The following is a 144,179-nucleotide window of genomic DNA, read 5'->3' as shown; positions in this document are numbered from 1 at the left end:
GCTGACTTCAGAACGATTCTACCACCGCCTAATGACCACGAAGGTAAGAGAAATTAGTGCTTGTGTAGAAGCATACAGACAGTCTTTCCACTCGCTCTACTTGTGAGTAGATCGAATAGGAAATGACTTGCTGTGGTAAAGGGCACCTTGTTCCATGTACCATACGGTGGCATGCGGAGTATGTACGTAGGCATACACTGATGAGCCAAACATTATGAGCACCTACTTAATAGCTTGTTTGTCCGTCTTTGGAACGAAATACATCTCTGATTCTGAGTATCAGGAATCCAACAGTTTGTTGGTAGGTTTATGGAGATATGTAGTATTAGATAGCTATGCACAGGTCACGTAATTCGCGTAAATAACTGGCCGCTGATTTGCGTATGCGATGATGGCGCCCGATAGCGACACAGATGGGCTCCATAGGATTTACATCAGACGAATATGGCCGCAGAGATATCAACGTGAGTTGAGTATAATGCTCTTCAAATCACTTTAGCACTGTTCTGACCCCAAGACACGGTCATTTATGCTGTAGAAAGATGACATCGCCGTCGGGGGAGACATCAAGCATGAAGATATGCAGGTGGTTCACAGCGATTTCTGATTACTACCACAGGTGCTATGCTAGCGCGGGAGACTGTTTCCCATAGCATAATACTGCTCCTACCAGACTGCGTCCGTGGCGCGCTGCACGATTCGAGTAGCCGATCACGTCGTTGACGGCGTTTGTGGGGGTGCGACCATTGACCAAGTGTATTAAAAATGTGATTCACCCGAAGAACCGACACGTTTACATTGATCGACAGTCGAATTTCGATGGTCCAGTGCCCACTGAAATCGTAATTGACGATGCCGTTGGGTCAACATGTGAACACGTTGCGGTGGCTTGCTGCGGAGTTCCATTTTCAACAATGTACGATGAATGGTGTGCCCCAAAGCACTTATGCGTGCACCAGCATTGTGCTCTTTCGTCAGAGATGCCACAGATCACCATCTATCCTACTTTTCATAGCAGACAAGCCTCAGAATCCACGTTCAGTGGAGAGTTGTGGAGATAGGCCCATTTTGCACCTAGTGGTAATTTCACTGTCCTACCTCTTTCCGCCGATGCTCACGACAGCAGCACGTGAACACTCGACCAGCTTCGCCATTTCCGAGATACTCGTTCCCCGGATCTGCGTGATAATAACCTGCCCTTTATCAAAGTCGCTTATCTCAATGGATTTCCCCATTTGCAGCCCGTATCTTCGCTAGGGTGGTCCCACGTCCGTGTCTGGTCCAGTTACAACTTTTGTTACCATGCCACGTGCCCACAACCGCACCAAGCGGCATCCAACGTCGAGGTGGGCACTGGCCATAACGTTCTGGCTTATCAGCGTAGACTGTTTTCAAAACGTACAATTCTGACAGCGCTGAGGCGTCTCCCTAGTTCATTGGCTGATCGTTGTGACGGAACAGCCGACTCATTTCGACAACCGATATGTCAGTAAATTGATTTTGTTTGCAGTCTCTTTCTTCAGTCTTCGCGGTCACGCCAGATGTGTTAGCGTTTTTCACTCACTCTCCGGGACTGAGTAGTTTCGTTTTAAATGGGACAACGGACCTGACGGTTACGTAAGTTACATGAATGTTTTTGCTCGGTCCCTGGGTTTGAGTGCTTCCGCTTACGTCATAGTTCAACCTATTTGCTTATACACCGACTAGGAGGACGACGGTTCATACCCGCGTACGGCCATTCTGATTTAGGTTTTCCGTGATTTCCCTCAATCGCTTCAGACAAATGCTGGTATGGCTCCTCTGAAAGGGCACAGCCGATTTCCTTCCCCATCCTTCCCTAATCTTATGGAACCGATGACCTCTCCCGAATAAAGCAACCAACCATGACTAGGATTGCCAACTTTTTTAGAGACAAATAAGATATCTTATTTCAAGAAAAGAAATAAAATGTATAGTTCTAAAATGAAGTGGTTTCAAAATTTGTATATTCACTTAAATAAGAAAATATTTGCCGTCATTAGTTCATTTTCGTTGAATTTCTTGAATTAATGTAATTTATGAATGTGAACGGTCCTTGTAGATACTGTGTACCGTATTGTATAGGATCATTTTTTATCCGCTCATTTGATTTATCCTATTTCCACGCTACGGAACACTTCGGAACTTTGATCCAGACAGAAAGTTCAGTGTTAAGTAAACGCGCTATTCATAAACATGGACGAAAAGCTGAACTTTAAGCTACTTGTTGAGACTAAATAAAAAGCAAATCACCGAACGATCATAACGGTAACGTCAGGCAATAGCAGAGTACAGTCAACAATTATGATTCAAAAACATCAAAACAAGCGATTGTTTCCGTTCAACACTGAATGTGCCTATGGTCAAGTGAGTCCAATTTTCCAACCCAGCGTTCCAGTGGGAGCACGAACTTGGTTCCAGACTGTTTACATTTTACATTGTTTGCTAGAGATGAATCATGAAATTGAAGTACCAATATGTGACTGTGTACTTCTTCACGCTCGTGAAATGCTATACCTGCTACTTTTCACAGGCTGTGAAATGTAAAGAGGTTTGTGTGCATGGGTCTGATTTGTAAATACGTAGCTGACGAAGTAGTTTTCTATACAAAAGATTTATGTTCCACACAAATGAGTGGCTGAATAAGTGCTTCATCTACATCTACATGGATACTCTGCAAATCACATTTAAGTGCCTGGCAGAAGGTTCATCTCGTATAGCGCGCGGAAAGAATGAACACCTGTATCTTTTAGTATTTTATCTTGGTGATCGTTCCTCCCTATGTAAGTCGGTGTCAACAAAATATTTTCGCACTCGGAGGAGAAAGTTGGTGATTGGAATTTCGTGAGAAGATTCCATCGCAACGAAAAATGCCTTTCTTTTAATGATGTCCATCCCAAATCCTGTATCATTTCGGTGTCACTCTCTCCCATATTTCGCGATAATACAAAACGTGCTGCCTTTCTTTGAACTTTTTCGATGTACTCCGTCAATCCTATCTGGTAAGGATCCCACACCGCGCAGCAGTATTCTAAAAGAGGACGGACAAGCGTAGTGTAGGCAGTCTCCTTGGTAGGCTTAAGGGGCTAATTCAAATGATTTATAATTGAAGGAGATCTTTTTCAGTAAAGCGGAATGCAAACTGTTTCTAGAATTTTTCAAAGTTCCTTTCTTCTTCACATGACCCTAAAAAGAGTTTTGCGCTTTACTTTGTACCCCCATCCATTCATCAGCAAAATTAGTTGGTCGTTAACTGCATCTGGAACAACTTAACCCGCATCAGTATCTCAGTCAGTTCTGAAGTATGAAAATAACGATTAGTTGATTCAGTATATAATTAAATGAACATGTATAATGCTTATTTTAACTTTATCGTACCCCCGAGATGTCTCGACGTACCCTCCGGAGCTATGCGTACCCAGGATGGATTGCAACAGCTCAGTTCAACCAATGAAAGTACTACAGAATAGTTTCATTTAGAAGAATGATCGGATAGTTCAGTCAACCAAAACACTAAAAAAGTACATTTGTATGGCACCAATTTCTGCGAGACAACGAAGCGCAGGTCCAGCTGCCTAATTGGAAAAGGTTTTCCCATCCTTCGCGCCCACAGGCACCTTTCCTCCGCGAAGTATGAGTGCCATGTTCGAAAAGATATCCTGTTAAGTGTACGTGACTGTGTTGGGTGTGTGTGTAGTGCAATGTTGAGATGATGAGAGAAGGGAGAGGGTGAAACCCAGTGCCGGCATTTAGTCCACTCCTTTCGAAGAGCGTGAAGGGTGCCGCCTAGCTTAATGTCCCCATCTGACGGGCGGACATTGAAGAGTGGTTAAAGTTCAAAGAACTGACAGAGAAACTGTAGACTGGTTTGACTTGGGAAGCAAGGCTGAGTAATGCAGTCAACGTGCAAAACTGCAACGGACTGCATTCGGTTGCTCCCACAGACTGGATTCACTCGAAATAAATGAACAGCCGTGTACCGCAAGTCTCTAGAGGAACGGAGGGTTCCAAATGATTGGAAAAGAGCACAGATAGTCCCAGTCTTCAAGAAGGGTCGTCGAGCAGATGCGCAAAACTATAGACCTATATCTCTTACGTCGATCTCTTGTAGAATTTTAGAACATGTTTTTTGCTCGCGTATCATGTCACTTCTGGAAACCCAGAATCTACTATGTAGGAATCAACATGGATTCCGGAAACAGCGATCGTGTGAGACCCAACTCGCCTTATTTGTTCATGAGACCCAGAAAATATTAGATACAGGCTCCCAGGTAGATGCTATTTTTCTTGACTTCCGGAAGGCGTTCGATACAGTTCCGCACTGTCGCCTGATAAGCAAAGTAAGAGCCTACGGAATATCAGACCAGCTGTGTGGCTGGATTGAGGAGTTTTTGGCAAACAGAACACAGCATGTTGTTATCAATGGAGAGACGTCTACAGACGTTAAAGTAACCTCTGGCGTGCCACAGGGGAGTGTTATGGGACCATTGCTTTTCACAATATATATAAATGACTTAGTAGATAGTGTCGGAAGTTCCATGCGGCTTTTCGCGGATGATGCTGTAGTATACAGAGAAGTTGCTGCATTAGAAAATTGTAGCGAAATACAGGAAGATCTGCAGCGGATAGGCACTTGGTGCAGGGAGTGGCAACTGACCCTTAACATAGACAAATGTAATGTATTGCGAATACATAGAAAGAAGGATCCTTTATTGTATGATTATATGATAGCGGAACAAACACTGGTAGCAGTTACTTCTGTAAAATATCTGGGAGTATGCGTACGGAACGATTTGAAGTGGAATGATCATATAAAACTAATTGTTGGTAAGGCGGGTACCAGGTTGAGATTCATTGGGAGAGTGCTTAGAAAATGTAGTCCATCAACAAAGGAGGTGGCTTACAAAACACTCGTTCGACCTATACTTGAGTATTGCTCATCAGTGTGGGATCCGTACCAGGTCGGGTTGACAGAGGAGATAGAGAAGATCCAAAGAAGAGCGGCGCGTTTCGTCACTGGGTTATTTGGTAACCGTGATAGCGTTACGGAGATGTTTAATAAACTCAAGTGGCAGACTCTGCAAGAGAGGCGCTCTGCATCGCGGTGTAGCTTGCTCGCCAGGTTTCGAGAGGGTGCGTTTCTGGATGAGGTATCGAATATATTGCTTCCCCCTACTTATACTTCCCGAGGAGATCACGAATGTAAAATTAGAGAGATTAGAGCGCGCACGGAGGCTTTCAGACAGTCGTTCTTCCCGCGAACCATACGCGACTGGAACAGGAAAGGGAGGTAATGACAGTGGCACGTAAAGTGCCCTCCGCCACACACCGTTGGGTGGCTTGCGGAGTATCAATGTAGATGTAGATGTAGAAATAATAATCCACCTGATAACATAAAACTGCAACAGACTGTATCTTTTGTTTCCGTTCACTTTTCCCCTTAGACTGGTTTCATTCAAAGGAATGAATCAATAATTCATCCAATACGTAGAAATACAACCTAATGAATCTATGGAAATGCCGTGTGGGTAGGGCCTCCCGTCGGGTAGACCGTTCGCCTGGTGCAAGTCTTTCGATTTGACGCCACTTCGGCGACTTGCATGTTGATAGGGATGAAAGCATGATGATAAGGACAACACAACACCCAGTCCATGAATGGAGAAAATCTCCGACCCAGCTGGGAATCGAACCCGGGCCGTTAGGTATAACATTCCGTAGCGCTGATCACTCAGCTACCAGGGGCGGACAATGAATCGATTGTCTTCCAACAACCACCTGAATCACTGTTGTTCTTCCGGTTGTTCCCATCAGTAGCTGATCGGTACCGTCTGGCTCGCCGTATTGTAGCTTTCTTGGTCACCACCATCGACGTGTTCGGAAACTCCTTTCAGAACTGTCACGAATTCGATCATTTTTTAAAAATGAATACGCATTATATTTCAAACGTTTAAAAATGCCCAAAAGTCAGGACATTTGGCTCCGCGTAAGGCTTAGCGCGACGGACCATGACATGCCTTAAAATCTGGACATTCCGCGAAAATAGGGCGATGTGGGAACATTGGTGTGGCAGTCAGATCGCATGCGCAGGGGGTCCCATCCGTTGGGGCGAAGCTTTGTGACTGGTGAAAAAAATCAGGAAGGACTACAAAAGGGGATCGAGGAGAGAGAAGTAAGGGAGAGTAGTAGTAGTGGTAGTAGAAGTTAAAGGATTGAAGGGCAATAAAATGGTATGGGGTCCACTACGTATGAAAGGAAATCACGAGAAGATTCGAATTAGACTGTGATAAGCAACAGTAGTAGAAGACCTACTGCCCCATTGTTTGAAGACTCTTGAGCCTCATCTTCGGCTACTCGGTCGACCCACTCTCCTTATGCCAAGTAAACCAACGCAACGAAAGTGTAAGGAGTACACTTTGCGATTGTTGTTTTGCCTGTTACGGCACTGCATTGTTCAGCAGTGAAACACTGAAAAAGGAACTGCGTTATTGCTGGATGCAGTGCAGCTTTGGACTGTGTGTTTTCCACGTTGTTATATAAGATTGATATCACATAAAACAGAAAAAATAACAATAAAAGTTATATGTATGTTCTTGGAGTGATAATATGAGTAATAAATAAGAATAAGTGAAATATATCGAAACTTCACTGTAAATATCACAAATGAATATTAAGCGTGTCCCTTAGAGAACGTAGTTTTTGAGTCCCTAATAACATACAAATTTATTGATGAAATTAACTAATTTATATATTACATCTACATCTACATTTATACTCCGCAAGCCACCCAACGGTGTGTGGCGGAGGGCACTTTACGCGCCACTGTCATTACCTCCCTTTCCTGTTCCAGCCGCGTATGGTTCGCGGGAAGAACGACTGTCTGAAAGCCTCCGTGCGCGCTCTAATCTCTCTTACTGCAGTGTATGCTACCTACGACTATGCGTGAACTATGAGACTGCTCAAACACCTTCCATGACTCTTCGACACACTCTCCAGCCGCGCTGGGTAGCCACCCGGGCTGGGGCGTCTTGTCACGGTCCGCGCGGTTCCCCCCGTCGGAAATTCGAGTCTTCCCTCGGGCATTGGTGTGTGTGTCGTCCACAGAGTAAGTTAGTTTAAGTTAGATTAAGTAGTGTATAAACTTAGGAACCGATGACCTCAGCAGTTTGACCCCACGCGATCTTACCACAAATTTCCAATTTTGCACACTCTCCATTTTGCGATGAAATTTTCCATAACTTATCAGTATGTTTACACCTCTAATTCTGAAGTTACTCGCTAAATTTTAGGACTTAGCTTTTCAAGTAATCGTGGCTTGATGGCGTACACTCGAGATTCCCGGAACCCCGTAGAAAGCATTCGCATGGAATCAAATCACAGGAACTGGGTGACCAATTCACGTCGCCGTTGCGACGAAGAGAATATCTCTCGTAGCAAGTCCAATGTTGCAATCCGTGTGTGACAAGTTGCGCCATCTTGTTGAAACCAACATTCCTTAGCATTCACGCGGTCCAGTGCAGACTACAAAAACTCCCTTAACATATTGTGGTAGCTTCCGCTGTCCTCTGTTAATGAGTTTAAGGCACCATCTTCGAAGATTTACGGCCCAATTACGCCCTCAGCCCAAATGCCACACCACATAGTCACTCTCTGTGGCTGAAATGGCTTCTCCATAGTTACTCGTGGATTTTCTATGCTACAAATCCTGCAGTACTGTTTGTTCATGATGCCATGCCATTCGGCGGAAAATGCACCTCATCACCGAATATTATTTTCTTGTCCGCTCATTGTTTCCCAAACACCCAATAGGCGATTGTTCGGCGCTTTTCGAGATGGTCCAACTTCAGTTCTTGTTTCGCTTGGATTTTATAGTCCCAAAGGTACAGATCTTCTTTCAGAATTCGTTGCATGCTGTTTCTGCGAATATCCAATTGAGGTGTTGACACCAAAAGGGGACATATCACTCAATAATAATTTTGAGGTATTTTGAAAAAACTGGATAATCATGAATAGTATTATTCCCAAACCTCATAGTTTCTCCCATATGCTCATCACGAAGAATACAGCCTTATACCAAAATCTGTCACAATAGAATAAAGGCAAATAACAGAAAATCACTGACATATACCCTTTTGATTTAAACAACCAATTCATCGTAAATATCATGTACTTAAAAAAGTAGTATATTTTCAAGAAAAATATTCTTTTTAATCATTTCAAAACGTGTACACATTCCTATTACTTGTATAAATATTCATAATTAAACAATATGTATCAAAACAGATAATATAATGTAAGTCGGTATCCTTTTAAGTGCCTTGGCTTGTAACATGGGAGAGTCAAAATGTCAAAACACAACACCTTCAGCCGTCTAAATTTCCAGTTTTAATTTATTTTTACTACCACTTTCTGCATGACGCTACGCCGTCTTCAGACCCCCTGACTTACGTGTAGGAAGGATCCCACCTCTTGCACGATCGGAATAAGGGCCAGCATACAGTCACTGGTATCCGTAGACTTCTTTTTAACACAGAGAGCCCTTCGATCATCACTTTCAGATTCAGCACTGAACATTCTAGCTGTTGTTAACGTACCAACAATTCACATTTGCAGTACTTATCTGGCCCTTACATTAACCTGTGATCTTGTGATGTTAATCACTTAAATATGTTACCTAGACAAACGCATTCCCGAAATTTCACTACTCTACATTAATTACTTTTTGGTGTTGCGATTTTTTTTCTTCAGTGTATTATGTACAGAGGATACGAACAATAAACACTGTATGAATATATACCTGCAATCTGCACCTGTTTCCCTGTTAGGAACAATGTTTCCTTTCCAGTTGGTACGCTCCCAGCCAGTGACCTTTTGTTTTATCACATTTTCTTCCACAATTCAGGGCGTCATTTCTTCCTTCTGAATTCATGTAAATCGTCTCTGGCCACGACTGACGGTTCCATCACCGAAGCCATTTTGAAATCTCTCAGCTGTTTATTGCGTCCTGCTATAGAGCTGCCATCACACCTCAAGTTCTTTCGTGCAGTATATGGACTTGTCTCTGTGACAAGTGTTTGGGTTGGGTTGTTTGGGGGAGGAGACCAGACAGCGAGGTCATCGGTCTCATCAGATTAGGGAAGTACGGGGAAGGAAGTCGGCCGTGTCCTTTCAAAGGAACCATCGCGGCATTTGCCTGGAGCGATTTAGGGAAATCACAGAAAACCTGAATCAGGATGGCCGGACACGGGATTGATCCGTCGTCCTCCCGAATGCGAGTCCAGTGTGCTAGCCAGTGCGCCACCTCGCTCGGTCTTGAGACAAGTCCTCTTTGTGCACGAACGAAATTTAACACTAGGTAGATAGGGACAAAAACACTCAACAAGTCCCAGTTAAAAACCGACAGATACGGAATCGTGTGAAAAGAACAATTACAGTAATTACTCATTCACCCCAAAAATGGTAAGTCCCGGTTTTGATCTCAACGCCTCAGTTGCTGCGAAGGTCGACGAATAGATTTCTCCGAATTTACAGCAATGTTTAGGCTCTCGATGGCGATATTTTCCACAGAACGACCAACGCGAGGACGCCCAGAAGGGTTTCGCGTCCACAACCAAATCGGTTTTCTGAAATTTAGCAATCAGTCTCATGACAGTCCACTTATTCGGAGCATTACGTCGACCAAACATCCCACGGACTTTGCAAACAGTCTCTGCACAGCTATCACCCACTGTAATAAGTTTTCACTGCAAAAATACGCTGTCCGTTACTAAACACAAAGAAAACAGATGTATGAGGGGTAGTCAAATTAAAACCGAACACCCGCCACTTCGGAACCATGGAGTGGTTCCATTCAAAAGTAAACACCACACGCGTTAAGACGTCTATTGCACTGTCAGATGAGACGGTCAGTTCCTGTGTTTAATAACACGGTCAGGCACTGACGGATCCACAACCGTACCCACTCTTGCACTTTTTCGTCCGACTGAAACCAACGTCCGCACATGTCTTTCTTCAGGCCGCTAAAGATGTGAAAATTACACTGTGAAAGATTCGGACTGTACAGAGCATGCTGCAGTGTTTCCCAACCACATCGCTGAAGTGTGGTCTTCGTCCGATTTGCAGCGTGGGGGGCGGGCGTTATCGTGCATTGGATGATTCCGTCCGAAAGCATCCCGATAGCCCGTGGCCAAACGGCAAAACCATCAGTGGAAACGTCCCACATATCCCGCGCCAAAGAAATCCAAAGCTGTCCTCCTTCGACTCGTCCGGCTATCCTGATTTAGGTTTACCGTGATTTCCCTAAATCGCTCCAGGCAAATGCCGGGATGGCTCCTTTGAAAGGGCACGGACGACTTCATTCCCTGTCCTTCCCTAATCCGATGAGACCGATGACATCGCTGTTTGGTCTCTTCCCCCAAACAACCCAACCAACCTTCTTCGACTGCAGGGGCCCTGTCCTCGACGAACCATGCGCAGTGCTATGAAGATACTTTGCAAAAAACTGTGACACGCCATGAAGTCAAAACACCAGGGAATATTGTCGGACGGAAGCATCCTGTTGTGCGATAATGCCTATCCCCACACTGCTAATCGGACGAAGGCTACGGTTCAGCAATTTGATTGGGAAACATTGCAACTTCCTCCGTACAGCATGAATTTTTCACCGTGTGATTTTCACATCTTTGGCGGCCTGAACAAAGACATGCGTCGATGTTAGTTTCAGTTGGACGAGGAAGTGCAAGATTGGCTTCAAATGGTTCAAATGGCTCTGAGCACTATGGGACGTAACATCTGAGGTCATCAGTCCCCTAGCACGTAGAACTACTTAAACCTAACTAACCTAAGGACATCACACACATCCATGCCCGAGGCAGGATTCGAACCTGCGACGGTAGCAGTCGCGCGGCTCCGGACTGAAGCGCCTAGAACCGCTCGGCCCACCTGCGGCCGGCTACAAGATTGGGTCCGGACGTGTTCTACATAACAGGACTTGATAGTCTCGTCTTCCATTGGGATAACTATCTTCACGCATGTGGTGATTACTTTTGAATAGAACCATTCCATGATCTCTTTGTGTCGGGTATTCGGTTTTCGTTTGACTGCGCCTTATAATCTTTCCAATGTTCCATTCTGTCAACTAACTAGAACAGAAATGGCAGACATTTCAAAACTAGCGTTCCTTATGGGGCAGCCTTTACAATTTGCAGCCATATAATAATGAATTTCACTAAACAGTTGGCCAGCTACGGACCAAATAAACACAGTAAAACTGTTTTGGTTCAAATGGCTCTGAGCACTATGGGACTCAACTGCTGAGGTCATTAGTCCCCTAGAACTTAGAACTAGTTAAACCTAACTAACCTAAGGACATCACAAACATCCATGCCCGAGGCAGGATTCGAACCTGCGACCGTAGCGGTCTTGCGGTTCCAGACTGCAGCGCCTTTAACCGCACGGCCACTTCGGCCGGCAAAACTGTTTTTGATTGTATCAAACAAAAAGTAATACAGTGTAGGCTTTCACGGTCGTTGTGTACGTCACTCAAAACTTTCAGGCTGAGAGGCCGTCGTGGATATAGAGGGTGAAATTTAGGAGGCTGTTCAGGGATATTTTTTGCTTATTTTAGTGCTAGGGACCCGTGGTCTCCGCTAGTCCGTTACAGAGTAATAATGTCATTATGACGTATATAGTTTGTGATCCCAGTTGCCTTCACTTCTGTGAATCTATCGTCGCGAAAATGAGAAAGCCTATAATACGAAATCTCTTCAATGTATAACACAAAATACAGTACTGCGCCTTTGTACAAACGCAAAAGTACTTTGATGTGATCGTCTCTGCGGGAATTGCGTCGTTGTACCGCTCATTCATAGCGTTCAGTGATCTCATACAAGGAGTTCATACTGGTTTCTCTTCATCAGTAAACCTACCCATGATGATGTGTATAATTGTTAATGTACAACTAACGTTGTCGGAGATACAAACCTGAGACATATCCGAACAGTAGCGAATGCAAGTATGAGGACAAAGAATAAAGGAAGCATTGATATTGTCATCAGCAAGTGCTGCAAGTGAACTGAACGCGTTTGGTTCCAAAGAAGACACACAGCGAATACTGTCGACATTTGAACTGTTGTGCTGACATTTTCAATGCCATACAGATGCAAAGATCAATAGGAGTAAGAAATATGGATATGACAGAGTGCCTAGCAGAATGTTAAAATACTGTGCTACACATGTTAGCCCTGTACTTACCGATATTTGTCATTTTTCCTTTAAGAATGGTCAGTTTTCTGAACGTTAATCGTTGCTCAAAAGTAAAGCCGCTTTATAAAAAGGGATAATGTAGACAATGTTAGATCTATTTCTATTCTACAATTATTGAAAAGGTTATGTATGTAAGGATAATTGCTCATTTTGCAATCAAATTATCACTTCGGCACTTATCGAAGTGCATGCTCTGACAATTCTCTCTCGTATATCGTTCAAATAATAAATATTCGCCGAATACGGCGTATGTTAATTTTCATAACGTGCATTATTGGGCAGCTGAAAATCCATGTTGGCTGCGGCAAGTTGCACCCCAAAAACCGTGGTCGGTGAATGTATGGTGTGGGATTCTGGAGGACAGAATTATAGTCCCCTATTTCACCGAAGGAAATCTTAATAGTAGGATGTACACCACATTCCTGCAAGGAACATTAGGTGGCCGGCCGATGTGGCCGAGCGGTTCTAGGGGCTTCAGTCTGGAACCGCGCGACCGCTACGGTCGCAGGTTCGAATCCTGCCTCGGGCATGGATGTGTGTGATGTCCTTAGGTTAGTTAGGTTTAAGTAGTTCTAAGTTCTAGGGGACTGATGACCTCAGATGTTAAGTCCCATAGTGCTCAGAGCCATTTGAACCAAACATTAGGTCTGTTATTGGAAGAAATACCTTTGAGAACAGAAAACAGAATGTAGTATCTACACGAAGGGTGTCCGGCACATTTTTCGCTGATGGCTAGAAATAAGTTGCAGAGACAATTTCCAAATCGTTGGATTGGACGCGGAGGAGATGTATCGTGGCCGGCTCGTTCTCCAGACTTGACGCCTCTGGATTTTTTCTTGTGGGGATTCGTAAAGGACATTGTTTATAAAGACGTTTCAACTACACCTGAAGATATGCGGGAGAGAATTGTTAGATCATGTGCTTCTATAAGTGACGATGTGGCAAGGAATACCACTCAATCCATGATAAAAAAAATGATGAAATGATCGTATGGCATTGTTGGCCGGGAGGCCCCATTCGGGGAAGTTTGGCCGCCGTATTGCAAGTCCTTTTTAGTTGACACATCTTCGGCGACTTGCGGGTTAATGATGATGAAAGACACACAACACTCAGTCATCACGAGGCAGAGAAAATCCCTAACCCCGCCGGGAATCGAACCCGGGACCCCGTGCGCGGGAAGCGAGAACACTACCGCAAGACCATGAACTGCGTACAATCCATGATAAGAAGATTGCGACACTGCATTGATACCAATGGTCACCACTTCGAACACCATCTATAAATTGACGCTTATGCCACCTTTTTGACCTTCGTTGACGTTAAAAGACCTTAGTGTTACACATCACTGGATTCGTCTTGATAGCCACTATCAGAAAATAAGTACCAAACTATAGCATCCCATTAAAAAAAATAGTTGACCTTCATATCTCTGAAGCAACCCCACCTAGCAACAAGAAACCAACGTCATATTATGGTCCCCGTACTCCCATGCAACTTCTGTCCCACAAACTTTTCAGCTCCTATCATACTTTCGGAGTTATTTTTGGTGGCAATAGTTAGTGACTCACCCTGTATATATTCTTCACTGTCGTTTCTTGTTAACAATATCAGCTTGTTCTCAAGAATTAGCAGCTTTCTCTCAGTTAATACTAGAAAGTAATCCAATCTGCATTTGGATCGCACTTCCTTGACTCTCGTGCAGAAAGGTGTGCAGTATACTGCTGCATCCATTTTCAATAGGTTACCACAAGACTTCAAAACTCTTAGCAGTAATCCACGCGCTTTCAAATAGAAACTGAATAGTTTCCTCATGGGTCACTCCTATTCTGTCGAGGAGTTCCCTGAAAAATTAAGCTGATTCCTTTGTCATATTGTTGATTGCATTTACATATACTTATGGCTTGTCTTTTTTTGGGTTCATAAACATTTTATTTTATCTGTTATTACTTTTATGTTGTAATTTCATGTACTGACACGTTCCACGACCTTGGAGATTTGCTCCGCAATTTGGTCCTACGGATCTAGACGTGCAAAATAAAGAAAAAAGGAAACGAAATGCATTTACTGTGTAACGAGTCAACGCAAACCACTGGAACGTTACACCAAAATACTCAGAAAATATTCGCGAAAAACCTCCGAAATTTTGTCGATGGACTTCTGGTTCACCCTGTATAAAACCATTCTCTGAGCTTTCGTCCCTGTCTGTGGGAGACATTATCAGAGAATTCGGCAACAATGCAGTTTCCGGTTTATCTTCAAACACATCTTCCACCGACAAGGACGAAACTCCGGTGTATAATTTTATATACCTACCATGACTTCATAGTTTTAACTGAATCATAAATAAATTATTGAAATGTGTACCTTCTGCATCATTGTTAAGTCATTTTGATTTCAGTAAGCTATTAAATGAGCGAAGTGGCGACGAGGATGAAAAAGAAAAAATGAGAATCTGACTGCAGGGAGGGAGGGCAAAGCCGAAGTTAGTCCTGGGCTCCATTTACCCTAGTTACACCACCAGCACTGCGGTGTATTAACTAAGGTCTTTGGCTATATGATCAGAGGATTGAGTTTCATATGTGGAGCTCTTCGAAAGTGTAACATACGAGCCAACAGTGCTCTGTGACTGTCTGGTTTCCTCACGGATGTCGCAGTGGTTATTTTATGTCGGACGGAAGTAAACTTTACTCAGACAACGATTTAGGTCGACGATCTCTGTGAAGACGTCCTATACGGTTACGATCCTATGTTCAGAGGCAAATATAGGTTGGAGGTGCCGAAACGAGGGTCTACAACTTTCGAGAAGAGCTATTCAGGTTTCTGGTGCAATAGGTAGAGGGAGAGTACGATGTGTCACTATACACACGGAGTGATTTTTTTCCTAAAATATGTTATTTGATTTAGTGGAGGTGACTTATACATTGTGAATCGATGATCTGCATTTAAAGGTCATAAATAATTCGAGAATTTACCATTTGTTATTACTATAATTTTCATTTGTTTCTTAAGTTGTGACGGGAATAATGCTACACACACACACACACACACACACACACACACACACACACACACACACACCTACTGTTCTACTACGAAAAATTGCTTTGAATTTTGAAGTTAATCTGAAGTTTTTCTGCACAAATATGTTTCTATAATTTTGTTCTACATAATTTCTCCTCACGATAACGTGCTTGGCTTGCATCATTACTAGTCCATCCCGAGAATGGGGAAACACTGTATTTCTTCGAAAGGTTCCCATGTAAGGTCATCTCTGGAACACCTTTGCGCCAGTTATAGTTCTAACAATAGGGATATAGCTCACCCTTTAATCTGGCTTGGCGAGGGCCCCAAAAATTCGAGTGTACTCGAGAGCAGGTTGTCCAAGACATTTATTTACGTTGTCCTTTTAAACAGAACTACACTTTCCTAAAATTCTTTCAGCACGTCCATTTGCCCTCCTCAGAAGTGAATTTTACGTATCTGCCACACTTCATAACATACCAGCTGAATCTACGCTACTGACAAAGAAAAGGTCCATGTCTAAACCTACATTGAAATTTGTCACACAGGTAGAGTACACCGAAATAAATGCACTGTCAAAATTTCAGCTGCTAAGGCGCACTGAAACTGATCAAAATTTTTTTAACGTTACTCAGTTTTGCCGCATTAAGAGCTGCTTATAATAGCAGTTTGTGTAGCCCTTTCTACCTAGCGCGCGATACGGCGAATACACAGAGACAGCCGTGACAAGAAAACGTAGCACCGCTAGCGCGAAGTCTAAAAAGTGCACACACGCGAATTTTAAGCACCTAAAGCATAGCAAAAATGTCTCAAACAGTTAATTTTCTGAAGAACTTGCTGTTCGTATTGTCAGCAAAATTATTGCAGAAGTAGTGGTTACGCAAGTGACCGGCAGACATGACAAAATCAAGGCAGTGTATTACGTTACATTACAGGCTACCTCCATCGATCGGGACTTTAAGTTGTTGACATGAAATATTTTATAAAAATTCCTGGAGCACAGTCCTTTCGATAGTTTTTGAATGATGTATATTTTACTAAGAATGAAACAGTTCAATGTTTATACCCTGTAGTCATTAAAAAAATACAAAGTGTCTATTGGATGACGAAAACAAACATTTTACTTACACGAGGCATTCCTGTTAAAAGAAAAATTAATGCATTGAGGCAGTTCAGACAGAACTGGGATTTAGACAGAGTTAGAGTGAAGTAAGAAATGGTCGTGGCCGTTGTTCTGTATACTGTGCTGCATTGCAGGCATACTTGATCAAATTCGCAAAATGTGGCCATGCAAAATGACAATTCACAAATGAATGAAGTTTAACAATAATTTTAAGCTGATAATACTGAAATGACAAAGAGCAATCGAAAATTATGCTCCCCGACGTTTTTCTGAAAAATTCTCTACACCGTAGAAAAATTTCTTTATTGAAGGGTTGAACCACGCTGTTAGCTCCAGGTGAAATCGTCCTACTTCTAAAGACAGAAGTATTGTTATGTCCAAGCCAAAAGTCGATCAAAAGCAATGAATTATTTTCTGTAGCCGATACGAAGACATTTTGGATGTAGAAGGTCTTTTGAAAATCTCTCCGTCCTCTTTTCCAAGATTTTGCAGCGTCTATTAAAAATTTTTACAACTGAACAGTTCTTTTTAATTTTTGGCCCTGATTTGCGTTGACTTTTTGAAGACAGATATAAAGCTGCGGAAACAGTAATTCACTGATACCTATCACGCGCATTGTTGCATACGAATATGCCATAGCATTCATTGACTGCATAAGCGACTCTGTCTTTTTTCACTCGAAATGATAAAGTGCGGTTTGCATGCAGTTCTTGCACGAAACCTGACTTATTGGCTTTTACACAGCATTTTAGGGGGTAACAAGAAGCTACGAATTTGTTCTATAGTATAACCTGTTAATGACATCTTCTCTACGCTTGAAACAAACTTCATAATTTTGCAGCTTAATTTTCCGTATAATTTTCTGAATCTCTTTAACAAGGTCGAAGAAGCCAGGGAATCGATGATTTTCATCTCGCAATTCAGAGGGTCTAGTCTCGTAGATTTCCATCAGTGATGGTGTATTGGCTTTCATGAGCAGCTCTAAGTATTTCGAATAGTTTCGCTTTCACACTTTTGCGAATAAATATTTCTTCCATTTATTCAATTCACTTTCAGATTTCACGAAACGAAACCGGCTTTGGAGACAGCTTAACTTTCAGCGTTTCCTCTCTCTTTCGTTCAACCAAAAAATTTAAGACCTTTTCTTTGGCACTGGAAGCTATTATTCTCCATGTTTTGTTTGAGCTAGGAAGGTACTGTATTTGTGTTCTGGACTTCGATTAACACAACAATCATTGTGCGAACAACAGTTCATGGAATTGTCAGAGCTAGTTACTGTTTCTTCTAACATTTTCACAACTTCCAACGAATTGTCGACGTAACTCTAAGGAATGTACAAGAAATTAACCAGTAAATAACGCGTATGTAGGTTTTAAGGAGAAGTAGGTGATTTATATTGGGTACTACCTACTTATTTTCTATTTGAGAGATTGAAAACATTAATTGGAATGGTTCAAATGGCTCTGAGCACTACGGGACTTAACATCTGAGGTCATCAGTCTCCTAGAACTTAGAACTACTTAAACCTAACTAACCTAAGGACATCACACACATCCATGCCCAAGGCAGGATTCGAACCTGCGGCTGTAGCGGCCGCGCGGTTCCAGGCTGCAACGCCTAGAACCGCTGGGCCACATTGGCTGGCCATTAATAGGATACCACATTACAGTGATACTCTGGAACCTGAGCAAAGATAGCTACTACCACCAAGAAACACAAAGAAAATTAATTCGGCTGTACTTACATTGTTAGCACATAGCGATACCGCAAAGGCAACTGCTAATTATTATGGATATTAACTGAATTGCAAATTCGAGCGAATAGTGTTTATGAACAACTGTGTCAGCGAAAAAATCAACGAAAACAAATTCACTTCACAAATTACGACTGCGCTGTGCCGTTAGTCAAGTACGAGGGTTGTCCAGAAAGAAAGTTCCGATCTGTCGCGAAATGGAAACCACAGTGACAACCAGAAACGTTTTATTTGCAAGAGTTAGGTACACCTTCCACCTACTTCTCTACATAGTCGCCGCTCCAACTTCGAGTGTTGTAGTGTTGTATCAACTTTCCAATATCCTCGTCATAGAAAGCAGCCGCCTGTGCTTTCGGCCAGTTATCTGCACTGGTCTGCAGCTCGTTGTCTGGAAAATAATTTGTCTTCATAGCCAGCGGTTCTTGTGAGCAGAGATGAGACTCAGGAGGACCCAATTACAGACTGTATTGTAGGTGATCAAACATTTCTCATCGGAAACGCTGCAGGAGCGTCATCATTGCCTCTGCAGTGTTCGGCCGAGGGTTGGCATGAAGAAGGAAGTGCACGACAGTTGTGTTATGTGGGCTGCATGACACAGGCGAAATCTCTAACCAGGCCCTCATACTTGGCGGGAGACGCTATTCCCCACGCATCTTTACGTGCTCACTGTTGACTCAGAACTGCAGAGAGACGCGACACGATCAACGGGCATACTAGAGACACTGGCCAACAGAATTGTGCAAGGCTTTACCGTATTTTCCCAGTGGTTTCTATTTCGCGACAGATCGGAACTTACTTTCTGGACAGCTCTCGTATGTGCCGGCCGTGTTGCGCACGTGCTGTCTGCTACAGTTACGGTAGGGTGGTACAGTCCTACAGCCGCCTGGCAAGCTACGAATTTTGTAATTTTCAAACATTCTTAAAAAATACTTTCAGTGTGTCTTAGCAGCTAAAATTTTGACACTATTTCTTTCAGTGTTTTCGTCAGGTATAAAAATTTCAGGTCACGTTGCGACATCTCAGATTGGACCATTCCCTTGTCCGTGGCGAGGCTTCCGTCTGTACACCGGTGAAGATGCGTCGGTGCCTACTGCTTAACCTCCATCGGCCTGTGTAGCGCACCTGCGTTTCCGATACAACAGCAGCCCATTCTGTCTTTCGAGCTGGAAATACCTTAGTCCCATTCACACACAGAGACATCCTGTCCTGCAGTATTCCTAAAGAAACTGCCACCAAACTTTTCAATCTCGTGACCTATACTCAGTGTTCGTCTCCGGGATTCTGTAACAAACTGAAACCCACATACTGGGTGCCACCAGTGGCGATTTGCATCGCTTGAAACGCTTGTCCATGATACTCAGGGGCGTGTTCAAACCAAAACGCCGCTATTCGTACAGAAATCAATCAATCTGAAGACAGTCTTCACGCCACTGGCCTCCTTGAAATGTCCTCATGTAAGTTTGAGGCATTTTCTGCAATAAGGAAAAAAAATGAAAATTCGGTGCATAGATACCGTCTTAGCCAGATCGAAAGTGGCATCTTCCCCAAGTTTCGGGGTGAGATGCTTAGTGGTGTCACGTCACCAAACATGGCTCACAAAATGTCAGTTGTTGAGGGCAAAGGGAACTTAGAAGCTCAATCTAAATGCTAAACTAATAGATGTTCTCAGTTCTCAAACATTCCAATACTCAATGGGGCTTTGACATACTTTTGTAATAACTGCGCAGCAGTGAAACGTATTCCATCTGAGGCTCTTCTCGTTTGACGACACGAATACTCGACCAATGGTGGTAACTTTAACTTTCCCAGTATGCAACTGACTCTTTGATGACATACACCAATGAGTGGCGTTCTCTGCTGCGTGAATGTTGGACTAAAATAAATTAGTCATCGAACCCTTATAGCCATCTTCAGCTAGTTTACTCTATATAAGAAAGCAAGCGACCAAATCAGGTAGAGATAAACTGCTAAATTGCAGTTCTAAATTATCCGTTATAGTGTACTAAATATACTCAATACGATAACTGCATCGTTATAATATCCCTAGAGATAGCACTGTGATACTGATAATTGAGTTTTACATATGTATATGTTTGACTATTATGTCCAACACTTCCTAGTTTCTGGCATTACTTTCACCTGTCCATAAGCAATATCGCTAGGATCTCTTACGAAATAACGAAACGAAACTTGATCAGCAGGTTGCTCTAAAATTAATTAATGCACTTTTGAAATGTAACGTCTATGAACAATTTTTCCGTACTTTTCGTTATTTACCCACGAAGTTAGAGCGGTGTGTTGCAGTTTTCACCCACTGTAAAGTCAAGCCAAATACACTATCTGATCAAAAGTATCCGAACACCTATTAGTGGACATTAGTATGAAGTGTGCCCACACTTCGTCTTTATGAAGGCTTGAACTCTGCTGGGAACACTTTGAATGACGTATCTAAATGATTTTGGAGGAGTGGCAGCGCATTTTTCCTCAAGAATTGAAACTAAAGAAGGTTGCGCTCTGGAGCAAAGTTTACTATTTAACTCATGCCAGAGGTAAGAGATATTCCACTGAGCTCACCTGGGGATTTTAGGCAGGCCAATCCATTTCATTTTACTGTTCACAGTTGCTGCTTTATGACAGCATACATTGTCATGCTGATTCTATCAATCACCGTTCCTCTACCGTACGCGGCACCCAGTGCTGTAAAATGGGTTCATATCCTTCCGCGTTTAGCGCTATCGTAAGCGCAACAAAGAGACCACACCCTACCCACAAACAACACCTCCATACCGAGGGAGTAAATATCCTCGGAGTAGTGAAGCAACTTAAATCACTTAATAAAAGCAAGTCTTCTGGTCCAGACCGTATACCAATTAGGTTCCTTTCGGAGTATGGTGATGCATTAGCTCCATACTTAATCATATACAACCGTACGCTCGGCGAAAGATCCATACCCAAAGACTGGAAAGTTGTACAGGTCACACCAATATTCAAGAAAGGTAGTATGAGTAATCCACTAAATTACAGGCCCATATCGTTAACGTCGATATGTAGCAGGATTTTAGAACATGTATTGTGTTCGAACATTATGAATTACCTCGAAGTAAACTGTCTATTGACACACAGTCAACATGGGTTTGTTCAAAATGTTCAAATGTGTGTGAAATCTTATGGGACTTAACTGCTAAGGTCATCAGTCCCTAAGTTTACACACTACTTAACCTAAATTATCCTAAGGACAAACACACACACCCATGCCCGAGGGAGGACTCGAACCTCCGCCGGAACCAGCCGCACGGTCCATGACAACAGCTCCTTAGACCGCTCGGCTAATCATGCGCGGCCAACATGGGTTTAGAAAACATCGTTCCTGTGAAACACAACTATCTCTTTATTCAAATGAAGTGTTGAGTGCTATTGATAAGGGATTTCAGATCGATTCCGTATTTCTGGATTTCCGGAAGGCTTTTGACACTGTACCACACAAGTGGCTCGTATTGAAATTGCGTGCTTGTGGAATATCGTCTCAGTTATGTGACTGGACTTGTGATTTCCTGTCAGAGAGGTCACAGTTCGTAGTAACTGACGGAAAGTCATCGAGTAAAACAGAAGTGATTTCTGGCGTTCCCCAAGGTAGTGGTATGGGCCCTTTGCTGTTCCTTACCTATATAAACGATTTGGGAGACAATCTTAGCAGCTGTCTTCGGTTTTGTGCAGATGACTGCTGTCGTTTATCGACTAATAAAGTCATCAGAAGATCAAAAGAAACTGCAAAACGATATAGAAAACATCTGAATGGTGCGAAAAGTGGCTGTTGACCCTGAATAACGAAAAGTGTGAGGTCACCTACATGAATACTAAAATGAACTCTTTAAACTTCGGTTACACAATAAATCAGTCTAATCTAAAAGCTATAAATTCAACTAAATACCTACGTATTACAATTACGAACAATTTAAATTGGAAGGAACACCTAGAAAATGTTGTGTGGAAGGCTAACCAAAGACTGCGTTTTATTGGCAGGTCACTTAGAAAATGTAACAGACCTACCATGGAGACTGCCTACACTACGCTTGTCCGTCCTCTTTTAGAACAATGCTGCGCGATGCGGGATCCTTACCAGATAGGACTGACAGAGTACATCGAAAAAGTACAAAGAAATGCAGCAAGTTTTGTATTATCGCGAAATATGGGGGAGAGTGTCATAGAAATGATACAGGATTTGGGCTGGAAATCGTTAAAAGGAAGGCGTTCTTCGTTGCGACGGAATCTTCTCACGAAATTCCAATCACCAACTTTCTCCTCCGAATCCGAAAATACACTCCTGGAAATTGAAATAAGAACACCGTGAATTCATTGTCCCAGGAAGGGGAAACTTCATTGACACATTCCTGGGGTCAGATACATCACATGATCACACTGACAGAACCACAGGCACATAGACACAGGCAACAGAGCATGCACAATGTCGGCACTAGTACAGTGTATATCCACAGGCACATAGACACAGGCAACAGAGCATGTACAATGTCGGCACTAGTACAGTGTATATCCACCTTTTGCAGCAATGCAGGCTGTTATTCTCCCATGGAGACGATCGTAGAGATGCTGGATGTAGTCCTGTGGAACGGCTTGCCATGCCATTTCCACCTGGCGCCTCAGTTGGACCAGCGTTCGTGCTGGACGTGCAGACCGCGTGAGACGACGCTTCATCCAGTCCCAAACATGCTCAATGGGGGACAGATCCGGAGATCTTGCTGGCCAGGGTAGTTGACTTACACCTTCTAGAGCACGTTGGGTGGCACGGGATACATGCGGACGTGCATTGTCCTGTTGGAACAGCAAGTTCCCTTGCCGGTCTAGGAATGGTAGAACGATGGGTTCGATGACGGTTTGGATGTACCGTGCACTATTCAGTGTCCCCTCGACGATCACCAGTGGTGTACGGCCAGTGTAGGAGATCGCTCCCCACACCATGATGCCGGGTGTTGGCCCTGTGTGCCTCGGTCGTATGCAGTCCTGATTGTGGCGCTCACCTGCACGGCGCCAAACACGCATACGACCATCATTGGCACCAAGGCAGATGCGACTCTCATCGCTGAAGACGACACGTCTCCATTCGTCCCTCCATTCACGCCTGTCGCTACACCACTGGAGGCGGGCTGCACGATGTTGGGGCGTGAGCGGAAGACGGCCTAACGGTGTGCGGGACCGTAGCCCAGCTTCATGGAGACGGTTGCGAATGGTCCTCGCCGATACCCCAGGAGCAACAGTGTCCCTAATTTGCTGGGAAGTGGCGGTGCGGTCCCCTACGGCACTGCGTAGGATCCTACGGTCTTGGCGTGCATCCGTGCGTCGCTGCGGTCCGGTCCCAGGTCGACGGGCACGTGCACCTTCCGCCGACCACTGGCGACAACATCGATGTACTGTGGAGACCTCACGCCCCACGTGTTGAGCAATTCAGCGGTACGTCCACCCGGCCTCCCGCATGCCCACTATACGCCCTCGCTCAAAGTCCGTCAACTGCACATACGGTTCACGTCCACGCTGTCGCGGCATGCTACCAGTGTTAAAGACTGCGATGGAGCTCCGTATGCCACGGCAAAGTGGCTGACACTGACGGCGGCGGTGCACAAATGCTGCGCAGCTAGCGCCATTCGACGGCCAACACCGCGGTTCCTTGTGTGTCCGCTGTGCCGTGCGTGTGATCGTTGCTTGTACAGCCCTCTCGCAGTGTCCGGAGCAAGTATGGTGGGTCTGACACACCGGTGTCAATGTGTTCTTTTTTCCATTTCCAGGAGTGTATTTTGTTGACACCGACCTACATAGGGAGGTACGATCACCACGATAAAATAAGGGAAATCAGAGCTCGTACGGAAAGATATAGGTGTTCATTCTTTCCTCGCGCTATACGAGATTGGAATAATAGAAAATTGTAAAGGTGGTTCGATGAAGCCTCTGCCAGGCACTGAAATGTGATTTGCAGAGTATCCATGAAGATGTAGATGTAACACCACCTCCTCCGTACTTCACTGTTCGTACTACACATAGTAGCATATAACGCTCTCCAGGTATTCGGCAAACCCAGATCTTTCCATCGGATTGCGCCACAAGATAGGGCGTGATTCATTATTCCAAATCACTTGTTTCCAGTAATTCACTGTCCATTGGCGTCGTTCTTCCCACCACTTCAAGCATCACTTAGCATCGACTACAGAAATGTCAGGGTTGTAAGAAGCTGCTCCATCATTGTACTCAATTCGTTTTAACTCACTATGTTCAACCATTGTGCTATCTGGACAGCTGGTACTACTTCAGCAAATTCCTTCCTCTAATTTCATCCGGTTTTTTTACAACAACCCTCAGCAATGCTCGATGGTCCATGTCTATTAGTACATGATGTCTGCCTAGCCTTGGTTTAGCGGTGCTTGTTCTTCTGTCTTTCCTCCTCACAATCACATCCTCAACAATCGACTTGGGCAGCTTTAAAAGGATTGAAATGTCCCTGATGGATTTGTTGCTCAGGTGACAGCCAGTGAATAGTCCATTGAGTTCTGCTGTCATTGTGTAGCTACTTCTCTGATGACAACTGAATTATTTACTTTTTTGGATGGGGTGGGGGGTGGGGGTGAGGGGGGGGGAAGGCCATGACCGCCATGATACTGCCCCCCCACCCCAAGTCCCCCACCAACACCACTACAACCGCATTGAATACGCGCTGTCACGTCAAACCTTTCGAGCATTGGTAAGAATCGTGGGATGGGAAGTACTTTTATGTTAATGCGGGGACAGTATGATTTACACAAAAATATGAAAACTTACTTGGAGAAGCAGTTGAACAGAATGGATGGTGTTTATAAGATGAACCGCAACAAAAGTAAAACAAAAGTAATGGGATGTAGTCGCAAACGGTGTTGCCGATGAGTGGTTGTGAACGGACCATAAAGCACTGGTCGTCGGGGAAAGAGACTAACCCCATGCAGTTGCTGTGCCATTGTGGAGCGTGAGATTGCATGCTTTGGTGTCCCGTTAAATGTGGTCCCTTTCTTCTACGTTGCACATTGTAGCGATCACCTGCTGCAGTAGTTGGCCGTAGCTGACCACCTTCTCTTCTTCAGACAGCATTACCTGCGGTTCCAAACACTTTCCATGCACATAAAACAATGCTGTGAGCAATACCAGATGCCTGGACTACACTCGTCGCATTTCGTATTTTTCCAGATTCTCGATTATTCTTTCCCATGTGAAGTCATCCAAATGTTATCTCTCGGCCATGTTGTAATGAAGACCACCACCACAGTGCACTGTACTGCTCGCAAGTTGACACAATTGCTTATTCCCGTTCCTTCAACCACCTGTTGTGTGGTCAGCCCATTTGGCTCTATAGCCACGCTGAATCACGCCATGCGATGTCCAGCTTTCTGTGTATGACTGGGAGACCTCTGGTACACACTCCCAAACTTTCATTGTCCCCAAGTTGTCTGATACGTTACTTTATATGTAACTTGATATCTTACTTTATCCATCTCATCCTTACATTTTGCAGAGCAGTGTCCGTCTACAAGAATTTACGCCCCAAAAAGTGAAGTCAGACAGTGTGGTATTAACGTGGTTTGCGCGAAAAATGTTGGAGCATTATCCTGTAAAAGCCGGCCGGAGTGGCCTAGCGGTTCTAGGCGCTACAGTCCGGAACCGCGCGACCGCTACGGTCGAAGGTTCGAATCCTGCCTCGGGCATGAATGTGTGTGTTGTCCTTAGCTTAGTTAGGTTTAAGCAGTTCTAAGTTCTAGGGGACTGACGACCTCAGAAGTAAAGTCCCATAGTGCTCAGAGCCATTTGAACCGTTTCTTTATTATCCCAAACTAGTTTCGGCGACAAATATCACCACCATCAGTGGGGTTTTCAAATCTAAAACATGCAGAAAATAGCATCGTTATACAAACAAAGTGAAACATTATTACATTTTTACTAATAGTCTTTTGAAATATAGTTTTCTACGGATACTTTCATACTACCTTATTTATTGTATTTTACAGCATGTTTTAAGCAATTATTGGTGCTGTTTGCGACGTATTTTCTGTGCTCCTTTTCTGTTGCCGTTTTTTTTTTACTTAGTGAACATGCAGACGACATGATGTTCGCTAAGTACAAAAAATAAAAAAACGGCAACAGAAAAGAATGTCGCAAACAGCACCAATAATTGCTTAAAACATGCTGTAACATACAATAAATAAGGCAGTATGAAAGTATCCGTCGAAAACTATATTTCAAAAGACGAATAATAAAAATGTAATAATGTTTTACTGTGTTTGTATAACGATGCTATTTTCTGCATGTTTTAGATTTAAAAACCCCACTGATGGTGGTGATATTTGTCGCCGAAACTAGTTTAAGATAGTAAAAAAATGGTTCAATTGGCTCTGAGCACTATGGGACTTAACTTCTGAGGTCGTCAGTCCCCTAGAACTTAGAACTACTTAAACCTAACTAACCTAAGGACGTCACACACATCCCTACCCGAGGCAGGGTTCGAACCTGCGACTGCAGCGGTCGCGCGGTTAGACTGTAGCGCCTAGAACCGCTCGGCCACCCCGGCCGGCCTTGGGATAATAAAGAAATAAACGAATAACAAGGTGTTTTGCATCAAGGCGGACTCAATTTCTGATATTAATGTTTTCCTATGCAAACACGGACCAAATGGAAGAGTTCCAAGATAAAATCATTATTTGTTACAATTTTTGTGGAAACCTTTGTGATTTTCTGCCAGTATTCCAAATACAGTTTTCACGATTGTCATCAAAAGACTCACGTACGTTATTGTAGAACGAGACTAAAAGTTTAAAGTGCTTCTTTACTAATTTACTCCCAGTAGTCAAAATGCCCACTTTGAGCTACTTGTGTAGGTAAGAAACGAGGGTTGCTGTGCTTTCGGCAACCTAGTTTCGTCTACTTTTCAAAGTCATCCCACTACCCATTTTTTAGCAATGAAGCAGGAACTTTTTTAAAAGACATATTCACTGTAATGAACTGGCGCACGTACCAAACAACATTACCAGCGCTACAGAGGCTTATATATAATGTTTAGACAACTACCGCTGCTGCTGGGATAGAATAGGAGTGGTTGCAACGTCTTTATTTAAACAAACACCAGACTGCCGAGTGCTACTGCAAACGTTGAAGAGTGCCAACACACGTCACGCAATGTGCTCTTTACGGGTTCCGCTGTGTGTCTAAGAATCGCACCACGGCCACCGTTGTGCTGCTACTGCCGTTATGGCTCATGCCGCTATGGACGCACGAGGGTGGTACGGTAAATATTTGCAACTTTGTCTTTGCAATTTATAGTCACAGTCGACTCAAACAAATATTGGTCTTCGTGTTTTTAATGCAACGCCCACTGTCGATGAAAATTGATGGTGGGAAGCTAGTAGAGGTAATCAGTGATCTCTCACTACACATTTCTTCGTACGACATCGACCAAAAGAACATATCAAAAAAACAAAACCACTTGTAGCAGCTCTCAAAGAGAACAACGTCTCGATGACACACCACACACATTACTGCGAAGGCTCTGTCCGACACCCCATTCTCGCTTGCTGGACTGTCACCGCAAGTCCCCTGTATAAAGCTAGGAGGTGCTGCCCGCTTCCCAGTAGGCAACAGTTTGAAGCAGTGGGTCTTTTCAATTGACACTGTAACACACTGTGGCCGAAAGTGAAAGGAAAACGCGCGGGAAGTGCCACACGGCACAAGATCATGGTGTAATCATAGCTATCATATAAAGTGTTGACCTATATAGGTATCATCTGTATCAGTATACAATGTCGATGTGCTGTGTGTCACTTTAACAAAAGACAGGAATATCCTAAAGACATATCATTATGCAGCATTTTTTGCCAACTATACTATTGTATTTGTGGCTGAATATATCTAATTGATAAATTAGAGATATTGATAAATATAGACTATGAACAGAAGTCTGTTTCTAAGGCAAAATATTCAAAATTTCTGGGTGTGTGCATAGATGAGAAATTAAACTGGACGAAACACATCATGATTTGCTGAAACGGTTAGATTCAGCTACTTATGCTGTAAGGCTTATTGCAAATTTTGGTGATAAACATATCAGTAAATTAGCCTACTATGCCTATTTTCATTCACTGCTTTCATATGGCATCACATTCTGGGGTAATTCATCATTAAGTGAAAAAATATTCATTGCACTAAAGCGTGTAATCAGAATAACAGCGCTAGCCCACCCAAGATCACCTTGCAGACATTTATTTAAGGAATTCGAGATATTCACAGTACCTTCGCAATACATATATTCACTTATGATAACTGTTATTAATAACTAATCCCAGTTCAAAAATAACAGCGAAATGCATAGCTACAACACTAGAAGAAAGGATGATCTTCACTATTCTGGGTTAAATCTAACTTTAGCACAGAAAGAGGTGAATTATGCTGCCACAAAAATCTTCGGTCATTTGCCAAATAGTATTAAAAGTCTGACAGATAGCCAACCAACATTTGACAGGTATTCCTGAATTATAACTCCTCCTACTACTCAATAGATGAAATTTTAGATATGAACTAGCAACTGAAAACAAATAAATTGTTTTGTGTAAAGAAAAAGAAACGTTCCACGTCATAACGAAATTCATATTCATTATCTATGGAACAAGTATTAATATATATATATTAATATACACTCCTGGAAATGGAAAAAAGAACACATTGACACCGGTGTGTCAGACCCACCATACTTGCTCCGGACACTGCGAGAGGGCTGTACAAGCAATGATCACAAGCACGGCACAGCGGACACACCAGGAACCGCGGTGTTGGCCGTCGAATGGCGCTAGCTGCGCAGCATTTGTGCACCGCCGCCGTCAGTGTCAGCCAGTTTGCCGTGGCATACGGAGCTCCATCGCAGTCTTTAACACTGGTAGCATGCCGCGACAGCGTGGACGTGAGCCGTATGTGCAGTTGACGGACTTTGAGCGAGGGCGTATAGTGGGCATGCGGGAGGCCGGGTGGACGTACCGCCGAATTGCTCAACACGTGGGGCGTGAGGTCTCCACAGTACATCGATGTTGTCGCCAGTGGTCGGCGGAAGGTGCACGTGCCCGTCGACCTGGGACCGGACCGCAGCGACGCACGGATGCACGCCAAGACCGTAGGATCCTACGCAGTGCCGTAGGGGACCGCACCGCCACTTCCCAGCAAATTAGGGACACTGTTGCTCCTGGGGTATCGGCGAGGACCATTCGCAACCGTCTCCATGAAGCTGGGCTACGGTCCCGCACACCGTTAGGCCGTCTTCCGCTCACGCCCCAACATCGTGCAGCCCGCCTCCAGTGGTGTCGCGACAGGCGAGAATGGAGGGACGAATGGAGACGTGTCGTCTTCAGCGATGAGAGTCGCTTCTGCCTTGGTGCCAATGATGGTCGTATGCGTGTTTGGCGCCGTGCAGGTGAGCGCCACAATCAGGACTGCATACGACCGAGGCACACAGGGCCAACACCCGGCATCATGGTGTGGGGAGCGATCTCCTTCACTGGCCGTACACCACTGGTGATCGTCGAGGGGACACTGAATAGTGCACGGTACATCCAAACCGTCATCGAACCCATCGTTCTACCATTCCTAGACCGGCAAGGGAACTTGCTGTTCCAACAGGACAATGCACGTCCGCATGTATCCCGTGCCACCCAACGTGCTCTAGATGGTGTAAGTCAACTACCCTGGCCAGCAAGATCTCCGGATCTGTCCCCCATTGAGCATGTTTGGGACTGGATGAAGCGTCGTCTCACGCGGTCTGCACGTCCAGCACGAACGCTGGTCCAACTGAGGCGCCAGGTGGAAATGGCATGGCAAGCCGTTCCACAGGACTACATCCAGCATCTCTACGATCGTCTCCATGGGAGAATAGCAGCCTGTATTGCTGTGAAAGGTGGATATACACTGTACTAGTGCCGACATTGTGCATGCTCTGTTGCCTGTGTCTATGCGCCTGTGGTTCTGTCAGTGTGATCATGTGATGTATCTGACCCCAGGAATGTGTCAATAAAGTTTCCCCTTCCTGGGACAATGAATTCACGGTGTTCTTATTTCAATTTCCAGGAGTGTATATGTATGTGTGTATGTATGTAGGTATGTATGTATGAAACGTAAACTTATTTCTCGCGGGACAACAGTATTAGTGTGGAACAGTAGCAGTTTATGGTGATTTTTCCCAATACCCTTGTACTAAATGGTTCAAATGGCTCTGAGGCAGGATTCGAACCTGCGACCGTATCGGTCGCGCGGTTCCAGACTGAAGCGCCTAGAACTGCTCGATAACACCGGCCGGCACCCATGGACCAACAAGTAGCACATCGTTCAGTGCTGATACAACTGTATTGTATTGAATGTTAAGCGGGGGCCTAGAAACGACGCAGAGGCTCCGTCCCCGCCGCAGCTGCAGTGGTGCACAACCCCACGTCGACTGTCGCAGTCCACTTCACCCCTCCGCCACCCCACACCAAACCACTCTTTCAAGGTTATTGTGCGGTTCGCGGCCTCGGGTGGACCCCCCTCCCCACCCTCAGGGAAGGTCTCACACCAGACGAGTGTAACCCCTATGTTCGCGTGGTAGAGTAATGGTGGTGTACGCGTACGTGGAGAACTTGTTTGCGCATCAATCGCCGACATAGTGTAGCTGAGGCGGAATAAGGGTAACCAGCCCGCATTCGCCGAGGCAGATAGAAAACCGCCTAAAAACCATCCACAGACTGGCCGGCTCACCAGACGTCGACACAAGTCCGCCGGGCGGATTCGTGCCGGGGACCAGGCGCTCCTTCCCAATCCGGAAAGCCGTGTGTTAGACCGCACGGCAAACAGGGCGGGCGCTGATACAATATTACTATCCTGTTTAAGAAAATCCAAATGGAAATGGTGGCGTATACAAAATTCTTTTGTATACCCCTAATGTTATAGTGAACGACATTGAACCAATTATTTATGACAAGTTCACTAGCATTTACGGAAAATGCATATATCTTGTATCTCCCATTCGTATCCGGATTTTATATTAAAGTAACATGTAAACCTTACACATTTTCTTATTTGAGTAGTAGTTAACTGTTGAAACTAAACCACACACTGTAAAGTGCTACACAGGTGTTGCATATATGATTTTAGGTATAGACAATAGCATTATCTGTAGAAAAGCTTTATGAAGCATGGAATGGAAGAAATCTGCGTTACGCATGTCACATGATTTTTTAATCAGACCCTGGCTGCATACCAGAAGCTCTAACCTGCTATAGAATATTAGGATAGACTTACTCATATCGCTGTTAAATAAATTACTTTTAGGTATTGAATCCTGCCTAGTCGTCGACTATGGGGTATCTAGGAAACCTGCTTTCTCGGGTCGCTAGATGACAATCCAAGCAAATCGTATTAATGTGCTTTATTACGAAAAGTAAATGACAATACTTAACTTTGAGAATTACATAGATGTGTCGCAAGCAAAGGGCGACCTACGAAATAAACAAGCTTCCTCAGTATACAGGTTGTTACAAAAAGGTACGGCCATACTTTCAGGAAACATTCCTCACACACAAAGAAAGAAAATATGTTATGTGGACATGTGTCCGGAAACGCTTACTTTAAATGTCCTCCGTTAGCGAGGATACATGCATCCACCCTCCGTCGCATGGAATCCCTGATGCGCTTATGCAGCCCTGGAGAATGGCGTATTGTATCACAGCCGTCCACAATACGAGCACGAAGAGTCTCTACATTTGGTACCGGGGTTGCGTAGACAAGAACTTTCAAATGCCCCCATAAATGAAAGTCAAGAGGGTTGAGGTCAGGAGAGCGTGGAGGCCACGGAATTGGTCCGCCTCTACCAATCCATCGGTCACCGAATCTGTTGTTGAGAAGCGTACGAACACGTCGACTGAAATGTGCAGGAGCTCCATCGTGCATGAACCACATGTTGTGTCGTACTTGTAAAGGCACATGTTCTAGCAGCACAGGTAGAGTATCCCGTATGAAATCATGATAACGTGCTGCATTGAGCGTAGGTGGTCGAACATGGGGCCCAATCAAGACATCACCAACAATGCCTGCCCAAACGTTCACAGAAAATCTGTGTTGATGACGTGATTGCACAATTGCGTGCGGATTCTCGTCAGCCCACACATGTTGATTGTGAAAATTTACAATTTGATCACGTTGGAATGAAGCCTCATCCGTAAAGAGAACATTTGCACTGAAATGAGGATTAACACATTGTTGGATGAACCATTCACAGAAGTGTACCCGTGGAAGCCAATCAGCTGCTGATAGTGCCTGCACACGCTGTACATGGTACGGAAACAACTGGTTCTCCCGTAGCACTCTGCATACAGTGACGTGGTCAACGTTACCTTGTACAGCAGCAACTTCTCTGACGCTGACATTAGGGTTATCGTCAACTGCACGAAGAATTGCCTCGTCCATTGCAGGTGTCGTCGTCGTTCTAGGTCTTCCCCAGTCGCGAGACATAGGCTGGAATGTTCCGTGCTCCCTAAGACGCCGATCAATTGCTTCGAACGTCTTCCTGTCGAAACACCTTCGTTCTGGAAATTTGTCTCGATACAAACGTACCGCGCCACGGCTATGGCCCCGTGCTAATCCATACATCAAATGGGCATCTGCCAACTCCGCATTTGTAAACATTGCACTGACTGCAAAACCACGTTCGTGATGAACACTAACCTGTTGATACTACGTACTGATGTGTTTGATGCTAGTACTGTAGAGCAATGAGTCGCATGTCAACAGAAGCACCGAAGTCAACATTACCTTCCTTCAACTGGCGGTGAATCGAGGAAGTACAGTACGTACTGGCGAAACGAAAATGAGCTCTAACATGAAAATTAAGCGTTTCCGGACACATGTCCACATAACATCTTTTCTTTATTTGTGTGTGAGGAATGTTTCCTGAAAGTTTGGCCCTACCTTTTTGTAACACCCTGTATAGAGCCGGCCGGTGTGGGCGAGCGGTTCTAGGCGCTTCAGTCTGGAACTGCGCGACCGCTACGGTCGGAGGTTCGAATCCTGCCTCGGGCATGGATGTGTTTAATGTCCTTCGGTTAGTCAGGTTTAAGTAGTTCTAAGTTCTAGGGGACTGATGACCTCAGGTGTTAAGTCCCATAGTGCTCAGAGCCATTTGAACCAGTTCAGTATATACACTCCTGGAAATTGAAATAAGAACACCGTGAATTCATTGTCCCAGGAAGGGGAAACTTTATTGACACATTCCTGGGGTCAGATACATCACATGATCACACTGACAGAACCACAGGCACATAGACACAGGCAACAGAGCATGCACAATGTCGGCACCAGTACAGTGTATATCCACCTTTCGCAGCAATGCAGGCTGCTATTCTCCCATGGAGACGATCGTAGAGATGCTGGATGTAGTCCTGTGGAACGGCTTGCCATGCCATATCCACCTGGCGCCTCAGTTGGACCAGCGTTCGTGCTGGACGTGCAGACCGCGTGAGACGACGCTTCATCCAGTCCCAAACATGCTCAATGGGGGACAGATCCGGAGATCTTGCTGGCCAGGGTAGTTGACTTACACCTTCTAGAGCACATTGGGTGGCACGGGATACATGCGGACGTGCATTGTCCTGTTGGAACAGCAAGTTCCCTTGCCGGTCTAGGAATGGTAGAACGATGGGTTCGATGACGGTTTGGATGTACCGTGCACTATTCAGTGTCCCCTCGACGATCACCAGTGGTGTACGGCCAGTGTAGGAGATCGCTCCCCACACCATGATGCCGGGTGTTGGCCCTGTGTGCCTCGGTCGTATGCAGTCCTGATTGTGGCGCTCACCTGCACGGCGCCAAACACGCATACGACCATCATTGGCACCAAGGCAGAAGCGACTCTCATCGCTGAAGACGACACGTCTCCATTCGTCCCTCCATTCACGCCTGTCGCGACACCACTGGAGGCGGGCTGCACGATGTTGGGGCGTGAGCGGAAGACGGCCTAACGGTGTGCGGGACCGTAGCCCAGCTTCATGGAGACGGTTGCGAATGGTCCTCGCCGATACCCCAGGAGCAACAGTGTCCCTAATTTGCTGGGAAGTGGCGGTGCGGTCCCCTACGGCACTGCGTAGGATCCTACGGTCTTGGCGTGCATCCGTGCGTCGCTGCGGTCCGGTCCCAGGTCGACGGGCACGTGCACCTTCCGCCGGCCACTGGCGACAACATCGATGTACTGTGGAGACCTCACGCCCCACGTGTTGAGCAATTCGGCGGTACGTCCACCCGGCCTCCCGCATGCCCACTATACGCCCTCGCTCAAAGTCCGTCAACTGCACATACGGTTCACGTCCACGCTGTCGCGGCATGCTACCAGTGTTAAAGACTGCGATGGAGCTCCGTATGCCACGGCAAACTGGCTGACACTGACGGCGGCGGTGCACAAATGCTGCGCAGCTAGCGCCATTCGACGGCCAACACCGCGGTTCCTGGTGTGTCCGCTGTGCCGTGCGTGTGATCATTGCTTGTACAGCCCTCTCGCAGTGTCCGGAGCAAGTATGGTGGGTCTGACACACCGGTGTCCATGTGTTCTTTTTTCCGTTTCCAGGAGTGTAGAATTCTTAAGTCGCTGGTCTTGAAGTGCCCAATTTTGATACTGCTGTTCAACCGGGCACGACCAGTCGGGAGCGGCGCTTATGTCGTCTTCGCATTGCGGCCACTGCTGTCGCGTTGTCGTCCTGGAGAGGGGTCGGTCAGTGTGCAATTGGCTGACGTCTCCTTCACAGTCCTCTCTGCTGTCTCGTCTCCGACTGGCGTGCCGGCGCTTTACGCCGTAACCTTAGGTTTCTGTTGGGTGTTTAATACAGATTTTAGCGTATTTTTATCCTATATGTATTTTGAGCAGCGGAGTAGTGATTGTATGCCGCGTGGTATTAGCCGAGCGGTCTAAGGGCCCGGCGGAGGTTCGAGTCCTCCCTCGGGCATGGGTGTGTGTGTTTGTCGTTAGGATAATTTAGGTTAATTAGTGTGTAAGCTTAGTGACTGATGACCTTAGCGGTCAATTCCCATAAGATTTCAAACACGTTTGAACATTTGAACACACGCTCTGATCAGTGGCGTAGCTACGTAGATTGGCACACACTGCGGAACTTATGAAACGTCCCCTTTGAAAAATTTATATTTTTACTGTGCTGGTAAACCTCTTACTTTATTTGATTTTCAAACAGATGAGCAAAACTGAACGTACTCAGACGTTTCTCACTTTACTTATTCTGATCATCACTAAACTGACACACAATATTTTTTAGCGCAACGCAATCTGACTTTCAATAATCCCTACAAAAGAATGGCCCTGACTAACAATAACCTATATCTTTCATGAATCATTTACCTCACATAAATCTTCGTTACTCGAACTACTGCAATACAACGAGCGCCAATACTGCCAGCTAAATAAATGATTCTAACTACTGATGGCACTAACTACTCATAGGCATAGTTAGCAAATGAAAGATTGTGATAGAGAACAAACAATGTATTTACCTTAATAGTGTTCAAAAGTCATAATATATATATATATATATCAGTTCATGATATCCAGTCTTACAAATTTACTCTTTCTGATGGACACACGTCCAGATTGTCCGCTCTCAAAATTCTGCCATCTCTCTCCCCACATCCATCATTGCTGGCGGCTCACCTCCAACTGCGCAACGCTACGCGCTGTTCACATCCAGCTGCCCAACACTACAATAGCGAATATTCCAACAATGCCAACCAGCCACAGACTGCACACAGCACAGCCAGTGATTTTCATACAGAGCGCTACGTGACGTTACCAACATAAAAACCTAAGCAGCCTACTTACAAACTTTAATATCTCACCCCCACTCCCACCAGCCCCACAGAAACGTGAAATAATTTTTTTCTTGGGGGGGGGGGGGGGGGCAGAACAGTTTCTGATACAGGTCGTTAACTAAGTAAAGTATAACGTTAATTAATTTGTAAACACTTTTTATGGTCCGAAACAAATAAATGTAATACATTTTTATAAGTAATGTAGTGTAACTGATTATTAATGAAGCAGTAAAAATAACCAGGGATCTTCTTAGTGATAGGTAACTTTAAAATATAGCTTGGAATCTCTTCCTTAGAGCTTTTTCTGCTGAAAATTTTGAACTTGCCTCATCAATACGACACAATTAGCTACATTATTTTCGATCAGTAAAATTGCCAAACTAGGGAGTCGTGCCTGACTCATAGTGGACCTAAGACGAGTCTTTATTAGTTTGAGTTTTACAAACTCCTTTCACATGACGCTAGCGAAACAGACAAAGTTGAGAAAAACCTAAACAACAAAATGCAGTTGGGAGCAGATTTGGAAAATTCATATCCATCCACGAACTGTAAGCAATTTAAAGATCTCCTACCAAAAGGCACTACTTCTAGAAATTTGGCAGCTTACAGAAATCTTAGGCGTGCAAGGATACCACCTTGAGAAATCTCATCGTAATTCTCAACCAAATGTTTTGCAGTCGTGTGGAGATTCGTTTCTGGGGTTTTAGTCAAATTGTCGGTCTCTAAAACAGCAGGACGATTTGATATACGTTTCACGGTTTTGTAATCTGTCTCGATTAGTTGCAGAAACCTGTTGATACACTCTAAAATTCCCTTTCTTAGTTCCTGGTGCAAAGTCAGCATCTGATTTGCAGCCTTCTCTCTAGGCATAATTTTCTTCTCCCTGAAAGTTCAGCTTTTTCCACATCTCGTCACGGATGACCTTCGCTAATTGAGGGGCTTCTCTTGTCTTTCAAAAAGAGCTTTAGACATGTCATCATCGTAATACGCACTTCGATTCTGACTCCAAGAATCTGTAAATGCTTTTGAGCATAGATGACTACTAAGCCCTGCAGCCAAGCGACTAGCGCGAGGTTTGGTGTTCTCGTAAAGATAAGTTATTTTAGATTATAAAACACATAGATTAGTACTGATTACGTGGTAAATAAGTGTATTAGTGTGCCGTTTAAGTGTACCATTAAAGGTTTCATTTCTCATTACGTAATATAGCAGAAAACGCGAAAAGACCGTACAGTCGTATTTTCTGTTTACGTTCTGCTGCAGCAAATCTATAGAATTTCGTTTAGTTGTTCCTTGCTCTCTCCAGCAATTTAACTTAGCGTACCTCTTCATTATTTAACTAGCATTTCCGGAAAGTAGCGTAAAGTTTAACTTGTTGTTTCAGAAACTTTGCACTTTTGTTTTTGTTTACACACAGTTGCGTATAGGCCAAATTTGTGTAACCATATTTTCGTGTTTATCTGTAATTTAACTGACTTATTCTTAATAAATTATTACGTTTATCATGAGTGAAAAGTGCTTGACTTGCCGTAGAATTGTTAGGTCGGGGCTTTGGTGTGATGGGTGCTGTAGTTTTTTCCATGTGGGTGACTGTAGTGGCGTGGGAATAGGGGAAGTAAATGAGACTCATCAGTGGTTTTGTAGGATTTGTAGTAGAGATAGGAAGATACTGGAACAGGAGGGGAAAATTGCTGCCCTTCAGGCTGAGTTAGACAAGGCCAGGGGAGATCTTGACAGGTTAAGGAGGGAGAAGGGTAAAGAGAGGTGGGAAGTGGCAACAGGCAACAGGAGGAACAGGCCTAGAACTTTGTCTGACAGCTTTATGGTGAATGTGGAAAATAGATTTGACCTGTTGCTTCAGTTAGAAGCTGGTGAGCCTCAAGCAGTTACAGGTGTAGACAGGGCACAACAAACTTTCAGCAGCAAATTGAAAAGTAAGAATGTAGGGAAATCAGTAAAGAGAAAGAAAGTGTTGTTGTTAGGTAGTTCCCATGGAAGAGGTGTTGGCCAACTCTTGCAGGATGGACTAGGATCAGAATACCAGGTCACCAATTTTTTTAAACCTAGTGCTGGTCTGGAGCAGGTGACAGAGGATTTAGGATCACTTTGCAAAGATTTCACTAAGGAAGACACCGTGGTTATAGTGGGTGGGGCAGGTAACAGTATTGACAGAGATCCTGGGTACAGCATAGAGTGTGACCTGGCGAAGATTGCATCAGCATCGAGGCATACCAGTGTTGAGTTTGTATCTGTTCTTGGGCGCCATGACCGACCTCATTTGAACTCTTCTGTCAAGAGAGTTAATTTGGAGCTGGAACGGCTGCTCATGTCGGGTGCGGGGTCACACATTGGTGTGGTTCATGTTGATTCTGTCAGTAGGTGGGATTATACTAGGCATGGCCTTCACCTCAACAGGAAGGGGAAGGGTAAATTAGCTGGGGAAATAGCAGGAAAGTTAAAGGGGGGAGGCACTGTCATGAGTGGTAAAATACCAGTGGTTATAGGATTCAGAAAAGACCCTTTTTTAGGGTAGGGAGGACAGAAAGAAAACAAATTTTAAGAGAGGTTAGAACTGTGACAAACCTTCAGTCTGAGAAAGAAATCAAAAAACATAATTCCAGCTTATTACATCAACATAAACAGCCATTGGTTAAGAATTTTCAACTGTCAGCAGATATTTTAACTCCATCCAATTTTAAGTCAGTCAATGTGAAATGTCAGCTATCTTTATTGCATCAAAATATTCGAGGACTGAGAAATAAAATTAATGAATTAACTATCTGCATAGATGAATTAGAGTCTTCAAACCCAGCTGACATAATCTGCCTCTCTGAACATCATGTGACCACTGGTATAGAACTTTTAAGTGTTACAGGGTTTAGGTTAGCATCTCACTATTGTAGATCAGAAATGGAGAAAGGAGGAGTTGCCACATTCATCAGGAACTGTCATAAATTTAAGAACATAGACATTCATAAATTTTGCCTAGAACAGCATATGGAAGCATGTGCAACAGAATTAGAATTTCACAAAAAATCTTTCATAATATTAAGTGTATATCGAGCACCTGCAGGTAACTTTAATCTGTTTGTAAACCACCTTGAAGCTGTACTGGCCCATTTAACAACCAAAAACAAAGAAATAGTGGTTGCTGGTGATTTCAATGTAGATTTCCTTAAAGACTCTCCCAATAAGAACCTATTTGAGTTAGTAACACTATCATTCAACTTAATTCCCACAGTAAAGTTCCCCACTAGGATAACCACTTGCTCACAAACAGCCATTGATAATATCTTTATAGAAAAGTCAAATGAACAAAATTATATTACAAAACCAATAGTCAATGGCCTCTCAGACCATGACATGCAGTTCCTTCTGTTAAATGTTAATACTGAACAAGATATAAAATCTGTTAAATCTGAGCTCAAGAGGGTAATCAGTAAGCCAAAAATTGATTATTTTAGGACACTCCTCAGAGACATTCACTGGACTGATGTTTACAGTGCTCATGGCATGAATGAAAAATATAACATTTTTGCTAATAAAGTGCTTACCTTATTTGAACACTGCTTTCCCCCAAAACTTACCAAGGTTAGAGCAAAGTCTACAAAGAAGCCATGGATTACTCGAGGAATAGGGGTATCTTGTAAAACAAAAAGAAAACTGTATCTGTCAATCCGAAACATTTCCAATGTTGATGCTATAGCACATTATAAGAAATACTGCAAAATATTAAAGACTGTAATACGGATGTCGAAGCAAATATATTACAAGGAAAAGATAGTCATATCAGATAACAAAATAAAGACAATATGGGATATAGTGAAGGAGGAGACCGGTAGAACCAGACATGAAGAGGAACAAATAGCATTAAGAGTAAATGATGCATTGGTGACAGATGTGTATAGTGTTGCAGAACTTTTTAACAAACATTTTATAACTGTTACTGAAAAGATGGGGTTGTCAGGTTCGGTAGATGCTGCTATGGATTACCTTAGACCAGACATTTCAAGTAACTTCCATAATATGAATTTGACCCTCACTACCCCAACAGAAATAATGTCCATCATAAAATCTTTAAAATCAAAAACATCTAGTGGGTATGATGAAATATCAACAAAGTTAATTAAAGAATGTGATTCTGAGCTAAGTAACATATTAAGCTATCTGTGTAACCAGTCGTTTATCAGTGGAATATTTCCCGAATGGCTGAAATATGCTGAAGTTAAGCCACTGTTTAAGAAGGGAGATAAAGAAATAGCATCAAATTTCCGTCCAATTTCACTGTTGCCAGCATTCTCAAAAATTTTCGAAAAAGTAATGTACAGTCGTCTTTATAACCATCTTATCTCAAATAACATACTGTCAAAGTCACAGTTTGGATTTCTAAAAGGTTCTGATATTGAGAAGGCTATCTACACTTACAGTGAAAATGTACTTAATTCATTAGACAAAAAATTGCAGGCAACTGGTATATTTTGTGATCTGTCAAAGGCATTTGACTGTGTAAATCACAATATCCTTTTAAGTAAACTAGAATATTATAGTGTAACAGGAAATGCTGCAAAATGGTTCAAATCTTATATCTCTGGCAGGAAACAAAGGGTGTTATTAGGAAAGAGACATGTATCAAGCTATCAGGCATCATCCAACTGGGAACTAATTACATGTGGGGTCCCACAAGGTTCCATTTTGGGGCCCTTACTTTTTCTTGTGTATATCAATGACCTTTCATCAGTAACATTACCAGATGCCAAGTTTGTTTTGTTTGCTGATGATACAAACATTGCAATAAATAGCAAATCAAGTGTAGTCTTAGAAAGATCAGCCAATAAAATATTTGTAGACATTAATCACTGGTTCCTAGCCAATTCTTTGTCACTAAACTTTGAAAAAACACACTACATGCAGTTCAGAACTTGTAAGGGGTGTCCCAAGAGTATATGTCTAACATATGATGACAAGAAGATAGAAGAAGTGGACGGTGTTAAATTCTTGGGATTACAGCTTGATAATAAATTCAACTGGGAGGAGCACACCACAGAACTGCTGAAGCGTCTTAACAAATCTCTGTTTGCAATGCGAATTTTGTCAGACATAGGGGATATAAAAATGAAAAAGCTGGCATACTATGCTTACTTTCATTCCATAATGTCATATGGGATTATTTTCTGGGGTAATTCATCAAGCCAAGCTAAAGTTTTCCGGGCACAAAAACGTGCAGTAAGAATTATATGTGGTGTGAACTCAAGAACATCCTGCAGAAGCCTGTTTAGGGAACTAGGGATACTAACTACAGCTTCCCAATATATTTATTCCTTAATGAAATTTGTCATTAAAAATATATCACTTTTTCAAACCAATAGCTCAATTCATGGAATCAATACTAGAAATAAGAATAATCTTCACAAGGATTTAAAGTCACTTCGTCTTGTACAAAAAGGTGTGCATTATTCAGGAACACACATTTTCAATAACTTGCCAGCAGCCATAAAAAGCTTAACAACCAATGAAATTCAGTTTAAGAGAAGCCTAAAGGATTTATTGGTGGCCAACTCCTTCTACTCCATTGATGAATTTCTGAGGAAAACCAACTGATTTGTATATAAGTACAACATATCTTCTGCACAATTTCAGTGCAGTAACGTGTTCACTGAAAATTTGTGTGTGTGTGTGTGTGTGTGTGTGTGTGTGTGTGTGTAAGTATAATCTAACTTCTGCACCATTTCAGTGCAGTAATGTGTTCATTGTAAATAAGTATTACAGTAGTTGTATTACATGTTTCTTACCTTATAAATAAATAAAAAACTTTTTTATTTTAAATTCAGTGCAATAGTATTTGTAAAATGACTCTTAGTGTTCATTAAAAAATGACGATCATTCCACTTGGGACCTGTGGAATGGTACATTAGCTTATTTGTTTTAGTTTAAATATTTGTCATGTATTGTTGTTTTTCTGACATGTTCCACATCCTGGAGGACCTCCTCACTACGGATCATTTGGAATGAAAGTAAATCTAATCTAAAAATCTAATCTAAGATAGTGCACCGCAAACACAAAAAAGAGAAATCACACAATGCAGGTAACACAGTTTGAGGAGCTTCTTTTGTTTCAATATTTTCCGAAGAATCAGACAGTTCCTCAGGAGCACCGACAATCTTCTTAAAGCATTGAAACACCAGCTTAATAGCATCGTAGTGAGCACTCCATCGTGTACCTGAAAGTCTCTTAACTGTAACTCCAACGTCTTTCAGAAGTGTCGTTCATTGGTGGGTAGGAGTCGATTAAATCACGTAGAAACTTACTAAGGCCCCAAAAAAGTCACATATAATGAAACCGTTGCAAAAGCCTGTAACCTGCAAATTATATCCCGTAATAACAGCTTTCTTCCCAGTTTGCTGAAAGTAACTTATAAATGACTCCTTTACATCTGCTTTTATATTTTGTGTGTGAATGTAACGGCTGATGTCACAGCTCTGATCTATGTGTGAGATGTACAAAGTTTCAGAATAGGCAGGTTAGTATGATCCGAGGCAAGTACTTATCTTCTGCATCACACGATCAAAAAACGTAAAACGGTTCTCGAAAGAGCACTCCATCCAAGAAAGAGCTATCGCAGTTACATGATTTAACAAACACATACGACCGACTACACTACCTGATCTTGAAGGAATTCGTAATTTAATGTACTTGCATTCTTACATATATTGAGCTACTCGTCGTGTGGAAAAACACTTTTCTGAATCCAAAAGATCCTAAATCCGGTCTCTCCTCCATCCACAATCCCAATTTTTTACGATCACAGTGCGTTCTGTAATAAAGGATTGATTTTCTTATTTTTCAGTCTGCAATACAGGGTTGTCCATTGATCGTGACCGGGCCAAATATCTCACGAAATAAGCGTCAAACGAAAAAACTACAAAGCCGGAAACTTGTCTAGCTAGGAGGGGGAAACCAAATGGCGCTATGGTTGGCCCGCTAGATGGCGCTGCCATAGGTCAAACGGATATCAACTGCGTTTTTTTAAATAGGAACTCCCATTTTTTATTACATATTCGCGTAGTACGTAAAGAAATATGAATGTTTTAATTGGACTACTTTTTTTCGCTTTGTGAAAGATGGCGCTGTAATATTCACAAACATATGGCTCACAATTTTAGACGAACAGTTGGTAACATGTAGGTTTTTTAAATTAAAATACGGAACGTAGGTACGTTTGAACATTTTATTTCGGTTGTTCCAATGTGATACATGTATCTTTGTGAACTTATCATTTCTGAGAACGCATGCTGTTACAGTGTGATTACCTATAAATACCACATTAATGCAATAGATGCTCAAAATGATGTCCGTCAACCTCAATGCATTTGGCAATACGTGTAACGACATTCCTCTCAACAGCGAGTAGTTCACCTTACGTAATGTTCGCACATGTATTGACAATGCGCTGACTCATGTAGTCAGGCGTTGTCGGTGGATCACGATAGCAAATATCCTCAACTTTCCCGACAGAAAGAAATCCAGGGACGTCTGGTCCGGTGAACGTGCGGGCTATGGTATTGCTTCGACGACCAATCCACCTGTCATGAAATATGCTATTCAATACCGCTTCAACCGCACGCGAGCTATGTGCCGGACATCCATAATGTTGGAAGTACATCGCCATTCTGTCATGCAGTGAAACATCTTGCAGTAACATCGGTAGAACGTTACGTAGGAAATCAGCATACATTGCACCATTTAGATTGCCATCGATAAAATGGGGGCCAATTATCCTTCCTCCCATAATGCCGCACCATACATTAACCTTCCAAGGTCGCTGATGTTCCACTTGTCGCAGCCATCGTGGATTTTCCATTGCCCAATAGTGCATATTATGCCGGTTTACGTTACCGCTGTCGGTGAATGACGCTTTATTGCTAAACAGAACGCGTGCAAAAAATCTGTCATCGTCCCGTAATTTCTCTTGTGCCCAGTGGCAGAACTGTACACGACGCTCAAAGTCGTCGCTATGCAATTCCTGGTGCATAGAAATATGGTACGGGTGCAATCGATGTTGATGTAGCTTTCTCAACACCGAAGTTTTTGAGATTCCCGATTCTCGCGCAATTTGTCTGCTACTGAAGTGCGGATTAGCCACATCATCATTTGTTGCAGGTCGTGGTTGACGTTTCACATGTGGCTGAACACTTCCTGTTTCCTTAAATAACGTAACTATCCGGCGAACGGTCCGGAGCTTGGATTATGTCGTCCAGGACACCGAGCAGCATACATAGCACACGCCCGTTGGGCATTTTGATCACAATAGCCAAACATCAACACGATATAGACCTTTTCCGCAATTGTTAAACGGTACATTTTAATTAACACGGGTAACGTATCACGAAGCAAATACCGTCCGCACTGGCGGAATCTTACGTGATACAACGTACTTATACGTTTGTGACTATTACAGCGCCATCTATCACAAAGCGAAAAAAATAGTCTAACCAAAACATTCATATTTCTTTACGTACTACACGAATATGTAATAAAAACTGGGGGTTCCTATTTTAAAAAACGCAGTTGATATCCGTTTGACCTATGGCAGCGCCATCTAGCGGACCAACCATAGCGCCATTTGGTTTACCCCTTCAAGCTAGACGAGTTTCGTTCCTTGTAGTTTTTTCGTTTGATACTTATTTCGTCCCCCCATGAACCATGGACCTTGCCGTTGGTGGGGAGGCTTGCGTGCCTCAGCGATACAGATGGCCGTACCGTAGGTGCAACCACAACGGAGGGGTATCTGTTGAGAGGCCAGACAAACATGTGGTTCCTGAAGAGGGGCAGCAGCCTTTTCAGTAGTTGCAGGGGCAACACTCTGGATGATTGACTGATCTGGCCTTGTAACATTAACCAAAACGGCCTTGCTGTGCTGGTACTGCGAACGGCTGAAAGCAAGGGGAAACTACAGCCGTAATTTTTCCCGAGGACATGCAGCTTTACTGTATGATTAAATGATGATGGCGTCCTCTTGGGTAAAATATTCCGGAGGTAAAATAGTCCCCCATTCGGATCTCCGGGCGGGGACTACTCAAGAGGATGTCGTTATCAGGAGAAAGAAAACTGGCGTTCTACGGATCGGAGCGTGGAATGTCAGATCCCTTAATCGGGCAGGTAGGTTAGAAAATTTAAAAAGGGAAATGGATAGGTTAAAGTTAGATATAGTGGGCATTAGTGAAGTTCGGTGGCAGGAGGAACAAGACTTTTGGTCAGGTGATTACAGGGTTATAAATACAAAATCAAATAGGGGTAATGCAGGAGTAGGTTTAATAATGAATAAAAAAATAGGAGTGCGGGTTAGCTGCTACAAACACCATAGTGACCGCATTATTGTGGCCAAGATAGACACAAAGCCCATGCCTACTACAGTAGTACAAGTTTATATGCCAACTAGCTCGGCAGATGATGAAGAAATTGATGAAATGTATGACGAGATAAAAGAAATTATTCAGGTAGTGAAGGGAGACGAAAATTTAATAGTCATGGGTGACTGGAATTCGTCAGTAGGAAAAGGGAGAGAAGGAAACATAGTAGGTGAATATGGATTGGGGGGAAGAAATGAAAGAGGAAGCCGCCTTGTAGAATTTTGCACAGAGCATAACTTAATCATAGCAAACACTTGGTTCAAGAATCATAAAAGAAGGTTGTATACCTGGAAGAATCCTGGAGATACTAAAAGGTATCAGATAGATTATATAATGGTAAGACAGAGATTTAGGAACCAAGTTTTAAATTGTAAGACATTTCCAGGGGCAGATGTGGATTCTGACCACAACCTATTGGTTATGATCTGCAGATTGAAACTGAAGAAACTGCAAAAAGGTGGGAATTTAAGGAGATGGGACCTGGATAAACTGAAAGAACCAGAGGTTGTAGAGAGTTTCAGAGAGAGCATAAGGGAACAATTGACAGGAATGGGGGAAAGAAATCAGTAGAAGAAGAATGGGTAGCTCTGAGGGATGAAGTAGTGAAGGCAGCAGACGATCAAGTAGGTAAAAAGACGAGGGCTAATAGAAATCCTTGGGTAACAGAAGAAATATTGATTTTAATTGATGAAAGCAGAAAATATAAAAATGCAGTAAATGAAGCAGGCAAAAAGGAATACAAACGTCTCAGAAATGAGATCGACAGGAAGTGCAAAATGGCTAAGCAGGGATGGCTAGAGGACTAATGTAAGGATGTAGAGGCTTGTCTCACTAGGGGTAAGATAGATACTGCCTATAGGAAAATTAAAGAGACCTTTGGAGAGAAGAGAACCACTTGTATGAATATCAAGAGCTCAGATGGCAACCCAGTTCTAAGCGAAAAAGGGAAGGCAGAAAGATGGAAGGAGTATATAGAGGGTTTATACAAGGGCGAAGTACTTGAGGACAATATTATGGAACTGGAAGAGGATGTAGATGAAGACGAAATGGGAGATAAGATACTGCGTGAAGAGTTTGACCGAGCACTGAAAGACCTAAGTCAAAACAAGGCCCTGGGAGTAGACAACATCCCATTAGATCTAATGACAGCCTTGGGAGAGCCAGTCATGACAAAACTCTACCATCTGGTGAGAAAGATGTATGAGACAGGCGAAATACCCTCTGACTTCAAGAAGAATACAATAATTCCAATCCCAAAGAAAGCAGGTGTTGACAGATGTGTAAATTACCGAACTGTCAGTTTAATAAGTCACACCTGCAAAATACTAACGCGAATTCTTTACAGACGAATGGAAAAACTGGTAGAAGCGGACCTCGGGGAAGATCAGTTTGGATTCCGTAGAAATGTTGGAACACGTGAGGCAATACTAACCTTACGACTTATCTTAGAAGAAAGATTAAGAAAAGGCAAACCTACGTTTCTAGCATTTGTAGACTTAGAGAAAGCTTTTGACAATGTTAACTGGAATACTCTCTTTCAAATTCTGAAGGTGGCAGCGGTAAAATACAGGGAGCGAAAGGCTATTTACAATTTGTACAGGAACCAGATGGCAGTTATAAGAGTCGAGGGGCATGAAAAGGAAGCAGTGGTTGGGAAAGGAGTGAGACAGGGTTGTTGCCTCTCCCCGATGTTATTCAATTTGTATATTGAGCAAGCAGTAAAGGAAACAAAAGAAAAATTCGGAGTAGGTATTAAAATCCATGGAGAAGAGATAAAAACTTTGAGGTTCACCGATGACATTGTAATTCTGTCAGAGACAGCAAAGGACTTGGAAGAGCAGTTGAACGGAATGGACAGTGTCTTGAAAGGAGGATATAAGATGAACATCAACAAAAGCAAAACGAGGATAATGGAATGTAGTCAAATTAAATCGGGTGATGCTGAGGGAATTAGATTAGGAAATGAGACACTTAAAGTAGTAAAGGAGTTTTGCTATTTAGGGAGTAAAATAAGTGATGATGGTCGAAGTAGAGAGGATATAAAATGTAGACTGGCAATGGCAAGGAAATCGTTTCTGAAGAAGAGAAATTTGTTAACATCGAGTATAGATTTAAATGTCAGGAAGTCGTCTCTGAAAGTATTTGTATGGAGTATAGCCATGTATGGAAGTGAAACATGGACGATAACTAGTTTGGACAAGAAGAGAATATAAGCTTTCGAAATGTGGTGCTACAGAAGAATGCTGAAGATAAGGTGGGTAGATCACGTAACTAATGAGGAGGTATTGAATAGGATTGGGGAGAAGAGAAGTTTGTGGCACAACTTGACTAGAAGAAGGGATCGGTTGGTAGGACATGTTTTGAGGCATCAAGGGATCACAAATTTAGCATTGGAGGGCAGCGTGGAGGGTAAAAATCGTAGAGGGAGACCAAGAGATGAATACACCAAGCAGATTCAGAAGGATGTAGGTTTCAGTAGGTACTGGGAGATGAAGAAGCTTGCACAGGATAGAGTAGCATGGAGAGCTGCATCAAACCAGTCTCAGGACTGAAGACCACAACAACTTATTTCGTGAGATATTTGGCTCGGTCACTATCAGTGAACCACCTTGTATATGCTTACCACAAATAATAGCAGCATGAAAACCGAGCGAGGTGGCGCAGTGGTTAGACACTGGACTCGCATTCGGAAGGACGACGGTTCAATCCCGCGTCCGGCCATCCTGATTTGGGTTTTCCGTGATTTCCCTAAATCAATCCAGGCAAATGCCGGGATGGTTCCTCTGAAAGGGCACGGCCGACTTCCTTCCCCATCCTTCCCTAATCCGATGAGACCGATGACCACGCTGTCTGGTCTCCTTCCCCAAACCAACCAACCAACCAACCAGCAGCATGAAAACCTTCACAGTCCAACGAGATCATAAAAAACAATTTAGTGACTGACAAACCTATGTTAACAATGTCCCTGTACAAAAAAATGGATATCAAACGTGCCACAGAACCTGGCAACTTTTCTCACCTCCAAGGAGTTGGTACGTGGTGCAGGCTGCACCGTCCACACCCCTATTGCTACGGAATGCAAGTGGGCCCGGGGCTTTGGATTTGCCGCCACCGATCCAGTTAGGTGCCCAGTACCTGTCAGTCAGGTACGAAGACGAGCGGCGTGGCCAGAAATGGGGAAAATTCCAGAAGGGGGTACTGGACGATGGTTGCTCGCTTAGCAGAATGTGGAATACAATAGCACTGCTAGATTCTGAGACAAGATGAAAGAAGGCTTCTTACAGCTCTTTGAAATCCGGCAATAGCTCACACACAAATATTAAAGCAAATCTGAATACATCTGCAATCCCAGAAAAATGAGGCATATCCAATGAAACAACGATATTTTCAATATCTTTAAAACAACAAAAGTTAGTAATTTATAGTGACTAACATTTTCACAATGAACCTCTGAATTAACCGCTATTAAACGCTTCACGCGATTTCAAAAAACTATATCTCAGATGATAGCATTGCACTACAGATATCATCCTTGAAAGCTATATATCTGTACATATCTTATTTCTCAACTTATTACGTTGTGTGATAGCTTTTAATTAAGCAAATGTTCATCAGAACATCACATTCTCCACAATAACACAGCAAATGAATGCTGCATGAATACCTCATATCTTGTCATACTTGTAAATTTACTTAATGAATATTTTGGTTATTGGTTAGTAACTTTATTTAAATATTAATTACAACTGCTAATATAAAATCATGGTAATATAAGCAGTGGTCAATTCCTTGTGTTAGCTCACACCACTATTAGAAAGAGTGCCAAAGGAGCTTCTGTCAGGCAGAAATATTTAACAACAATTCGTTGTCATTTAACTTGAGCACACTTGCACGAGAATATTAAATTATTTATTTGTGAATAAACATTTATTTGTAGTTTATTGTAAGTGATCTGAGTGCGATAGAATCCTTATAATATTTCTTTTACTTAAATATTGTTGTAGTATATTAGTTTAGTGTAGGAAGTGGTCAAGTTGAGTCAAATCATGTCTGTAGAACTTAAGAACGATGTATTTTCGGTAGAGATGGCCTTCAGCCAATGGAAAAACAGACAGCAGAGGAACACTACGGGAGTCAAGTGGAAACTAAGACGCTTTGGACTGAAGAGCTCAGAGAAGCAATTCTGTACCCTTTCCGTTGATTCTTGAAGAAGGCAGACTTGCCTTTGATATAGCCCACTTTTTGGTTGTGTCCATGATATATTCTGGGTGGTGAACGGCCACTACAATACTCTAACTTCTTTTGATTCCATTAGGGAACTGACGGTAGACGGAGTATGAGTTTCTGCTCGTTATCTTGCTTGTGTTAATTTGTAAACTGTCACGTTAAACTCTGAACGATTTTGAGCTGGTGAATATTTCGTGTATTGTGATCACCAAATGAACTTAGTTTCTGCATATCTTTGATGACTATTGAGTTTGGGATTTCACTACAATTCCTGTAACATTCTCAATGCAACTTTACTGCATTTGGTAAGGGTACTTTATGTTTGTATTTTAACTGGATATCATGGGACGACTTTCCGTTTATTTAAGATGTCCTTTATAGAATAAACATTATTCAACATAGTTCTCTGTCGTCTACATCACTTGCAGGTGTCACAATAGAGCTCTTTGAATTAAAGCATCCATTTATCTTTTATTTTACATTTCTGTGTATTTTATGAATTTGCAGTTCTAGCTAGTGCATGAACTATTTGACTACAGGATCACAGCTACAGATTATTATCTGCAGCAAGTTAGCCACTGGGCATGAAAGCAGACATGCGCAGCTTGGCCCTATGACTACACTGACCTATTCTTTTTTAAAAAGAGTCGTGCATAGCCCAACTACCTAAGGTATTACCCACATCAGGTAAAGTCGCAATGAGTTTGCCTGTATGGACTTTGGTTTGAGAGCAACTACTCAGCAGCAGAAAACTATTAGGTAGCGTCGCCCCCTACACTATCGAGTCTGTTGGACTACTAGCTATTTTTCATGTTTCATTGTCACTGTTCATACATTTCGATTAAACGAATATCGCACTGGACCAGTTTGGGGCTGCTCTATCGAATGACCACGTGAAATGCTACTTCAGAATAATTTTGTTTATAATGGGAAACATAGCAGCACTTTCCATCGACAATGGGCATTGTATTAAAGAAGCGGTGAGCAGTATTTGTTTGGGTCGACTCTGGTGACAAATTGCAAAAACGAAATTGCATGTATTTACCGTAAGATTTGGAAAATTCATCTGATGATTATGAGGGACGCACTGTCTCTCCAGTCTCTAAGATAGTGGTGCCATCATTCGTAAGCGTCTGGATACTTTGATCAGATAGTATATATATCGTTCTAGGGGTATTAGAGTGCATGAATTAGGATTGATGACTGGCTGGTCCATGTAGTGACCTGCCCGAGGGCTCTACCAGGAGGACCACTGTTCTCGCAGCTACAAGGTGAGTGTTAGTTGTTTCTATAGCCATCCACCCAAATGTGTTCATAGCGGCATGAGCCACAACGACAGTAGCAGCACAGCGATGGGTTGGTGGCTACGGCGAGATCATTAGACGCATTGCGGAACCAATAAGGAGCACCTTACAGCTGAGGCACAGGCGCTGGAGCTGGGTGGTGTGACACCCTTCTGCATTTACAGTAGCATTCTACACTCTGGCCTGTTTAAATAAAGACGCTGCAGCTATTCCTATCCTATAGCAGCAGTGGCAGTGGTTGTTGAAACATTAATTATAGACATCACTAGTGCCGATAGTGTGTGGTTCGAGCACAAGTTGACTACAACGGATACTTTTTTTAAGACTGACTATATGCAAATCAGAACCTGTAAGAGGTTTCCACCCAGCATATGCATAAAGTATGAAGAAGAGCAGATAGAAGAGGTTGACAGTCTTAAATTCCTGGGATTACAACTTGATAATAAATTCAGTTGGGAGGAGCACACCACAGAACTGCAGAAATGGAATGATCATATAAAGTTGACCGTCAGTAAAGCAGGTGCCAGACTGAGATTCATTGGAAGAATCCTAAGGAAATGCAATCCGAAAACAAAGGAAGTAGGTTACAGTACGCTTGTTCGCCCACTGCTTGAATACTGCTCAACAGTGTGGAATCCGTACCAGATAGGGTTGATAGAGGAAATAGAGAAGATCCAACGGAGAGCAGCGCGCTTCGTTACAGGATCATTTAGTAATCGCGAAAGCGTTACGGAGATGATAGATAAACTACAGTGGAAGACTCTGCAGGAGAGACGCTCAGTAGCTCGGTACGGGCTTTTGTTAAAGTTTCGAGGACATATCTTCACCGAAGAGTCAAGCAGTATATTGCTCCCTCCTACGTATATCTCGCGAAGAGACCATGAGGATAAAATCAGAGAGATTAGAGCCCACACAGAAGCATACCGACAATCCTTCTTTCCACGAACAATACGAGACTGGAATAGAAGGAAGAAACGATAGAGGTACTCAGGGTACCCTCCGCCACACACCGTCAGGTGGCTGGCGGAGTATGGATGTAGATGTAGATGTAGATGTAGAAACGCCTTAACAAATCTGTATTTGCAATTCGAGTGTTAGCTGACATAGGCGACATAAAAATGAAAAAGCTTGCATACTTTGCCTACTTTCATTCAATAATGTCATATGGTATAATATTTTGGGGTAACTCTTAAAGTCAAACAAAAGTTTTCAGAGTCCAAAAGCGTGTAATACGTATTATTTGTGGAGTAAATTCACGGACGTCCTGTAGAAACCTCTTCAAAGAACTGGGTATACTAACTACTACCTCTCAGTATATTTACTCCTTAATGAAATTTGTCCTAAATAATATATCTCTTTTTTCCAACAAACAGCTCAGTTCATACATACAATACCAGGAACAAAAATGATCTGCACAAGGACTTAAATGCACTTACTTTAGTTCAAAAAGGGGTCCACTACTCAGGAACACTCATCTTCAATAATTTTCCAGCAAACATAAAAAATTTAGTTACAAATAAAGATCAGTTTAAAAGGAACCTGAATGACTTACTGACCAACTCCTTCTACTCCATTGACGAAGTTTTTAATAGAAACAAATGATGTATTGTATGTATTCATACTATTAGTATTGTTATTTCAGCTTAAAAAAAAATTGACATGTTCCACATCCACGAGGATCTCCTCAGCAAGGATCTATGGAACGAAAAACTAATCTAATGTAATAAAAAAAAACTTCCTGTTCCATTGCTAGAAAGTACGTAATTGGATAATCTTGAAAAGTAGCCGAAAATAGATTGCCGAAAGCATAGCAATCCTAATTTCTTAACTACATGAAAAGTAGCTGAAAGTAAGTATTTGGAACACTGGGAGAAATCACTGTTGTTAAATATTTGAAGTATCGTATTTACCATAATCTATTTTTGAAAGAGAGTCTTAAAACTATGTATTTGGAGTGCAGGGGGAAAATCTGTTCCTCAAAAAATGTAACAAATAGCCCCAGAACTGTAAATTGCACCGAAACAGCAAATGTAAATTAAAGGTAGTCCCATGTTGGAGTGCTTGCAGAAAATGTTGTTGGGCATCCACAACGAAATTAAATTAAAGTAATTCAGCCATTAGGATAACGTCCCAACATTTTTCACACATCCACATTAATATCACAAGATCTGACATCATTTTGGCGTCGTAAATTATAGTAATTATACACTGATCTGTAAAATGTAAGGATGATATAGATAAATTATCATATCAAGTAAAATATCAAGTAACACATTAACCAGCATATCAACTGACGTGAGTCCTCGGAGCCTTTCGCGATGCCGTACTTCAATAAAATCTTCTCGATTTACAAGCCGCGTCATTTCGAGTAAAACACTCGACTGTTCGATAGCTGTCTCTGCCATCGTCATCATGAGTTGAATTCACTGACACCTATATAAGCAGAACAGCGTGTCAGCCCCGGAAATCAGTGATTTAAACTGCTGATCATGATAGTGGAGACAGCTATGGAAAGCTGCATTGCTTTATTCGAAATGACACAGCTTGTAAACAGGCAAGATTTTATGGACATTAAGTGACTTATTGACGTTAAGTGAATGAAAGTGTGGGAACATGTTTCCAGATGTCTCCCAGGCATAAAGCTGGACGTCACATGGTGTCATGTCAGCGTGACTATAGCGCCAAATGGTCTGGCCCCATCACATGAGGGAGTTGAAGGAACAGGAACAGGCTGTGTGTGTCAATGAGCAAGCAACTATGGTGCACTTTAATGGTGTTCTTCATTACAACATGGTCCAGAGACAACATCTGGAGGACTTCGCATGGGAAAGAATAATCGGGAAGCTGGAAAAAGACGAAGTGCAGCGCGTGTAGTCCAGGAATTTGGTATTGCTCACACCATTACTTTACATGCATGCGAAGTGTTTCAAGTCCCAGGTACTGCTGTCTGAAGAAGAATAGGTGGTCAACCGCGCTGAACTACAGCAGCAGATGACCGCTACAATGTGCAAGAGACAAGAAGGGGCTGCGTGAAACAGCAGGTACAGTTGTGAACACAGTTAATAAGACTCCAAAGCACTCAATCTCACGCTCCATAGTGGCGTAGGGACTGCATGGGGTTGGTCTCTTTCCCTAACGACCAGTACGTTATGCTCCGTTGACACCCCAGACATCGGCGACACACTTTGTGATGGTGCCAAGGGCAAACAGACTGGAGTGGGGTCGCATGTTGTTCTGAGATGAGAGAAGACTTAGTCTGAGTAGTTATGGTTCAAATGGCTCTGAGCACTATGGGACTTAACAGCTGTGGTCATCAGTCCCCTAGAACTTAGAACTACTTAAACCTAACTAACCTAAGGACATCACACACATCCATGCCCGAGGCAGGATTCGAACCTGCGACCGTAGCAGTCGCGCGGTTCCGGACTGAGCGCCTAGAACCGCTAGACCACCGTGGCCGGCTCTGAGTAGTTATTATGGACACACTCTCATGTGGCATGAGGTGTGGATATCTAATGCACCCACGAACACTCTCTAACACAATCGTTTTTATGGTCCGTCCAGGTGTTATGGTGTGGGGAAGCGTAATGTTTCCTGAGTGTACTGACCTCCAAAACTTTTAACGTGGTACACTCACCGGTTAGTGTTACTGTGACGCTGTACTTCTTCCCAACATGAATCTTTTCAGGGTGCACTCGGCCCTGACATCATTTTTATGGATGACAATGCATGACTGCATCAAACAGCACATGTGGAGAAGCTCTTGGAAGGGGAGGATATTCGGCGAATGGACAAGCTGCCCATTGCACCAACTTATATCGCACTGAGCACGTGTGGAAAGCGTTTGGAAGATGTATTACAGCACGTCCACATGGACCATCGACCACCCAGCAGTTGGCAACCGTGCTGGTGGAGGAATGGAACGCCCTACGACAAGAAATCCTTACCAACCTTGTGGCCTGTTGCAGACTATTCACTGCCGCCCGTAGTCATCACACATCCTACTAAAATTCGTGTTCGCCTTTTTAAGATCCATGGGACCATCGCAAATGGTGGCAACTTCAGTGTTGTCTAATTATCGTCTGTGAATGATACTTTCATTTCTGTTCTCTTCACTGCGCATTTCTTTCAGTTACCTTCAGTACTTCCCTTCAATACTGTGGCAGTTTTTTCTGTGCATAGTCTAAGTTTCATCGAGCTACGTTACTTGGCAGTGCACACCATCTGAAAGTTAATTTCGTCTTCAAGTTTCGCACATCAGTGTAGTAGTTCAGCCAATGGGCAACATTTTTCACACATCCACTATAATGTGAAAATATCTGTCACAAATTTTGGGTCATAAATCATGGGGTAACTTCCTACCATTTATACATAGTCCAGTTGGACTAGAGGAGTGGGGAAGGGGAGGAGAAAGGTGGCAACTTTGAAGGGGCCGTAAATTATAGCCAGATTAGCATGTCTGGCGCCAATAGGAGCATGGCAGGAGCGAGGGAGAAGGAGAAGGCGGAAACTTGATAGGGGTTAGGTATAAATATCTGTGATTTAAGTAAACAAACGGTAAGAGCACCACTAGAAGTCAAACATGTTACCTGGCTATAACTATGAGCCCTTTTAAGTTTCCAACTTCCCCCTCACCTCTAGACAATCACAGTTTGTTTACACTAGGGTCATATATTACACTAGCATGTACGTATCGCAAGAGCCGAAGTAGGTGGTTTGTTTATAGAAAGGTCATGGCCAAGTGAATTCATTATTTACATAAGGAGAACAATTGTACGGCTTATTTCAATAGTGGTGCAAGTCCATTTTTGTTCGGTGTAAATGTGGGGTGGTTCCTTTGAAAAAGTGTGTGATCGATTTCCTTCCCCATCTCTGCACAGTCAGAACGTGTATTCCGTCTATTATTACTTCGCTGACAACGGCTCGCTAAGCCCTAACATTCTTCTTTTTCGTACAGTTTTGCTGCAGTGAAAAACTTATTTCTCGCTGGCTCGTATTTTACGCAGAATTTGTCATTTCCAACGAAGATCACTCCTGTTTGTAAAAAGATTAAAGAAGAATGGGTATAATTACAGAATATTGAGGTAGCAGGAGCAGTAAAGTTGTGGGGGCACGAGGAAAATAGAACCAATTGAAGGACTTATTTTAATAGTGGTACAAGTCCATTTTTGTTCATTCTGAGATACAGAGTCCTAAAGTTAAAAGACATACCAGAAATATTCTAATATATATACTTGAATGCTTCTGGTATCTCAACTGCAGATTTTTCAGCGCTCTTTTAACTTAAGGGCTCTGTATCTCAGAATGAACAAAAATGAACTTGTACCACTATTAAAATAAGTTAAAAGAAGTTAAGTTAAAGTTAAAAGAGATACCAGAAATATTCGAATATACACTCCTGGAAATGGAAAGAAGAACACATTGACACCGGTGTGTCAGACCCACCATACTTGCTCCGGACACTGCGAGAGGGCTGTACAAGCAATGATCACACGCACGGCACAGCGGACACACCAGGAACCGCGGTGTTGGCCGTCGAATGGCGCTAGCTGCGCAGCATTTGTGCACCGCCGCCGTCAGTGTCAGCCAGTTTGCCGTGGCATACGGAGCTCCATCGCAGTCTTTAACACTGGTAGCATGCCGCGACAGCGTGGACGCGAACCGTATGTGCAGCTGACGGACTTTGAGCGAGGGCGTAGGTCTCCACAGTACATCGATGTTGTCGCCAGTGGTCGGCGGAAGGTGCACGTGCCCGTCGACCTGGGACCGGACCGCAGCGACGCACGGATGCACGCCAAGACCGTAGGATCCTACGCAGTGCCGTAGGGGACCGCACCGCCAATTCCCAGCAAATTAGGGACACTGTTGCTCCTGGGGTATCGGCGAGGACCATTCGCAACCGTCTCCATGAAGCTGGGCTACAGTCCCGCACACCGTTAGGCCGTCTTCCGCTCACGCCCCAACATCGTGCAGCCCGCCTCCAGTGGTGTCGCGACAGGCGTGAATGGAGGAAAGAATGGAGACGTGTCGTCTTCAGCGATGAGAGTCGCTTCTGCCTTGGTGCCAATGATGGTCGTATGCGTGTTTGGCGCCGTGCAGGTGAGCGCCACAATCAGGACTGCGTACGACCGAGGCACACAGGGCCAAGACCCGGCATCATGGTGTGGGGAGCGATCTCCTACACTGGCCGTACACCACTGGTGATCGTCGAGGGGACACTGAATAGTGCACGGTACATCCAAACCGTCATCGAACCCATCGTTCTACCATTCCTAGACCGGCAAGGGAACTTGCTGTTCCAACAGGACAATGCACGTCCGCATGTATCCCGTGCCACCCAACGTGCTCTAGAAGGTGTAAGTCAACTACCCTGGCCAGCAAGATCTCCGGATGTGTCCCCCATTGAGCATGTTTGGGACTGGATGAAGCGTCGTCTCACGCGGTCTGCACGTCCAGCACGAACGCTGGTCCAACTGAGGCGCCAGGTGGAAATGGCATGGCAAGCCGTTCCACAGGACTACATCCAGCATCTCTACGATCGTCTCCATGGGAAAATAGCAGCCTGCATTGCTGCGAAAGGTGGATATACACTGTACTAGTGCCGACATTGTGCATGCTCTGTTGCCTGTGTCTATGTGCCTGTGGTTCTGTCAGTGTGATCATGTGATGTATCTGACCCCAGGAATGTGTCAATAAAGTTTCCCCTTCCTGGGACAATGAATTCACGGTGTTCTTATTTCAATTTCCAGGAGTGTATATACTTGAATATTTCTGGTATCTGGCCGGCCGAAGTGGCCGTGCGGTTAAAGGCGCTGCAGTCTGGAACCGCAAGACCGCTACGGTCGCAGGTTCGAATCCTGCCTCGGGCATGGATGTTTGTGATGTCCTTAGGTTAGTTAGGTTTAACTAGTTCTAAGTTCTAGGGGACTAATGACCTCAGCAGTTGAGTCCCATAGTGCTCAGCGCCATTTCTGGTATCTCAACTGCAGATTTTTCAGCGCTCTTTTAACTTAAGGGCTCTGTATCTCAGAATGAACAAAAATGGACTTGTACCACTATTAAAATAAGCCCTTCAACTGGTTCTATTTTCCTCGTGTCCCCACAACTCCACTGCTCCTGCTACCTTAATATTCTGTAATTATACCCATTCTTCTTTAATCTTTTTACAAACAGGAGTGATGTTCGTTGGAAATGACAAATTCTGCGTAAAACACGAGCCAGTGAGAAGTAAGTATTTCACTGCAGCAAAACTGTATGAAAAAGAAGAATGTTAGGGCTTAGCGATGGTCGCGGCGGAGGTTCGAGTCCTCCTTCGGGCATGGGTGTGTATGTTTCTCCTTAGGATAATTTAGGTTAAGTAGTGTGTAAGCTTAGGAACTGATGACCTTAGCAGTTAAGTCTCATAAGATTTCACACACATGTGAACAGGGTTTAGCGAGCCGTTATGAGCGAAGTAATAAGAGACGGAATATACGTTCTGACTGTGCAGAGATGGCGAAGGAAATCGGTCATCCAATTTTTTAAAGCAACCACCCCACATTTACAACGAACCTTAATATGAAAATCTCTCATCTTGACGAACGGATGCGGGATGAAAACCACATCTCCTGAAGCCGACATCGTGTCTCATCCACTGAGTTACCTCGATCGGAAAAATGTGTAAAGTATTGTACAACACGTTAAAAAAATTGTGATAATAATCGTGGAATCCGCCGTCGTTTCGTAGCGACAGAAAAAATTGTTCAAATGTGTGTGAATTCCTAAGGGACCAAACTGTTGAGGTCAAACGGTCCCTAGACTTACGCAGTACTTAAATCCATTTAATCTAACTTATACTAAGAACAACACACACGCCAATGCCCGTTGGAGGACTCGAACCTCCGGCGAGAGGGGCCGCGCAATCCGTGACTTTTTTAAAAAAAATCTCATTTTGTTCGTTGTATATGCTCGGGGCTGACGTCGCAAGACACCCGTTTCAGTTCCTCGTTGACCCATTAACTCAGTTTTTTTTATTACAGTGGGCAGATAACCCTCTGACAGAACACGCTGAGTTACCGTGCCGGCAAAGGTAACGAACGGGACTCGATCCAGCGACCAACTACCTACGATTACGGGGCTTGGACGCTAACCACTCAGCTGCCGTCGCTTCGTAGTGACTTGGGTGCCTCTAACCGCGCGGCCACTCCGCGCCCTGGTAGCGACATACGAACACGTCACACGCTGAGAAGGTCATACATTATGAACAAACACCCTTCCACATACACTGTTGTGGTCTTCAGGCCAGAGACTGGTTTGATACAGCTCTACACGCTGGTCTGTCCTGTGCAAGCCTCTTCATGCCTCTACACATTCTGAAATTTGCATCTATTTTATCTGCTAACTGAAATCGAGTCTTGTTCCCCCTATACAATTTTCTTCGCCCCCCCCCCCCCTCAAACCCTTTCTCCCCTACGCTTCCCTCTGTATGAAATTAACGATTCCCTGAAGCCTCAGGATATGTCCTATCAATCGGTCACTTCTTTTAAGCAGGTTGTGCTACGAATTTCTTGTCTCCGCATCTGTATTCGATATTTCGTCCTTAGTTACGCGATCTACCCATCTAATCTTTCTTCATTCTTCTGTAACAACACATTTCAAGAACGTCCTATTGTAATTTTGTCTGAAATCTTTGTCATCTACGTTTCACTTCCGTAAAAGACTACTCTCTAGACAAATACGCTCAGAAAACACTTGAATATATATTCCTTGTTAACAAAGTTCTCTTTTTCAGAAATGCTTTTCTTGCTCTTGCAGGCTGCATTTAATATCTCCTCTACTTAGTCATCAATTATTTCGCTGCCCAAATAACAAAACACATCTACTACTTTTAGTCTCTCATTTTCTAATCAAATTCCCCGGCATGGCCCGATATAATGCGACTATGTTCCGTTAGTCTTGTTTTAATTTTGTCGATGTTCACCTCATAAGCACTATCCATTCTATTCATCTGCTCTTCCAAGCAAGTTTTCATATTTTTGAGTGTGGTATAATCACCCAGAATTAAAATAAAAATGTTCCCCATCTGAGGGTTCATACCAAGTTACAAAGGTTTACGGGAGTTTTGCCGTGACAGGCGCCTATCCTAGGCTATGGTGAGTGGGGGAGGGGGGGTAGGTTTGCTGGCAGTAATTCCCCCCCCCCCCCCCCTCACACCACCACGCACTCAAAAGCAAAAGCACTCTACTAACCACTGACACATACAAATTATTCTGATTTTATTATACATTTCATGTACTTTATTGTCATTATAGTTGAAATCCTAGGCATCAGTGACACGTTAAAAGTGGATGTGATAGAAAATTACGCAATCTAATCGAAAGTACAGCACCTCTATGTAATGCGGAAATGGCCATTAGATGTCACGAGAGGCGGATCTGCCGATGTAATAAGAAGAGGGGAGTATTGAATTGTCACTAGAGAATGAGTCGGTCAGGAGAGCTCAACGGGCCGGCCGCTGTGGCGCTTCAGTCTGGAACCGCGCTGCTGCTGCGGTCGCAGGTTCGAATCCTGCCTCGGGGATGGATGTGTGTGATGTCCTTAGGTTAGTTAGGTTTAAGTAGTTCTAAGTCTAGGGGACTGATGATCTCAGATTAAAGTCCCATAGTGTTTAGAGCCATTTGAACCATTTTGAAGAGCTCAGCGCTTTCGGGCGTGGACTATCACCGGCTGTCACCAGAGTAACAAATCTATCATGGACATTAAAGTCCTTCTAACACTGGCGAAATCGACTGTCGGGCTGTGATTGCGATGTGGAAACGCGGATGAACAAGCACAGCTAAACCAAGACCAGGTAGACATCAGGCATTGACGAACAGGGACTACCTAGCACTGCGGAGGATGTTGTAAAAAATCGCATGAAATCAGAGGAAGGAGTCTCTCGTGAGTTTCGAAGAGCTACCAGTTCTCCAGTACTACAATGACTGTGCCTAGTGACTTAAAACGAATTTTGTACCATGATCGAGCAGGTCCCTTTAAGCCTCACATTTCGGTCCTACTAAGAGACGTTTGAGGTGGTGTAAAGAGGGAAGCCACTGGGTAATGAATGAATGTAAACGAGTGATTTGCAGTAACGAATCAGGCTATATCCTGTTGCAATCCAGTGGAAGGATTTGGGTCTGGCGAATGCCTGAAACGTACGTGCTATCCTGTGTAGTGCCAACAGAGAAATCCGAAAGACGTGGTGTTACCGTGTGAGGGTGTTTTTCACGGGTAGGGTGTGATCCCTTTGTTGCGGTTAAGGTGACACTAATCGCGGAAGGATATGAATACACTTTACAGCATTGTGTAGCATCTATGGTAGAGGAACGACGATTGTATCAGGATGACAGTGTGTCCAATCCTAAAACAACATCTATGAGACAATGGTTTGTGTACAACAAAACGAAATGGACTGGCCTGCCGAAAGTCCGAGCTGAACCCAATGGAACACCTCGAGAGCGGCCTGAGCTGGCGAGGCGAGCGCATCGCTGCCTTTGCGCGCTTCGCTTACTCGGCCGTTGAGAGCTCGTGAAGAGGTTTTCTGTGCTGTGGGCGCCGCGGAGAGCAAATTGCCGTGCGTTGTTTTGACAACGCGTGCAAATTGTCGTGTTCCGCGCCTCGCAGCATGGGGAAGAAGGGTGCGCAGAGGAAACCTGCCGCTACGAAGGGTCCTTCGGTCGTGCAACTCACTGAGTCTGCCGACCGTGCAAGGAACTCCAGAGAAGACGAGTCGCGGCCTGTCCCCCCTTTGTACGTCAAGTGCAAAGGCGGGTGGACAGCGCTGTTCGACACCATGACGAACTGCGCTCGGAACGAGGTGGTCTACGAGTCTGTCGATACAGACTCGCTGATCTGCGTTCGAGCCGCAAACGTGGCCGACCACAGGGCGATCGAGGTCGCAGTGGCCGACCACATCGTCGACGCGCCGCCGGCGCGTGAGAAGGCACCTTCCGTAGGAAGGATGAAGACGACTAAGGCACTCCTCAGGGGGTTGCCTTGGTGCTGTGATGAGGCAGCGGTCCGGGAAGGGCTGCTGCGAGCCGGGTTTGCTAATGCAGCCGCAAGGTTGCACAACCGAACCAACAAGAAGAGGGCGCCGCTCTATGCCGTGACCGTGCAAACGGTCGACGGCGGGAGCGACATCTTCGACTTGCGGAAGTTGCTGGGCTTCCCGGTTACGACGGAGGCTCTCCCGACCGCCATGGATCCTCAGCCCCAGTGCTTCAGGTGCCAGGGCGAGGGCCATGTTGCGAAGTATTGCCGTAACGCGGCGCGGTGCGTCAAGTGCTCAGGTGAGCACGACAGCCGCGCCTGCGACCGCGGCAGCAACGCTCTGCCGACTTGTGTCCGGCGTGGCGGCCCGCACGTCGCCAGTTGGCGCGGTTGTGCGGCTTTCTCAAGCCGCAGCCGTGCCGGGGGCGGCGAAGCGGCCGCGGCCGCACCGACGCAGCAGCAGAAGAGAAGACGACGTCGGAAACGGCGTAGGGCGCAGAACAGCCCGGCACAGCTGAGGGGCGGCGCAGCAGCAGATCCACCTGCCTGGGGCAGGGACGGCCGCTCGGAAACGGGCAGCCAGGACGCAGCTCGCTCTCCCGTGAAGAGATGTGACCTCGAACTCGGCACCGCCATGAAGGAGGCCACAGCAGCCCTCAAAGCCGTCATGGCGGCGGAGAGGGCTGCCTTCGCAGCCGCCGTGGCTGCAGAGAAGGAAGAGGCCTTGAGGCAACTGCGAGCAGTCTTCGCCCAAGGCCTCAGTGCAGTCGTACCTGCGAACACTCCTGCGACCTCGCAGAAGGACGTTCGCGCGCCTATCCCAGCTTTTGTTCCAGCAGCACCGCAGGTGAGAGGCACAAAGGAGACAACCGCCGCCCCAGAGGAGCCGGTGGCGACGCCGCCCGCTGCGGGAGTGGACCCCTCAAGGGACCGAGAAGAAAGAAAGGCAGCCGTCATCGCGCAAGCGCGAGCGAACGGCGTGCATCTCTCCGACGCTGAAGCGGCGCAGATCACTGGAAGTGCGGAGCAGCTCACAGCTGCAATGCAGAAGGGCTGCGCCGTGCAGTAGAGGACGACGCTGTACAGTAGCCGATCGCCGTCGTTCTGCGCCAGCCTGATGAAGCTGCACCAAGTCACTGACGACAAGGCGCAGCAGAGGGCCTAACAGCAGCGCATGCGTTGCCGCGCCGAACTTTTATGTTACAGGGAGGAAGCCACTGCGGCCGGCCCAGGAGACTACAAGCGAGCCCAGCCGCAGCACCGGACTGACCCAGCTAACGACCACGCAGTACATAGGTAACGTTGCACGATACCTCACGCTAACCACCCCTCACCTTGCATGCTCTGTCGCAGCTAGCAAGCCGCTACTGCCCTTACTACCCGTCCTACTGTCGCAGAGGTTTTTTTCCCTTGGCGCTGGCCTTGGCACTTTTTTTCCTCTGCTCTTACAACCGCTACCCTTCGATCGTTTTCGACCACTTCTATCTCCTGATGGACCATGTTAATGAGTAGCCTTACCCAGACGCATGGATAACATCACAGCCTGCATCCTGTGACGCCTGATTCAAAACTAACATGCATACGGAGGTGACAGTAGAACTTTTGTGTTGGTCACCACGTTGGTGCGGGCGTGGAGGGGCCCCATCCTTAGCAAAAAGAGTTTGTTCTAGACTCCAACTTTTGTAAACCCTCGTCACCAGTTTCGCAAAGGCCTCGACGATGCAACTGTGTGTGGAGGACGAGTTGCCACTGTTGTTACGGTAGGCCGAGTTTGTGAGTTCGTGAAACGGCTTCCGGTGCAGTACACCGCTAAGACGATTTCTCCCTGCCCCTATTATACAGCTACGACCCAGGGTCAGGTAACAGGACAGAAGAACATAGGTTCTACAACGCTCGAACAAGTTAATAATAATGTGGTGTCACCGCCAGACACCATACTTGCTAGGTGGTAGCCTTTAAATCGGCCGCGGTCCATTAGTATACGTCGGACCCGCGTGTCGCCACTGTCAGTGATAGCAGACCGAGCGCCACCACACGGCAGGTCTACAGAGACTTACTAGCACTCGCCCCAGTTGTACAGCCGACGTTAATAGGAATGGTTCACTGACAAATACGCTCTCATTTGCCGAGACGATAGTTAGCATAGCCTTCAGCTACGTCATTTGCTACGACCTAGCAAGGCGCCATAGCATTGGATATTATTTTATATTGTACCGTCAAGAGAGATGTTCTACAATTGTGGATTAAAGTTAAGTATTATATCACTACGTACTTTATTTGCTACTATTAATTCCCTTAACTGTTCCAGACCTCGCGCCAGCCTGCGTGAGCTTGCACGCGTGTATTTCGGCCTCCTCTAGAAACACAGTGTTGGCTCTTCTGCCAACACTACAAATAAAGTCATAGATTTATTTATCTTTGCGACTTGTCGAACAGTGAAGTCTGCAACTCTACATGTAACAAACAACAAGAAAGGCCCTCAATGGCTAAGTGCAAATAATCGTAGGTAAACTTCACAGTACATAGCAAATGCAATTCAACTGTCTGTTGAATCCTATGAATTTACTAAGCGACGCTCCCCGTCTAAGTCAACCCTGGACGACGATCTATAACCAAGAGGGCGAGAGCTGCTCTTCTATTTTTCGAGTAGGCTTCTGGCCGTTGTCGGCCAGTCATTGGCGGATTGTAGTCGGCCGGCAATTGGCCGAGACGAAGTCGATATCTTCATCTTCAGCGCCGCCCGTGGCTCTGGTGGAACTCGTGCAAGTGGCGAGTCTCTAAGGTGCTGGCACCAGCTTGCATCTTTGCGCCTGTGGTACTTTTGCCCTCGTTGTGTCTTGTTCGGACAACACAGCACCAACCTTCTATTCTTTTGGCTCTTGAGGGAAAATGGCCTGCCATTCCTCCACAGACATTCAGATACCTCACTTAAAGTGTTCCCAGCACAATTCAAGCCACTATAACGGCGAAGGAAGGCACACCTAACAGGTGTTCGGATACTTTTGACCAGATAGTAAATGGATGAAAACTCGAACAATCTGCTCTAACTTCGTGTTTAAAAAACGAGAAGTGTTAAGAAATAATACTTATGAACGTTACTGGATGAGGATAGTGCAACAGAACTTTAATTAATTTCGATACAACCTGCTGATTCAATTTATTTTTGGTATTTTTATTGAATATGTGCCGGTGAAAGTAATGCCAGCAACTGAGAAATGTTACACATAATAATCAAACAAATACGTATGTAAAACTTAGCCATCAGAATCACAGTATTATCTGTAAATAGTTTATCAAGAGACAATGGGACGACCCAGTCATCACCGTATTAACTATATTTAGTATGCTATTAGGACTGTAGTTTAGAAGTTTATCTCTACCTCATTTGGTCACTTCCTCTCTTATATGGAGTGGACAGTGGGAATATGGCTATGGTGGGTTCAATGGCTAATTTGTTTTTGTGGTGCCTTCCAAAAAGCTAGGTGCCATAGCAAGGATGGAGCCTCGCATCGTAACTACAAGGAGAGATAGTCGCAGCAAGCCGCATCGACGAATGAGCAACACCGTCGTAGTCACGTCCAGAAACGTTTCGCTACGTCACCGCACCGTCTCATCTACTTAGAGCCGAGTATAGGACCGCTCATCCCAGTCACCGAGTAAGACGACACCACCCCTACTAGTAAGCCAGCTGTGTGAGTAATCTATTACGACGGGGAACTCAATTTTTTCTTTATTGAATTTCGATTTCCCCCCCCCCCCCCCCCAGAGGGATACATCTGCTGATCCCCTCTGCAGCCTACAGAAGGGTGAATTCCCCCCCCCCCTCCCAGAGGGATACATCTGCTCATCCCCTCTGCAGCCTACAGAAGGGTGAAAAACATAGCGAGGAGACAACAAAACAATAAAAAAGCAGGGGATAAAACGGTGACTGTTTAACGCTGTAACGCCGGCCGTGGTGGCCGAGCGGTTCTAGGCGCTTCAGTGCGGAACCGCGCGACTGCTGCGGTCGCAGGTTCGAATCCTGCCTCGGGCATGGATGTGTGTGACGTCCTTAGGTTAGTTAGGTTTAAGTAGTTCTAAGTTCTAGGGGACTGATGACCTCAGATGTTACGTCTCATAGTGCTCAGAGCCATTTAACGCTGTAACATGGCGGAAGTGAAAATATAAAAACAGAGGTTTGATGATGCTCATTAAAACACATAGTAATTAGACAGGCACAATTAAAAAACACGGTGACAGTCTCCTTTTTGTTCGCGAGAGTTAAAAACACACCTAGTGACAGTACGGTGTCTGTTCACAACACTTAAAAAGGGGACGCACAACACTGAACACTCACCTGGGGAGGGGAGAAGGTGTGGGAATCGGCGTTATGGATGGTAACATAGGAGGGGCGGCGTGAGAGGAAGGAGGCAATCAGATGGACATAGTTGATAGGAAGTGCATAGGTCTGGAGTTTAAACAGGAGACAGGGAGGTCATATACGGTTGTAGGCCTTTTCGAGGTCTAGGGACAAAAATGGCGGAGAAACGGGAGTTAAGCTGGAGGGAGAGGAGATGGGTGAGTTGTAGGAGTTGGTCGTCGCCAGAGGAGGAAGGTCGAAAGCCACATTGGGTGATGGGGAGGAGGTGGTGTCGGTGGAGGTGGTGATGGATGCGCCAGGTAAGGGTGGATTCCAAGAACCTGCTGAACACTGAGGTGAGACATATAGGGCGATAGGGAGAGGCATCAGATGGAGGCTTGTTAGGTTTGGGGAACGTCAGGATATGGGAGGTTTTCCACAGGTCGGGGTAGAAGCCAGTGGCAAGGATTACGTTGTAGAGGGCAGCAAGGACTGCAAGGAAGGAGGGAGAGCAGTGTTTGAGATGGTGGTAGGTAATGCGGTCCTGGTTGGGGGCGGTGTTGCGTTTAGTGCGGAGTGTGAGGCTGATGTCCTGTGTAGTGATGGGAGTGTTACGTTCTGATGGAGGTGTGTGGCCTAAGTACCTGAAGGTAGGAGCAAGGGGATGAGCAGAGATATCCGCACGTTCGATAACATTTTTCCAAGCAAGAAAAACTGCCAAGATGAGAAACATAGAAATAGATATCCTCGGTGTCGCAAAGCAGCTTAAATCACATAATAAAAGCAAGGATTCCGGTCCAGATTGTATACCAGTCAGGTTCCTCTCAGAGTTTGCTGATACAATAGCTCCGTATTTAGCAATTATATACAACTGCTCGCTCTCAGAAAAACCTGTGCCTAAAGACTTGAAAATTGCTCAAGTCACACCAATACCCAAAAATGGAAGTAGGAGTAATCCGTTGAATTACAGGTCCGTATCACTAACGTCGATTTGCAGTAGGTTTTTGGAACATATAATGTATTTGAACATTGTGAAGTACCTTGAAGAAAACGATTAATTGACGCGTGGTCAGCACGGATTCAGAAAATATCGTTCTTGCGAAACACAACTAGCTCTTCATACTCATGAAGTAATGAGGATGTCAAATAGATTCCATATTTTTAGATTTCCAGAAGGCTTTCGACATCATTCCTCGCAAGTGTCTACTAACCAAACTGCATACCTATGGAATATCACCTGAGTTGTGCGACTGGATTTGTGATTTCCTGTCAGAAAGGTCACAGTTCGTAGTAATAGACGGAAAGTTATCGAGTAAAACAGAAGTAATATCCGGCGTTCCCCAAGGAAGTGTTATAGGCTCCCTATTGTTCCTGATCTATATTAACGACATTGGAGACAATCTGAGTAGCCGTCTTAGATTGTTTGCAGACGATGCTGTGATTTACCGTCTTGTAAACTCATCAGATGACCAAAAAGAATTGCAAAATGATTTAGATAAGATATCTGTATGGTGCAAAAAGTGGCAATTGACCCTGAATAAAGAAAAGTGTGAAGTTATTCACATGAGTACTAAAAGAAATCCGCTAAATTTCGATTACGCGATAAGTCACACAAATATGGAGGCTGTAAATTAACTAAATACTTAGGGATTACAATTACAAATGCTCCTGCCAGGCACTTTCTTGTGAATAGCAGAGTAATGACCTAGATGTAGATGTACATGTAGAACATCGGGGGAGAGGGTATAATCAAATTGGGGATCATCTGGAATGGAAAAGATATCAGATAGGTGGGATGCGAAGTGGTTGGCCTTACTGAGGTATCAGGAAAGGGACGATCATCAAGGAGGAGAGGGTACTGTGGAGTAGGGCGGTTCCCAGCAAGGCGGTGGAAAGCAGAACAATACTTGGAAGAGTTTATTGGGAGTGTGGCGTTGAGTTGTGTGCATTTCTGTCGCCAGGCACGGCGTTTCTTCGCAGTAAGCATGTTGTGTATGTGTCGTTGTAATTGCCGGTGGTGGGTGTGTGTGTCCCGGTCTTGAGTGCAGAGTAAGGATCAATAGAGGCGTTGGGATTCACGAAGGAGAAGGACGGCCTGTGGGGGCAGGACAGGGCAGTGATGGCGAATGGCTTTGGTAGGGATATGGGTGGCTATGGCATCAGACAAGGTCTGGTGGAGGAAGGCAGCGGTTCGGGAGATGTCGGGAGATTGGGGAGTAGGGTCGTGACGTGCGACCTGGGTGTGTGTGGAATCCAGTTGGCGCAGGAGTATTCTCTTAGGTTGTTCGCAGATGATGCTGTAATTTACCGTCTAGTAAGGTCATCCGAAGACCAGTATCAGTTGCAAAGCGATTTAGAAAAGATTGCTGCATGGTGTGGCAGGTGGCAGTTGACGCTAAATAACGAAAAGTGTGAGGTGATCCTCTTGAGTTCCAAAAGAAATCCATTGGAATTCGATTACTCGATAAATAGTACAATTCTCAAGGCTATCAATTCAAGTAAGTACCTGGGTGTTAAAATTACGAACAACTTCAGTTGGAAAGACCACATAGATAATATTGTGGGGAAGGCGAGCCAAAGGTTGCGTTTCATTGGCAGGACACGTAGAAGATGCAACAAGTCCACTAAAGAGACAGCTTACGCTACACTCGTTCGTCCTCTGTTAGAATATTGCTGCGCGGTGTGGGATTCTTACCAGGTGGGATTGACGGAGGACATCGAAAGGGTGCAAAAAAGGGCAGCTCGTTTTGTATTATCACGTAATAGGGGAGAGAGTGTGGCAGATATGATACGCGAGTTGGGATGGAAGTCATTAAAGCAAAGACGTTTTTCGTCGCGGCGAGATCTATTTAGGAAATTTCAGTCACCAACTTTCTCTTCCGAATGCGAAAATATTTTGTTGAGCCCACCCTACATAGGTAGGAATGATCATCAAAATAAAATAAGAGAAATCAGAGCTCGAACAGAAAGGTTTAGGTGTTCGTTTTTCCCGCGCGCTGTTTGGGAGTGGAATGGTAGAGAGATAGTATGATTGTGGTTCGATGAACCCTCTGCCAAGCACTTAAATGTGAATTGCAGAGTAATCATGTAGATGTAGATGGAGATGTACTGCCACTTTGCGGAAAGGCAGACTCCACAGTGCCCGCAGGGCAAAAGATAGAAACATGCGAGAAGAGTACCGATATCCGTTCATCTTGACTGAATCATCGTTTGATCACACTCCACCTATGCCAATTCTGACTCCGGTTCCAAAACGAAGAAAGAAAACAGCAGGTGTCCTGACAGACATGGGCAATTTGGATCGACTCGTTGCTCAAAGGTAAAAATTCGGAGTGAATGCAAGCAAACGAAAAGCAGACGAAATAAATCAATGTGTAGTTACTATGATCTTACAGAGCCTAAAGTATATTGGATAAGACGTGTGTTTCGCAAGATGTTGTTCCATGAGAATTCCACAGAAGAAGAAATTACATGCAATGACTGTGGTAATAAAGAAGGTAAAAAGATGGTAGATATGCTGATACACTTGTCTAAGACTTAGTTGAAGACCTCTTATGACGATTGTGTTTCAGATAAAGTTTGCATACTACATTGAAGAACCAAAGAAACTGGTACACCCGCCTAATGTCGGGTAGGGCCCCCGCGAGCACGCAGAAGTGCCGCAACACGACGTGGCATAGACTCCACTAATGTCTCAAGTAGCGCTGGAGGCAACAGACGCCCTGAATCCTGCAGGGCTGTCCATAAATCCGTAAAAGTACGAGGAAGTGGATATCTCTTCTGAACAGCACGTTGCAAGGCATCACAGATATGCTCAATAATGTTCACGTCTGGAGAGTTTTGTGGCCAGCGGAAGTGTTTAACGTCAGAAGAGTCTTCCTACAAGGGAACATCCCCATCGCACCCCCCTCAGATTTAGTTATAAGTTGGCACAGTGGATAGGCCTTGAAAAACTGAACACAGATCGATCGAGAAAACAGGAAGAAGTTGTGTGGAACTATGAAAAAATAAACAAAATATACAAACTGGGTCGTCCATGTGTAATATAGGCAATATTAAGGGCGCAGTGGTCCCGTGGCTAGTGAGAACAGCTGCAGAACGCGAGGTCTTCAGTTCAAATCTTCCCTCGACCGAAAATTTTAACTTTTTATTTTCAGTTTATGTGAAAAACTCTTATGTTTTCATCACTTTTTTTGGAGTGATTATTACATCCACAAGAAAACCTAAATCGGGCAAGGTAGAAGAATCTTTTCACCCATTCGCCAAGTGTACTAGTTAGGTGGGTCGACAACATATTCCTGTCATGTGACGCACATGCTGTCACCAGTGTCGTATACAAAATATCAGACGTGTTTTCCTGTGGAGGAATCGGTTGACCTATGACCTTGCGATCAAATGTTTTCGGTTCCTATTGGAGAGGCACGTCCTTTCGTCTACTAATCGCACGGTTTTGCGGTGCGGTCGCAAAACACAGACACTAAACTTATTACAGTGAACAGAGACGTCAATGAACGAACGGACAGATCATAACTTTGCGAAAATAAAGAAAGCAAAATTTTCAGTCGAGGGCAGATTTGAAGCAAGGACCTCTCGTTCCGCAGCTGTTCACGCTAACCACGGGACCACGGCGCTCCTCGCCTCACATTGCCCTTAATATTGCCTATCTTACGCATGGACGACCCAGTTTGTATATTTTGCTTATTTTTTCATAGTTCCACGCAACTTCTTCCTGTTTTCTCGATTGATCTGTGTTCAGTTTTTCAAGGCCTATCCACTGTGCCAACTTATAACTAAATCTGAGGGGGGTGCGATGGGGATGTTCCCTTCCTAGAACCACTCTGTAGCAGTTCTGGACGTGTGACGTGTCGCATTGTCCTGCTGAAATTGCCCGAGTCCGACGGAATGCACAATGGACATGAATGGATGCGGGTGATCAGACAGGATGCGTACGTGTCACCTGTCAGAGTCGTATCTAGACGTATCACGAGTCTCATATCACTCCAACTGTACACGCCCCACACCATTACGAAGCCTCCACCAGCTTGAACAATCCCCTGCTGACATACAGGGTCCATGGATTCATGAGGTTGTCTCCATACCCATACATGTCCATCCGCTCGATACAATTTGAAACGAGACTCGTCCGACCAGGCAACATGTTTCCAGTCATCAACAGTCCAATGTCAATGTTGACGGGCCCAGACGAGGCGTAAAGCTTTGTGTCGTGCAATCATCCAGGGTACACGGGTGGGCCTTCGGCTCTGAAAGCCCATATCGATGGTGTTTCGTTGAATGGTTCGCACGATGACTTTTGTTGATGGCCCAGCATTGAAATCTGCAGCAATTTGCGGAAGGGTTGCACTTCTGTCACACTGAACGATTCTCTTCAATCGTCGTTGGTCCCGTTCTTGCAGGATCTTTTCCCGGCCGCAGCGATGTCGGAGATTTGATGATTGACCGGATTCTTGATAGTCACGGTACACTCGTGAAATGGTCGTACGGGAAAATCCCCACTTCACCGCTACCTCAGAGATGTTGTGTACGATCGCTCATGCGCCGACTATAACACCACATTCAAACTCACTTAAATGTTGATAACCTGCCGTTGTAGCTGCACTAACAACTGCGTCGGACACTTGTCTTATATAAGCGTTGCCGACCCCAGCGGCATATTTTCTGCCTGATTACATATCTCTGTATTTGAGCGCGCATGCCTATACTAGTTTCTTCGGCGCTTCAGTGTAAATCGTCTACATTCCATTAGCCTCGGTTTGCTTTTGTTGATCTTATACCCTCCTTTCAAGACACTGTCCATTCCGTTCAACTGCTCTTCCATGTCGTTTGCTGTGTCTTACAGAATTACAATGTTATCGGCAAACCTGAAAGTTTTTATTTCTTCTACCTGAACTTTAATTCCTACCCTAAATTTTTCTGTTGTTTCCTTTATTGCGTGTTCAATATATAGACTGAATAACATCATGAATAGGCTTGTGGTAATAAGAAATTTAAAAAGATGGTAGATATGCTAATAACTATTCTAAGTCTTATTTTAAGGCCTTTTATGACGACTGCATTTCAGATAAAATTTACATGGTACATGTTCTTTGGGAAAATGTGATCCGATTAAATCTTCCATCTTGCCCGTGTGTCTAATTAGGATGGCAAAGTGAAGTAAGGAAGAAACACCAGACTTAGTGAGACTCTAACTAATGCCTTATATTTGTGTTCCGGAATGCCATTTCTAAATACGTTCCAGACAGTGACATCAGCACCTACATCTGTACTCCGCAAGCCAAATTACGGTGTGTGGCGAAGGGGACTTGTGTACCAGTGTCACTCCCCGCTTTTCTGTTCCAGTCGCGTATGGTTTGTGGGGAAAACTATTGCTGGTAAGCCTGTGTGTGGGCTCGAATCTCTCTAATTTTATCTCCATGGTCTTTTTGGGATATATACCTAGGAGGAGGCAATATATTTGTTGGCTTTTCTACGAACGTATGCTCTCAAAAGTTTTAACGGTAAAGCACGCCGTGATGCAGTACGCCTCTCTTGCAGCGTGTGCCACTGGAATTGGTTGATCATCCCTGTGATTATTTTGTGATTACTAAATGAACTTGCAATGAAATGTGCTGCTCTTCCGTGTATCTTCTATGTTTCCTTTTCCATCAGTTCTATCTGGTACGGATCCCATACTGAGGAGCAGTACTCAAGTTTTGTTTTGTAAGCTACTTCCTTTGTTGATGGACTGCATTTCTTGAGGATACTTCCTATGAATCTCAGTCTGGCATCTACTTTACTCGCGATTAATTTTATGTGGTCGTTCCACTTCAAATCGCTCCTTAAGCATACTGCTAGAAATTTATGGAAGTAACTGCTTCGGGTTATTGATCTGTAGTTTCTCAATCGTGCAATAAAGGGTCTTTCTGTTGAAAACAAAAATATATTAATTTTAGGAGAAATTTCGATGAAAGTAAGCTTTAAGGCATCATTCACCGATCCAGTATAATGCATGTCTACTGCTGTTGTTCATATTCGAACACTCTCAGTCTCTGATGACCGCATCGTTGACGGGAATTTAAGATCTAATATTCCTTCTTTTCGAAGTCTGTAGATGCGTTAAACTTACGCTGCTTGACCTCTGCACAAAACACACAGCTTAGTTGGCTGGCCAACTTACGCTAGTAATCACAGTACCTCTCCTTTTTTCATTTATCAGCAAGATTGATCGGTGACTATCATTTTACACAATGTCTGGTGCTTTGTATTTTTGCTTCAGATATGTAAAATAACACTTACCAATCTAACAGCTACGTCAGTTTCCAGACTTCACAGTTATAATACGTTGTTTCCGAGGTACGTGTGCGGGTATCTATGTATGTATATCCAACGCTGATAGTTTTAATTTCAGCTTCTTAAGCGCTGTACTCTGTAGATCTGACAATGAATGCTATTAAACTTTTTCTAATGTAGTAGAAACATGAATTTCAGACCGCTAGAGCCCATGTCAGCTCCATACAAATTACTTATTAAATATGGAATTTTCTGCGTGAAAACCATAGGTTTATTCCTTGAAAAATGAAATTGTTGAATGAACGAAAACTGTGACCAAATGCGGCGTGTTCCTTTTTCTTAAATTTATTATGTAGGTTCTTTGACCGCACTTTGCCAGGAACAAAGACGACCACTTGAAACGTCAAACAAAAGCATATTTCTACTAGTTATTGTTCTAGTATAATGCTGAGTTTCAGCATTAATTTCAGTTCACTGATTTCAGCTTCTTAAGTTTAGATAATTAACTTTAATAGTATTGTTTGAGAAATATTGAATTTTTAATTTATTACGTCAATACAAAATATTAAGGAAATAATTACGATTCTTGGAAGCTGGTACGAATATTACAGATTTTACATTTTCATTTGGGATGGAATTCCTTGTGCGTTCCGCACAAACGTTGCTAGACGAAGTCCGACAAAATATCGACACGTTGTTGCAACATTGTTTCATAGTACAGTCATACAAATTCTGCTTTTCATTTGTTCATTCCGGTTTCTTAGAGTACAGAGTAAATTTCAGAGATGTGAGCACATTCCACAGCATATAATACGTATTATCTAGTAGCATATTCGGCCTGTTTTCGTTCCACGCTGTCTTACAAGGTACACTCTTAGAGTAGGCTAATCCATTAAAATTCACTGCCCGGTTTTTATTATGCTTCCGTTCATATAACAGCAAGTTTAGGCTACTCGTTCGTGAAGTTTGTAGCTAAGACTGTAAAAAAAATACTTTTAGCTGTATGCATAACGACAACAAACGAAGAATGACTAAAACATTTTGCACCTTCGTCTAAAGCAAAGAACGGAGTTCTGCAATTTTAGGCTAGATGCGAGCCAGCAAACTGGGAATCCACTAACCCTCATCACAATTTAAAGGCGCGCTTTACTAAGTACTTGATGCAGACTCAACAGCTTGAAGAAGCAAAACCTTGTTAATGTGGCATTGTTTAATACTGTCAGCACAATTAATGTTCAAGAATGCATGGGTAGCTTGTTTTCTGTCCACAAACGTTTACTTACATACTCACAAGGATATAAATTGTTGTTGAATGATGTACTCATAAAAAAATTTGAAAGTAGCGTTCTTTATTATGTACTGACAAAGACGTTCATTTATATCATTCTGAGAAGAAACAAAGAATGCGCTTGATAAACCTCATATAAACAAGAATTGTCATGAATGCTTCTCTGTAGGCAACGTAGCTGACAGGTGCTGTTTACTGCACTGTACTAACGTATTCGCGAAACCTGTCTACGTCAGTAAAAGATCGTGTTTGTTCTGAGATCAGGCGAATACAGTATGTGTGTGTGTGTGTGTGTGTGTGTGTGTGTGTGAGTGAGTGAGTGAGGGGAGATACAGGAGCAGCGCTTTAGCCAGTTGGCTGCTTGCAGTCGACAAAAGAACCATAATTCGGACGGCATATTACGCGGTGCTACGCGAGAGCTAATCAGACATTGCGCGAGGAGAAGGGAGTGTTTTCATGGTGTGTATTTACGGGAGGGGGCGTGGCGAGGAGGTGGGGCGGCTGTAGGCGGAGCCAACGCTCGTCCGCCAATGGAGCTGCTAATGCGGTCATGGCTGACACTAACCATCATGGAAGCGAACCGGCTGCCGGCAGAAGGTCAAAGCTCCAACCTGGCATTAGCGCAGGCCGACTGCGCTCACGTTTCCGAGTAAAGGCGTACAGAAAACAACGTCTGCGAGTGAAATGACCGATTTTAGAGTTAAAACAGTGTGCCACGGCGCAGTATCGTTTGGTTTGTGCTTGATGTGTTTTTCTTCTCTTTAATTCGAGATTTTCCCCCTCTAGCGATGTACGTTTGTATGTACGTAAGTGTGTGTGTGTGTGTGTGTGTGTGTGTGTGTGTGTGTGTGTTATCTGCAGAAAGATCGCTAAGTGAACAACTACTTATCCATACTGGCTACAGTTGGTTGTAGTGCACTTTGTGGCATAATTAAACGGGGGCAGATATATGACACGATAGCTGATATGGAAGAAAAGGTTGAAATCGTGCTGCTCGTGTAGTTCGTAAGAACTGAGTTATCAGATAATTATTATTTTTCATGTACTTTACATATCATCTAGAACTGTCGATAGGGCGCAACCTCAAAAGAACGGATAGATGTGGCTTTTGCTTCGTTGCATTCTGGGCATTGACAGATGTACTCAATAGACACGATGGAGGTATTTACATGCAAAAGTTACTGTTTTCCATCGCTGATATTATCTGTGTTATCCACGACGCGTTGCAAGGTTTTTCATGTCACATCGTCTGGATAACAGCCTGTGTCGCTCGCACTCCGGAATTTATATATATTTTTTGCGTGTGCGAAATGTTACATCCCTGTTGTGTTATGTCACATCAACGTATCGAAACAAATATAGCTTTTCACGAAAATTAGTTACATACGAATTACGGATAAAATTTCTCTATCTTTATTGGCAACATATCGCTCAAAAATATTTCCACATTACAATTGACGTAGGCTATACGTACATTTCGCATTTTTTCAACGTTTGTGCGGAAGGCACAAGGAATTCCGTTCCTAATTAAAGTGTAAAATGTGTAATATACGTACCAGCTTTCGAGAATGGTAATTGTTTGCCTTAATATATTCTACTGACGTAATATATTAAAAATCAGTATTTCTAAAAAAAAGGTAATCAGCTAAACTTAGATATATAAATACTATTGTTTGACTGAGGATCCTCGGATGACGTAATGAATAAAGTAAATAGAATAACATTGTTTTAAAGCCACAGGCTTAACCTCAAAGCCAATAGTAATAGTTTTTTATTGTAATTTAATAGCTGAAAGTATTTGAAAAGTATTTACTATATTGTGCTTCGATTTATTTAAGGTAATTACAATGCAGAGAAGCAAAGCTCTTTTCTGTTTTATAACACAGCCATGTGTTATCTATTAGTAGGAGCTTAACATGTTTGTGTAGGGTTCTATGATTCTCGCAAAATGTGATTTTCATACACCGTCTTAACATTTTACAATTAATATTTTTTGAAACTCTAGACTAATCGCAAAATGACGGCGGTGTATTTAAAACTATAGTAGTCCTTAGACAAAAAAGTAATAAACCACATTTATTAGTAATTTTTTCTTTGTGGAAAAATATTTTTAAATATCTGTGACAATTGGAACAATAAGGACAAAGTGAAGCAGAGCAACAACTAAACACATTTTCCTTTGATTTCCTTTATTCTCTTGTTTTCGATTTGTGACCTGTTTGGTTAATTTGTATTTTCTTAGGTTGTGGCAGAAATTTTTGGTTTATGCTATTCCTTAATTTTCATCGGTGTCGTTTTTTTTCCTGTGATTTCCATAAACGGTGAACCCATCACATGTATATATATGCACTTATACATGATGAGACGTTGAAGAAATCATTTATGTGCTTGACGTGAAATGGAAGTCGAGTTCCTATTTCTTAATACCATATTTGTGGCGTATCTCATTTGAGAATAGCAAACAAGAGATACATGCCATGTACCAAAACCTACGTTTATTAATTCTTGGAAGTCTTTCCACCTAGAGATGACTCAAATCGGCTCGAAAAGAAAAGACACACGGTAGCTGGTTACTGCTCAAATTCAGTTCACTCTGAGTAATAATTTGCAACGTATTTACATAAATATACGAAAGGTGATTGAGTGCATTTCGAATACTTCGTTGTATTTACAAAAAACGGCTGGTACGTAGCACGGCTTTCCGTCCAATATACAACAAGCAAAATTAGTTCTTTTTGCGGATGACACTGGTATTGTAATCAATCCAAACAGGCATACAGCGACAGAAGAAATGGTAAAAAATATTGTTAAATGTGCAATTGAGTGGTTTACTGTGAATGGTCTTATTATTAATTAAAAAAACACAGCATATTAATTTCTTCACATGTAGAAGTCCTACACCAACGATAAGTGTAACACATCGCGAGGAAATAATCAGAATGGAAACTTTAAAATTTTTAAGTGTTCGTATTGCTAAGAATTTAAACCGGAAAAAACACATTTTGGATTTACAGAACATCTTGGTTCAGCCACAATTTATAAATCTTGAGGAGAGAGAAATAAGTAAGATGACATATTTTGTCTAGTTTCATTCAATATGGGGTATGCTCTGGCGTAATTTACCTTTAAGAAAGAAATTTTCATAGCTCAAAAACATGTTGTAAGAACAATATATGGTGATCACCTACGCCCATCTCGTAGACATTTTTTAAGGAGTTAGGCATTTGGATTGCTGCTTCACAATGTTTTTTTTCCCTCATGAAGCTTGTTGTAAATAATCCACTGCAGTTCAAAAGGAACAATGATGTACACAATTACAATATCAGAAGGAAAAAATGACATTCATTACTCCTCGTTAAGGTAGTCTTTAAAACAAAAAGGTGTGCACAATGTCGCCGCAAAAAATTTATATCACTTTCCCAATGACAGAAAATGTCTGACATACAGCTAAGTAAAATCTGAAAACAAACTGAAAAAGTTTGTCGTTGACAATTCTTTCTTTTCCGTAGAAGAATTTCTATTATTGTAATGTGTAAAAGGTGGAGGGTAGGAATTACTAACATAGTTACGTAAATGGTCGACACGTAGCCATATTTACATGTGAATATGTAATGTGAATGTAAAATGAATCGTTTCACCTCACTCCCAGAGGTTTATCTGTGGTTACTTACCGCTGGTAGGAATTCCCAGCACAAAAACAGAGCTGTCAATAACTAAGGGGTCTTGCGTGAGATTGCAGCTGGGCGCATGGTTATGGAACTTAATTTGTTTATATTTTGAATACAGGGTGTCCCATTTTCTTGATCACCTAAAATGACTTTTCTTCCAGAAACAAATAAAAATTGTGTAAAACATTCACCTATTTACGAGTCTGACTACCTTATGATATTATGTTTGTGCCGTATTATGAATTAAATACAAACCTCGAGGCGCATGAGCAGAAATGGAATGAAGTCTGCCCTATCCGCGATAACTGGAGACTTGAAAACTGCAGATAATCGAATTACGCGATAATCTGGAATTAAAGTACAAAATAATGTTTTAGTATCATTCAAAAACAAAAATTAATTACAGTGTCAAAATTAAAATCACTTAACTGAGGTTTGTAATAATTTCTTCTTTAATTATTATAGTATGCGTGAAAATGCGGTATTTACACAGAATACAGTACAATCCAATTTCACTTTTCATTACACTACTTTGAAACAAAATAGTCTTGACTTGATTTCTGTCTCAGTGGCGTTGCTTGTGTTTTACATATCGCACTACGAATTTTACACGTCATCAACCTGTCAGTAAGAGGAAAATCTTCGTGCTGTTCCAGATACTCCAGTAAGCCTTCGACCCATTGAAGTGCTGATACGTGACTGATTACTGTTTCTGGAATTAGAGAAATGTTGTCGTCTAAGTCATTGTCATTGACCACTTCGGATTTCCCTTGTACTCGCTGAACAATAGCATTGTCACTCAAGACTTCATGCCCAGGCTCCATGCGGTCGACGTCAAGCCATTCAGAAATATTTTCTTTGTCGATAGTTTCACACCCTGGAGTACTGTTCAAAACAACAGCTAACGTTGATGATGAGCAATCTTGTTCGTCATTGGAATTACTGGTTTCATCTACTTCAGGATTCACGTTTTTCCAGAAATTGGCTTCTGCCTTCTGCACTTTATAAATGGCGTCTAGAGTAATTAATTGGTTCCAAAATATTTGAAGATTTCTGCCCTCATCAGTTAGCTTTGTAGCAGACTTCCTCTACAAATTTTCTCCGTGGAACCAATGACACCATGACCCCAGGCTGTCACATTAGGGACTAATATTTTACAAATATCGTCCAGTCATTTGAATTCATAACATTTTCTTCCGGATGCTGTGGTTCATTGCCCAGTAACAATACGGCCCTTGCGGTAGAGCTTTCAGCATTAAATGTTCTCCCACCTTTGGCAGAAGGCAATTACGGAACCATGTTTGAAATATTGTGCGGTCCATTTAGGCATCTAGGCGCCTTTCTGCTCAAAATAATGACAGGTAAGATTTTCATTTCCTTTGAAACAGCGCAGTTGTTTAGCTTAACGTATTAGACCAAGCTTAACTAAATGTGATCGCGTACCATTAGCGCAACACAACACAGTTATCCTTTCCTTGCTTGATTTATAGCTAGGCGCACCACGTTCTGTCTCCAAAGCTGAAGTCTTTGCTGGTAAACACTTCCAAATCAACACTGTTTCACCCGCATTGTTTATTTGCTCCAGTTCTGTATTTTCTAGTGCAGTAAACTCTTGGAAATGATTACAAAATTCAGAAGAAGCCCCACTCAGCTTTTCTTCTTGGACGGCAGTCTCCCAGATACCATGATGCTGTTCAGATCTTGTTAACCAGCCGAAGGATGTATTAAAATCTCCTTACTCCTCAAGTTTTTGAAGAAAATCTGGGCCTGTTTGGGGAATATTGGGCCAGATAGTTGTGTGCTCCCTGCTCTTTTCTGCCGAAACCATTATAACATGACTTTATCTAATTCTACGTATGCAGATGTTTTCACAGCCTTCCGCTTTGATAAACCTTCAGATGAAGCTAGCAAACTGAATTATTTTGTCTTTGTTTTTCCGAATATCATGGATAGTAGCTACACCTGCACTGTCAGCGGGCGTGCTGAAAAGTAATGTCTCCGAATTTTTTGTGTGGAAACTCTTTAAGATTTTTACACAGCAGGCCATTAAAATTGCTACACCAAGTAGAAATGTAGATGTAAACGGGTATTCATTGGACAAATATATTATACTAGAACTGACATGTGATTACATTTTCACGCAATTTGGGTGCATAGATCCTGAGAAATCAGTACCCAGAACAACCACCTCTGGCCGTAATAACGGCTTTGATACGCCTGGGCATTGAGTCAAACAGAGCTTGGATGGCGTGTACAGGTACAGCTGCCCATACAGCTTCAACATGATACCACAGTTCACCAAGAGTAGTGACTGGCGTATTGTGACGAGCCAGTTGCTCGGCCACCATTGACCAGACGTTTTCAATTGGTGAGGGATCTGGAGAATATACTGGCCAGGGCAGCAGTCGAACATTTTCTGTATCCAGAAATGCCCGTACAGGGCCTGCAACATGCGGTCGTGCATTATCCTGCTGAAATGTAGGGTCTCGCAGGGATCGAATGAAGGGTGGATCAACGGGTCGTAACACATCTGAAATGTAACGTCCACTGTTCAAAGTGCCGTCAATGCGAACAAGAGGTGACCGAGACGTGTAACCAATGGCACCCCATACCATCACGCCGGGTGACACGCCAGTATGGCGATGACGAATACACGCTTCCAATGTGCGTTCACCGCGATGCCGCCAAACACGGATGCGACCATCATGATGCTGTAAGCAGAACCTGGATTCATCCGAAAAAATGAAGTTTTGCCATTCGTGCACCCAGGTTCGTCGTTGAGTACACCATCGCAGGCGCTCCTGTCTGTGATGTAGCGTCAAGGGTAACCGCAGCCACGGTCTTCGAGCTGATAGTCCACGCTGCTGCAAACGTCGTCGAACTGTTTGTGCAGATGGTTGTTGTCTTGCTAACGTCCCCATCTGTTTGCTCAGGCATCGAGACGTGGCTGCACGATCCGTTACAGCCATGCGGATAAGATGCCTGTCATCTGGACTGCAAGTGATACGGGGCCGTTGGGATCCAGCACGGCGTTCCGTATCACCCTCCTGAACCCACCGATTCCATATTCTGCTAACAGTCATTGAATCTCGACCAACGCGAACAGCAATGTCGCGATATGATAAACCGCAATCGCGATAGGCTCCAATCCGACCTTTATCAAAGTCGGAAACGTGATGGTATGCATTTCTCCACCTTACACGAGGCATCACAACAACGTTTCACCAGGCAACGCCGGTCAACTGCTGTTTGTGTATGAGAAATCGGTTGGAAACTTTCCTCATGTCAGCATGTTGTAGGTGTCGCCACCGGCTCCAACCTTGTGTGAATGGCCTGAAAAGCTAATCATTTGCATATCACATCATCTTCTTCCTGTCGGTTAAATTTCGCGTCTGTAGCACGTCATCTTCGTGGTGTAGGAATTTTAATGGTTAGTAGTGTAAATAAAACAAACGTTATTAATATTCTACGTCTTTGTTCCTCATCTCTATGTATTAATTTCTCATTGTAGCTACCCTAGTGACCAAGACATTTCTCACAACGACAGACCACTTTGTTGATACCGTCACTGTAGAATGTTTGACTTTGCTGACGGAGTCACAACCTCACCTCTGCTTGCACCGCTTCATAACTATCAAAGTGAAGTCCTCGAAGGCGTTCTTTAGATTTTGGAAACAGATGAAAATCGGATGGGGCCAAGTCGCGATTGTATCGTGAAAGATGGATGACAGTGAACCCAAGACGTCGGATTGTTGCAGATGTCGCAGCGCTCGTGTGTGGTCTGGCGTTGTCATGCTGAAGGAAAGGGTGCTACGTGTGTGGACGAAGCCTCCGAATTCCAAACACGATTATAGGACGCTGCTTCTCGCGCACCGTCATACGAGGGTTGGAACTTTAATAGTGGCAACTATTTATTTACAGCTCGTACAAAATAGATACGGGTTTCAAAGTTTTACTGACGTTCAAAGTAGTCACCAGCATTGTGTATAACCCGTTTCCAGCGATGTGGAAGTCGTAGGATACTGTTAGCAGTGTCAGTTGTGTTGACATTTCGAGCGGCGCGGTCTATAGCCCGACGAATTTGTAGCAGTTCTGAAGGGAATGCCGTGAAGTGTTTCCTTCAGTTTAGAAATCGACTTGAACTCACGTGGGCTTAAGCCAGTGGAGTGCAGTAGGTGGTATAGCACTTAGTAGCCCCATCAGTCAAACAAATCAGTAACAGCTTGCACTGTACGTGCTTGAGCATTATCCTGTAAAATGATGGTCAGGTCGTGCAGAAAGTGTCATCACTTCTGTCTCTAAGGTGGTCGTAGGTTGTGTTCCAAAAATGTTTGACTGATTGAGGTGCTAAGTGCTGTACCACCTACTGCACTTCCCTGACTTAAGCCCTCGTAATTTCAACTCGATTTTTAAACTGAAGGAAACACTTGACGGCATTCGCTTCAGAACTGCTAAAAATTCGTCGGGCAATAGGCCGCGCCGCTCGAACTGTCAACACAACTGGCACTGCTAAGAGTATCCTACGACTTCCACATCGCTGGCAATGGGTTATACGCAATGATGGTGACTACTTAGAAGGTCAGCAAAACTTTGAAACACGTATCTATTTTGTACGAGCTGTAAATAGATAGTTACCACTATTGCAGTTCCAACCCTCGTATTTACGTTACACACCGCCGTGTTACACGCTACCATTCAGAACGCTCAAGCAGCAGAGGACTGAAAATATGTAGGCATAAAAAATAAAGATCTGCAATATAAATACTGTTTGTTTTATTTTAAATGCTTAAAGAGTTTCCGCATGAAAAAATTCAGAGGCATTGCTTTTCAGTAGTCCTCGTAAATGAATGCCAGATTCAGCGTACGAATACTGCCTTCTTCGAGTTTGAGTATTATTTCCAGTTTCGGGTGTACCGTTAACACAACACGTTTTCGTTTTTCAGACGTTGTTTGGCAGTAGCAGAAACCAGTGACTACCTTCTGCAAAATTTACAGTCTAGTGCTTGCAGCAGGGCATTCTTTACTACACTCTTTGTTATAACATGAGATTACCCCTCAATCGCGACCTCTCCCGGGTTAAAGAAAAAGTTTTCAACAGAAGAAAAGTGGGAGAAACGGGCCGCAAATAATCCGCAAAGCAGGTAACCCATCCCCCCTCCCCCACCCCCCGCGGATAATCGAGAGCTTACTGTATTTGAATCGCAAGGTACAGCATTGCGAATACTTGGTCGTATTTACGAAAACTGTGGAAGTACAGGTCTACATTAACCAGCGTGATTGCCCTTTGTGTAACTTTGTTTGTTCCGAAGATATGAACAACAACACGCCTTTTTTGAGTACCACACTATATTTTTTCATTCGGTAATCCGTTTCCTCTCCATAAGACCTGTTGAAAAACAAATCACAGGGTACCATTCAAGTAAAAATTCGTAGTAAACATGGGGAAACACAAGGAAACTGTGCATCGTTCATTCAGTCAGTCCTCTTCAGTTGAAGGTCTGTGCGAGTACTGTTGCATCAACTAAGCTAAAAGCTAAACTAAACTCCTCCCGAATAGGCCACGAAGGCGCAAAGGCACCAACCGCCCGCCGTGCCATCTTTATCCCGCAGGCGGCACTGGGTGCGGATAAGGAGGGGCATGTGGCCAGTTCACCGCTCTCCCGGCCGTATGTCAGTTTACGAGCCCTGAGTCGCTACTTCTCAATCAAGTAGCTCCTCCGTTTGCCTCACAAGGGCAGACATCATCTAAGGGAAGGTAGTAATGCTTCTCGTCTGTGGAGAATATCAGTTAAGAGAACAGTAATGGCAACAATGTTTTATGTACAATACCGGTGCATGTAGTACAGTAACGTAGTACTTCGATATGTTGTGTACTATTTGTTTACTGTCAACCCCAGCAAGTGGACGAGCTTTGTTCAAATGGTTCAAATGGCTCTGAGCACTATGGGACTTAACATCTTAGGTCATCAGTCCCCTAGAACTTTGAACTACTTAAACCTAACTAACCTAAGGACATCACACACATCCATGCCCGAGGCAGGATTCGAACCTGCGACCGTAGCAGCAGTGCGATTCCGGACTGAAGCGACAAGAACCGCTCCGTCACAGCGGCCGGCTCGGGAGCTGCCTCCGGATCACTTTGTGTATACACTGATGAGCCAAAACATTACGACCACCTGCTTAATAGCTTGTTTGTCCATCTTTGGAAAGAAATAAATCACTGATTCTGCGTATCAAATATCCGACCGTTCGTTGGTAGGTTTGTGGAGGTATGTGGCATTAGATGGCTACGCGCAGGTCACGTAATTTGTGTAAACAAAGGTCCACTGATTTGCGTATGCGGTTATTGCGCTCGATAGCGACCCACATGTGTTCCATACGATTTACATCAGGCGAATTTGGTGGCCGAGACATCAACGTGAGTTCACTACAATGCTCACACATTCGGGAGGACGACGGTTCAATCCCGCGTCCGTCCATCTTGATTTAGGTTTTCCGTGATTTCCCTAAATAGTTCCAGACAAATGCCGGGATGTTTCCTTTGGAAGGGCATGGCCGACTTCCTTCCCCGTCCTACCCTAACCCGATGAGACCGATGACCTCGCAGTTTGGTCTCTTCCCCCAGATAACCCAACCCAACCCACTACAATGCTTCTCAAAGCACCGCAGTACGGTTCTGGCTCCGAGACACGGACAACTATACTGCTGAAAGATGACATCGCCGTCGGGGAACACATCAAGCATGAAGGGATGCAGGCGATTCGCAGCTGTCAGCGTGTCTTCGATTACTACCACACGTACCATGAAAAAGCAGGAGAATGTCCCTCATAGCATAATACTGCTCCCACCGCCGGCCTCTGTGACCGAGCGGTTCTAGGCGCTTGAGTGTGGAACCGCACTGCTGCTACGGTCGCAGGTTCGAATCCTGCCTCGGGCATGGACGTGTGTGATGTCCTCAGGTTAGTTAGGTTTAAGTAGTTCTAAGTCTAGGGGACTGATGACCTTAGATGTTAAGACCTACAGTGCTCAGAGCCATTTGAAGCATTTGAACTGCTCCCACCGGCTTGTGTGCGGGACGCGATGCACGTTTCGAGTCGTCGGTCACCTCGATGACGGCGTTTGTGGAAACGACCATCAATCTACTGTAGCAAAACTGTGGTTCACCCGAACAGCGACACGTTTCCATTGATCGACTGTCGAATCCCGATGGTCCCGTGCCTACTGCAATCGCAATTGACGATGCCGTTGGGTCAACATGTGAACACGATGGGATGGTCTGCTGTGGAGCTCCAGGTTCGACAGTGTACGATGAGCGGTGTGCTCCAAACACTTGTGCGTGCACCAGCCCTCTGCACTTTCGGCAGAGATGCCACAGGTCACAATCTGTCCTACTTTACATAGCAGACAAGCCTCCGAACCCCACGTTCTGTGAAGAATCGTGGACGTCCAACTGTTTAGCGCCTGGTTGTAGTTTCACTGTCCTTCTACCTCTTCCCGTAGCTGCTCGCAACAGTAACACGTGAACATACGACGAGCTTCCCCGTTTTCGAGATACTCGTTCACGGGCTCTGAATAATAATAATCTGCCCTTTGTCAAAGTCGTTTATTTCAACACGTTTCCCCATTTGCAGCCCATATCTTCGCTAGGGTGATCCCTCGTAAGTGTCTGCTCCGCTTACATACTTTTGTTACGCGTCACGTGTCGCCAGCAACGTCAGCGGGTGGCATCCAGCCTCGCGGTGGGCAGTGGTCATAATGTTTTGGCTTATCACTGTATTCTTTATTATTTCTTGGAGAAACGACTAAACATCGTTAACGCTGCTTCACCAGCAGAAATCACCTGACGATGTCGAGGTGTTGAAATATTGTGAAAATTACACAACGTGATCCGGCGGGGAAGCCTGATGTGTCACATGTGTATTTTTGAAATGATAATTAAATCAAGACCCTGAGCTATTGACAGGCGTTGATATACATCAACGGGGTCAGTTGAAAATGTGTGCTCCGACTGGGACTCAAACCCGGAATCTCCTGCTTACATGGCAGACGCTCTATCCATCTGCGCCACCGATGGCGCAGAGGATAGTGGGACTGCAGGGATTTATCCCTTGCACGCTCCCCGTGAGACCCACATTCCCAACTTAATGCCCACCCACTACATTCGTAGTGCCCTGCCCATTACACTCATTACTCACGTCAGACAACCTTACCGAGTCCCCTAAGAGTTCTGGCAATGCGTGTGCTTCCAGCCGGGTAGCCTTAACTATATGAAGATGAAGCTCTCTTACAATGAAATGATAAATCAAGACCATAAGCTGTCGACTGGCATTGATATACATAGACAGGGACAGTTGAAAATGATTGCCCGATCGGGACTCGAACCCGGGATCTCCTACTTACATGGCAGACGCTCTATCCATCTGAGCCACCGAGGGCACAGAGGGTAGTGCGACTGCAGGGATTTATCCCTTGCACGCTCCAAGTGAGACCCACATTCCCAACTTAATGTTCACACACTACATTCGTAGTGCCCCTGCCCACCATTTGGTGATGGAGCACGCCGTTACAAGGATTCGTTACTCCGTCAGGGTCTACACAAAAACACTCGACAGCAGAAATATTGCTGTACTGATGTTTTGAAGCAGCTACACGGGCACTGTATTGACATTTGTAATTTGTGACTCTGAAAAAAGGTTGGTGTTTCACTCCCACTGTATAGACAACCCAATAAATTAAGAGTTGTGCTTCTACAATCGGATCATCTCTTGTCACCAAGTTCGTGAGAAGATATATAATTTCCTCAGGCTTTTATAAGGGAAGCTTTGCGCAGATTTGTAGCATCGCCGTGTTAGGTGGGCCGTTAACTTGTATCACAGTCGCTGGTTGTCCATAACTGGACCAGATTCCTACAATATTCTAAATTCAAGCAGTAAAAATATGATAATTAATTCGGTAAAAGTTCCTCAATTTCGGCGGTGAAAACAAACAGTTTTTCAATAGTATTTCGCTACATTTGCACTAAACTTACACAATAATGGACATTGAAACAATGGGCATCATTGTCTTGGTCACCATTGGTAGACAACACAGAACATTACACAGACAAAGGGGATCCACAAAATCCAGGCTAATGTCTGCGTTCTTACTCGAACTCGCGATCCTGTTGGATATTTGTTTTCCTATACCCAGAATCATGTTCATAAGAAACTCTATATGAAACTAAAATTCTAATTTTTTCATATCTTCTAAAATCGGCGTATGCAGCTTTTAATATAACACCCATCGGCTGTGATGGTTGATCCTGGGTTGTACAGTACACTTTTACTACACTTATTACTATCCATCAAGTCTTCTCCGACTCCTGGTGACATGATGAACGATGTCCCTCCATGTCCTCCTGGACGTTGCTTCCGTTCTCATTTCTTCCAGGGACATTGCGGTGCTTTCTTTGTTGCCCCTATCGTTATTCTCCTCTACGTCTTTGGCCTTTTGTTCGTCCGAGCATTACAGCTTTTTCTGATGAGTCTCCTGCACTCATGATACGCCCAAAGTGCCTTAATTTCATATGCAGTACTTTGGCCTCCAAAGATAGTTTTCGCTTTATATTTTTACAAGCCTGTTTTATTTTTTACTTTTTCAGCCCACGAAATACTCAGGATCATTCTCCGAAGCCACATACCATATACAGGGGTCTCATACCCTTAAAGTCAGAATTACACAAATGGTACAGGGTCCTAAACTGAACACTATTATACTATTTGCATTTCTGTGTTATTCAGTGTGTTGTTGTTGTTGTGGTCTTCAGTCCTGAGACTGGTTTGATGCAGCTCTCCATGCTACTCTATCCTGTGCAAGCTTTTTCATGTCCCAGTACCTACTGCAACCTACATCCTTCTGAATCTGCTTAGTGTATTCATCTCTTGGTCTCCCTCTACGATTTTTACCCTCCACGCTGCCCTCCAATACTAAATTGGTGATCCCTTGATGCCTCAGAACATGTCCTACCAACCGATCCCTTCTTCTGGTCAAGTTGTGCCACAAACTTCTCTTCTCCCCAATCCTATTCAATACTTCCTCATTAGTTATGTGATCTACCCATCTAATCTTTAGCATTCTTCTGTAGCACCACATTTCGAAAGCTTCTATTCTCTTCTTATCCAAACTATTTATCGTCCATGTTTCACTTCCATACATGGCTACACTCCATACGAATACTTTCAGAAATGACTTCCTGACACTTAAATCAATACTGGATGTTAACAAATTTCTCTTCTTCAGAAACGCTTTCCTTGCCATTGCCAGCCTACATTTTATATCCTCTCTACTTCGACCATCATCAGTTATTTTGCTCCCCAAATAGCAAAACTCCTTTACTACTTTAAGTGCCTCATTTCCTAATCTAATTCCCTCAGCATCACCCGACTTAATTAGACTACATTCCATTATCCTTGTTTTGCTTTTGTTGATGTTCATCTTATATCCTCCTTTCAAGACACTGTCCATTCCATTCAACTGCTCTTCCAAGTCCTTTGCTGTCTCTGACAGAATTACAATATCATCAGCGAACCTCAAAGTTTTTCAGTGTACAGTGTACAGTGCAATATCCTTCAGACATGCATATATGTCTGGAGGAACAGACACTGCATCGATCGACAGCAAAATGAAATGGAAGAAATGTATTCGGAATTGCGAGTACGGTTAGACTGCAGCTGCAGAATTTATTATTGACAAATGAAAAGCCGGCCGCGGTGGTCTAGCGTTTCTAGGCGCTCAGTCCGGAGCCGCGCGACTGCTACGGTCGCAGGTTCGAATCCTGCCTCGGGCATGGATGTGTGTGATGTCCTTAGGTTAGTTAGGTTTAAGTAGTTCTAAGTTCTAGGGGACTGGTGACCATAGATGTCAAGTCCCATAGTGCTCAGAGCCATTTTTTTGACAAATGAAAATCTGTGCCGGATCGGGACTCTAGCCCAGATTTCCCACTTTACGCGAGTGGTTGCATTAACCACTTTTTTTGTTCAGTCTCTAGGTTTGCAAGCACACCACTTCGGCTATCCGAGCGCACCTCCAGAACCGACGCAAAACTCCATACGTCACTAGTGTCCCCGTCCAGCACTCGCACAACCGCTGTGATTCCCGCAAAGGGAGAGACTTTGTTATTATTGTCGTGGCCCCTCGAGGCATGTAGTGCTGTGTGCAGTGCTTAGTGAGGTCGTGACAATAATCATCAAGTCTCTTCCTGTTGGGAATCACAGTAGTTGTGCAAGTGCAGGGTTAGGTTGGGTTGGGTGGTTTGGGGGAAGAGACCAAACAGCGAGGTCATCAATCTCATCGGATTAGGGAAGGGCGAGAAAGGAAGTCGGCCGTGCCCTTTCAAAGGAACCATCCCGGCATTTGCCTGTAGGGATTTAGGGAAATCACGGAAAACCTAAATCAGAATGGCTGGACGCGTCCTCCCGAATGCGAGTCCAGTGTGCTAACCACTGCGGCGAGTGCAGGACGTGGACATTGAGTACATGTGGAGATTTGAGTCAGTCCTGGTGCCGTGCTCGAATAGCCGAAGTGCTTAAGGCGACTGCTCACGTAAAGTGGAAAGACGGGTCCAGCACAGATTTTCATTTGTCACTAATAAATTGTGCAGCTGCAGTCTGTTAATATTCGTAATTCCGAATACATTTCTGCCACGAATACTATGAGAGAGGGTCAGAATGAATGCTTTGTTTTTTTTTTTATTGCCTTAAACAATATTTCTTACGGGAAACTCAATAATAAAATGCGTCTACTGGCTTTTAATAGCGTTTCTACTCGTGCAGCGTAGATTTCGAAATAACAGCTTTATCATCAGCCGCTGTAGCCGAGGTGACATTCGACTCTGAGATAGGGGGTCCGAATCCTGGTGACGGATGAAATTTTCACTGCCGCTATATTGCCAGCAAGAAGAGGAAAGATGGTGGGGCAAAATTCCTGTTCATAAATCTTCGCGCCAACGTCCTGAATTAAATTCCATACCTTGCCCCAGTGTGTTATGATGTGAGGGCATGTGACGCTGTTGATGATGATCCGGGGACGTTGAAGTCGGCGGTCCCCTTCATACTATTCGAGTGGAGTTGGGTACGTTCCGGCACGAGTCTCACTCTCTCCATTCTCTAATCACCATACTACACAAACACAACATTACGCTATACACGCATCCACACTATACACTCACACACTACACATAGGACACCACTCCCACGTATCCGCAAGGACAGGGACCAATGTGGGTGGAGGAAGAAAAACCTTTCCGACGGACGGCTGAACCCGTCCCGTAAAATATCGCAACCAACAATGACTTAAGACATTAACATTTTACGTCAGGGCTTAGGCAGTTATGTGGTTACCTAAACCCTCACGATGAAACTATTCTAAATGTGGACTGCCCAGTAGAAGCGCTATGAAACACTGTATGTGGATTTTATTATTAAGTTAAAAAAAAGTTCAAATGTGTGTGAAATCTTATGGGACTTAACTGCTAAGGTCATCAGTCTCTAAGCTTATACACTACTTAACCTAAATTATCCTAAGGACAAACACACACACTCATGCCCGAGGGAGGACTCGAACCTCCGGCGGGACCAGCTGCACAGTCCATGACCGCAGTGCCTAAGACCGCTCGGCTAAACACGCGCGGCTAAGTTTTCCATTTATATCAGTGTCTCGGTTTGCCAGTATGAATACCCTTATAGATGCAACTTAAGCTCACATAACAACACAAACTGCAGCAAGTCAGCCACTGCAGCAGATTGCTTGATAGGTCTTCGACAAACCTGATCTGTCGTTTGAAGACCATTTCCCCCCGTTGCTTGCACACATTGTTCATGACAGAGGGCGAAATTTCTGCTTCGTCGCTTCTCTCTACACTACATTCTTCGTGGTCTACACTTCAGGGGCATGATGACGGGTGCTGGTGGAAGGCTGTTCTCCCACGCGATCCAACACCATCTGCGCCGGCCGCGGTGGCCGAGCGGTTCTAGGCGCTGCAGTCCGGAACTGCGCGTCTTCTACGGTCGCAGGTTCAAATCCTGCCTCGGGCATGGAGGTGTGTGCGATGTCCTTAGGTTAGTTAGGTTTAAGTAGTTCTAAGTTCTAGGGGACTGATGGCCTCAGATGTTAAGTCCCATAGTGCTCAGAGCCATTTGAACCAACACCATCTGCGAAAACTTCTTTGTCGATAACGTGGCCACGCCTCTTTTGGTTTAACGACCCAGTTTCTCGTAAATCTCTACGCAAGGCGATAGATTTCTTTTGTTTAGGATGACGCCTCACCTGGAAATTTTTCTTGTACATTCATTCGGCTCTCTGGGCACTACATCTGCCTGCATCATACATGAGAGACCTCCAACGTCTGCCCCATTAGCTGCAGGGTCAGCGGGGCAGACTGCTAACCGATGGGGCCTGGGTTCCATTCCTGGCCAGGTCGGAGATTTTATCTTCACAGGGACGACGTGTTTTGTTGTCCTTATCTTCGTATCGTCACAACTGACACCAAAATAGCATGTAAGGCGTCACATGACAAGTCTAAGCCTATGTGACTACGTACCAGGGTACGGCCTGTCCCTAATTAATGTTCTGAATTGTCGTAGCCGGTCGCGGTGGCCGAGCCGTTCTAGGCGCTTCAGTCCGGAACCGTGCGACTGCTACGGTCGCAGGTTCGAATCCTGCCTCGGGCATGGATGTGTGTGATGTTCTTAGGTTAGTTAGGTTTAAGTAGTTCTAAGTTCTAGGGGACTGATGACTTCAGATGTTGAGTCCCATAGTGCTCAGAGCCATTTGAACCATTTTTTTTATTGAATTGTCGTAAAACACTGCGAATAAATTAAAAATAGAACATGTAACGAGTAATGTTCCACCATCAACAACCAGTCATGAGCTAGAAACGATGGTAAGCTCCCCAAAGAACACACCACAAGTGCGATTGTGTATTCGTTTTTATTCAGAATAGCGCCGCCAACGTCGATGCAACTGGCAGTTGTTTGTTGTTGAGGATATGCAGTTTCCGAATATTGGTTCTTTTTTCAAAATACTTAGTTAAATACTCTTTACCGATTGTGACCGAGCGAAATGCTGCTTTAGTTAGCACACTGGACTCGCATTCGGGAGGACGATAGTTCAGACCCGGGTTCGGCCATGCAGATTTAGGTTTTCCATGATTTCCGTAAATCGCTTCGGGCAAATGCCGGAATGGTTCATCTGAAAGGGCTCGGTCGATTTTCTTCTCCATCCTTCCCTAATCCGAGCCTGCGCTCCTTCTCTAATGACTTTGTTGTCTACGAGACGTGAAACAGTAATTTCTTCTTCTTCCCCCTCCTCCTCCTTCTCCTTTACCGACTGTATAATCCATTCATCTATTAGCAGCACTCCGTCTTCAGGCCGCAAGTGGCCCATCGGGACCATCCGACCGCCGTGTCATCCTCAGCTGAGGATGCGGATAGGAGGGCCGTGAGGTCAGCACACCTCTCTCCCAGTAGTTATGATTGTTTTTCTTTGACCGGAGCCGCTACTATTCGGTCGAGTAGCTTCCCAATTGGCATCACGAGGCTGAGTGCACCCCGACAGCGCATAACTTCGGTGATCTGACGGCAACCGGTGTATCCACTGCGGCAAGGCCGTCGCCTCCATTCATCTATACATATTACTAAATTAAAGTCCCCCACCTCGCTTTTCTGTCTATATGTGAAAGCTAACCTCAGGAACTACTGTGGGGATTTTTATACTGATTCACGGGGAAGGTTTGTGTATATAATTTATTCCCGATACACCAGACAAGTCATCCTGTAGTAAATACTTAGTGCGGATATTGTGAAGCCGGGGCGGTTCGCTAGTTGAACTGTAAAGGTTTGGGCCATCCTATACGATCAAAAAGTCTCTAGACGCGAACTGCTGCTATTTCCATACATTCCAACCATCTAAGTATAGCGTACTTTTCCTAGTATTACAGCGTTTGAGATCCAGGTAAGGTTTTCCAGTAAGTTATTACTGAAGTAAAGAGGGAAACGGTTTCTTTCTGAAGCCACTGAGCAGTAGTTCCTTGCTTTTCAGGCGAATCGACTTGACAAGGGACCAACGCTCCAGTTCCCCCCAAAGATATACAAAAGCGTTCATGTTGTAATGACACAGACAAATAAGTGCGCGGATAGCATAAAATTCAGCTTCATGATAAAACAGTCTGGAAGTTCCATACAAAGTCCGTGTACAATATCAGGCGGCTGAATCGGATTACATATGGAGAGTCCGAGAGCGGAGTGAAGTAAGTGCGTGAGCAAACCATGACGGAATGGGGATGAATGCACCCCGCTCCGGGATTATATCAGGTAAGTTGCTAGGCGGTCTCTCCAGGTGGCGCCCTCTGCCGGCTGCGTGAGCTAACCTTGATGCGATGCTGCTGTGACTGTTTGATCGTGCCGCCGCCCGGCTCCAACGCAGGCGAGTTTAATCCTAACGATATGAAGCGGCGCCTTGCGTCGCGTTATTGCAGCGGCTGGAGAGGCGCCGGTACGATACGAGAGTTAACGTGACATTACCACAGTTCAGGATGAAGTGTTGTCCAGGCCTGTCCAGCACATTCACCTGATTCTGTTCGCACGACGACGCAATGGACACTTGGCTCGTGAAAAGAAGGTCGAAACTCAAGCTGTTGTTATAATGTCGAACACATGCTGTTGACTGAACTAATTCATAAACATCTTTCCGAAGCATTTTGCTATTGATCATAACGAATACTGGAAGCCCAAAGCAGGAAAGACAGTTCTCAGTGTTTCCCTTTTGCCGTTGATCGAACTCCAGTAACTTCCGTGATCTATAGTTTCTACGTGGCAGGGTAAGGGTTTCAGTTCTCTTATTATTATCACGAGACAGACTTTTGAAGGCCAAGGAGGTCAGTAAGTCTGCCCCTATGTTGTTGTTTATTCAGCTGAGTTTATTTCCTATTTTCGCTTCCGTATCGTCTGGTCTATAGTTTCCACGTTGGTATCTGCAAGTAAACCTATTAAGCTGGCGTATTTGGGTTCTCACAGGATCCACCTGAGTCACTTCTTCTGCACGACTTGTATTTCGCATCTGTATGTGTCACTGGCAAGACCCCAGGAGGTTCCACAGTATAATATTTTTCGCTAGACAGTAGCTCGGTATAATTGCACTTTAGTTTGGGCAGGCATGTCAGTGTTTGGGGAATGTGGAGAGCAGTTACTTTGCCATTCATCACGCCTTATGCCAGAGGTCTTGTACGTGGTTAAGGAATAATAGCTATCTGCATAGTTACTCCCAGATATGTTTTGGACACCGAGGGATGTTCTGTTCTTGGAGACTTCATATTTGATCTAAGTTAGGGCGTTTCTTGCTGAAATATGCAACTGTGTTGTTTATAAAATTTATTTTAACCTTGTTCACATGCTATTCAGCCATTAAGTTTGAGCAGGTAACGTGTTTGTATTTGCTGCATGATAATATCCACTAGTCAGGAAGACCGTCATTAGCGAACTGTGCCAGTTTGTTGTTATTTATGGTCGACATGCCATTAACGTAAATTGTGTATAACATCAGCGCTAAGAGAAAATCTTCTGGTATCCCTGTCCAAAGTCTTTTTGTTTCTGATCTTTGTCCCTCGATTTTAACTGTCATTTTCCCGTCCTTTAGAAAGCTGGGGATGAACTTGAAGTAGCAGAGTCATACTGTAGTCAGCTCATGTACACTGCGCAACACAGCTAAAGCGTCACTTTCTTGAAACCCGGTAATTGTCTCCCTCTGCAGCTCAGAAGTTTAAAATTGGCCTCAAAGGTGGCTAATACGAGGCGTGTTTTTTAAGTAAGTACCGTTTTGAAATTAATAAAAGACGTGCTAAGATATCTCAATAATTTTATTTTTATATGAAAGCCTGTACCTTAATCTACTTTTCCACATAATTTCCGTCAATATTGAGGCACTTGTCATAACGTTGCACCAGTTTTTGAATACCCTCCTCATAGAAGTCTGCCGCCTGACTTGTTAACTACTGCATCACCACTGTTTTGACTTCGTCATCGTCTTGAAGACGCTGACCACCCAGGTGTTTCTTCAAGTGCAGGAACAGATGGTAGTCACTGGACGCAAGATCGGGGCTGTACGGAGGATGATCTACAGTTTCCCATCGAAAAGATATGATGAGATCTTTGGTCTGATTCGCCACATGCGAACGGGCATTGTCTTGCAGCAAAACGATGCCCTTGCTCAACTCGATGGACTGTTGCTTTGATTCTGGTGTGACGTAGGCCACCCATGTTTCATCTCCCGGAACAATTTGGCTTAAGAAATCATCACCGTCGTTGTGGTACCGCTCAAGGAAAGTCAATGCACTGTCGAAACGTTTGGTTTTGTGCATATCCGTCAACATTTTCGGCACCCAACGTGTGCACAATTTTCGGTAATTCAAGTGCTCGGTCACAATGCCATAGAAAACACTACGAGAAACATTAGGAAAGTCATCCCGCAAGGAGGAAATCGTAAAGCGTCTGTTTTCTCTCACCTTATTGTCCACTTCCTGCACCAAACTTTCATTAACGACCGAAGGACACCCACTCCGTTGTTCATCATGCACATTTGTGCGGCCGTCTTTAAATGCTCTCACCCACTTTCTTACCATTCCATCACTCATAATGTTTTCTCCGTAAACTGCACAGATCTCACGATGAATATCGATCACTTTTAGGCCTTTAGCACTAAGAAATCTTATAACAGCCCGTATTTCATAGACGGAGGGACTCACGATTATCGTAGGCATCTTAAACACTCAGTACACAACGCAAACAAGGAAGAATCAGACTGTAATGGCGTCAGTGCGTAGATTAAGGTACAGGTTTTCATGTAAAAACAAAATTATTGAGATATCTTAGCACGTCTTTTTTTAATTTCAAAACGGTATTTACTTAAAAAAAACACGCCTCGTACCTTCTTCTGTAATGATGCTAAAGCGTGGCGTACTGCGACGTCATCCTCAGGCTTGGCGACCCTTCGGACGGTCGACGTAAGCAAGAAAGGGCAAGTGTCCAGGAGTTCATGTGAGGTGTAAGGCGGGTTAATCATGTCACATTAGCACCAAATTCCGTCACAATTGTGCGTATTCCTGCCCTTCTTACCTACATTTCAACCCTTCTCTTGACGTCTCTGCGATGGAGGTCACAACCGCAACGCCCAGCATTGAAATCACGCGGCTTTCTTGTGAGTGGCCCAAGAATAGCATTTCAGACACACCGTCGCTCAGAAGCGACACGAAAAGGCCTCAGGGGATGGCATAAAAGCTGCCAATGAAACCACTCCCGCTGTGGCCGAGCGGTTCGAGGCGCTTCAGTCCGGAAGTGCGCGACTGCTACGGTTGCAGGTTCGATTCCTGCCCCGAGCATGGATGTGTGTGATGTCCTTAGGTTAGTTAGGTTTAAGTAGTTCTAAGTTCTAGGGGACTGATGACCTCAAATGTTAAGTACCATAGTGCTCAGAGCCATTTGAACCATTTTGAAACCACTCCTTCATTGGGGCATTGATTCTCATACATTTCGCGGTCGGAAACGAGTTATCACAACGATGAGCAACAGGACGAGGTTCTTGACAACCGTTGAAATTACTGATACAATCCGTACAATTCAGCCCTTCTCTTTGAATATCGTGGGTTTATAACCCCACTGAACATGATCTGACCCCTTTGTAGCGTAGCGCGACCGCAACTTTTGGTCTGGTATACAGGGTGAAACCACTAGGAGGGACCTTTCAAAACCATTCGACGAACTCTGAACATGATACAAAGTATCAAAATGTGCTTAAATATTTTTAGCCCTTCTCTTCCGCACCCTCCTAGTGCATGATCACTGAGGACATGCGTGTAAATAAAACGACGAAGAGTCCCACGAAGAACTCCATTACGGTAAAACACTCGGTGTCACGCGCTAACTTTTATTAAGAATTTTAAAACTGTACCTGTACTGAGACAACCTTGCTGTTTTGCAGACAGGCTGCCTTTTGACACCACTCCGATCCCAGATGCCTGCTAGTAGGCACCTAGGATTACCGGTTGTTTTAAAATTCTCGATGAAGGTTGTCAGGTACCATCGAGGATGTTACTAAACTGGGGTCTGTTAGAGGGATCCTTTGCCGCTTTATACATGCATGTGTCACTGTTTCACTCACCCCTCGTGATCACGTCAAAGGAGGGCATCAAATAGCACTCCGTCTTCAGGCCACAAGTGGCCCATCGGGACCATCCGACCGCCGTGTCATCCTCAGCTGAGGATGCGAATAGGAGGGGCGTGTGGTCAGCACACCGCTCTCCTGGTCGTTTTGATGGTTTTCTTTGACCGGAGCTGCCACTATTCGGTCGAGTAGCTCCTCAATTGGCATCACGAGGCTGAGTGCACCCCGAAAAATGGCAACAACGCATGGCGGCCTGGATGGTCACCCATCCGAGTGCCATCCCCGCCCGACAGCGCTTAACTTCGGTGATCTTACAGGAACCGGTGTATCCACTGTGGCAAGGCCGTTGCCCGCATCAAATAGGATGACCGAAAATTGCATAAGCACCCTTTGCTGCTGCGGATCACGTTCGGATTTTGTCGAATGGTATTGAATGGTCCATTGTGGTTCCACCCTGTATACCAGACCAAATATTGTGGTCACACTGCACTCCAGAGGTGTGTGATCACTTTCAATGTGTATGGAGCCCCATGACGTTCTTAGAGAAGGGTTGAACCGTCTAGGGAGGGGGGTGGGGGTGTCAGTAGTATTTTTGTCAAGAGCGTCGTTCTGTAGCCTATCATAATGAGAACTGCGAAATGTGTGGGAATCGACGCCCCAAGAGAAGGGGTGGTTTTATTGACGCCAATTATGTTACCCCTTGAAGCCTTTTCGTGAGAATTCTGAGTGGTGGTATGTCTGAAATATTTTTCTCAGCCACCCACAAGAAAACAGCGTGATTTCAATGCAGACCATCGCAGTTCTGACCTCCATCGCAGAGATGTTGAAAAAACGAGTGAAATGTGGGTGCGAGGGGGGTGGGGAGCCTTGGGCAGAATAGTGACCAAATATTGTGCCAATGTGACGTCATTAATCCACCTTACACCTTACATAAACTCCCGAGCACTGACCTTTTTTGCACGTGTCGATACCTTGCCGAAGGTAACATTGCAGGGCGCTACGCTTTTGCAACATTACGTACGAAGTTTGTAGGCACCTTTGAGGTAAATTACAAACTTCTGCGTAGCAATCGGAGACAATTACAGGATTTCGAGAGTGTGATCCTTTAATTGTGTTGCACTGTGTGTCTGTTGTATGAGGTTGGCGTGTAGAACCTCATTACACGCATTCCTGACCTAGAGGAACACCGTCACTGATAACTTGGAAGTGTTAAAGTTACTAATAAGGTGTCCTGTAAGCCTAAATACACTTCTGGAAATTGAAATAAGAACACCGTGAATTCATTGTCCCAGGAAGGGGAAACTTTATTGACACATTCCTGGGGTCAGATACATCACATGATCACACTGACAGAACCACAGGCACATAGACACAGGCAACAGAGCATGCACAATGTCGGCACTAGTACCGTGTATATCCACTTTCCGCAGCAATGCAGGCTGCTATTCTCCCATGGAGACGATCGTAGAGATGCTGGATGTAGTCCTGTGGAACGGCTTGCCATGCCATTTCCACCTGGCGCCTCAGCTGAACCAGCGCTCGTGCTGGACGTGCAGACCGCGTGAGACGACGCTTCATCCAGTCCCAAACATGCTCAATGGGGGACAGATCCGGAGATCTTGCTGGCCAGGGTAGTTGACTTACACGTTCTAGAGCACGTTGGGTGGCACGGGATACATGCGGACGTGCATTGTCCTGTTGGAACAGCAAGTTCCCTTGCCGGTCTAGGAATGGTAGAACGATGGGTTCGATGACGGTTTGGATGTACCGTGCACTATTCAGTGTCCCCTCGACGATCACCAGTGGTGTACGGCCAGTGTAGGAGATCGCTCCCCACACCATGATGCCGGGTGTTGGCCCTGTGTGCCTCGGTCGTATGCAGTCCTGATTGTGGCGCTCACCTGCACGGCGCCAAACACGCATACGACCATCATTGGCACCAAGGCAGAAGCGACTCTCATCACTGAAGACGACACGTCTCCATTCGTCCCTCCATTCACGCCTGTCGCGACACCACTGGAGGCGGGCTGCACGATGTTGGGGCGTGAGCGGAAGACGGCCTAACGGTGTGCGGGACCGTAGCCCAGCTTCATGGAGACGGTTGCGAATGGTCCTCGCCGATACCCCAGGACCAACAGTGTCCCTAATTTGCTGGGAAGTGGCGGTGCGGTCCCCTACGGCACTGCGTAGGATCCTACGGTCTTGGCGTGCATCCGTGCGTCGCTGCGGTCCGGTCCCAGGTCGACGGGCACGTGCACCTTCCGCCGACCACTGGCGACAACATCGATGTACTGTGGAGACCTCACGCCCCACGTGTTGAGCAATTCGGCGGTACGTCCACCCTTCCTCCCGCATGCCCACTATACGCCCTCGCTCAAAGTCCGTCAACTGCACATACGGTTCACATCCACGCTGTCGCGGCATGCTACCAGTGTTAAAGACTGCGATGGAGCTCCGTATGCCACGGCAAACTGGCTGACACTGATGGCGGCGGTGCACAAATGCTGCGCAGCTAGCGCCATTCGACGGCCAACACCGCGGTTCCTGGTGTGTCCGCTGTGCCGTGCGTGTGATCATTGCTTGTACAGCCCTCTCGCAGTGTCCGGAGCAAGTATGGTGGGTCTGACACACCGGTGTCAATGTGTTCTTTTTTCCATTTCCAGGAGTGTAGTTGGCATTCCGCAGAAACCTTCCGCTGGAAGCCAAATTGTTCGTGAATCCGCGCCTTCATTAATCTTCCGATCATTTTGTGTAAACCGCTCAGGCTTCTTGGCCGATGATTTTCTGCTAGTGAGAGGTACTTGTTAGGCCTAGGAATAGAGACGATACTTGCTAACAGCCGGCTTATTGTTGAGTAGCAGATCACTGGACAGTTGCTATAAATTCTGTTTAGGAAACCCATTGGTTTTCTTTGTAGACTTTTTAGGTGTGTCTTTGTTATCCTGTCCGGTCCCGGTACTTTGGAGCTTTTCAGTCTCTTTATTGTTGTCCTTACTTCACATTGTGTAGTAAGTTTCCGTTGTTCATTGATGTCTGTAGTTATTTATCTCTCCGCCATCTGGTTGAGTGTGATTTCCCGTTCACTTTCTTGTATTGTGAGGTCTTCGTCGAGAAGTATGTTCCGGTATTCGTATACACCTGCGAAGATTTGTTCCTTGGTCAATACAGCAGTTGTGTCTTCTTGTTGGGTGGAAAGCAGGTTCTTGGGCGGCTTTTGCGACTGTGATACTTTGACTAACAATCATTCCTCTTTTGTTTGTACTAGAAAATTATTAATTCACTCTCCCACTTATCTTGCCTTCATCCTTTTAACCGTACCCGCCTTCTGTCCCTAGGGTCTCTGAATTCTTGCCAAAGTTTATGGAATCAAATCTTTTTTGTTAATTAAGTTCGTAGAGAAGCGACGGGAAGGGTTCATTCTGTAGATCATCATACATTGTTGTAGTAAGTGCTACGTCCTGTGATTTCGCACGTTTTTGGTCATTTAGTCTGTTCCTCTGTCTAACTGTTCTATCATCGGATTAGGGAAGGATGGGGAAGGAAGTCGGCCGTGCCCTTTCACAGGAGCCATCCCGGCATTTACCTTAGGCGATTTAGGGAAATCACGGAAAACCTAAATCAGGATGGCCGGTCGTGGGTTTGAACCGTCGTCCTCCTGAATGCGAGTCCAGTGTGCTAACCATTGCGCCACCTCGCTCTGTGATGTATGTATCTGAAAAATGTCTCACAGCCCTTTTCTCGTCTAGTGCGTGACATTGATAATGTCCTTGCTCGATGTACTCGTATGTCTCCGAGCGGCTGGTGAACCGATGACAATTCGTTAATCGTCACCAGGTCGGGGTCGCAGTCACTCCCTTAATCATCACAATGTCCATTACGTCTGACATTTGGTCTCTTTGTGTTGGTCTGCTCCTCTCGGCCATATATCATTGTACCCAGTTCTTTTTCCAGTTCTACCACTTTCCCACATATCATTTGTACGTGTTTATTTCCAAAGTGGGTTCTTGGCTTTTAAATCGTCTTCTAAACTTACTTCGCCATATTTGTAAAACACGTCTCTGAAATCCTGAGCAACGAACTGTGCATTTCGTCTTAAATATGCTGCTATGAAGGTTAATGTCCCTTGCTGCTATGAAGATTAATGTCCCTTTGGTGGTCCAAACCGTGACTGCTGTCGCTTCCCGTTCTTGTAATTGTGGTAATTTCTCATCCTGGTATCTGACGTGTTCTTTGAGAAAGATGGTGGTCCCTCCTCTTTCGTTGATTCTGTCTGTTTGGTATCCCGCCATGTTTCTCAGCTTGCATTTGTCGGTTTGTCTGAGGTGGGTTTAGATTAGAAGTAAGATTTCAGTGATGTTGGATTTTAGGAAATCTTGCAGTTCCTCTTTCATTTCTGACACCGATACTGTTACAGATACAGGTTCTTTTTAGGTCTCTGTTCTGTTTCTAGTCATTGTGCTTTACTCAGACAGGTTCACTATTTCCTCTACCAAGGTAATTATCATGGAAATTGTGTCTAGTGCTTGTTTTATTTTCTTTCCCACAGCTATTAGTCTTTTACGATGGGCGCCCTTAAGGAAAGAATGGACCAGATCAGTGAGTTCATTGATTGCTCCTCTCGTTTCTATTTTGGCTGATTTTGTGACCAGATCTTGCGCTCTGCTTTCTTCTTTCTTTTGTGCATCAGGGAATAGTCCTCCTCTTCTTGACGTTGTTGATTGTGATCTTAGGTGGAATTCGTCCTTGTTAGTGTCCTGTGGATGTTGCACATTATTCATCGTTTCTTTGTCTCCTCGTGGGGCTCTTTCGGTAGTTGTCTCTGTAATATTTCTCAGTCTTGCCTCCGTAGGTGCTGTGTTCACTACTGAATTGCATGTTTTTTGTTCTGGCGTAACCACAAGCGCCGGCACGAAGATGAAGAACGCAAGAGCAGAGAAGGCTGTGGGACGACGTCAGACAATAGCCTGCTGACTAGGACCGCACCACGGCAGGAGCCGCTCCTGCCAGCCTCGGGGGCATCAGAAGACGGACACTAGTGAAACTGCGCCTTAGAAGAGAGCACTACGATAGCCGTAATTAGTGATCTACAAACTGTGCGACAAACTTGCATGAACATTGTATGTAGCAGAGGACACTGACTGTTTGCATGTCGCCCATCGCTTGCAACAACTCGTTGTAAATCCAAAGTTAAGTATTGTCAATCTTCTTTATTGTAATAAAAACTATTAATGTGATTTGCTTGAATTGTTGTATAGCTGTCCTAGAAGGCAACATCTTTTAGGCACCCTGTAAGAGACGACTGGCAGGACTCCACATTTTTCATGTTTCTTTAATATTCTTCGTAATCTGGAAATGAAGCAAATGTCCTGTCTTCTTTGGCACATCTTGCGGGTTGATCTTTTCTCAGTTTTCATTCTTGTGTTTAGTGTTTGTCTCCACTCTTAACACGTTTGGATTGTAACATTTCTTACGTTGTGGTGATCCATCCCTTTGCATGTAGCTTTAAATTCTCGATTCTTGGTGTATATTACAAATGTGACATGGTAAAGTACATCAGTTACTGGGTGTTTGGACAATATAGTCGTGAAGGTGGCTTCGGAATGAATTATCCTGTCGTTTCATCTCTCGTCCTGTACTGGTGGACTAGATTCACCTGGATCCTGTGTCTAAGTAAGTCTTGTTTGATTTCATCATCTTCTGTTTCTTGGGGGGAGGGGGGGGGGCGGAGGGAAGAGACCTTCAATCTCTATTTGGAAATCCCATTTGTCCGCCTGTTGGGAGGGGGTGTAAAGTGACACGTTGTTATCGTGGTAGTACTTGAAACCCATCACATAATCATGCATTGAGGCAAAGTAGTATGCTATATTGCCTCCTCTGAAGATCACCTTCAGTGGTACAACTATTACTTTCAAAAAGGTATAGAAAAAGGCTGTACCACTGAAGAAACAAATCGATTCAACACAATTGACACCTTGGAGCTCAGAACTTACTGAGCTTAGATGACATGTTTGGAAGACGAAAATAATGCGTCAAAGAAGTTTTGTATGAGAGAGACTTTAGATTGATACAATAGATGTAATTAAATGAGATGATGGCAAAACAGTACATCCAAAGGCATGGTTTGAACAAGTTGACCAGTCTTTTCTCCCTACCTGGTCACTGAAACAACGTTTAGAATATTGATCGTGATGCAGCAACGAGAACGTGAACGGCGATGTTACATTGTACATCATGTGAAGAATGTAGGTAGGTATTTTTGGCTAGTTATTGGCCTCGAGAGAAACAAGAAAGGATCGAACAAGAAGTGTTGCAGAGCTGAAGTTTAGGGAAATATCATTCTGCGGTTGTTGTTGTGGTCTTCAGTCCTGAGACTGGTTTGATGTAACTCTCCATGCTACTCTATCCTGTGTAAGCTTATTCATCTCCCAGTACCTACTGCAACCTACATCCTTCTGAATCTGCTTAGTGTAATCATCTCTTGGTCTCCCTCTATGATTTTTACCCTCCACGCCGCCCTCCAATACTAAATTGGTGATCCCTTGATGCCTCAGAACATGTCTTACCAACCGATCCTTTCTTCTAGTCAAGTTGTGCCACAAACTCCTCTCCTCCCCAATTCTATTCAACACCTCCTCATTAGTTATGTGATCTACCCATCTAATCTTCAGCATTCTTCTGTGGCACCACATTTCCAAAGCTTCTATTCTCTTCTTGTGCAAACCATTTATCGTCCATGTTTCACTTTCATACATGGCTACACTCCATACAATACTTTCAGAAACGACTTCCTGACACTAAAATCTATACTCTTCTTGAGAAACGCTTTCCTTGCCATTGCCAGTCTACATTTTATATCCTGTCTACTTCGACCATCATCAGTTATTTTGCTCCCCAAATAGAAAAACTCATCTACTACTTTGTCTCATTTCCTAATCTAATTCCCTCAGCGGCACCCGACTTAATTCGACTACGTTCCATTATCCTCATTTTGCTTTTGTTGATGTTCATCTTATGCCCTCCTTTCAAGACACTGTCTATTCCGTTCAACTGCTCTTCCAGGCCCTTTGCTGTCTCTGATAGAATTACAATGTCATTGGCGAAGCTCAAAGTTTTTATTTCTTCCCCATGTATATATAATTCCTACTCCGAATTTTTCTTTTGTTTCCTTTACTGCTTGCTCAATATAAAGATTGAATAACATCGTGGAGAGGCTACAACCCTCTCTCACTCCCTTCCCAACCACTGCTTCCCTTTCATTTCCCTCAACTCTTATAACTGCCACCTGGTTTCTGTACAAATTTTGGGAGAGATGACAAATAAAAATCAGTTTATTGTCGCCCCATATAGTTTTTCAAAGATAATAAGGATATATTACGAGAAGTTACCCACTAGTTGTAGATGAGTTCTCATGGAATGTGTTAAGGAGGATGTCTAGGAATTTGTGGAGTTGCTGCAAGAACTATGGTACATGAGTGACGAATAAGGAGGAGGAGGAGGAGGAGGAGGAGGAAGAGGCATTCGAAAGGAGAACCGCTCTCTTTCTGTCGATCTGCCACAACAAGGACCGCAGAGGTGTGGTTGTGGTTGGCCGTAGGTATGGCTGGAACGACATGGAAATAACAGAGAAAATGTCTGAAGATGTCTGCAGGGGAGGAATGAAAATAGTGCCTCCACAATAATGTGAAACACGGGGAATACTGCGACACGTATATAAGTAGTGAAGGAGATGATAAGGGAATCCCTGTGTGTATCCTATTGTGAAGTGAAATGTTGTACGGTGTATTGGTGCAGTGAATCTAAAGGGCAATAGGTTATTAAAGCAACGATCGCGAGCTGGGGAGATTTTATGTTCAGCGATAGAGGTAATTCTTTCTGAGTATTGTCAAGAATTCTTGTCTTTCTTTTTTACGTTTGTCATGGCCATGACTTTTGTACATTGTTTATTACTCATTATTCCCGAGCAGATCTTTCTTCTGTTTTCCCGTTTGTAAGTTGTAACCGAGGTTGGCACGGTGCCCATAGGGCAAGTTCAGGTTCGCTTTGGTAATAGAAGGTAAGGAGAAATTTTGCGGGTATCTAGGTAGGTTTCATGAAAGATTTAGAGTACTGAGATCTTAGCGAAGTTTGTTCTCCTCTGATATTTTGTGAAAATAGTAGAAGGAAGTAGAGATAAAAGAAAAAATTGGAAATTTGTGGTAAGATCTTATGGGACTAACCTTCTGAGGTCATCGGTCCCTAAGCTTACAAACTACTTAATCTAACTTAAACTAACTTACGCTAAGGACAACACACACACCCATTCCCGAGGGAGGACTCGAACCTCCGACGGGGGGAGCCACACGAACCGTGACAAGAAAGGAGAATAGCGAGATGATTACAAGATATGTACGATGTTGTTGTGACAAAGTGTGTGTCAAATGAGTAGGTATATGGTGGAATTCACAAGAAAATTGAAGGTCCGTGTATGGCTGTTGTAAATGAAGAGTTAATGGGGAAGGTAGGATGCACCTTTGATCGAGTTATTGGGCCACGTGGAAGGTTTTCTGAATTAAACACAGAGTCGCGTCTCTAAATTTTTTTAATTATCCTTAGTTGGAAGGAAGAGCTGTGTCATGAGATAGCGAGTATTAATGTCCGTACCAAATGAGTATCTGGACCGTGCTGACAGGGGAGAGAAGAGATACTGAGAGAATTAGTTGTGTGCAACTTGGGGTGTACGCATGGACCCATGTTGGGGATTAATTTTTTTTTTTTTTTTTTTTTTTTTTTTTTTTTTTTTTTTGAGATTTTAATTGGGACAAGGAATGTGCGGAAATGGAAGCTTTTGGAAGCATGTTTTTTGGCTTACGCGGATTTGAAGGTATACTTGGGAGTTGAGATAATGCCGTACCCGAAGGTAGGACGACTAGCAATCTGTAAGTGAACCTTAATAGAGATGATACAATGACTTGTTGGGGATGGACCCATGTTGGGGATTAATTTTCTTTTTCTTTTTTTTTTTTTTTTTGAGATTTTAATTGGGACAAGGAATGTGCGGAAATGGAAGCTTTTGGAAGCATGTTTTTTGGCTTACGCGGATTTGAAGGTATACTTGGGAGTTGAGATAATGCCGTACTCGAAGGTAGGACGACTAGCAATCTGTAAGTGAACCTTAATAGAGATGATACAATGACTTGAGTGGAAATTAATCTGCTGCTCTCCGTGTGGAGTTGAATTAAGTCCAGCGCAGATGGAATGTTGGAAAGAAGGAAGAGAATCATGAGTATACCAACAACACTTTCAGCAGAAAAAACTGGTAACTGGATGGAAGTAATCGAAAACGAGACAGTGAGACAAAATCGATTTCTATTAACGTTACCACACGTGAGTATATATAAGAAAAGGAGTAAGTAAATGGTGGATTACATAAAGTTATGTTTCATTGCGTTATTGTCGTGTTTGTCGACGGAGAAAGAGGATGCTGTGTTACGATTTTTACAAGTTATTGTTTACAGGTTTGGTGGATCCTGCGTATTGCTTGTGAATTGGAAGTAGGAGGCCAAAAGTCGGTAATCGCCACCAACGGAACACAGAAAGATGAGAGATTTCTAGAAAGAAACGAGACATACGAAAAGGACGAGAGATAATGAAGGAAAACAAAAGAAAAGAAAAGTAGAAAGCAAGGCCGAACAATTAATTGAGAATAGCAATGGAATGAGTGACAGTTCCTGTTTTTCTTATTTTATTTGTGTTAGCTTGCATTGGTGATATCTGAGATGAGACTATCGACACTTGTTGTGTTTAGGTGAACTAGCAGGATGCATGGATCGAGAAGACGAGTTATGCTTGTTCTGAATAACCAATTAACAGACCAATTCCTACTACAAAGCCAAAGAGCGATTGACGTTAGAGTTAAGTTTAATTTTGAATATAATATTTAGATGACATGATGAGAGTTTTCTTCTTTCCGTAATGGTAAAATTGGGATTTCGATGAGTAATAAGCTGTAAAGATTATTTTAAATTAATCATTGAAGTTAATAGATTGCAAACGATGAGTGAAAAAGGTATCTCAGTTAAATTAGTAGTTAATGGAGAGTAACTTTCTGAAACTTTGAATGTAATTGTAAATGTGTAATGCAATAGATTGAGTTTCTAATGGAGTAATTTGCTTTATGCTTTGTAAATAACGTGTGAACAACAGCTTAGCACAAGAAAGTAATTTTGCCATTTGAGTATTGTGCAGACACGACACGAATGATAGCAACAAGCACTGATCGGATGGCTGCTGGCGGGAAGAATGGGCGGTCACGCCACGCGGCGAGATGCCATTTCGGGGAGGTCAGCTGTGAGCGACAAGCAGAGACAGGCAGAGGGAACGCTGGCGAGCGGCAGCTCTTTACCTTTCACTTCTGCCAAGAGGATCAGTCGTCTGGAGAAGTGATTCGAGGGAAAGTGGAAGACACGCCTCACTGCTGGGGGTGGACCATAACAATATCTCACCTGTCGAGACATATAGAAGGTGTCATTTCTGACATGGCTACACTTGTATTTATGCTCTGAGACTGGACAACAGCATGAAATCTAATTTGTATTTGCCTTTCCACAACAGGGAACAGACTTTAAAAGCATCTCCGTGCAGGTTAGCGAGGTAAATATTGCAACGTCAGAGGCCACCTTAATGTAGTCCTCTTCTGTCGACAACAAATCTGGCCTGTCTGCCATGCCTAACAGCGCTTTTTCAATACGTATGTTTTTGAATATTTTATGGCTGTTAAAGATAAAGAATGTTCTTACCTGTTTGTATACATGTGACTATTAGTTTTTAAATCGTAATTACAGACATTTGAAAAAACACAGAACATTATGAATTAATACCTTTTTACCACATGGTGTGGTTTTTCTGATGTATTGTGTTTCTACAGTGACTGTTTTGTTCCACAGTTTGCCATCTGCAACCACTTACACCTTAAAGTAGATAAATTGTTTAAGCCAAAATGACGACTTGAAAATTGTTATTTCTATGCCTGAAATCAATTAATTCTGTTTGTGTGTGTGTCTATTTACATTATGTTTCATTAACATTTTCTTTTTCCTCATCTTCATCACTGTCGAACACTATATACTGAGCTTTCACTGTCACTGTTTCACTGTTTACCAGATATAGAAGATGTAGAAGCAAACATGGCGGACAGTGGAACAGTTGAAGGTGTAAAAACAAGATGCCTGACGACAGAAAAGTAGAAGGTGTTCCTGGCGGTTGTTCTGAATCTTTCATAGGTGTTTGTGCATTTTGTGTGTGTGTGTATGTGTGTGTGTGTGTGTGTGGAGTGGGGGAGGGGGGGGGAGGGGGGTTGAGAGCTGTATAGGTTGGTCTTGTCTAATAATTCTTTGAGGGCGGAGAACAGAGTTCCATTGCAGAGAGTTTTCTCATCTTGAGAACTCCTTGAGCTATCGCCAGTGAACAAATGTTGTTGAAAAGGAATCCTGATTTACAAATAAATGCCTGTGGATAGCATTACTACGTCTGGTACTGCTGCCCTTGGAACAATTCTTCTTGCTCCCTGTGGGTAACATTAGCATCTGCATGGGTGCATATCCTCACATGTCCATATCGGTATGCGGTCTACCACACAAAGTAGAGCTGGTACATACACACTTTTCCTGCCTTGCTGAGAAGCAATGAAACCCAGACAAACCAGGAGATGTGGGCAAAAGAGGCTTTTGTCTGTCTCCATCTAGAACCCTAGTCATCACATCTCATCAAGCTGATCCAGCGTCGAACTTGTCTGCACACACTCCCTACGAGTGACGGTGTCCTGCTCAAAGAACAGACGTGCCGATGAAAATCGCCTCATTCTATACAAGCAAGTACCAGCAGATGACGAAGACACTCAACTTCCCTTCCTTGAATGGAAGTACGTCTTCCTTCTATTTTCATGTGTCAGCGTCTCTGTACATTTCTCGTGTGCTAAACATAAACAAGACACTTTTTTATTTTTAATTTAATTTAATTAAATTAATTTAATTATTTATTGATATTATGTTGTCACAAGATTAAGTAAATATGAAAGATATGTCATTGTCTATTGTCTCTTATTTTCTTTCCACTGGATGTGCTGGCTTACTAAATTTTCTATATGTGTAATTTTTTACTGAACCTTTTGTGTTACACACGCTTAAGTTGCACTCTTTCAGAAAAACTAACTTATTTTTTATTATATGCAGTTCAGTGCAATGCGAATTGTGCCTGTGTACATTTAGAGTCATGAATAAATGGCTTGCATCGCCGCAAACCTTTTTGCTATTCTTGTTTTTAAGGGTGCGAATTAACATCAAGTCCTTATTGAAATTATTGCATTTGCGTTTTGTTTTGTTCTAAGAAAGAATGAATGTGTTTAATCAAAAGAGAGTACGTAAATCCTTATTTGTGAGCAATAAGTGCTCAGAGATTGTATTAACTAAGAATGAGTGTCTTTCATGATTAATTATTGAGGTGTGACATGAATGAGAAAATCAAGAGAACCATCGGCAGGCCGAACTTGTGGGTGAGTCAGGAACATACATAAATCGGTTAAAAACACATTTTAAAATGAATCAGGATTAAAAATAACCACTATTGTAAAACTTTTGAATATGGAATGAATGAGATCTGCAAGCTGAGTATGTTTCTTAAAAGGTAATTTTTTATCTATATCAACTGTAAAAGTAAACATCAAATAAAAGCCTTCAGCGCGTATACCCGGAGTGAGTATGAATGAGTTTATGTTTATTACGAATGATTAAATGAATTTTATGTTTAAATGTTAGCAAAGTAACCTTTTTTCCCGCGTCCTGACAATTCTCCGTCAACTAGTGATATGGTATACCTACTTACCGAACGAACAAGTTGGTTCAAATGGCTCTGAGCACTGTGGAACTTAACTTCTGAGGTCATCAGTCCCCTAGAACTTAGAACTACTTAAACCTAACTAACCTAAGGACATAACACACATCCATGCCCGAGGCAGGATTCGAACCTGCGACCGTGGCGGTCGCGCGGTTCCAGACTGTAGCGCCTAGAACCGCGAACGAACAAGTCCTTAAGCAAAGATTGGATCAGATTAGCGATTTCATTGATCTCTCCTGTCGTCTTCGTGTTGTCTGAGTTTGTGTCCGAATGTCGCTCTCTCCTTTCTTCTTTGTTTTTCAGTACATCACAGTGTAGTCTTCCTCTCCTTGATGCGATCTCAAATGGAATTCGTCTTCGTTAGGGCCCTACGGATGTTGCACATATTTTCTCATTTCTTTTTCCAGTCGTGAGTCTCGCTCTGTAGTTTTCTTTACAATATTTCTCTGTCCTGCCTCTGTAGGGGCGATGTTCGCTAGTGGCATGTACGGATTTAATACTTTCTAACATTCTTCGCAATCTTGGAGGCGCAGTGATGTTCTGTCTTTTTACAGTTGGCATATCTTGCGGGTTGGTCTTTCCTTAGTTTACATTTTTGTATTCAGTGGTTGTCTGCAGAATTGACACTTAGCCGTCCGAACGTCTCGTACAAATTTATTCGCTTGGCGCCGTCAGCGCTAATTCGGATTACTTGGCTTGTCGCCGGCCAATTGTCACCTTTCCGTTGATGACAAGCTTCAAACACATTGCCTTTGAGCGCTTTAATTGTTCCGTAAATCCTCTATTTTGCCGTATCGTTCCACAAACTCGAACTTTCTTTTCAAGTAACTTCTTTGCAAGTTCTACTCTCATAATAATTATCCATGTAGACGTGGGCCACTTTCCATAAGAAGTTGTGAATAGTTCCATCACTGTTTTTGCTTAAGGTTGTCCAGCGCCGGAATACATCTTGAATGAGGAAATGAATCCCGTACTCGAATCACACAGCATCCGAATGAGTATGCCATATTTCGTAATTTTCGACGGATTCTAAACTTTAAAATTTAACTTTCCACGCCACGGTATCATTCTTTCATCAATTGCGATGTTTTGACTTAGATTAAACGATTCTTTAAACTTTTTGGAAAAATAATCAATTACGAATTGTGCTTTGAAAAGCCGGTCGGCATTATCCGGTTTATTGTTATTGTTGGAAAAATGCAAGAATGATAATATTTGTCTGAATTGAATGCGGGACATCGGTTTGCGAAATATCGGTGTGTGTATCAACGGATTCGTTGACCAGTAATCATCGATCCTTGCTTTTTTTACAATTCCCCTAAGGATAGCAAGCCCAAACCATTTTCTAAGTTCGGGTCCCCTAATGTCGACAAATTTGGTATTTTTTTTATCCAGTTTCCTTCTATTGCAGTTTTGATTGTAATACTTGTTGGTTTCGTTGTTAATACACTCCTGGAAATTGAAATAAGAACACCGTGAATTCATTGTCCCAGGAAGTGGAAACTTTATTGACACATTCCTGGGGTCAGATACATCACATGATCACACTGACAGAACCACAGGCACATAGACACAGGCAACAGAGCATGCACAATGTCGGCACTAGTACAGTGTATATCCACCTTTCGCAGCAATGCAGGCTGCTATTCTCCCATGGAGACGATCGTAGAGATGCTGGATGTAGTCCTGTGGAACGGCTTGCCATGCCATTTCCACCTGGCGCCTCAGTTGGACCAGCGTTCGTGCTGGACGTGCAGACCGCGTGAGACGACGCTTCATCCAGTCCCAAACATGCTCAATGGGGGACAGATCCGGAGATCTTGCTGGCCAGGGTAGTTGACTTACACCTTCTAGAGCACGTTGGGTGGCACGGGATACATGCGGACGTGCATTGTCCTGTTGGAACAGCAAGTTCCCTTGCCGGTCTAGGAATGGTAGAACGATGGGTTCGATGACGGTTTGGATGTACCGTGCACTATTCAGTGTCCCCTCGACGATCACCAGTGGTGTATGGCCAGTGTAGGAGATCGCTCCCCACACCATGATGCCGGGTGTTGGCCCTGTGTGCCTCGGTCGTATGCAGTCCTGATTGTGGCGCTCACCCGCACGGCGCCAAACACGCATACGACCATCATTGGCACCAAGGCAGAAGTGACTCTCATCGCTGAAGACGACACGTCTCCATTCGTCCCTCCATTCAAGCCAGTCGCGACACCACTGGAGGCGGGCTGCACGATGTTGGGGCGTGAGCGGAAGACGGCCTAACGGTGTGCGGGACTGTAGCCAAGCTTCATGGAGACGGTTGCGAATGGTCCTCGCCGATACCCCAGGAGCAACAGTGTCCCTAATTTGCTGGGAAGTGGCGGTGCGGTCCCCTACGGCACTGCGTAGGATCCTACGGTCTTGGCGTGCATCCGTGCGTCGCTGCGGTCCGGTCCCAGGTCGACGGGCACGTGCACCTTCCGCCGACCACTGGCGACAACATCGATGTACTGTGGAGACCTCACGCCCCACGTGTTGAGCAATTCGGCGGTACGTCCACCCGGCCTCCCGCATGCCCACTATACGCCCTCGCTCAAAGTCCGTCAACTGCACATAAGGTTCACGTCCACGCTGTCGCGGCATGCTACCAGTGTTAAAGACTGCGATGGAGCTCCGTATGCCACGGCAAACTGGCTGACACTGACGGCGGCGGTGCACAAATGCTGCGCAGCTAGCGCCATTCGACGGCCAACACCGCGGTTCCTGGTGTGTCCGCTGTGCCGTGCGTGTGATCATTGCTTGTTCAGCCCTCTCGCAGTGTCCAGAGCAAGTATGGTGGGTCTGACACACCGGTGTCAATGTGTTCTTTTTTCCATTTCCAGGAGTGTATATGCAAATAGATCGTTCCCATTATATAATTCCACGACATCCACGACGCTCTGTGTATTTTTGGGAGATATGTGTGGACCCGGAGATCTTCCAAATTTATTATTGGTTCTCAGTAAATCATAGTCTGTCGTATTCGTCTGATTCATCCGAATCAGTTGACAACGGTAGCGTTTGCCGGATTCTTCTTGGACGTATTTCACTATCTTCCGACGATTCTGCTTCACTTTCATTTTTTGATATCCAATGTCTTCTTCCCAATCGTCCGGAACGTCAGACAAGACGTCCGCGCATTCATCGTATCGTCTGATTAGTCTGCCATGATGAAAGTGCACAAGTACTTAAGAAAACAAAAAACTTGTTGACGTGTGTAACTTATTGTTACCTAAACAAAACACCAACAGAATGAAAAAAATACTAAAGTGCTGTCACCGGCCACTACGCGATACTCTGTGCTCACGACACCACTGTGGTGTCGCCAGCCGCTGACCGACACTATGCACACGGCACCACTGTGGTGTCGCCGGCCGTTGACCGTTATCGCGCGCACACCATTGTGGTGTCGCCGGACAGCAAAGTGTTAACAGACCGTGATTGTAAAGAACGGTAGTTACTTGTGTGTTTCCGCCGCTGGAATCTTTTTATTGTGGTAATGCGCCCCTTTGAACATAGTTTTCGATTCTTACCTTAGTCTACAGGGTGGTCATGCATGAGCCCTGATAAATTAAAGAAGTGACGAAAAACGTTTAACTTCACTCTTTCCTAACCAACCGATAGCGTCAGATAATCTCACTATAATCGTTGCGTACAAATAGCAGCTGCATACAGTGCAGATGGCTGCCACTTTTTTTTGTCAGACAACGCACAGGCAGGCTCGCAGAGCAAAGTTCCATTCGCTGCTGCATCCTGTCCTGGCAGTCTGAAGTCTCCTGTCTTAGCACCGCGTGTGTACTGCTTCGAGTCTGAAACTGCATCTCCTGTTCCCGCTCGGAGCAGGTCCGTGCTACAAACACAATCACCCAATGAGAAAGGTGCCCCAAACCCTGGCCAATGGTGTGATTGGGTAGGCGCTGTCTGCTCTCCCATCAAGAACTCTTTGAAAAATATTCTTCAATCGGCTGGCTCACTGCCGATGTCGTTTCTAGAGAATTCTATGTCGTGTTCCTACGTCGCTGATTTAATTTTTAATCCACCAATGCGAGATCTTCCCACACATGAGTTTTTTTAGTTCGGTTGGCGCTTCGCAGGACACGCTCTATAAAATTATAACCGAGAAAATAAGATCCCCTACTGTTCTATTCACAATCCACATTGAAGGCCGAATGACAACAAACTCGAAGGACTCCCCTGAAGCTCTCCTTCAATTTCTTCTTCCGGATGACGACGAAAAGGATGACACAGAGTATCACAAAATAACAGAGAGAGAAGCTCATAACAATACGGCCGCCATATACTCGTCTACTGATAAGTGGCGGCTGACTTCGTAAGCGAAATGGGAGAGAACCTATCTCCTGGTCCCCATAGCATACCAAGGGGGTAGTACAATCATTAAATCTCTATCTACGGTAAGGTAGTCGGTACCATCAATGGGCCGGCTCGATTTCAAATGGTTCAAATGGCTCTGAGCCCTATGGGACTTAACTTCTGAGGTCATGAGTCCCCTAGAACTTAAAACTACTTAAACCTAACTAACCTAAGGACATCCACACACATCCATGCCAGATGCAGGATTCAAACCTGCGACCGTAGCGGTCGCGCGGTTCCAGACTGTAGCGCCTAGAACCGCTCGTCCAGCCCGGCTGGCAGCTCGATTTCTATGTGGATATTGGCAATAGGCACACCATAGCGGTCACCAAGTGTAGACTGTGTTGGCAATGGTTAGCCATCTTACTGATCAGTTGTCGACGAAAACATAAAGCAAAAGTGAAAGAAGGTAAGATTTGCACTCTGTTCTTATAACTGACTAGTGTAAATGAATGAAATGTACTAGTGATATGTTAATTGATTAAATATCTGCAGCCATCATTGGAAAGTATTAACAATTCACACAATTTTGTTATATTCAGAATATAAAGTTATGTACTGCGTGCACAGAGTAAGTGTTATTAAGCTATACCGTGTGTGTTACCTTGAATGAGCCACTTCTAATTTTGTCAAATCTTAGGCCTGAGGACGTCACTATTAAGAAAATTAAAATAATAGCTTTCATTACATGTTTTATAATAGGTTCTAAGTGTTTTGATAACCAGTGAAATATGTTTTAGGGGACTGATGACCATAGATGTTAAGTCCCATAGTGCTCAGAGCCAACCAAATATGTTTTATTTTACCTTTGAAAGTCCGCCGCTCGTGGTATCGCGGTAGTATTCTCGATTCCTGAGCACGGGGTCCCGGGTTCGATTCCCGGCGGGGTCAGGCATTTTCACATGCCCCGAGATGACTGGGTGTTGTGTCATCTTCATCATTCATCCCCATTACGGTCGGAGGAAGGCAACGGCAAACCATCTCCATTACGACCTTGTCTAGTACGGCGGTGCGGGTATCCCGCATCGTTCCCCTACGCTCTGTCAAGCAGCATGGGACTTCATTTCCATTCGATTTACCTTTGAAAGTAACATTTCTACTTTTAGCTTTGTTGGTTTCAAATACACGTAATTCGGTTTCAGATGCCAACAGAAAACTCCTAAAAATAAATAATATGAAATGTATTGATACTTATGAGGAGGTGTATAGTACTAAACAGCCATTACACTATAGGTCATTCAAGGAAACTATCTGGTATAATGAGGAAACCAATCACCTTGATTGCGTCGATGACACATGCTTTTATTTTTCAAGTATTTCATTAACAGTGATTTCTTATGGCTTCTGTGTCTCCTAAAGTGAAGTTCAAAAGGTAATGTTCAATTTACATAGAAAATGAAATATTTATTACAATATCCGAGGATTTTATTAAACATTTTCTGTAGGTGGCCCATTGATAACAACGTTTCCCTAGTTTCTTACATAAGCAGGTTATTTAATGAATGCATGAACCAGTGGGAGAAACACTTATTAAAAAAGGGGGAAGATAAAGACTGACACTCCCCAAATCATACCTGCGTCTCTGACAAGCGTACTTGGCATGATTTTGGTAAAAGTGTTAATCAATAGATTAAAATACTTCAGGATTCTAACGGGATTGAATAATGCTCAGTATGTATTCATGGAGAAATCAGAGAGAAATTCTGCCATATGCAAGACACACCGCTTTATGGAAGACATTGTTTTATAGAAAGTCTATTTCCAACAAAACTTTAAACAGGTGACATGCATAAGGCGGAATTCTTCTCCAATTTTTCTTAGCAAGCAAGGAAATAAAGAGAAGTGCAACATTCAAAAGACGATTATTAACAGAGGGTAAAATGTATTGAGAATGCAGTTAATGAGGTGAGAAAATTAGTATGCGCCGCAGACACAAAATATATAATAGACATAATGATGGACATACCTGGGGCATTTTGTAATTTCATTCTTTAACAGGATGAAGGGAAACGGACGGTCCAAGAATGCCATACTGTTATCTGTTAGATTACTGCAGAGAGCCACTCGCGACGCTGCCTCATCCCAAATCAACAGTTTCGAAACGATTACGAGATGATGCCCACAGGGCTCTGTTTGCGGTCCCGAATTCTCGGATGTTAACTTACAACCATTTCTGGATTGATTACAAAACAGTCAGGAATTGTTAGGAGCTGCAGCATATGCTGGTGATCCGTTACTTTTTGTGCATGCTGCCAGTCGAGACGTGCAAGAAATTATTGTGACGAACTTCTTAGAATCGTGCAAGAGTGGTGCTTGCGGATGCACTCAATGTAGCACCAGAAAAATCGACATACATGTTACATAAAAAAAAGATTTATTAGGCATCCAACGATTGAAATAAATCAGGCGATAATTCTAAAGCATACCATCAACAGGTATGTACCTGGACGACCATTGGACATTCAATGCTCACATAAAACATGTAAGAAGGAAAGGGAGATGTATAATGAATAAAACAATTAATATGGGACAGGAGGTTTCGTTAGGCCCTGAATAATTATACTCTACCACGAGTTTACATTAACTGCAACTGAGGGCTACAGTGGCAGTGTTTGAGAGCACCAATTAAAACTTGTCAGACCTGCCGCTACAGTGGGAGAAGTATGACGAGGAATTCTGATACGATGTTGTAACCTTAATTCGATGTTCAGAATAGTGAAAAAGAAAAAAAAACTTTATCACGAAGAGCCACGTAAAACTAATTCTGGAGGAAGAAGAGGGGGAGATTACTGTTTAGCGTCCCGATGACAACGATGTCATTAAGAGACGGAGCACAAGCTCGGTGTAGGGCAGGATGGGGAAGGAAACCGGCAGTGTCCTGTCAAAGGAACCATTCCGACATCTGCCTGAAGTGAGCTAGGAAAATTACGGAAAACTTAAATCAAGATGGCCGGACCCGGGTTTGAACCGTTGTCTTCCCCAATAGTAATACTGTACGTAACGGTCCATTTTTTCATTCCGAAAGTGAACTGTGGTTCAAATGGCTCTGAGCACTATGCGACTTAACTTCTGAGGTTATCAATCGCCAAGAACTTAGAACTAATTAAACCTAACTAACCTAAGGACATCACACACATCCATGCCCGAGGCACGATTCGAACCTGCCACCGTAGCGGTCGCTCGGTTCCGGACTTTAGCGCCTAGAACCGCACGGCCACTCTGGCCGGCTGAACTATAATAAATAAATAAATAAATAAATACATAGAACCAACGTTATACCTACGTTATCACTTCCTTTATCGCGTTATTTAACTTTATGCAGTTGTTACTGCAATAAATTACTTGTGGAGTCATTCTTTCTTTGTGATGTGATTGCTGTGTCGGTTCACGTTCGTTATTGGCTTATGGATCTTTTTCGACCGTCAGGACCTTGAACTGATTTCTCGTTTCACGGGCGGCTATTCTTCTTTCCTCTTCTTGCGCTATGTTTGCTGTGAGTTGCTTTAACGCTCTTTTATATTTGACTGTTACGTAATCATCATCACTACCATCGTTTTCTGCTTCTGTACCTGTGTGTGAGTACATGTCATCGTGAGTTGTCGCCTCCTTACTTGGATCATCCGCGATTTTGTCCATTATTGTTTCTGTGCTGCTTCTGCCAGTGTCTTGTTTTCTTATATGTCTTATGCGGTCCAGATGTCGTGTGGTTTCTCGTATTGCCTCCTCTCCTTGTTTTTGTCTTCATCGGTAAGTTGCTGTTTGGCCTTGGACGTTGATCTTGGTGGTTTGTGCATGGTCGCTCACTTCGGGTTTCGTAGTAATCTGGCACCTGCTCGTGGATCTAGCATTGTCTAGTGCTGCCCTGGCCTTCAGAACGTTGACTGGTCCTCCTTCGGCAGGGGCCCTGCGTCTGGGAGTTCCTTTGCCTATAACCCTAGAATCAGACTACACCGGTTTATCTCGCCTGCACAGGTTAGATTAGATTAGTACTTGTTCCATAGATCATGAATACGACACTTCGTAATGATGTGGAACGTGTCAGGTTAATGAAAGGTGTCTATACAAGATATTACATTAGACAAAATATTACATGAAACTCAATAATTTTTTTTTGTGGAGGTTGGGAAATTACCCACTTACTATATCCAAAAATTCATCTAATGAGTAGAAGGAGTTTCCATTAAGAAATTCTTTTAATTTCCTTTTAAATGCTATATGGCTATCTGTCAGACTTTTGATGCTATTAGGTAAGTGACCAAAGATTTTTGTGGCAGCATTATTTACCCCCTTCTCAGACAAAGTTAGATTTAACCTTGAGTAGTGAAGATCATCCTTTCTCCTAGTGTTGTAGCCATGTACACTGCTATTACTTTTGAATGCGTTCGGATAGTTAATAACAAATTTCATAAGTGAATATATATATATATATATATATATATATATATATATATATATATATATATATATTGTGAGGCTACAGTGAAGATTTCTAGCTATTTAAATAAGTGTCTGCATGATGATCTTGGATGAGCTCCAGCAATTATTCTGATTACACGCTTTTGTGCAATGAACACTCTTTTACTCAATGATGAGTTACCCCAGAATATCATGCCATACGAAAGCAGAGAATGAAAATAGGCGTGGTAAGCTAATTTACTCAGATGTGTATCGCCAAAATTTGCAATGAACCACAGCTCCAATGACAGACTAAAAGACTTTGTTCAGGGATACCTTCCGCGTAATTTCGTACAAGGGGCCCACTGAATCAGCAGCACGTTACAGAGTAGTAATGTGATGTAGTCCGAAGAACGAGGTTCCACGTCAAAGTTGGTACCTGACGACGGATCGGTAAGTAAGGACAGTCGCTGCCTGACGCAGTAACGAATGAGAGACGTCAACGTAGACGCGCCCTCGAAAAGTTCCATCCGTCGACGTTGCCGCCAGCTTATTTACGTCAGACCACAACGCCGTTCAGCTCCACGTTGTAATCATCGCCTACAACGACAGCATTATTTTAGCTCGTCAGATCCTGCTACGACCTGACAGAGCTATTAGTCAGAACAGTGAATCAAAGTTTACAGCCAACTGTAGATTGAGGAGAGACTATCATTCTGGACGAGCGTTGTGGCCGCACGGTTTTAGGCGCCATGTCACGGATTGCACGGACCCTCCCGCCGGAGGTTCGAGTCCTCCATCGGGCATGGGTGTGTGTGTTGTCCATAGCATAAGTTAGTTTAAGTAGTGTGTAAGTCTAGGGACCGATGACCTCAGCAGTTTGGTCCCTTAGGAATTCAGACACATTTGAACTACACTCCTGGAAATGGAAAAAAGAACACACCGGTGTGTCAGACCCACCATACTTGCTCCGGACACTGCGAGAGGGCTGTACAAGCAATGATCACACGCACGGCACAGCGGACACACCAGGAACCGCGGTGTTGGCCGTCGAATGGCGCTAGCTGCGCAGCATTTGTGCACCGCCGCCGTCAGTGTCAGCCAGTTTGCCGTGGCATACGGAGCTCCATCGCAGTCTTTAACACTGGTAGCATGCCGCGACAGCGTGGACGTGAACCGTACGTGCAGTTGACGGACTTTGAGCGAGGTCGTATAGTGGGCATGCGGGAGGCCGGGTGGACGTACCGCCGAATTGCTCAACACGTGGGGCGTGAGGTCTCCACAGTACATCGATGTTGTCGCCAGTGGTCGGCGGAAGGTGCACGTGCCCGTCGACCTGGGACCGGACCGCAGCGACGCACGGATGCACGCCAAGACCGTAGGATCCTACACAGTGCCGTAGGGGACCGCACCACCACTTCCCAGCAAATTAGGGACACTGTTGCTCCTGGGGTATCGGCGAAGACCATTCGCAACCGTCTCCATGAAGCTGGGCTACGGTCCCGCACACCGTTAGGCCGTCTTCCGCTCACGCTCCAACATCGTGCAGCCCGCCTCCAGTGGTGTCGCGACAGGCGTGAATGGAGGGACGAATGGAGACGTGTCGTCTTCAGCGATGAGAGTCGCTTCTGCCTTGGTGCCAATGATGGTCGTATGCGTGTTTGGCGCCGTGCAGGTGAGCGACACAATCAGGACTGCATACGACCGAGGCACACAGGGCCAACACCCGGCATCATGGTGTGGGGAGCGATCTCCTACACTGGCCGTACACCACTGGTGATCGTCGAGGGGACACTGAATAGTGCACGGTACATCCAAACCGTCATCGAACCCATCGTTCTACCATTCCTAGACCGGCAAGGGAACTAGCTGTTCCAACAGGACAATGCACGTCCGCATGTATCCCGTGCCACCCAACGTGCTCTAGAAGGTGTAAGTCAACTACCCTGGCCAGCAAGATCTCCGGATCTGTCCCCCATTGAGCATGTTTGGGACTGGATGAAGCGTCGTCTCACGCGGTCTGCACGTCCAGCACGAACGCTGGTCCAACTGAGGCGCCAGGTGGAAATGGCATGGCAAGCCGTTCCACAGGACTACATCCAGCATCTCTACGATCGTCTCCATGGGAGAATAGCAGCCTGAATTGCTGCGAAAGGTGGATATACACTGTACTAGTGCCGACATTGTGCATGCTCTGTTGCCTGTGTCTATGTGCCTGTGGTTCTGTCAGTGTGATCATGTGATGTATCTGACCCCAGGAATGTGTCAATAAAGTTTCCCCTTCCTGGGACAATGAATTCACGGTGTTCTTATTTCAATTTCCAGGAGTGTATCATTCTGCATTGTATCAAGTGATAATAGTTCAGCGACAGTAACAAGTAGAGGGGTACAATTATTGAACTGTATGAAAAAATGTAAATTAGTTACAAAATACGGCGTGCGCACACTTTATTCAACATGTAAACGTCACTACAGATATTCAGATTTAGCTTATGTCATTTTCGATATGCCTGTCATCACTGGGGATGATTTGGAGGAAATGATTAGCGAAATTCTACATGACTCGCTGAAATGTCGGAACATCGATGCTGTCGACGATCTCTTGAATGGCTGTTTTCAGCCCAGCAATGATTTTGGGGTTATTGCTGTAAACCTTGTCTTTAATATAGCCCCATAAAAAGGAGTAGCATGTGTTCAGATCCATAGAATATGGCGGCCAGTAGAGGCCAATGCCAGTGGCCTCTGCGTACCCCAAAGCCAAATTGCGGTCCCCAAAGTGCTCCTCCATGACATCAAACGCTCTCCTGCTCCGATGGGGCCGACCTCCGTCTTGCATGAACCACGTCTTGTCTAAACCAGGGTCACTTTGGATAATGGGGATGAAATCATCTTCCAAAATCTTCACATACTGTTCGGCAGTCAGCGTGCCATCAAGGAATATCGCACTTATTATTCCGTGGTTAGACATTCCACACCACACTGCGATCTATCGATCGCGAAACGTGGATTCTCAGTCTCCCTGGTGCGCCAATTTTGCTTATTGCCGAACCCATTCTAGTGAAAGTTGGTTTCGTCGCTAACCAAACCATACAGCGAAGGAACTTATCCCCCTTCTTGCAGCAGTGTACCGTAGGTCTCCAGAAGAGCGTAGCGTTCCAAAGGATTGGAAAAGGACGCAGGTCATCCCCGTTTCCAAGAAGGGACGTCGAACGGATGTGCAGAGCCATATACCTATATCTCTAACGTCGATCAGTTGTAGAATTTTGGAACAAGTATTATGTTCGAGTATAATGACTTTTATGGAGACTAGAAATCTACTCTGTAGGAATCAGCATGGGTTTCAAAAAAGACGATCGTGTGAAACCCAGCTCGCGCTATTCGTCCACGAGACTCAGAGGGCCATAGACATGGGTTCCCAGGAAGATGGCGTGTTTCTTGACTTCCGCAAGGCGTTCGATACAATTCCACACAGTCGTTTAATGAACAAAGTAAGAGCTTTTGGACTATCAGACCAATTGTGTGATTGGATTGAAGAGTTCCTAGATAACAGAACGCACCATGTCATTCTCAATGGAGAGAAGTCTTCCGAAGTAAGAGTGATTTCAGGTGTGCCGCAGGGGAGTGTCGTAGGACCGTTGCTATTCACAATATACATAAATGACCTTGTCGATAACATCGGAAGTTCACTGAGGCTTTTTGCGGATGAGGCTGTAACAATGGAAAATTGTACTGAAATGCAGGATCTACAACGAATTGACGCATGGTGCAGAGAATGGCAATTGAATCTCAAAGTAGACAAGTTAACGTGCTGCGAATACATAGAAAGTAAGATCCTTCATCATTTAGCTACAATATAGCAGGTCAGCAACTGGAAGCAGTTAACTCCATAAATTATCTGGGAGTAAGCATTAGGAATGGTCATATAAATTTGATCGTCGGTAAAGCAGATGCCAGACTGAGATTCATTGGAAGAAACCTAAGGAAATGCAATCCGAAAACAAAGGAAGTAGGTTACAGTACGCTTGTTCGCCCACTGCTTGAATATTGCTCACCAGTGTGGGATCCGTACCAGATAGGGTTGATAGAGGAGATAGAGAAGATCCAACGGAGAGCAGCGTGCTTTGTTACAGGATCATTTAGTAATCGCGAAAGCCTTACGGAGATGATTGATAAACTCCAGTGGAAGACTCTGCAGGAGAGAAGCTCTGTAGCTCGGTACGGGCTTTTGTTGAAGTTTCGAGAAGATATCTTCACCGAGGAATCAAGCAGTATATTGCTTCCTCGTATGTATATCTCGCGAAGAGACCATGAGGATAAAATCAGAGAAATTAGAGCCCACACAGAGGCATACTGACAATCTTTCTCTCCATGAACAATACGAGACTGGAATAGAAGGGAGAACAGATAGAAGTACTCAAAGTACCCTCTGCCACACACCGTCAGGTAGCTTGTGGAGTATGGATGTAGATGGATGTAGATGTAGATGCTAGTTCCCATCATTCCCCGCGCCCAAACGTGCAGTTTGATCGTCCTAACGCAAACCGTTCAGAAGTTATCATGATTTTATTTCATATACACTCCTGGAAATTGAAATAAGAACACCGTGAATTCATTGTCCCAGGAAGGGGAAACTTTATTGACACATTCCTGGGGTCAGATACATCACATGATCACACTGACAGAACCACAGGCACATAGACACAGGCAACAGAGCATGCACAATGTCGGCACTAGTACAGTGTATATCCACCTTTCGCAGCAATGCAGGCTGCCATTCTCCCATGGAGACGATCGTAGAGATGCTGGATGTAGTCCTGTGGAACGGCTTGCCATGCCATTTCCACCTGGCGGCTCAGTTGGACCAGCGTTCGTGCTGGACGTGCACACCGCGTGAGACGACGCTTCATCCAGTCCCAAACATGCTCAATAGGGGACAGATCCGGAGATCTTGCTGGCCAGGGTAGTTGACTTACACCTTCTAGAGCACGTTGGGTGGCACGGGATACATGCGGACGTGCATTGTCCTGTTGGAACAGCAAGTTCCCTTGCCGCTCTAGGAATGGTAGAACGATGGGTTCGATGACGGTTTGGATGTACCGTGCACTATTCAGTGTCCCCTCGACGATCACCAGTGGTGTACGGCCAGTGTAGGAGATCGCTCCCCACACCATGATGCCGGGTGTTGGCCCTGTGTGCCTCGGTCGTATGCAGTCCTGATTGTGGCGCTCACCTGCACGGCGCCAAACACGCATACGACCATCATTGGCACCAAGGCAGAAGCGACTCTCATCGCTGAAGACGACACGTCTCCATTCGTCCCTCCATTCACGCCTGTCGCGACACCACTGGAGGCGGGCTGCACGATGTTGGGGCGTGAGCGGAAGACGGCCTAACGGTGTGCGGGACCGTAGCCCAGCTTCATGGAGACGGTTGCGAATGGTCCTCGCCGATACCCCAGGAGCAACAGTGTCCCTAATTTGCTGGGAAGTGGCGGTGCGGTCCCCTACGGCACTGCGTAGTATCCTACGGTCTTGGCGTGCATCCGTGCGTCGCTGCGGTCCGGTCCCAGGTCGACGGGCACGTGCACCTTCCGCCGACCACTGGCGACAACATCGATGTACTGTGGAGACCTCACGCCCCACGTGTTGAGCAATTCGGCGGTACGTCCACCCGGCCTCCCGCATGCCCACTATACGCCCTCGCTCAAAGTCCGTCAACTGCACATACGGTTCACGTCCACGCTGTCGCGGCATGCTACCAGTGTTAAAGACTGCGATGGAGCTCCGTATGCCACGGCAAACTGGCTGACACTGACGGCGGCGGTGCACAAATGCTGCGCAGCTAGCGCCATTCGACGGCCAACACCGCGGTTCCTGGTGTGTCCGCTGTGCCGTGCGTGTGATCATTGCTTGTACAGCCCTCTCGCTCTGTCCGGAGCAAGTATGGTGGGTCTGACACACCGGTGTCAATGTGTTCTTTTTTCCATTTCCAAGAGTGTAGTTCAATAATTGTCACCGTACATAATGACACAGCTGTGGTCACTGATTGTTCGGATGTTAAGTATTTTGAAATGTTCAGATTTTAATAAAATAATACACTATTTTGTGTGTGTTATATTCAGCTGATTACCCCAACTACCTTCATTTCCGTGGAAATGGTGTCACAAATATCAAAGAGACTGTAATGTGCAGTTACCAAAATGTACACCACACCTGGTTTCTCGCAGATATCTACGTTCAGATGCAAAAAAAGACTATGGTGTGGTTGTCGTCACTGCCGAAACAGCTTAGCATAGGCTCCGTCGTTCCACCCATCCACTACGTTCAGTGAAACCATACACCACATTCATTTCGGTGAACTCTCATCAGTAAACCCATCTGTACTGCTGCATATCACTGTTAACAACAACTAACAATGCAGGAAAACAAACCCGAGTCGTAACGCTGTAGGACTGAATGCAAGCTTGAGGGCGAAGAGCAAACTGGGCGTTATTGTTGTCAACAGCATTACCCGACCACGATGTTATTGTACTTGGCCTCCTGTGGACGTTATCGGTAACACGTGGGGAAGTTACAGTAAACAAGTACAGCGGTGACTGAAGGTAACACATGGCATTGTGAATGATTTTCAGACAGTTGTGCATATAATATCAAGTGGTGTCGCGTGTCAAACTCACGGTAAGATGACCGAAGCCTACTCACATCCAGGTGCAATAATTTTTTTGCCGGTTAATACCGTGAGTGAATGGAACAATACAGATACAAAGCAATACAGATACAAAGCTAAATGGGACAAGATACCGAACGGAAACGAAATATCGTCTCAGTTATGCGACTGGATTAGTGATCTGTCAGAAAGATCGCAGTGCGTAGTAATTGACGGAAAGTCATAGAGTAAAAAAGAAGTGATTTCTGGCGTTCTTCAAGGCAGTACTATAGGCCCTCTGCTGTTCCTTATCTACATAAACGATTTTGGAGACAAACTGAGCAGCAGTCTTAGGTTTTATGCAGATGACGCTGTCGTTTATCGTCTAGTAAAGTCATCAGAAGACAAAAAAATTGCAAAACGACTTAGAGAAGATTAGAGCGCTTCTGGGCTCTGTTAAGGATGACTTGGGTTTGAGGAAGCCCAGCGTGTACAAGATCCCTTGCCACTGTGGAAAGGCTTGTATTGGTCAGACAATCCGGACCATTCAGGACCGATGTGTTGAGCACCAGCGGCACACACGGTTGCTTCAACCTGAGAAATCTGCAGTGGCGGAGCACTGTCTCACCGAGGGACACAGAATGCTATATGACGAGACACAAATGGTTGCCCCTGCGTGTCACTATTGGCCCTGTGTTTTAAAAGAATCCATAGAGATTCGTTTATCAGATAATCTTATTAATAGAGACAAGGGTTATATTTTAAGGAAGACTTGGAACCCGGTGTTATCAGACATTAAAAAACAACGGTCTGTGTTTCCATCACAGGAATAAAATTTTTAAATTTTTAATTTTTGATAGCGATATCTCGTTTTCGCTTGTTTCCCACCACTGGCGGCGCGGTATGTTTGGTTGCGCTAGAGGGCAGTTACGGCACCTTCTCGCGCACTCGTTGTGGGCCTCCTGCGGCCCATATAGGGGCCGCCGCTTGCGCTGGGAACTCACAAGGGAACCTCCCCATCGCATCCCCCTCAGATTTAGTTATAAGTTGGCACAGTGGATAGGCCTTGAAAAACTGAACACAGATCAATCGAGAAAACAGGAAGAAGTTGTGTGGAACTATGAAAAAATAAGCAAAATATACAAACTGAGTAGTCCATGCGCAAGATAAGTAACATCAGAGAGAGTAGGAGTTCGGCAGCGCCGTGGTCCCGTGGTTAGCGTGAGCAGTTGCGGAACGAGAGGTCCTTGGTTCAAGTTTTCCATCGCGTGAAAATTTTAATTTTTTATTTTCAGTGTATGTGACCAACTCTTATGTTTTCATCACTTTTTTGGGAGTGATTATCACATCCACAAGAAGACCTAAATCGGACAAGGTAGAAGAATCTTTTTACCCATTCGCCAAGTGTACAAGTTAGGTGGGTGGACAACATATTCCTGTCATGTGACGCACATGCCGTCACCAGTGTCGTATAGAATATATCAGACGTGTTTTCCTGTGGAGGAATCGGTTGACCTATGACCTTGCGATCAAATGTTTTCGTTTCTCATTGGAGAGGCACGTCCTTTCGTCTACTAATCGCACGGTTTTGCGGTGCGGTCGCAAAACACAGACGCTAAACTTATTACAGTGAACAGAGACGTCAATGAACGAGCGGACAGATCATGACTTTGCGAAAATAATGAAAGTGAACTTTTCACTCGAGGGAAGACTTGAACCAAGGACCTCACGTTTCACAGCTGCTCACGCTAACCACGGGACCACGGCACTCCTGAGTTCACAGTCTCCTTGTTATGGCCTATCTTACGCATGGTCTACTCAGTTTGTATATTTTGCTTATTTTTTTCATAGTTCCACAAGACTTCTTCCTGTTTTCTCGATTGATCTGTGTTCAGTTTTTCAAGCCCTATCCACTGTGCCAACTTACAACTGAATCTGAGGGGGGTGCGATGGGGAGGTTCCCTTGTCAGTTCCGGCGAGATCGTGTACGAGCGCTCTCATCTGAAGATGGCGGCCAGTTGGACCGCGGAAATATTGTGTCATGAAGACGTTATGACGCGGCTGCACACCCGAGAAGAATATTATCAATTATTACGCCGGGAAAGCCTTCGTAGTCACAATGAAATTATAGATTATGATCATTAGTAGACCCCCTGCTGTAAATTCAGAATCATTTCAAGCTATTCCCTGTTCAGTATTGCTACTAGTTTTATGTGTATCGGTATTTGGTTTTATAAACTGTTGAACCTAGATCATTTAAGGTACGTGTTGTTGAGCGGCATATGTTGCTGTTTACTATCTCATTGGCCGTTTGGTTATCCGACTTACTAGTTAGTAGCACATCGATCTGCAAGGTTAGGTTACTGTGTTGTAGTGTGAATAGATATAAGGAAGGAGTTTAGTGTGTGTGGCAAGGAAGGTTAGGTTAGCCTTAGCAATGCCTTCTGCTTTATTATTTTGCTTGACACAAGAATGCCTAATTAGGCTGGGGACCTGTTTTAATATGTAATGTTACAACTTGCTTTTGTGCTGGGAGAACGTCGGTTCCAGACCTACCGTTTACTAATGTTTATACTCTGCTGAAGTGTTTCGGAAACGAATCTCAGTTTGATTGCTCTGTTCCCATTATGTTATCTCATGGTCACAACTTTCAAAAATTCCTCACGAAGGTATAACGTTAGCATTGATTGTCGTCCAAGGCGGTCGGTGGTAGCGTTACATTTGCAAGGTGATCTTGGGTGGGCTCCAGCTATTATTCTGATTACACGCTTTTGTGAAATGAATACTTTTTCTCTTAATGATGAATTACTCCAAAACATGAAGCCATATGAAAGCAGTGAATGAAAATAGACATAGTACGCTACTTTACTGATATGTTTATCACAAAAAATTGCAATAACCCTAATAGCATAAGTAGCTGAACCTAACCATTTTAGCAGATCATCAATGTGTTTCTTCCAATTCAATTTCTCATCGATGTACACACCCAGAAATTTTGAATAGTCTGCCTTAGCAACAGACTTCTGTTCATAGTCTATATTTATCAACTGTGTTATGCCATTTACTGTACAGAATTGTATATACTGTGTTTTCTCAAAATGTTGTGAGAGTCCATTCGCAGAGAAGCACTTTAAATTTTCTGAAATACATTATTTACATTTTCCTGAGCTGATTCTAGTTTGCTGGGTGTGATTACTATACATGTATCATCGGCAAAAAAATAGCTTTGCATTTTCATGAATAAAGAGTGGCAAATCATTAATATATGTTAAGAATAATAAGGGACCCAGGACTGAACCCTGTAGGATACTACTCTTGATACCTCCCCAGTTAAAGGACTCTGCTGATTTTTGCAGACTACCTGTACTGTTAATTTCAACCTTCTGCATTCTTCCAGTTAAATATGAATTAAACCATTTGTGCACTGTCCCACTCGAACCACAATACTTCAGCTGATCTAGAAGAATTTCATGAACTGACACAGTCAAAAGCCTTTGAGAGATCACGAAACTTCCCTATGGCTGATGTCCGGTTATTCAATGCATTTAATATTTGATCAGTGAAAGCATGTATAGCATTTTCTGTTCAAAAGCCTTTCTGAAGACCAATCTGACATTTTGTTTGTACACATTTTAAAAAGTATGTGATGCTATTCTTGAATACATTACATTTTCAGGAGTTTTGGATAAAGTTGTTAAAAGTGAGATTGGGCAGTAGTTGTTAGCATGAGACCATTCCCTCTTTTTATGCAATGGTTTGACACTAACATATTTCAGTCTGTCTGGAAAAATGCCGTTTCAGTGAGCTACTACATATGAGGCTGAGAATCCAACTTATCTGTTGGGAACAAGCTTTTAGCACTCTGCTGGAAATGCTATCAATTATATGTGAGCTTTTACGTTTGAGTGAATTTATTATTTTCCTAATTTCAGTTGGAGAGGTGGGTTGAATTTCAATTTTATCAGATTGCATAGGTATTGTGTCTTCCATGTAATGCCTTGCGTTTTCTAATGAATAGCTGGATCCTATTTTCTCTACAACACTTAAAATGATTATTAAGAGTGTTTTTTTGCTTCTGACTTCTTGTAAGCAAACTTTTCATTGAGTTTGATAGAAATACAGTCTTCCTGTGCTCTCGGTTCCCCTGTTTCCCTTTTAATAATATTTCAAATTGTTTTAATTTTATGATAAGATGTGCTAATGTTAGGCATAATGCACATACCTCTGGGCTTTCTAATACCAAACATTAGGTTCGTCCTTATAATCTCAACTGTTTCAACTACAAGTATACTACTGTATAGGTTTACAATGGCTAGGGATAAAAATTTAGTTTTAGGTAGTACAGTAAGGTCATTCATATTGTTAATAAGTTCATAGTTATTCTGTATGGATAAGATTTTTCGAATGTGTATTTTTCAACTAGTAAGCCATTCAGTTCTCCGAATTTGTAGGTTGGGCTACTAAATGAGTTTACAATACTCCTGATCAGTACGTTTATATTATGAATTTTTGCCTATGCTGTAAGTTTAGCGACCGTACTTCATTCATAGTGAAAAGGAAGTTACTGTTGTCGAGCCATTTTCTTGTTTTAGCTTGGAATTTTGGTGTGGGGTCAACTTGAGCTTCTTGAATGTCTTGTATGTAGCTGTTTGCAAAGAATTCAAGTATTTTTAGTATTAATCGCCTTTAAACATAATAACTGTTATGAAACTTTTATCAGCTCTTACTATTGGAGCATGATGGCTTTGTAGTTTTTTTGTGGATTTAAATAAATTTATTTCAACAATATTTGTTTTTGTAGCTTTAATGGCTGTGTAATTTTATTAGTCTTGTGGGTTGTTACTCTTTGTTCAACGTTGTTAAGTTTTGCAAAATCTGCAGCTATCTTTAATGCACTGTGGTCTCTTTTTGTGTTTTTGAAGTTATTATTCAAATTTAGAATACGTTTCATGTTCTTATTTAGCAGTGATATTTCATTCTGATGAAATTAGCTCTCAGTTATATTTGAAAGTGCTAGGAGAAATTTATGGATATTATTGTTCTTATTTATGTATTTATTTATAGGTAGCTTCCTTTTCTTTCTCAAATCATCAAGCTTCCTTTAAAGATTGTTATATTTTTTGTCATAAGTGCTTTTTATTGTGTTTTCAATGCTATCATGGAGTAATGGGATCTGTACTGGACTTGCTACTATCATTAATTCCTGGTCGGAGCAGTAAGTTAATCGAGTAAGATGTTCTTTCTTTTCATATAGTTGTCTCACTGCACATCTTAGCCAGAATGTCTCGCCCCTAGCTTTGGCAAGTGGAGCTGAGCTAGATTTGCTGTTTGTCCTAGTATCTACATAGTTCAGTACTAAGTTTTCATGTAGATGGGGTTTGTCGAATTTGATATCAAGGCATGTTGTAAGTAACTGTAATCTGATGTTTCTGTATGCACGAACATTTAATGTTGAGCAACATTGTTGACAGTGTATCAACGATGCAGATGAAGCTTTGGAATGTTGAAATGGTAACTGAAGAACCGGTACATAAAAAGTGTATTACACGATTATCACACCATAACAACTGATGCAGAATTATGTGCATCCCACACAGGCCGTGGTATCAATCACAACAATGAGGCACAGCTCTACACCAGCAGGCGACATCACACAGCTTAAACAATTATTGTTCAGTTTCCTAACTGACATCTTTTTCCAACATATTCGATAAATTAATGTTCTCAAGAGTTGTCTCACACTGAAGTGGAAACAATTTACTTAACATGTCACAGTTTGGATTCCAGAAAAGTGGCTTGACTGAGAGTGCTATTTATACACAAACTTATTCACTCATTAAATAGTATAGAATTCAAAAATGAAATATAATATTTTTGTGATCTTTCCAAGGCGTTTGAGTGTTTAGACCATTTACTCACTTAGAAAAACTCAAGTGTCATGGAAATGGTGGCTTTATGCACAGCTAGTTCGAATCATGCTTAACGAACTGAATGCAACAAGTTGTGCTGAATAATTCAGACAGTGTTGTAAGGGTATAAAAGTTTAGTAACTGGGGAGAAATCACAAAGAGAGTTCCACAGAGTTCAGTTTTTGTCCCTGTTCCTTATACTGGGTGATCAAAAGGTCAGTATAAATTTGAAAACTTAATAAACCACGGAATAATGTAGATAGAGAGGTAAAAATTGACACACATGCTTGGAATGACATGTGTTTTTATTAGAACCTCCCCATATTGCTAGACGCGTGCAAGATCTCTTGCGCACGTCGTTTGGTGATGATCGTGTGTTCAACCGCCACTTTCGTCATGCTTGGCCTCCCAGGTCCCCAGACCTCAGTCCGTGCGATTATTGGTTTTGTGGTTACCTGAAGTCACAAGTGTATCGTGATCGACCGAAATCTCTAGGGATGCTGAAAGACAACATCCGACGCCAATGCCTCACCATAACTCCGGACATGCTTTACAGTGCTGTTCACAATATTATTCCTCGACTACAGCTATTGTTGAGGAATGATGGTGGACATATTGAGCATTTCCTGTAAAGAACATCATCTTTGCTTTGTCTTACTTTGTTATGATAATTATTGCTATTCTGATCAAATGAAGCGCCATCTGTCGGACATTTTTTGAACTTTTGTATTTTTTTGGTTCTAATAAAACCCCATGTCATCCAAGCATGTATGTCAATTTGTACCTCTCTATCTACATTATTCCGTGATTTATTCAGTTTTCAAATTTATACTGACTTTTTGATCACCCGGTATATGTGAATGACCTTCCACTTAACGTTCAACAAACAGTATTGACGCTTTTTCAAATGGTACTTAAGTTATAAAAATCCTATTAAAAAGCAACAGAAGAGTTGGTAAATAATATTTGCCAAAGAATTATTAAGTGGTTCTCTGAAAATGGAATATCCTTAAATTTTGAAAAACGCACTACATTAAGTTCTGTACTACAAATAGGATCATACGAACGACTGATGTAGCACATGAGCAGGAGTCAGTAAATGGGATAGAATGCTCCAAACTTTTAGGTGTACATATTGATAAAAACCTGTTGTGGAAGAAGCGTATTGCTGAGCTTCTCAGACAGTGGAGATCACCTACTGTTGCTGTTCGTAAAATTCCTAATCCTGGAAACAAACGAATGAGCCTCCTAAAAAATGTTCATACTCCCACTCAATAATGTCTTATGGAATAATTTTCTGGGGCAACTCATTACTTTGAAAGAAAATACTGATAACACAAAAGCGAGCAATACGAATAATATGTGGTGTTCGCCCATGGATGTCATGCACCTACCTCTTCAGGCAGCTAGGCACTTTCACTGCGTCGTCACAATACATAGAATCGCTAGTGAAATTCGTTATAAATAATCCCTTACAATCTCAAAAGATCAGTGATGTCCATACCTACAATACTAGAAAGAAAAATGACCTTTTTTACCCGTTATTAAAGCTGTCAGCGGCTCAGAAAGGGGTTCGATACGCAGCAATAAAAATTTTTGATCATTTATATACCCGGTGTGTCTTTTTCTGGACATGTCCAAAAGAACAGACACCACACATATATAATTAAGACAAATAAGGCCAACGATCTCTTCAGTGCAGCTGCACACCGTGCTCGGATACTTACGGGAATCGGTGAAATGCAGCGAGTTATAAGAATAATGGGCAAGGGGCACTACATTAGTAGTCAGTGGATAATTTGAGGATTTGGGTCTGACGGGAGGCATGCTGGGATAATCCGTGCAGTTGCGATGACCACTGTGTCCGAATGGCTCGGTGCTCAGAGTATCTGCCTGGTAAGCAGGAGATTTGGGTTCGAATCCCTGTTCCGCACAAATTTTCAACTTCCCCCTTTGATTTAAATCAACGCCCACGTGCAGCAAGCGACTGTAATTCCTTTGTGTTTTGATCATTTGTCCAATAACATAAAATATATGAAAGGTAGCAAAACCAATTTTAAATCGAGCTTCAGATCAGTTCCCTTGGACAACTCCTTTTATTCCAGTGACGAAATCTGCTTAAAACTGACAGCCAGAAAAAAACTTGTTTTCAAGTGGAGTTGCATGATTATGACTAAAATAATAATGTATTCATTAATGTTAATACTAGTCAGGTATAAAAACCCTGTAAAGTAACTCATTCCACATATTTCGATAGTAGAATCGTTCAAATGATCTATGGAGCATGTAACTAACTAACGCTGGACATCTATTTATGGACATCAACTGCCTGCCCCCTCCCCCTCATACACCACTAGCCACTGCAGCAGGAGAAGAAATGAATAAAACAGTTATAGGTTAATGTAGACTAAAACATTTTACGTTTAAGTAATATCTATATGCATAGACGCCTGATGATAAACAAAACATGCCTGAAATGTGTTGCAACGTGTTACATTAAATATAAAATAAATAAATAAGTAAGGTTGACTCGTGGTAAAAAAAAATAGAAACAATGATTCCACACATTCACTGCTCCTAAACTTAGTCAGCACAGTCACAATTAATTATGATGCAACAAGGCAAGTTGTAAAAGTCTTTCGTGAATACAAAAACATTAGATTAAAGTTACTTAAAACATGGCTTGATATGAAAGTCAGCAAAACCTGTATATATGAAACCTTGTACTTAAATATGTAAATATTAAGACAAACAGTAAATTTTCAGGAGAGGAACAAAAGTATGAAAACACAACATATTATCATGCCTAATCCGTTGTGGGAAAACTGTTAGCATTCAGAACAGCATTCAGTCGTTTACGAATCGATGACTGCAGGTTCTGTATTTTTTTAGGTGTTCTTACACCATTATTCCTGCAAAATATTGGCAGGTTCAAGTAAAGATGATGGAGGTGGATAGCCTTCATGCAGCTTTCTCTCCAGAGTAGGCCATAAAGGCTCAATAACATTGCGATCTGGTGACTGTGGTGACCAGGGGAGATGCGACAATTGATCCTCGTGCTCAAAAAGGGCATCCTGCACGCTGCCAGCTCCCTGAACAGAGATCCAAGGAACACGACATCGCCACTGGGGAACAAATAGTGTACCATGGGATGGACCTGTCAGCCAAAATTGTCACATAATCCTTGGCAGTAATGCGACCTGCAGACTCCTAACTAAGTTACGAGCATATAGGATTGGTTCCCAAATATGTGAGTGGCTCGAAGACTTCTAAGTAATAGAACCCAGTACGTTGTCCTCGATGGTGAGTGTTCATCGGAGGTGAGGGTAACATCTGAAGCGCCCCAGTGAAGTGTGGTAGGTCCGCTGTTGTTTTCTATCTACATAAATGATCTTTTGGATAGGATGGATAGCGATGTGCGGCTGTTTGCTGATGATGCTGTGGTGTACGGGAAGGTGTCGTCGTTGAGTGACTAGGAGGATACAAGATGACTTGGACAGGATTTGTGATTGGTGTAAAGAATGGCAGCTAACTCTAAATATAGATAAATGTGAACTATTGCAGATGAATAGGAAAAAGAATCCCGTAATGTTTGAATACTCCATTAGTAGTGTAGCGCTAGACACAGTCATGTCGATTAAATATTTGGGCGTAACATTGCAGAAGTGGGACAAGCATGTAATGGCAGTTGTGGGGAAGGCGGATAGTCGTCTTCGGTTCATTGGTAGAATTTTGGGCAAATGTGGTTCATCTGTAAAGGAGACCGCTTATAAAATACTAATACGACCTATTCTTGAGTACTGCTCGAGCGATTGGGATCCCTATCAGGTCGGATTGAGGGAGGACATAGAAGCAATTCAGAGGCGGGCTGCTAGATTTGTTACTGGTAGGTTTGATCATCACGCGAGTGTTACGGAAATGCTTCAGGAATTCGGGTGGGAGTCTCTAGAGGAAAGGAGGCGTTCTTTTCGTGAATCGCTACTGAGGAAATTTAGAGAACCAGCATTTGAGGCTGACTGCAGTACAGTTTTACTGGCGCCAACTTACATTTCGCAGAAAGACCACAAAGATAAGATAACAGAGATTAGGGCTCGTACAGAGGCATATAGGCAGTCATTTTTCCCTCGTTCTGTTTGGGAGTGGAACAGGGAGAGAAGATGCTAGTTGTTGTACGAGGTACCCTCCGCCACGCACCGTATGGTGGATTGCGGAGTATGTATGTAGATGTAGACCTTGGAGTGACCATGGGGCCCATGGAATACCACGGCATGGCTGCCAAATCATCGTCTAACCACAGCCACTTTTCGCTCTTGGGACATAAACTGGGCCAAAATTTGGAAATAATAGGAAGCAAGACTCAGCAGACAAAATAACATTATTTGACCACGACCTCACATCCCGAAAGGTTTACCAGCTGCTATATTCTTCCACTGCTCCAATGTCCAGGTTTTATGGCTTCGACACCACGTTTTCCTGTTAAGCGTATTTGCATCACTGATGAGTGATTTTGGAATTCCAGCTTGCCCTGAAATTCCCTGCTTATAGAGTTCCTTCGTGTTGTTGCGGTGCTGACACGTTTCTCGAGTGCGACATTCAGTTCTGCAGTGACATTTACAGCTGTTGTCCTCTTTATTTTTCTTCGCAATACGCTTCCATAACCATCTGCCACGATCACCCGACACGCATTTTCATCCGTGTGCTGACTTAGCGCATGCTGTTTCTCCGTTTTCCCAGTATGCGGTATAAATCTTCGATACTGTGCCCCTTGAAACACCGAACACTTTGGCTGCCTTGGTTCGGAAGCACCCAATATACAAGCACCAACAATCTGCCCGTGTTCGAATTCATTTAGCTCCTACATAATGCACTCACATCTACACCGTATTGAGGACACTGCACAGATGCCGATCGTGATCAAATAGCCTACAGCAGCGCAACCTGCAAGTTTGGCTAGCATCTGCATATACAGGGTGTTTCAAAAATGACCGGTATATTTGAAACGGCAATAAAAACTAAACGAGCAGCGATAGAAATACACCGTTTGTTGCAATATGCTTGGGACAACAGTACATTTTCAGGCAGACAAACTTTCGAAATTACAGTAGTTACAATTTTCAACAACAGATGGCGCTGTGGTCTGGGAAACTCTATAGTACGATATTTTCCACATATCCACCATGCGTAGCAATAATATGGCGTAGTCTCTGAATGAAATTACCCGAAACCTTTGTCAACGTGTCTGGCGGAATGGCTTCACATGCAGATGAGATGTACTGCTTCAGCTGTTCAATTGTTTCTGGATTCTGGCGGTACACCTGGTCTTTCAAGTGTCCCCACAGAAAGAAGTCACAGGGGTTCATGTCTGGCGAATAGGGAGGCCAATCCACGCCGCCTCCTGTATGTTTCGGATAGCCCAAAGCAATCACACGATCATCGAAATATTCATTCAGGAAATTAAAGACGTCGGCCGTGCGATGTGGCCGGGCACCATCTTGCATAAACCACGAGGTGTTCGCAGTGTCGTCTAAGGCAGTTTGTACCGCCACAAATTCACGAAGAATGTCCAGATAGCGTGATGCAGTAATCGTTTCGGATCTGAAAAATGGGCCAATGATTCCTTTGGAAGAAATGGCGGCCCAGACCAGTACTTTTTGAGGATGCAGGGACGATGGGACTGCAACATGGGGTTTTCGGTTCCCCATATGCGCCAGTTCTGTTTATTGACGAAGCCGTCCAGGTAAAAATAAGCTTCGTCAGTAAACCAAATGTTGCCCACATGCATATCGCCGTCATCAATTCTGTGCACTATATCGTTAGCGAATGTCTCTCGTGCAGCAATGGTAGCGGCGCTGAGGGGTTGCCGCGTTTGAATTTTGTATGGATAGATGTGTAAACTCTGGCGCATGAGACGATACGTGGACGTTGGCGTCATTTGGACCGCAGCTGCAACACGGCGAACGGAAACCCGAGGCCGCTGTTGGATCACCTGCTGCACTAGCTGCGCGTTGCCCTCTGTGGTTGCCGTATGCGGTCGCCCTACCTTTCCAGCACGTTCATCCGTCACGTTCCCAGTCCGTTGAAATTTTTCAAACAGATCCTTTATTGTATCGCTTTTCGGTCCTTTGGTTACATTAAACCTCCGTTGAAAACTTCGTCTTGTTGCAACAACACTGTGTTCTTGGCGGTGGAATTCCGACACCAGAAAAATCCTCTGTTCTAAGGAATAAACCATGTTGTCTACAGCACACTTGCACGTTGTGAACAGCACACGCTTACAGCAGAAAGACGACGTAAAGAATGGCGCACCCACAGACTGCGTTGTCTTCTATATCTTTCACATCACTTGCAGCGCCATCTGTTGTTGAAAATTGTAACTACTGTAATTTCGAAAGTTTGTCCGCCTGAAAATGTACTGTTGTCCCAAGCATATTGCAACAAACGGTGTATTTCTATCGCTGCTCGTTTAGTTTTTATTGCCATTTCAAATATACCGGTCATTTTTGAAACACCCTGTATGTTCAAACATGGATTTCTATCGGTGTTTCCATATTGTTTTCCAATCCCTGTATCTTTAACAATAATGAATATACGTTTTTTATGATGCTGGAAGAGTGAGCTTTCTATAATGCACATTGTTGGTAGCACTGATTTTAAGGAAATGAAACTTTTCTTTCTGGTTAGCGAATTACTGAATTTGTTATTAACGTCTGTTTCTTATCATTGTACTTAGGCACTCATTGTGAAACTGTCAGACGTGGAGCTGTTTATTCAGAATAACGAGCCGTTTTCCGGAAATATCCTCCTTTAATCCTTAAGAAGAGAGAAAGTTTTATAGGCCAACAGAATTCGAACCAATATATGACCACATTTGTAAACCTGTCAAAATTACGTATTTTCTACAGTTTTCGCGTTCCTTTATAGATATTGTTAAATATTGTTTGCCAATAGTGCATCTAAAGTTCTATTTCTTTTTTGCTGCAGGATCTATTCTCGTTACCAAGACGAAGAAGCGAACCTTTATAGCAAGTAAAATTATGATCCTGTCATACATTTTAATGAGCAGAAAGGAGCCACGTCGTATTTCTGTTTATCTGATGTGGATTACAAGAGAGTCCGCGGAGCGACACTAATAGATGAAGAGCGTAAAGTGCGGCCACACATTACTGTGATAACTTCATGTTTTGTTAGTCGGTAAATGGATATTCTAATAATAGCACGTATCACAAGACAGGGAGCCTACAAGGGAGAGATAATGCACAACTAAGGAGGCTTCGAGATTATGATCTACTGTGATGGTAGGTAGCGGAGACGTCGGGTTTCTGTGAGTGGCTAGCGGAACATGTTCTCCTCAAAGAAGCAAACATAGTAGCTGTGAGAAAATCAGCAATCGAAATTGTTTCAAATAAATCTTGACATTTAGTTTCTGGCTCACTAATAAATCTGATCGTGGTTCTTAAATGGTTTGATTCATCAGCAAAATAAATGTAGACTGATTTCAACGCCTGTCTCATATAATAAATACAATATCGAGAAGCTCCTAGTCCACAGGCCGATGGCGGACCAGTTACCCCTCCAGTTTAAGTTCAAATGGTTCAAATGGCTCTGAGCACTATGGGACTTAACATCTGAGGTCATCAGTCCCCTAGAACTTAGAACTACTTAAACCTAATTAACCAAAGGACATCACACACATCCATGCCCGATGCAGGATTCGAACCTGCGACCGTAGCGGTCGCGCGGTTCCAGACTGAAGCGCCTAGAACCGCTCGGTCACACCGCCCGGATTGAAATTTTAATAGTGTGGTTGAATTATCCGTAGAATTTAGTAACTAAGTATGAGAAGGATCGATTAATATTTAATAGTACTTCTTCAGATTCATAGAGAGTATGTGTAACGTATTGCACGCAGCATTAAGCAAGTAAATGGCCCGCGCTGTTCAGTAGCCATCGTCCGCTGTGCCAGCGTGAGAACCAAAATCTGCTCTCCTCCTGGTTCCACGGTAGGCTACGCTCACAATGCAAGGCGATAACGTGTAATAATTTGCTATATTACAAGTGCCTCATACAGTACGGCGTTTGCCACCGCTGGCAGAAACTCACGTATGAAATGGAGACGTTGAGCTTAGTGGGTACTTCAGCTAGCCACCAGCGCGCTTCAGGTTACCTGCAGGGTACGTGTTAACAACCTCTCCCATCTCTGCTCTCTCTTATCGCCATCAACAACGCAGACAGGACAGGACACTGAACTCTGCAAGCATTTGTCAGGTACGTAAGCAGAACACTTACACTTAAAACGCCGCACATGTAAGCCTCCGACGTAGGGTTATTTCGAAAGACCTGCATCAGCCCTTACACGACGATTATTCTTGAACGTTGGGAGATCAGTGGCACAGGTGTCGTTTGGTGCTGTTTTAGAGCCGATTTGCTATCTTTTATTGCTGTTTTGTAGCCGATTTGCTATCTTTTATTGGCGAAAAGAATCATTTTTAATCTGGTCATCGGACTTGCACCCATTCAGCTAGCTCCGATATATTAGGTGCGAATCGTAAGTATTCCACAGACTAAGTTCTAGTTTAAACTGGACATATTTTCATTAGCACGCATCTAAAACACACACATTTCGATTTGATTTTGTTTGAAAGCCTCCTGTTCCTTTTTTAATTTATAGTGAGTACATAACTGGTATGGCTTCAGTGAAAATGCTCTGAAAATGCACCCCTTTTAATACAAAATTTTGAACCATTAACGCAAATTGACTGCTCGAAATAGGAAAGCCTTTCATAGCACAAGGAGCTATTTAAGGGGATCCTGAACATGCATTTGAGTGGATGCAGCATTGTGATCAACACACTTTAACCTCCAGGTTCGATCTGGAAGTATATCTGTATCCTCCCTTACAGAAAGGATACGTGCAATGAGGTAGTAAAATCTCTCTTTGCAGCGTCTGTCACCTATTCGCCACGAACATGACTCAGGACAATCACTCTGAAAATATTCATTGTCGGGAGGATTTCTCGAAGTTCTCAGTAACGCAGACCTACCTTATATTTGTAAAATGCGTGGAATTAACTGTGTTCCCGTCAGCTACCGATTTAAGTAAGAATACCTGAGAACATGGGAGCAATCCAGGAAAAAGTAATAATTTTCAGAAATGATTGTAGTATTAAAGCAGTTAAAGAGAAGTGTAGAATAATTTCGTATTATTATTCAATAAACAAGTGCGAAATTGCAGTAGTAACTTTGCATCTGTCGTCTAACGGACTATGTGGAGTACAGTTCCACAAAGCATTACAATCAGAACAAAGAGGAATCCCATACAATCATAAACTCCTGTAGTAGTACTAAATAAGTGAGACAGAATAAACAATGCCCTGACTTGCATTCAGGATTAATAAGTGAAATACCGATACTGACTCCTGAACATGGAACGAACTCCCTCCTGTAAACAGTGGATTTAACGTCGTACACAGGAAAGTTACATCACTGAAACTAAAATCACTAAAAATGAAAGTTGCCCAATGCGCTTGCAAGCAACGATCTCACCATGAATTCGTGTATGTTGCAGCACACAAACGGCCATTGAAATGAAACATCAGATTGTCATCGTGATGCATCTAGTCCCGACGATCGTGGAAACACAAGTACGAATGCAAAAGTATAGCGTATGCCGACAAAGACCGTGGAATTCATAGGAGACGAAATTCGTGCATAATGTGTCTTTGCACCTCTTCAGCGCCTAATAACTCAAGTAAAAATAAATGATTTGAAAGATCTTTTCTAATTGAAGGCTTTCAAGTTTAATTTTTCGTCTATGTTTGACATACAAAGTACTCACACATTTAACACCTACACCCGAATGCGAGGCGGGATCCGTATCGCTTTATGACGTATCCACATTGAGCCTATGTCAGAGTCCGGTCACAGGTGGTTCATAGAGTTCATCTCTTCGACTATGGAAAGAGAGAGTTTCAAAAATGGTTCAAATGGCTCTAAGCACTATGGAACTTAACATCTGAGGTCATCAGTCCCCTAGACTTAGAACTACTTAAACCTAACTAATCTAAGGACAGCACACACATCCATGTCCGAGGCACGATTCGAACGCGCGACCGTAGCAGCAGGGTGGTTCCGGACTGAAGTGCCTAGAACCGCTCGGCCACAATGGCCGGCAGAGAGTTTCATAAGTATTCAGCGTTCCCGTAACAAATTGTGTAACTTATCCTGTTACAATTATGACAAAGTCTGTAAACATACTCTAGTGTTCAATGTCTTAAATAACAGTGTGGCAGATTGAGCGGTGCTCTAATGTAGACAGGAAAATGCAGCGGCAGTTTAATGTGGCGCGAAACCTGTATCAGTGACGAAGTTTGGGTCCCCTATCTGCATCCAGCACAGCTACTCGTATCTTCCGTAAACCACCTTCCCAGATTTGGCTGCCTCCGACACGAATGTCTATTCCCACCTTTCCTCGTGGTATGATTGGTAGTAAAGATCCGTATGAGATTTAACTTCTCTCAGTAGTAAAGATCTGTATGAGTTTTAATTTCTCTCACTCTCTCGCCGCAATCGTTTCGCGAGACGTATATGAGACAAAGTAATATGTTACCCAAATCTTTCTGGAAAGTACGATCTCGACATTTCAATAGTCATGCACAATGCCGCTCTTGTAGCTTCTGCCATTGGAGTTTATTGAATATGTCCGTAACGGTCTCGCGCCGATTAAACGATCCCGTGACCATACGCTCCGCTCTTTGATCTCGGCTATTAATCTTACTTGGTAGTAATGGTCCCAGTCTGATGAACAATAGTCAAAAATCGATCTAACGAGTGTTTCTTGATCCTTTTCTTCCGGGGACAACTTGCATTTTCCTAAGGTTGTCTCAATGAATCTCGGCCTCGCATCTCCTTTCCGTACTATATGTTTTATGTAGTCGTTACATTTTAGGTACCTGCAGAGGTCACTCCAAGGTATCTTACGGTAGTTGCTTTTATAGCGTTTCGTCATGAATAGTGTAATCGAACAGTAGTGGATCTCTTCAATCTCTTCGAGTATTTATGAGCGATACGTAACATTTATCTACATTCTACATCTACATATACATAGATTCTCCGCAAGCCACCGTACGGTGCGAGGCGGAGGGTATTCTATACCACTACTAGTCATTTCCTTTCCTGTTCCACTTGCAAATAGCGCGAGGGAAAAACGATTGTCTGTAGGCCTCCGTATGAGCCCCAAATTTCTCGTACCTTATCTTCGTGGTCCTTACGCGCAATGTATGTTGGTGATAGTAGAATCGTTCGGCAGTCAGTTCCAAATGCCGGTTCTCTAAATTTTTTCAATGGCGTTTCTTGAAAAGAACTTCTCCTTCCCTCTTGAGTTCCCGAAGCCATTTTCTTAACACTTACGTGTTGTTAGAACCTGTTGGTAACAATTCTAGCAGCCCGCCTCTGAATTGCTTCGATGTTTCCTTCAATCCGACTTGGTACGGATACGAGGAAAAAAAAATGGTTCAAATGGCTCTAAGCACTATGAGACTTTCAGTCCTCTAGGCTAAGAACTACGTAAACCCAACTAACATAAGGACATCACACACGTCCACGCCCGAGGCAGGATTCGAACCTGCGACCGCAGCAGCCGCTTGGTTTCGGACTGAAGCCCCTAGAACCGCTCGGCTACAGCGGCCGCCGATCTGTGACATTCGAGCAGTACTGAAGAATGGGTCGCACCAGCATCCTATATGCGGTATCCTTGAGTAAATTGTTAGTGCCTGCACCAGTCTTAGATCCTCTGTAGACTTTCCTGTACTGCAACGTCCCTATTCACAATAGCATTGTCCGCGAATACTCTCACAAAGCCTCTGATATTATCCACTCTATCATTAATATAAAATGAAAACACTCCCTCGGGGTACTTCCAAAATTAACATTACATCAGTCGACTTTGTTCCGATAAGAAGAGCGGGTTGAGTTCTGTCTGCAATGAAGTGCTATAACCTATCACAGATGTGGTTGTATACTCAGTAAGCTCGTATTTTGTTCACTAAACGACGGCGTGAAACTGTATCAAATTTCCCCCGAAAGTCAAGCAACACGGCAAACAACTTGGGCGCCTTTGCTATGGCGAGCTGTGTTTCACGAAACTCTACTAGCGGAATCAATGTTGATTTTTATAGTGGAGATT

The 144,179-nt window shown here is 43.9% G+C and overlaps 1 pseudogene; it reads right to left on the bottom strand.

Annotated features, from left to right (window-relative positions):
* Positions 1 to 98,023: 98,023 nt before the first annotated feature.
* Positions 98,024 to 98,141, bottom strand: LOC124557355 (annotated as a pseudogene).
* Between the last annotated feature and the right edge of the window lie 46,038 nt (positions 98,142 to 144,179).

This window comes from Schistocerca americana, chromosome X, assembly GCF_021461395.2.
Source record: "Schistocerca americana isolate TAMUIC-IGC-003095 chromosome X, iqSchAmer2.1, whole genome shotgun sequence".
Classification (NCBI taxonomy): Eukaryota; Metazoa; Arthropoda; class Insecta; order Orthoptera; family Acrididae; genus Schistocerca; species Schistocerca americana.
The sequence above is the reverse complement of the archived record's forward strand: the minus strand, read 5'-3'. Positions and strand labels throughout refer to the sequence as shown.